Source organism: Panthera pardus, unplaced genomic scaffold (assembly GCF_024362965.1).
Source record: "Panthera pardus isolate Hobbes unplaced genomic scaffold, ASM2436296v1 HiC_scaffold_3, whole genome shotgun sequence".
Lineage (NCBI taxonomy): Eukaryota > Metazoa > Chordata > Mammalia > Carnivora > Felidae > Panthera > Panthera pardus.
The window spans coordinates 33,704,494-33,848,234 of record NW_026526876.1 but is presented as its reverse complement, the minus strand read 5'-3'; the positions used below and the strand labels follow the sequence as shown (position 1 = coordinate 33,848,234).

At 43.4% G+C, this 143,741-nt stretch overlaps 8 protein-coding genes across 9 annotated transcripts in view; all 8 read right to left on the bottom strand.

The window, feature by feature from the left end:
• Positions 1-50,691: 50,691 nt before the first annotated feature.
• KRTAP29-1 (keratin associated like protein 29-1) lies at positions 50,692-52,575 on the bottom strand. Its single transcript, XM_019435326.2, has one exon. It carries the CDS (start codon positions 52,540-52,542, stop codon positions 51,484-51,486), a length of 1,059 nt encoding a protein of 352 aa, XP_019290871.2. The 5' UTR covers positions 52,543-52,575; the 3' UTR covers positions 50,692-51,483.
• Positions 52,576-56,743: 4,168 nt separating this feature from the next.
• On the bottom strand, positions 56,744-58,884 carry LOC109258503 (keratin-associated protein 16-1). 2 transcript variants are annotated; one of them, XM_053892545.1, is made up of 2 exons: positions 58,442-58,884; positions 56,744-58,231 (listed from the first exon to the last, which is right to left on the bottom strand). In XM_053892545.1, exons 1-2 carry the CDS (start codon positions 58,844-58,846, stop codon positions 57,137-57,139), a joined length of 1,500 nt encoding a protein of 499 aa, XP_053748520.1. In that variant the 5' UTR covers positions 58,847-58,884; the 3' UTR covers positions 56,744-57,136. The 2 variants fall into 2 exon arrangements, with proteins under 2 accessions (XP_053748520.1, XP_053748519.1); XM_053892544.1 differs by having other exon boundaries at positions 56,744-58,185; positions 58,456-58,884.
• A 5,464-nt stretch (positions 58,885-64,348) lies between these two features.
• On the bottom strand, positions 64,349-65,607 carry LOC109258602 (keratin-associated protein 17-1). Its single transcript, XM_019435514.2, has one exon. The coding sequence runs from the start codon at positions 65,093-65,095 to the stop codon at positions 64,760-64,762; it is 336 nt and encodes a 111-aa protein (XP_019291059.1). The 5' UTR covers positions 65,096-65,607; the 3' UTR covers positions 64,349-64,759.
• Positions 65,608-92,469: 26,862 nt separating this feature from the next.
• Positions 92,470-97,384, bottom strand: LOC109258542 (keratin, type I cuticular Ha3-I). Its single transcript, XM_053892900.1, has 7 exons — positions 96,967-97,384; positions 95,689-95,771; positions 94,984-95,140; positions 93,580-93,741; positions 93,360-93,485; positions 93,015-93,235; positions 92,470-92,802 (listed from the first exon to the last, which is right to left on the bottom strand). The coding sequence occupies exons 1-7, from the start codon at positions 97,312-97,314 to the stop codon at positions 92,685-92,687; spliced, it is 1,215 nt and encodes a 404-aa protein (XP_053748875.1). The 5' UTR covers positions 97,315-97,384; the 3' UTR covers positions 92,470-92,684.
• Positions 97,385-107,518: 10,134 nt separating this feature from the next.
• LOC109258551 (keratin, type I cuticular Ha3-II) lies at positions 107,519-114,131 on the bottom strand. Its single transcript, XM_019435435.2, has 7 exons — positions 113,702-114,131; positions 111,642-111,724; positions 110,524-110,680; positions 109,324-109,485; positions 109,104-109,229; positions 108,759-108,979; positions 107,519-107,993 (listed from the first exon to the last, which is right to left on the bottom strand). Exons 1-7 carry the CDS (start codon positions 114,047-114,049, stop codon positions 107,867-107,869), a joined length of 1,224 nt encoding a protein of 407 aa, XP_019290980.2. The 5' UTR covers positions 114,050-114,131; the 3' UTR covers positions 107,519-107,866.
• Positions 114,132-120,857: 6,726 nt separating this feature from the next.
• On the bottom strand, positions 120,858-124,666 carry KRT34 (keratin 34). Its single transcript, XM_019435433.2, has 7 exons — positions 124,248-124,666; positions 124,064-124,146; positions 123,391-123,547; positions 122,351-122,512; positions 122,131-122,256; positions 121,786-122,006; positions 120,858-121,323 (listed from the first exon to the last, which is right to left on the bottom strand). The coding sequence occupies exons 1-7, from the start codon at positions 124,593-124,595 to the stop codon at positions 121,239-121,241; spliced, it is 1,182 nt and encodes a 393-aa protein (XP_019290978.2). The 5' UTR covers positions 124,596-124,666; the 3' UTR covers positions 120,858-121,238.
• A 9,304-nt stretch (positions 124,667-133,970) lies between these two features.
• On the bottom strand, positions 133,971-137,769 carry LOC109258550 (keratin, type I cuticular Ha1). Its single transcript, XM_019435434.2, has 7 exons — positions 137,328-137,769; positions 137,038-137,120; positions 136,532-136,688; positions 135,598-135,759; positions 135,378-135,503; positions 135,033-135,253; positions 133,971-134,387 (listed from the first exon to the last, which is right to left on the bottom strand). The coding sequence occupies exons 1-7, from the start codon at positions 137,673-137,675 to the stop codon at positions 134,255-134,257; spliced, it is 1,230 nt and encodes a 409-aa protein (XP_019290979.2). The 5' UTR covers positions 137,676-137,769; the 3' UTR covers positions 133,971-134,254.
• Positions 137,770-142,862: 5,093 nt separating this feature from the next.
• The window catches only part of LOC109258548 (keratin, type I cuticular Ha8-like), a 7,523-nt gene continuing 6,644 nt past the window's right edge, over positions 142,863-143,741 (bottom strand). Inside the window, exon 7 of the mRNA XM_019435432.2 lies at positions 142,863-143,741. This exon is cut by the window's right edge and continues 1,525 nt beyond it. The gene's annotated coding sequence lies outside the window, so the exon portion shown is untranslated.

The following is a 143,741-nucleotide window of genomic DNA, read 5'->3' as shown; positions in this document are numbered from 1 at the left end:
AGCCGGGGCCGAGGGGTGGCTCGCCGGCCAAGCAGAGCCCCCGAGTCTGGCTGGCAAAAACGGAGGGGCCGGACAGACTGTGTTCCGACAGCAAGCGCGACTTAGCGTCTGGGAGGTCATAAGTTAACAGCTCTGCTCGGAAAGCGGGAAGGCTGGAGGACAAAGGGAGGGAGAGCTGCTGAGCCCCCGGACGGCAGAGCTCAGCTTGGCGGGGAACAAAGGCGCCAGCGCCATCTCCCCTGCCCATCCCCCAGCCAAAATCCCAAAGGGAACCAGTTCCTGCCAGGGAACTTGCTCGCTCCGCGCAAACACCCAACTCTGTGCTTCTGTGGAGCCAAACCTCCGGCAGCGGATCTGACTCCCTCCCGCTGCCACAGGGCTCCTCCTGAAGTGGATCACCTAAGGAGAAGCGAGCTAAGCCTGCCCCTCCAGCCCCCGTGCACCTTGCCTACCCACCCCAGCTAATACGCCAGATCCCCAGCAACACAAGCCTGGCAGTGTGCAAGTAGCCCAGACGGGACACGCCACCCCACAGTGAATCCCGCCCCTAGGAGAGGGGAAGAGAAGGCACACACCAGTCTGACTGTGGCCCCAGCAGTGGGCTGGGGGCAGACATCGGGTCGGACTGCGGCCCCGCCCACTAACTCCAGTTATACACCACAGCACAGGGGAAGTGCCCTGCAGGTCCTCACCACGCCAGGGACTCTCCAAAATGACCAAACGGAAGAATTCCCCTCAGAAGAATCTCCAGGAAATAACAACAGCTAATGAACTGATCAAAAAGGATTTAAATAATATAACAGAAAGTGAATTTAGAATAATAGTCATAAAATTAATCGCTGGGCTTGAAAACAGTATACAGGACAGCAGAGAATCTCTTGCCACAAAGATCGAGGGACTAAGGAACAGTCACGAGGAGCTGAAAAACGCTTTAAACGAAATGCAAAACAAAATGGAAACCACGATGGCTCGGCTTGAAGAGGCAGAGGAGAGAATAGGTGAACTAGAAGATAAAGTTATGGAGAAAGAGGAAGCTGAAAGAAAGAGAGATAAAAAAATCCAGGAGTATGAGGGGAAAATTAGAGAACTAAGTGATACACTAAAAAAAAATAATATACGCATAATTGGTATCCCAGAGGAGGAAGAGAGAGGGAAAGGTGCTGAAGGGGTACTTGAACAAATTATAGCTGAGAACTTCCCTGAACTGGGGAAGGAAAAAGGCATTGAAATCCAAGAGGCACAGAGAACTCCCTTCAGACGTAACTTGAATCGATCTTCTGCACGACATATCATAGTGAAACTGGCAAAATACAAGGATAAAGAGAAAATTCTGAAAGCAGCAAGGGATAAACGTGCCCTCACCTATAAAGGGAGACCTATAAGACTCGTGACTGATCTCTCCTTTGAAACTTGGCAGGCCAGAAAGGCTTGGCACGATATCTACAGTGTGCTAAACAGAAAAAATATGCAGCCGAGAATCCTTTATCCAGCAAGTCTGTCATTTAGAATAGAAGGAGAGATAAAGGTCTTCCCAAACAAACAAAAACTGAAGGAATTTGTCACCACGAAACCAGCCCTACAAGAGATCCTAAGGGGGATCCTGTGAGACAAAGTACCAGAGACATCACTACAAGCATAAAACATACAGACATCACAAGGACTCTAAACCCATATCTTTCTATAATAACACTGAATGTAAATGGATTAAATGCACCAACTAAAAGACATAGGGTATCAGAATGGATAAAAAAGCAAGACCCATCTATTTGCTGTCTACAAGAGACTCATTTTAGATCTGAGGACACCTTTAGATTGAGAGTGAGGGGATGGAGAACTATTTATCATGCTCCTGGAAGCCAAAAGAAAGCTGGAGTAGCCATACTTATATCAGACAAACTAGACTTTAAATTAAAGGCTGTAACAAGAGATGAAGAAGGGCATTATATAATAATCACAGGGTCTATCCACCAGGAAGAGCTAACTATTATAAATGTCTATGCACCAAATACCCGAGCCCCCAGATATATAAAACAATTACTCATAAACATAAGCAACCTTATTGATAAGAATGTGGTCATTGCAGGGGACTTTAACACCCCACTTACAGAAATGGATAGATCATCTAGACACACAGTCAATAAAGAAACAAGGGCCCTGAATGATACATTGGATCAGATGGACTTGACAGATATATTTAGAACTCTGCATCCCAAAGCAACAGAATATACTTTCTTCTCGAGTGCACATGGAACATTCTCCAAGATAGATCATATACTGGGTCACAAAACAGCCCTTCATAAGTTTACAAGAATTGAAATTATACCATGCATACTTTCAGACCACAATGCTATGAAGCTTGAAATCAACCACAGGAAAAAGTCTGGAAAACCTCCAAAAGCATGGAGGTTAAAGAACACCCTACTAACGAATGAGTGGGTCAACCAGGCAATTAGAGAAGAAATTAAAATATATATGGAAACAAACGAAAATGAAAATACAACAATCCAAACGCTTTGGGATGCAGCGAAGGCAGTCCTGAGAGGAAAATACATTGCAATCCAGGCCTATCTCAAGAAACAAGAAAAATCCCAAATACAAAATCTAACAGCACACCTAAACGAAATAGAAGCAGAACAGCAAAGGCAGCCTAAACCCAGCAGAAGAAGAGAAATCATAAAGATCAGAGCAGAAATAAACAATATAGAATCTAAAAAAAACTGTAGAGCAGATCAACGAAACCAAGAGTTGGTTTTTTGAAAAAATAAACAAAATTGACAAACCTCTAGCCAGGCTTCTCAAAAAGAAAAGGGAGATGACCCAAATAGATAAAATCATGAATGAAAATGGAATGATTACAACCAATCCCTCAGAGATACAAACAATTATCAGGGAATACTATGAAAAATTATATGCCAGCAAATTGGACAACCTGGAAGAAATGGACAAATTTCTAAACACCCACACTCTTCCAAAACTCAATCAGGAGGAAATAGAAAGCTTGAACAGACCCATAACCGGCGAAGAAATTGAATCGGTTATCAAAAATCTCCCAACAAATAAGAGTCCAGGACCAGATGGCTTCCCAGGGGAGTTCTACCAGACGTTTAAAGCAGAGATAATACCTATCCTTCTCAAGCTATTCCAAGAAATAGAAAGGGAAGGAAAACTTCCAGACTCATTCTATGAAGCCAGTATTACTTTGATTCCTAAACCAGACAGAGACCCAGTAAAAAAAGAGAACTACAGGCCAATATCCCTGATGAATATGGATGCAAAAATTCTTAATAAGATACTAGCAAATCGAATTCAACAGCATATAAAAAGAATTATTCACCATGATCAAGTGGGATTCATTCCTGGGATGCAGGGCTGGTTCAACATTCGCAAATCGATCAACGTGATACATCACATTAACAAAAAAAAAGAGAAGAACCATATGATCCTGTCAATCGATGCAGAAAAGGCCTTTGACAAAATCCAGCACCCTTTCTTAATAAAAACCCTTGAGAAAGTCGGGATAGAAGGAACATACTTAAAGATCATAAAGGCCATTTATGAAAAGCCCACAGCTAACATCATCCTCAACGGGGAAAAACTGAGAGCTTTTTCCCTGAGATCAGGAACACGACAGGGATGCCCACTGTCACCGCTCTTGTTTAACATAGTGCTGGAAGTTCTAGCATCAGCAATCAGACAACAAAAGGAAATCAAAGGCATCAAAATTGGCAAAGATGAAGTCAAGCTTTCGCTTTTTGCAGATGACATGATATTATACATGGAAAATCCGATAGACTCCACCAAAAGTCTGCTAGAACTGATACATGAATTCAGCAAAGTTGCAGGATACAAAATCAATGTGCAGAAATCAGTTGCATTCTTATACACTAACAATGAAGCAACAGAAAGACAAATGAAGAAACTGATCCCATTCACAATTGCACCAAGAAGCATAAAATACCTAGGAATAAATCTAACCAAAGATGTAAAAGATCTGTATGCTGAAAACTATAGAAAGCTTATGCAGGTAATTGAAGAAGATATAAAGAAATGGAAAGACATTCCCTGCTCATGGATTGGAAGAATAAATATTGTCAAAATGTCAATACTACCCAAAGCTATCTACACATTCAATGCAATCCCAATCAAAATTGCACCAGCATTCTTCTCGAAACTAGAACAAGCAATCCTAAAATTCATATGGAACCACAAAAGGCCCCGAATAGCCAAAGTAATTTTGAAGAAGAAGACCAAAGCAGGAGGCATCACAATCCCAGACTTTAGCCTCTACTACAAAGCTGTCATCATCAAGACAGCATGGTATTGGCATAAAAACAGACACATAGACCAATGGAATAGAATAGAAACCCCAGAACTAGACCCACAAACGTATGGCCAACTCATCTTTGACAAAGCAGGAAAGAACATCCAATGGAAAAAAGACAGTCTCTTTAACAAATGGTGCTGGGAGAACTGGACAGCAACATGCAGAAGGTTGAAACTAGACCACTTTCTCACACCATTCACAAAAATAAACTCAAAATGGATAAAGGACCTGAATGTGAGACAGGAAACCATCAAAACCTTAGAGGAGAAAGCAGGAAAAGACCTCTCTGACCTCAGCCGTAGCAATCTCTTACTCGGCACATCCCCAAAGGCAAGGGAATTAAAAGCAAAAGTGAATTACTGGGACCTTATGAAGATAAAAAGCTTCTGCACAGCAAAGGAAACAACCAACAAAACTAAAAGGCAACCAACGGAATGGGAAAAGATATTTGCAAATGACACATCGGACAAAGGGCTAGTATCCAAAATCTATAAAGAGCTCATCAAACTCCACACCCGAAAAACAAATAACCCAGTGAAGAAATGGGCAGAAAACATGAATAGACACTTCTCTAAAGAAGACATCCGGATGGCCAACAGGCACATGAAAAGATGTTCAACGTCGCTCCTTATCAGGGAAATACAAATCAAAACCACACTCAGATACCACCTCATGCCAGTCAGAGTGGCCAAAATGAAGAAATCAGGAGACTATAGATGCTGGAGAGGATGTGGAGAAACAGGAACCCTCTTGCACTGTTGGTGGGAATGCAAACTGGTGCAGCCGCTCTGGAAAGCAGTGTGGAGGTTCCTCAGAAAATTAAAAATAGACCTACCCTATGACCCAGCAATAGCACTGCTAGGAATTTATCCAAGGGATACAGGAGTACTGATGCATAGGGGCACCTGTACCCCAATGTTTATAGCGGCACTCTCAACAATAGCCAAATTATGGAAAGAGCCTAAATGTCCATCAACTGATGAATGGATAAAGAAATTGTGGTTTATATACACAATGGAATACTACGTGGCAATGAGAAAAAATGAAATATGGCCTTTTGTAGCAACATGGATGGAACTGGAGAGTGTGATGCTAAGTGAAATAAGCCATACAGAGAAAGACAGATACCATATGGTTTCACTCTTATGTGGATCCTGAGAAACATAACAGAAACCCATGGGGGAGGGGAAGGAAAAAAAAAAAAAAAGAGGTTAGAGTGGGAGAGAGCCAAAGCATAAGAGACTGTTAAAAACTGAGAACAAACTGAGGGTTGATGGGGGGTGGGAGGGAGGGCAGGGTGGGTGATGGGTATTGAGGAGGGCACCTTTTGGGATGAGCACTGGGTGTTGTATGAAAACCAATTTGACAGTAAATTTCATATATTAAAAAAAAAAAAAAAAAAAAAGAGTCTCTTATGGTTTGTTTCCCTCTCTGTTTTTATCTTATTTTTCCTTTCTCTCCCCTATGTTCATCTGTTGTGTTTCTTAAATTCCACATATGAATGAAATCATATATTTGTCTTTCTCTGACTTATTTCACTTAGCATAAGTGAAGTTCCATCCACATTGTTGCAAATGGCAAGATTTCATTTGTTGATTGCTGAGTAGTATTCTATTGTATATATGTATACAATATATACATGTATGTATAGATATGTATATAGATATGTGTATAAATGTATAGATATGTATATATCTATGTATGTATCTATATCTATGTCTATATCTATCTATCTATCTATATAATCCATTCATCAATTGATGGACATTTGGGCTCTTTTCATAATTTGGCTATTTTTTTAAAGTTTATATGAGAGAGAGAAAGGGAGAGAGAGAGAGAGACTCCTAAGCAGGCTCTGAACTATCAATGTGTGAAGCCCAACGCAGGGCTTGAACTCATGAACCATGAGATCATGACCTGAGCTGAAATCGAGTCAGATGCTTAACCAACTGAGCCACACAGGTGCCTCCATAATTTGGCTATTGTTGATATCGCTGCTATAAACACTAGGGTGCATGTGCCCCTTCATTTTTTAATCCTTTGGATAATTACCTAGTAGTGCAATCACTGGGTCGTAGGATAGTTCTATTTTTAATTTTTTGAGGAAACTCTATACAATTTTCCAGAAAGGCTGCACCACTTTGCATTCCCACAAACAGTGCAAAAAGTGTTCCCCTTTCTCTGCACCCTTGCCAACATCTGTTGTTTCCTGAGTTGTTCATTTCAACCATTCTGTCATGCTTGAGGTGGTATTGTGGTTTTGATTTGTATTTCTCTGATGATGAGTGATGTTGAGCATCTTTTCATGTGTCTGTTAGCCATCTGGATGTCTTCCTAGGAAAAGTGTCTATTCATGCCTTCTGCCCATTTCTTCACTGGATTATTTGTTTCTGGGGTGTTCAGTTTGAAAAGATCTTTATAGATTTTGGCTATTAACCCTTTATCTGGTATGTCATTTGCAAATATCTTTTCTCATTCTGTTGGTTGCCTTTTAGTTTTGTTGATTGTTTTCTTCACTGGGAAGAAGCTTTTTATCTTGATGAGGTCCCAATAGCTCCTTTTTGCTTTTATTTCCCTTGCCTCTGGAGACATGTCAAGTAAGAAGTTGCTGCGGCTGAGGTCAAAGAAATTGTTGCCTGTTTTCTCCTGTAGGATTTTGATGGTTTCTGTCTCACATTTAGGCCTTTCATCCACTTTGAATTTATTTTTGTGTATGGTGTAACAAAGTGGTCCAGGTTCATTCTTCTGCATTTTGCTGTCCAGTTTTCCAATGAAACTAAAAGCTGGTTTTTTGAAATAATAAACAAAATTGATAAACTCCTACCCAGACTTCTCAAAAAGAAGAGAGAGGACCCAGATAGATAAAATCACAAATGAAAGAGGAAAGATCACAACCAACACCACAGATGTACAAACAATAATAAAAGAATATTATGGAAAACTATATGCCAACAAACTGGACAGTCTGAAAGAATGGACAAATTCCTAGAAACTAACATCTACCAGAGCACAAACAGGAAGAAATAGAAAATTTTAACAGGGCCATAACCAGAAAATAAATTGAATTAGTTATCAAAACTCTCCCAACAAATAAGAGTCCTCAGCCAGTGGCTTCCCAGGAGAATTCTACCAGACATTTAAAGCAGAGTTAATACCTATTCTTCTCAAACTGTTCCAAAAAGTAGAAATGGAAATAAAGCTTCCAAACTCATTATGAAGCATTACCTTGATTCCAAAACCAATCAAAGACTCCACTAAAAAGGAGAATTATAGGCCAATATCTCTGATGAACCAGGATGCAAAAATTCTCAACAAGATACTAGTAAATCGAATTCAACAGTACATTAAAATAATATTCACTGTGATCAAGCAGGATTTATTCCTGGGCTGCAGGACTGGTTCAATATTTGCAAATCAATCAATGTGATACACCACATTAATAAAAGAAAGGATAAGAACCATATGATCTTTTCAATAGACGCAGAAAAAGCATTTGACAAAATACAACATCCTTTCTTGATAAAAATCCCTCAAGAAAATAGGGATAGAAGAAACATGCCCTAACATCATAAAAGCCCATATATGATAGGCCCACAACTAATATCTTCAATGGGGAAAGACTGTTCCTCCTAAGGTCAGGAACACAACAGGAATGTCTCACCACCTTTGTTTAACATAGTGTTGGAAGCCCTAGCCACAACAATCAGACAACAAAGAGAAATAAAAGGCATACAAATTGGCAAAGAAGATGTCAAACTTTCACTCTTTGCTGATGACATGATACTCTACATGGAAACCCTGAAAGACTCCACAAAAAAAACCTGCTACAACTGATGCGTGAATTCAACAAAGTCGCATGATATAAAATCAACATACAGAAATTGGTTGCATTTCTATACACCAATTATGAATCTGCAGAAAGAGAAATCAAGGAATCTATCCCATTTACCATTGCATTATATATTCATTATATATGTACTTATTTATTTATTTACATGTTTTTTTGGAGAAACACCAACAGGTGAATTGCTTATGTTATTTCTCTATCAGAATGTTTATATTATAGGAGCACCTAAAAATACAAAGTGAATATCAACATACCTAAAGGGAGGAATATACAACAATACAATAATAGTAGAGATCTTTAATACCCTACTTTTACCAATGGGTAGAAGATCCAGACAGAAATCAGTACGGAAACATGGGCTTTAAACAATGTTACAACAGATGGAGTTAACAGACATATATAGAACATTCCATCCAAAAACAACAGAACACATATTCTTCTCAAGTGCACATGGAATATTATCCAGGAGAGATCATATATTAGACCACAAAGCAAGTCTTAATAAATTTAAGAATATTAAAATAAGGGACACGAGGGTGGCTCAGTTGGTTGGGCATCCTGACTCTTGGTTTCGTCTCAGATCATGATCTCACAGGTTGGTGAGTTGGAGCCTGCACTGACATGGGAAGCCTGCTTGGGATTCTCTCTTTCCCTTCTCTACCCTTCCCTTACTCATGCTGTCTCTGGCTCTCTCAAAATCAATAAATACAACTTAAACATTTTATTAAAAAAGAATATTAAAATCATAGCAAGCATATTTTATGACAAGAGTCAAAACTGTATAAATCAATTAGAAAAAGAACACTGCAAAATTCACAAATATGTGGAAACTAAGCAACATGCAGTGTACAACCAATGGGTCAAAGAAGGATTCAAAACAGAAATCAAAAACTACCTGAGATAAATGAAAACTGAAATACAATGGACCAAAAGTTCCACGATGCAGCAAAAGCAGTTCTTAGAGGAAGTTAATAGTGATAAATGCCTACATCAAGAAACAAGAAAAATCTCAAATAAACAACCAATTTTACACCTCAAAGAACTTTAAAAATGAACAACAACAAAAACCAAAGTTACAATAAAGAAGGAAATAACAAAGATCAGAGAAGAAATAAAGGACACTTCCCATCTAACTATGCCCAAAGGAACATAGCAAGCAAAGGACAATTGTTCTGACCTTTGCTAAGCCAGCAGAAAGTATCACATGACCACATCATGTCAAATGACCAGAAATGTAGCTGGTGTTGATTCCTGACTTTCTCATTTCTGAAAAAGGTTCTTATGTAGTATTCTCAATTAAGAAAGTGACAAAGACTAAATTATTGAAGCCTCAAAACACTTTAAAGGAACAACTTCCTCCTTGACAATTCTCCAGTTACTACAAAAACAAAAAAACCAAAACATGTAAACAACACGGAAAGTCCTGTTCATTGGTCTGAACTTTGGAGACGCCAGTGCATAAAAATCCCAAAACAGGAGGAAACATCAAAATCTGAGAAACTCACCTCTGAACAGGAATCCATACTCCACACCTGACACCCTGACCCACTCGTGTTGCTCCCCTTGCTGCCAGCCTACATGCTGCAGGACCACCTGCTGCCAGCCCACATGCTGTGGGTCCAGCTTCTGCCAGCCTTGCTGTTGTGGGTCGAGCTGCTGCCAGCCTTGCTGCTGCCCAACTTGCTGTCATACCACCTGCTGCAGGACCAGCTGCTGCAGGACCAGCTGCTGCCAGCCCAGCTGCTGTGGGTCCAGCGGCTGTGCAGAAAACTGCTGTGGGTCTAGCGGCTGTGGGTCCAGCTGCTGCCAGCCTTCCTGCTGCTGATTGTCTTACCAAACACCATCTGCACATAACACCCTCCTGTTAACTGGCTTGCCATTTGGGGGCCAAATTTCCTTCCTAGGTTTTGGTGAAAGCCAGCGTGCAATCACCATTTTTGTTTCTCATATATGTTTATAAGCTTGTGAATCAGCTTGATGCTGTGCAGAGGACTTCCTCCAAGTCTCTCTCTCCATGTATGTGGCTCATGTGCAGCTTCAGAAATTCTTGGTACTAAGTTATGGCCTTGGCTTTGATTCTGAAGTCAGGATCACCTGCTCCCTCAAAGTAACTTAAGAAAACAAGTTTTCATGTTTTTTTCATAGATTCCTGCAACTGATTAATAAACTTCATAATCATATTTTCAATGTACTTATGATTATTTCTCCTACTTTCATTTTTTTATAATCGTTTGAGTCATCTCGTTAGATGCAAGTGTTTTACCTGGCTTATATGCCTCTTAATAAAGTCTATACCCTAATTCTCCCCATATTGTTTTGTTTTACTGTATTGATATCAGAACTTGTATACATATTGGGTACCATATGTATCATCAAACATGAGCTACATAACAGCCTAACATGAATAGTATTCCACATTTTAGGTGAGAATATTTCACTGTGTAATTTCATATAGCCAATAATGGACAGACTCAGATTCAGGACTGGATATTTTTTTTTCCTGCTCAAAGGCAACTACTTTTACATGTCAGTAAAAGTAGCAACAATATTTAGTACTGAGGACTAGTAAGCTGTGCAAATGAATTTCTCCTTTAACAATGGGGGAAATAACCCCTCATATATGCAGATAACATCTGTTCAAAAATCAGTTTCTCACAACTCAGCAAGCAGCAGATACATGTGAGGGCAGGTAGGACTGCATTTTGGAGCTGTCAAGAAAACAGGGAGCCTTTCCCATCTCCATATGTTCAGCCACACGTGCAATTTGTCCCCATGAAATCTTGTTAGGATCCATTGTGTCCTCACAATAGAGTCTCATCTAAACTGACTAATATCTTTGTTTCGTGCAAATCCAATTCAGAATAACCTCCTTCTACTAAACATCTACCACCAGAATGAGAAAATAAGTAATTCCCTGTAATAAAAAATGGAGCATATATTGCACTCCCCCTTCTTCAGCTGAGGTTATGATCTCACGGTTTGTGAGTTTGAGCTCTGCATTGGACTTGCTGCTGCCAGGGCAGAGCCCACTTCAGCTCCTATGTCCCCTTCTCTTTCTGCCTCTCTCTCTCTCTCTCTCTCTCTAAAATGAAAAAACATTAAAAAAATTCTTTTTTTTTTTTAAATTTTTTTATTTTTTAATATATGAAATTTACTGTCAAATTGGTTTCCATACAACACCCAGTGCTCATCCCAAGAGGTGCCCTCCTCAATACCCATCACCCACCCTGCCCTCCCTCCCACCCCCCATCAACCCTCAGTTTGTTCTCAGTTTTTAACAGTCTCTTATGCTTTGGCTCTCTCCCACTCTAACCTCTTTTTTTTTTTTTTCCTTCCCCTCCCCCATGGGTTTCTGTTATGTTTCTCAGGATCCACATAAGAGTGAAACCATATGGTATCTGTCTTTCTCTGTATGGCTTATTTCACTTAGCATCACACTCTCCAGTTCCATCCATGTTGCTACAAAAGGCCATATTTCATTTTTTCTCATTGCCACGTAGTATTCCATTGTGTATATAAACCACAATTTCTTTATCCATTCATCAGTTGATGGACATTTAGGCTCTTTCCATAATTTGGCTATTGTTGAGAGTGCCGCTATAAACATTGGGGTACAGGTGCCCCTATGCATCAGTACTCCTGTATCCCTTGGATAAATTCCTAGCAGTGCTATTGCTGGGTCATAGGGTAGGTCTATTTTTAATTTTCTGAGGAACCTCCACACTGCTTTCCAGAGCGGCTGCACCAGTTTGCATTCCCACCAACAGTGCAAGAGGGTTCCTGTTTCTCCACATCCTCTCCAGCATCTATAGTCTCCTGATTTCTTCATTTTGGCCACTCTGACTGGCATGAGGTGGTATCTGAGTGTGGTTTTGATTTGTATTTCCCTGATAAGGAGCGACGTTGAACATCTTTTCATGTGCCTGTTGGCCATCCGGATGTCTTCTTTAGAGAAGTGTCTATTCATGTTTTCTGCCCATTTCTTCACTGGGTTATTTGTTTTTCGGGTGTGGAGTTTGATGAGCTCTTTATAGATTTTGGATACTAGCCCTTTGTCCGATGTGTCATTTGCAAATATCTTTTCCCATTCCGTTGGTTGCCTTTTAGTTTTGTTGGTTGTTTCCTTTGCTGTGCAGAAGCTTTTTATCTTCATAAGGTCCCAGTAATTCACTTTTGCTTTTAATTCCCTTGCCTTTGGGGATGTGCCGAGTAAGAGATTGCTACGGCTGAGGTCAGAGAGGTCTTTTCCTGCTTTCTCCTCTAAGGTTTTGATGGTTTCCTGTCTCACATTCAGGTCCTTTATCCATTTTGAGTTTATTTTTGTGAATGGTGTGAGAAAGTGGTCTAGTTTCAACCTTCTGCATGTTGCTGTCCAGTTCTCCCAGCACCATTTGTTAAAGAGACTGTCTTTTTTCCATTGGATGTTCTTTCCTGCTTTGTCAAAGATGAGTTGGCCATACGTTTGTGGGTCTAGTTCTGGGGTTTCTATTCTATTCCATTGGTCTATGTGTCTGTTTTTATGCCAATACCATGCTGTCTTGATGATGACAGCTTTGTAGTAGAGGCTAAAGTCTGGGATTGTGATGCCTCCTGCTTTGGTCTTCTTCTTCAAAATTACTTTGGCTATTCGGGGCCTTTTGTGGTTCCATATGAATTTTAGGATTGCTTGTTCTAGTTTCGAGAAGAATGCTGGTGCAATTTTGATTGGGATTGCATTGAATGTGTAGATAGCTTTGGGTAGTATTGACATTTTGACAATATTTATTCTTCCAATCCATGAGCAGGGAATGTCTTTCCATTTCTTTATATCTTCTTCAATTACCTGCATAAGCTTTCTATAGTTTTCAGCATACAGATCTTTTACATCTTTGGTTAGATTTATTCCTAGGTATTTTATGCTTCTTGGTGCAATTGTGAATGGGATCAGTTTCTTCATTTGTCTTTCTGTTGCTTCATTGTTAGTGTATAAGAATGCAACTGATTTCTGCACATTGATTTTGTATCCTGCAACTTTGCTGAATTCATGTATCAGTTCTAGCAGACTTTTGGTGGAGTCTATCGGATTTTCCATGTATAATATCATGTCATCTGCAAAAAGCGAAAGCTTGACTTCATCTTTGCCAATTTTGATGCCTTTGATTTCCTTTTGTTGTCTGATTGCTGATGCTAGAACTTCCAGCACTATGTTAAACAAGAGCGGTGACAGTGGGCATCCCTGTCGTGTTCCTGATCTCAGGGAAAAAGCTCTCAGTTTTTCCCCGTTGAGGATGATGTTAGCTGTGGGCTTTTCATAAATGGCCTTTATGATCTTTAAGTATGTTCCTTCTATCCCGACTTTCTCAAGGGTTTTTATTAAGAAAGGGTGCTGGATTTTGTCAAAGGCCTTTTCTGCATCGATTGACAGGATCATATGGTTCTTCTCTTTTTTTTTGTTAATGTGATGTATCACGTTGATCGATTTGCGAATGTTGAACCAGCCCTGCATCCCAGGAATGAATCCCACTTGATCATGGTGAATAATTCTTTTTATATGCTGTTGAATTCGATTTGCTAGTATCTTATTAAGAATTTTTGCATCCATATTCATCAGGGATATTGGCCTGTAGTTCTCTTTTTTTACTGGGTCTCTGTCTGGTTTAGGAATCAAAGTAATACTGGCTTCATAGAATGAGTCTGGAAGTTTTCCTTCCCTTTCTATTTCTTGGAATAGCTTGAGAAGGATAGGTATTATCTCTGCTTTAAACGTCTGGTAGAACTCCCCTGGGAAGCCATCTGGTCCTGGACTCTTATTTGTTGGGAGATTTTTGATAACCGATTCAATTTCTTCGCCGGTTATGGGTCTGTTCAAGCTTTCTATTTCCTCCTGATTGAGTTTTGGAAGAGTGTGGGTGTTTAGAAATTTGTCCATTTCTTCCAGGTTGTCCAATTTGCTGGCATATAATTTTTCATAGTATTCCCTGATAATTGTTTGTATCTCTGAGGGATTGGTTGTAATCATTCCATTTTCATTCATGATTTTATCTATTTGGGTCATCTCCCTTTTCTTTTTGAGAAGCCTGGCTAGAGGTTTGTCAATTTTGTTTATTTTTTCAAAAAACCAACTCTTGGTTTCGTTGATCTGCTCTACAGTTTTTTTTAGATTCTATATTGTTTATTTCTGCTCTGATCTTTATGATTTCTCTTCTTCTGCTGGGTTTAGGCTGCCTTTGCTGTTCTGCTTCTATTTCGTTTAGGTGTGCTGTTAGATTTTGTATTTGGGATTTTTCTTGTTTCTTGAGATAGGCCTGGATTGCAATGTATTTTCCTCTCAGGACTGCCTTCGCTGCATCCCAAAGCGTTTGGATTGTTGTATTTTCATTTTCGTTTGTTTCCATATATATTTTAATTTCTTCTCTAATTGCCTGGTTGACCCACTCATTCGTTAGTAGGGTGTTCTTTAACCTCCATGCTTTTGGAGGTTTTCCAGACTTTTTCCTGTGGTTGATTTCAAGCTTCATAGCATTGTGGTCTGAAAGTATGCATGGTATAATTTCAATTCTTGTAAACTTATGAAGGGCTGTTTTGTGACCCAGTATATGATCTATCTTGGAGAATGTTCCATGTGCACTCGAGAAGAAAGTATATTCTGTTGCTTTGGGATGCAGAGTTCTAAATATATCTGTCAAGTCCATCTGATCCAATGTATCATTCAGGGCCCTTGTTTCTTTATTGACTGTGTGTCTAGATGATCTATCCATTTCTGTAAGTGGGGTGTTAAAGTCCCCTGCAATGACCACATTCTTATCAATAAGGTTGCTTATGTTTATGAGTAATTGTTTTATATATCTGGGGGCTCGGGTATTTGGTGCATAGACATTTATAATAGTTAGCTCTTCCTGGTGGATAGACCCTGTGATTATTATATAATGCCCTTCTTCATCTCTTGTTACAGCCTTTAATTTAAAGTCTAGTTTGTCTGATATAAGTATGGCTACTCCAGCTTTCTTTTGGCTTCCAGGAGCATGATAAATAGTTCTCCATCCCCTCACTCTCAATCTAAAGGTGTCCTCAGATCTAAAATGAGTCTCTTGTAGACAGCAAATAGATGGGTCTTGCTTTTTTATCCATTCTGATACCCTATGTCTTTTAGTTGGTGCATTTAATCCATTTACATTCAGTGTTATTATAGAAAGATATGGGTTTAGAGTCCTTGTGATGTCTGTATGTTTTATGCTTGTAGTGATGTCTCTGGTACTTTGTCTCACAGGATCCCCCTTAGGATCTCTTGTAGGGCTGGTTTCGTGGTGACAAATTCCTTCAGTTTTTGTTTGTTTGGGAAGACCTTTATCTCTCCTTCTATTCTAAATGACAGACTTGCTGGATAAAGGATTCTCGGCTGCATATTTTTTCTGTTTAGCACACTGTAGATATCGTGCCAAGCCTTTCTGGCCTGCCAAGTTTCAAAGGAGAGATCAGTCACGAGTCTTATAGGTCTCCCTTTATAGGTGAGGGCACGTTTATCCCTTGCTGCTTTCAGAATTTTCTCTTTATCCTTGTATTTTGCCAGTTTCACTATGATATGTCGTGCAGAAGATCGATTCAAGTTACGTCTGAAGGGAGTTCTCTGTGCCTCTTGGATTTCAATGCCTTTTTCCTTCCCCAGTTCAGGGAAGTTCTCAGCTATAATTTGTTCAAGTACCCCTTCAGCACCTTTCCCTCTCTCTTCCTCCTCTGGGATACCAATTATGCGTATATTATTTTTTTTTAGTGTATCACTTAGTTCTCTAATTTTCCCCTCATACTCCTGGATTTTTTTATCTCTCTTTCTTTCAGCTTCCTCTTTCTCCATAACTTTATCTTCTAGTTCACCTATTCTCTCCTCTGCCTCTTCAAGCCGAGCCATCGTGGTTTCCATTTTGTTTTGCATTTCGTTTAAAGCGTTTTTCAGCTCCTCGTGACTGTTCCTTAGTCCCTCGATCTTTGTGGCAAGAGATTCTCTGCTGTCCTGTATACTGTTTTCAAGCCCAGCGATTAATTTTATGGCTATTATTCTAAATTCACTTTCTGTTATATTATTTAAATCCTTTTTGATCAGTTCATTAGCTGTTGTTATTTCCTGGAGATTCTTCTGAGGGGAATTCTTCCGTTTGGTCATTTTGGAGAGTCCCTGGCGTGGTGAGGACCTGCAGTGCACTTCCCCTGTGCTGTGGTGTATAACTGGAGTTAGTGGGCGGGGCCGCAGTCCGACCCGATGTCTGCCCCCAGCCCACTGCTGGGGCCACAGTCAGACTGGTGTGTGCCTTCTCTTCCCCTCTCCTAGGGGCGGGATTCACTGTGGGGTGGCGTGTCCCGTCTGGGCTACTTGCACACTGCCAGGCTTGTGTTGCTGGGGATCTGGCGTATTAGCTGGGGTGGGTAGGCAAGGTGCACGGGGGCTGGAGGGGCAGGCTTAGCTCGCTTCTCCTTAGGTGATCCACTTCAGGAGGAGCCCTGTGGCAGCGGGAGGGAGTCAGATCCGCTGCCGGAGGTTTGGCTCCGCAGAAGCACAGAGTTGGGTGTTTGCGCGGAGCGAGCAAGTTCCCTGGCAGGAACTGGTTCCCTTTGGGATTTTGGCTGGGGGATGGGCGGGGGAGATGGCGCTGGCGCCTTTGTTCCCGGCCTAGCTGAGCTCTGCCGTCCGGGGGCTCAGCAGCTCTCCCTCCCTTTGTCCTCCAGCCTTCCCGCTTTCCGAGCAGAGCTGTTAACTTATGACCTCCCAGACGCTAAGTCGCGCTTGCTGTCGGAACACAGTCTGTCCGGCCCCTCCGCTTTTGCCAGCCAGACTCGGGGGCTCTGCTTGGCCGGCGAGCCGCCCCTCCACCCCGGCTCCCTCCCGCCAGTCCGTGGAGCGCGCACCGCCTCGCCGCCCTTCCTACCCTCTTCCGTGGGCCTCTAGTCTGCGCTTGACTCCGGAGACTCCCTTCTGCTAATCCTCTGGCGGTTTTCTGGGTTCTTTAGGCAGGTGTAGGTGGAATCTAAGTGATCGGCAGGACGTGCTGTGAGCCCCGCGTCCTCCTACGCCGCCATCTAAAAAAAATTCTTAAAGAAATTTAAGACAAAATTAAAGACTCAGAGACTGTGCAATGAGCACATATGATTTTCTGAACCATCCAAGAAACTAAACAACTTCCTGTATTCTGTGAGGCAACTCTGAAGGATTTGAGGGGAATGAAGAGTGTGTTCCAGGAGGGTGAGAAGAATGTGAGGAAGAAGACAAATAACACAATGTGGGCATTCATAGGAGTTATAATAGAAAGTTGGCACTCTGGTCCTGAAATAATGGTGCTTCTTCAGCACTCAGGGATGTGAGGCTTGATTTGGGCTGAAGACTTAGGAACATTAGGCCCCGAGTCACCTCCTGGGAGCAGTGGAGGAATCTTGATGAACCATGAAGGTTCATTTCCAGGACACATGCCAACATTGTAGACTACATATCTGGGATTCTCTGAAGAGACTGCCAAGACCATGCGAGCCTACTACTGCTTCTTAAGAGCCAGATGGTTGGGTGATGAGATGAAGAACTGACACAACCTAGTTCCTACTACTTGCCAGGTATTGACCAAATCCTACATGTACGTTATCTTTAATTCTTTAAGAAGAGTTGAGAATTAGAAATTAATAATTTCTATGAAGAAATTTTCAACATAGGTATTAAGGTTCCCATTATGGAGATGAGGAAATAGGACTGAGAAGGGTAAAGTAATGCCAGACTTTGGTTTCTCCCAGAATCTACTCTGAAGGATAGAGTCCAGGCATGTAGTTTCTTTGGGGAGGTCAAATCACACTGGTAGAAGTGTGGGGAAGTGACACAGGGAGGGGGCACTTTAAGGCCAGTGTCACAGTTTGCAAGTGAACCTTAAACCTGAAAAATATATCAGAGATGATGTAACACACACATGATGGGATTCTCCTAATAGCTACAAGGGAGCTGGAGTCTTTTTAAATCAACTCTCCAGAATCGTTGGTTGAGCATTTCTCTCAGTGTGGTGCACATAGAAAGCATGGCATTTTGTTGTTGCATGAAAACAGCCTTTAGGCATAGAGATGCAGGTCTGGTAGGTAGAAATTGTCCCCAACACACTTAGATCTATGACATACAGTGGGCATATTCAAGATATTGAGAAACTATGGTTTTCACCAGTCACTCCAATATTTTTTTCATCAGAGTGGTGGACAGACACAATATCTAGAAGAAAAATAAGACTGAAGAGAAAACAGAGGAGGAGAAGCAAGAGGAATTGAAAGAGTAGAAGGAAAGGAAGGAAGGAAGGAAGGAAGGAAGGAAGGAAGGAAGGAAGGAGGAAAGAAGGAAGGAAGGAGAAAGCAAAGAGGGAAGAAAAGGGAAGACAAAAAGGGAAATAAGAGAGAGATGGACACAAAGCAGAGAAAGAAGAAGGAAGGAAGGAAGGAAGGAAGGAAGGAAGGAAGGAAGGGAAGAATTAAGAATTAAAAACAATTCAGCACAATAAAGATGTACTCTAAACATGAAGTCACTGACTAGGCTAGTTAACAAGGTTAGGACTAGAATCACCCAACTCACACTGGTTTGTCCATACTGCCCCAGTTACACCCCTGAAAGTCCTACATCCTGAGAAAGCACTCAATCCTAGGCAAATCAGCACTATTGGTCAACAAGGATGTACATTGATGCTTGCTTAGTCCCAGTGTACTGCTGCTGCTTCTACCCACCTGCTTTGGTTATGCCTTGCCATGTAAAAGAGATGATACCAGACATCTCTACCCAAAGGTCCTTGGTTGAACTGAGTTACTACAAGAGACGGATATGCCTGTGGGAGTCTTGAATCAGGCTTTTGTGGGGAAACAGACCTGGGCTCACACATCTACATTTGTCCCCATGAACATATCAGCATCATGTTCCTCTCCCCAGGAATACTCCTAATCCACATACAACCTAAGGACCAAAGCTGGGGAGGGATCACTGCTCTGTCACTACCCAGTCAAACTGGAAATGAATACATGATCTGATGATCATTGAAGCAAGAACGATGCTGCTGATGTGGCAAATTTCCTTTAATCTGAAAATGTTTCTATGAGTTATTCTCAAATAGGAAACACATTAAACACCTATTTTCTAAAGATTCCTGTCATTTATGGAATGTCTTCTTCTACAAGCCCCCAGTGACTATGGAAAACAATGTAAACACCAACAAGGAAAGTCCCACCCATTGGTCTAAACTTCGGCGGTCCAACACATAAAAGCCCCAGATCAGGAGGAGGCACCAGAATCTGAAAACCTCACCTCTGCACAGGACCTGCCCATCCTCCACCCCTGACACCATGACCCACTCATGTTTTCCCTCCTGCTGCCAGCCTACGTGCTGCAGGACCACCTGCTGCCAGACCGCATGCTGCCAGCCAACATGTGTGAATTCCTGCTGCCAGACCACATGCTGTGGGTCCAGCGGCTGTGGATAAATTTGCAGTGGGTCTACCTGCTGCCAGTCATGCTACCACCTGCTGTAGAACCACCTGCTGCCACCCTTGCTGTGTGTCCAGCTGCTGCCATCCTTCCTGCTGCCGATTGCCTTGCCAAGAACCATCATCTCCACGCAACATGGTTTGCCATTTGGAAAACAAAGTCACTGCCAATCATTGTTGAAAGTCAGCATGCAATCGCCAACATTTCTCTTATTCATCTGCCTGTCTACAAGCTTATGAATCAGTTTGATGAAGTGTGGACCACTTCTCCCTGATTCTCTTCTTCCATCATCTTATGAGTCATGTGCTAACTTCATGCATCCTGATACCGAGTCATGATCTCTGCCTTAACTCCACAGTCAAGATCTTCACCCTCTCCCTATCAGTAATATAGAGAAAGAAATCCTCAGGATTCATACATAGGTGTCTGCAACTACTGTAAGTCTTCAAATTATGTTTTCTTTTTCAGTGTACTCACGGTCCTTGTATCCTGCTTTCTTCTTTGCATGATCACTTTGAAGGTCTCCCTAGATATAAAGGATCTCATCTATATTTCTTAAGAAATTCTGTACCATTCTGCATCCCATATGATCTTTGTTTCCTTGTACAGCATTCTCGATGTAAGGATTTATACACAGGTTGCATATCACATGCAGTATCTATTTGGAGCCTCGTACAGTCCTCCACTAATTATTGTCTCCATTTTCAGATAAGGAAATTTCACAGTGGAATGTCATGTACCTGACATGGACAGACTCAGATCCCAGACTGTGTCTCCTGCCTTGATGAAGGGCACTTACATTCATCTCTCCAGACAAGTTAGAAAACATCCTGGGACTGAGCACCAGCAAGATGTTCATCTGAGTGTCTTCTCTGACCACAGAAGTAATATTCTCCAGTATATGCAGGTGACATCTGGGACAAAGTTGTAGACATTAGTATCCTACAGTTCAGCCATCAGCAGCCTCATGTGGGGGCAGTGGGACCTTCCCTTTAGAGATCTTGGATCTTTTTGCTGCCTTGGGCTCCATCCAGCCCCTCAGCACTCCTCTGCATCAGATACAGGTGAGTATGCGGTGTCCTCATGAGCCACAGACGTGGCTGAACACACTTGTGTTTGGGTTGTGGAAATCACATTCTTGTTTGGCCTCCTAGTCCTCAGGACTTAATGGCAGAGTTAAAAGGTATCAGGAAATTTTATGCCAAACATATTATGCTCCCCAACTGTAAGGCAATTTGTTATTGTGATCAAAATGTTACCAAGACAATTAAGGAAGGACAATGTCAGGGACTGAGAGTCTGTGCAATGGGCATGTATGACTTCAAGTAATCCATGGGCTCTGAACCATCTATAGAACAAACACTATCCATTATTTTATGAAGGAACTATGAAGCATTTGAGGGAAATAAAGATGCCTGTTCCAGGGTGGTGAGAAGAATGTGAGGAAGAAAAAGAGAAAACAAGGTGGACATTCATAGGAGTTGTGATAGACAGAAGGCTGGTGCTTCTGGTCCTGAACTAATGGTGCTGCCTCAGCACTCAGGGGTGTGAGGCTTGATTCAGGCTCTGAGAGGAAAAGGAGAATTAAGCCTTGGGTCACATTCTGGGATCAGTGGAAAGACCTCTGATGAGCTGTGAAGGCTCATGTCCAGGGCACTTGCCAACGTTGACGCCTACGTATCTGGGATGCTCTGGAGAGACTGCCAAGACTAAACTTGCCTACCTCTGATTCTTAAGAGCTGGGTATCTGTGTGACAGGATGAAGAACTGACATGACCCATGGTCCTACTACTTGCTAGGTATTGACCAAATGTTTCATGTACATTATCTTTAAATCTTTCCTTTTATTAATTTTTATTTTAATTCCAATATAGTTGATCTACCATGTCAAATTCATTTCAGGTGTACAATATAGTGATTCATCGTTTCCATACAGCACCCAATGCTCATCACAAATGCACTCCTTAATCCTCGTCACCTATTTCAACCATTCCCCCACCACTGTCTCCTCTGGTAACCATCGGTTTGTTCTCTCTAGTTAAAGAGTCTGTCTCTCTTTTCCTTTGCTCTTTCATTTACTTTCTTAAATTCCACATGAGTGAAACCATATGGTATTTGTCTTTCTCTGACTGACTTATTTCATTTAGCATTATACTCTCTAGTTCTATCCATGTCGTTACAAATGTAAGACTTCACTCATTTTTATGGCTGAATTATATTCCATTGTAGATATATACCACATCTTCTTTATCCATTTGTCTATCAGTGGACACTTGGGCTGCTTCCATATACTGGCTATTGTAAATAATGCTGCTACAAACATAGGGTTGCATGTATCCCTTTGAATTAGTGTTTTTCTATTTTAGAAGTAAATACCCAGTAGTGCAATTACTGGATCATAAGGTAGTTCTATTTTTAACTTTCTGAGGACACTCCATACTGTTTTCCACAATGGAGCCACCAGTAGTACAGGAGAGTTCCCTTTCTCCACATCCTCACCAACAGCTGTTGTTTTTCTGTTTTTGGTTGTAGCCATTGTGACAGGTGTGAGGTGCTATATCTTATAATTTTGAATTGCATTTCCCTGATGATGAGTCATGTTGAGTATCTTTTCATGTGTCTGTTGGCCATCTATATGTCTTCTTTGGAGAAATGTCTGTTCATGTCTTCTGTCCATTATTTAATTGGGTTACTTTTTTGGAGGTGTTGAGTTGTGTACGTTCTTTACATAATTTGGATACTGACCCTTTTCAGATATGTCGGTTACAAATTCTCCCATTTTGTAGGTTGCCTTTTAGTTTTGTTGATTGTTTCCTTGGCTATGCAAACACTTTTTATTTTGATGTAGTTCTGATAGATTACTTTTGCTTTATTTCCCTGGCCTCAGGAGACCTATCTAGAAAAAATTTGCTATTATCAGTATCAGAGACATTACTGCCTGTGCTGTCTTCCAGAATTTTTATGCTTTCAGGTCTCACATTTAGGTCTTTAATCCATTTAGAATTTATTTTTGTGTGTGGTGTAAGAAAGTGGTCTAGTTTCATTCTTTTGCCTGTAGCTATCCAGTTTTCCCAACACCATTTGTTAAAGAGACTGTCTTTTTCCCATTGGATATTTTTGCCTCCTTTGTCAGACACTAATTGACCATATAATTCTTGATTTATTTCTGGGTTTTCTATTCTATTCCACTGGTCTTTGTGTCTATTTTTGTGCCGGTTCCATACTGTTTTGATTATTGTGGCTTTGTCTTGAACTGTGATAACTCCAGCTTTGCTTTCCTTTTTCAAATAACTTTGGTTATTTGGGATCTTTTGTGGCTCCATACAAATTAGAATTATTTGTTCTAGTTCTATGAAAAATATGCTGTTGGTATTTTGATTGGGATTGCATTAAATTGGTAGTATCTTTAATTCTTGAGGAAATTTTCAACATAGGTATTAAGGTTCCCAATTGTGGAGATGAGGAAATCGGGACTGAGAAGGGTAAAGTAATGTCATAGTTTGGTTTCTCCAGCAAGCTACTCTGGGGAGGACAGATCACACTGGTAGGAGTGTGGGGAAGTGACACAGGGAGGGAGCACTTTAAGGCCAGTGTCACAGTTTGCAAGTGAACCTTAAACCTGAAAAATATATCAGAGATGATGTAACACATACACACATTGGGATTCTCCTAATAGCAATGAGGGAGCTAGAGTCTTTATAAACCAACTCTCCAGAATCATTTGTTGAGCATTTCTCTCAATGTGGTATGTATAGGAAGCATGACATTCTGCTGTTGCATGAAAACAGCCCTTAGGCATAGAGATGCAGATCTAACACACTTACATCTATGACATATGGCAGGCATATTCAAGATATCTTTGACAATCTATGGTTTTCACCAGTCACTCCAATATTTTGTTCATCAGATTGGTGGACAGACACAGTATCTAGAAGAAAAATAAGACTGAGGAGAAAGCAGAAGAGGAAGAGCAAGAGGTATTGAAAGGAAGGAAGGAAGGAGGGAAGGAAGGAATGAATGAACAAACAAATGAATGAATGAGTGAATGAACAAAGGAGGGGAAAGGGAAGAAAAGACAGAAAGAGAGAGACAGACATAGCATAAAAAGGAAGAAATGAAGAATGAGAGACAGGGAGAGGGAGGAAGGAAACAAAAGAATTAAAAATTAAAAACAATTCAGCACAATAAAGATGTAGTCAGCCACATTAAGTCACTGACTAGGCTAGTTAGTAAGATTAGGACTAGAATCATCCAACTCACCCTGGTTTGCCCATACTGCCCCAGTTATACCACTGAAAGTCCTATATCCTGCAAAAGCCTTCAGTCTTAGGTAAATCAGGAGTACTGGTCAACAAGGATGTACATTGACTGATGCTTGCTTAGTCCAAGTGTATTGCTGCTGCTTCTACTCACCTGCCTTGGTTCTGCCTTGCCATATGGAAGAGATGATGCCAGACATCCTCTACCCAAGGGTCTTTGGTTGAACTGGGATATACAAGTGGGGTAGGGTGCTACAAGAGACAGATATGCCTGTGGGAGTCTTGAATCAGGCTTTGGGGGGAAAGAGATTTGGGCTCAGGCACGAATTTAATTCATCCCTATGAACATATCAGCATCCTGCTCCCCTACTCCAGGGATACTCCCAGTCTACATGCAACCTAAGAAACAAAGCTGGGGAGGGACCGCTGCTCTGACCCTACCCAGCCCAGCAAGAACTTGAATACATGATTTGATGATGACTGAAGAATGACACTGCTGATGTGACCACTTTCCTTTAATCTAAAAATGTTTATATGAGTTATTCTCAAATAGGAAACACATTAAACATTTATTTTCTAAATATTCTTGAAATTTGTGGAACTTTCTCTTCTACAAGCCCCCAGTGACTATGGAACACCATGTAAATACCAACAAAGAAAGTCCTTCCCATTGGTCCAAACTTTGGGGTCCAGTGCATAAAATCCCCAGAACAGGAAGAGGCACCTGAATCTAAGAAACTCACCCCTCAGAAGAAGCCCACTCTTCACTCCTGACACCATGACCCACTCGTGCTGCTCCCCTTGCTGCCGGATCACTTGCTTCCACCCCACGTGCCATTAGCCTAGTGGCTGTGGGTCCAGCTGCTGCCAGCCTTGCTGCCACCCAGCTTGCTGTCAAACCACCTGCTGCCAGCCCAGCTGTGGGCCCAACAGCTGTGGACAAACCTGTAGTGGGTAGAGCTACTGTGGGTCCAGCAGCTGCGGCCCAATTTTCTGTCAAACCACCTGCTGGAGGACCACCTGCTGTCAGCCCCGTGGCTGTGGGTCCAACTGTTGCCAGCCCAGCTGCTGCCAGCCCTGCTGCTGCCAAACCCATTGCCACACTACCTGCTGTAGGACCACCTGCTTCCACACTTGCTGTGTGTCCAGCTGCTGCCAACCTTTCTACTGTTGATCCACATACTAAATCATTGTGTGACAGAGACCAAAGTTCTCTCAATCATCAGTTCTCCAATTACTGTCCCAAAGTCTACTACCAGGCTTCATTGGCATCCAGCATGCTGCCACCACCTTTATTAGTCATACTCGTGATTAAAAGGCTCTGCTAGTATGCATGTTGCTGCAAAGAACTTTAGTCTTATAGCCTTCGTCTTTATTTGCTGTTTATCTCTGATAGCTGTAGGCATTCTTTCTCCTTGACCTACAGTCATTGTGGCAGCCTTGCAAAATGATCACCACTTTCCCTCTCAGTATCACAAAGCACAAATTTATGATTTTTTTTGTTTCTTCCTTGTTTACTATTTCATTATAATCATTTTTATATACTTATTATTCTTCTTTCTTACTTCCACCTTTCATAATTACTCTGCATTGTCTTCCCAGATGTGGGAAAGCTTTTCTGGTTCCTTTCTAATAAAGTCTTTGCTATCTTCCAGCCTATATTATGATTTTGCTTTTTGTAACCCATTTATTTTAATGCCAAGCATTAATAGTTCATTTCACAAGTATTTTCTATGCTAAGCCTGACAATGACCTCTAAACTGGCAGAACTAGAAAGATCACCTCCCTTTTACAGATGAATAATGGCCACTTGGCTAGTTATGGACAGGATTTGGTCAAGGGCTATAGCCTCTAATTCTAGCTCCAGGGTCTTACATTTGCAATGTACAAGAAAAACAGTGGTCTGTGCATTGGAAAGGCGTTTGTCTTGTATGGCGTGTATATTACTGAAAATAAACCTTCCTGTGTGCAAATGATTTTTCTGTTCACAAATGTATTTTCCCACCTATTCCCCAAAGCTCAATGACCACTTGTACATGTAAGGGCAGTAGGCAGGTTTTAAGAGCCATCCGGCATGTTTAAACATCCATTATATTGCCGGCAGTGTGCCAGCATACTGAAGCCTAAGGCCTATGTACAGATCCCTGTTGTTTGATGTCAGGGAATGGCATTCTGGCATGGTCTTTTTCATCTGGCCACATGTAGTGTGGAATATAGAAAATAGATCAGGTAAAACCATAGCCTCAGCCATATTTCATGGACCTCTAAACTTCCATTCCATTTCTTCTCATATCCAGAACATGGACACAGTACTGGGAATTGAGCTAACCACACCATGGAAATTTTACCTTTGAGCCATCCACAATCTCTACAAAGCACCACGCTTGAGTTTTATCTGGTATTCTCTGAAGAGATGCCTGATTTATAACAGGGGACAGAGATAAATCAAGGTAACAATATTTGTTAATTACTTTCATATGTTGGTCTCAATTAGTGTTCCTAAACCTTGGCACTATTGACATTTTGGGCCAGATAATTATTTGTTGGCAGAGTGGAGGTACTGCTTTGAGCTCTGAAGCATGTTTAGCCGCATGCTGGACTCTACCCACTAGATGCCAGTAGCAACCCTTCTTACTTGTTTCAGACAGAGGTAAGATGGGGACAGAGAGTGGATAAATGGTAAAAACTCAAGAGTGGATTATTCTTCTATAAGAAGAAGAATGGTCTAAATGTATAAAATTGGATAATAATAAAACATGACATCAAAACTCATGGGATGCAATAAAAGCAGTGTTTTGATTCTAATTTGTATGTTTAAATCTTTATATTAGAGGAGAGGAAACCTTAAAATTAGAGTTAAATGGCCTATCTTAAGAAGCTAAAGGAAAGCAATAGAATTGTCCCCAAACTACATAGAAGAAATTAAATACTTAAAAAAAAGAGTGGAAATTAATAAAACAGAAAAGAAAACAAAAATAATGAAGTTCAATAAAGCTGAAAGTTTGGTCTTTTTTTAAGGTTTTTTTTTTAGTTTATTTATTTATTTATTTAGAGGGGGGTGAGGGGAAGGACAGAAAGAGAGGGAGAGAGAGAGAATCCCAAGGACTGACAGTGCAGCGCTGGACACAGGGCTCAAACTCACGGATCGTGAGATCATGGCCTGAGCCAAAATCATCTCAGAGCTCTTGTCGGACGCTTAACCAACTGAGCCACAGGTGCCCCAAAAGTTTGGTCTTTAAAAGGTGAACAAAATAGATAAAACTGTGGGAAGATTGATCAGCTAAAAAACGAACAAAAAAAAAAAAAACAAAACAAAAAGATAAAAATGGTATGTAAGGAAAATTTTGGCATAAAATATAGATAGAACGGATTTTTATTTTTTTGATATAATTCATTGTCAAATTGGTTTCCATACAACACCCAGTAAGTACCCTCCTCCCTACCCATCACCCACTTTCCCCTCTCCCCCACCCCCCATCTACCCTTAGTTTGTTCTCAGTCCTTAAGAGTCTCTGGTGGTTTGCTTCCCTCCCTCTCTGTAACTTTATCTCCCCCCCCTTCCCCTCCCCCATGGTCTTCTGTTAAGTTTCTCAAGATCTACATATGAGTGAAAACATATGGTATCTGTCTTTATCTGCCTGGCTTATTTCAGTTAGCAAAATACCCTCCAGTTCCATCCAGGTTGCTGCAAAAGGCAACAAAATAAAATTATTTTAATTATCTGTTGCCATGTTACAAACTACTACTGAGGAACAACAATTGTTTACTATTTCTCATGACTCTGGGGCTGAATGAGCTCAGTTCTTTTGTCTCTCAGGGTATTGACTGGGAGAAAATATTCACAATCATACAAGGGACAAAGGATCAGTCTCAAGAACCTGTAAATAACTCCCACAAACTGGTACACATAAACAACCTCATAGAAAATTGGGTAATAAAAATTTTTTAATAAAACTGGGTAAAAGAAGTAGACAGGAATTTTATATTAGAGAAAATGCAAATAGTCAATAAACATGAAAAAAAAATCAAAAGTGTAAGTGATCAAGAAATACAAATCAAGGGGCACCTGGGTGGTTCATTTGGTTAAACGTCCGACTTCAGCTCAGGTCATGATCTCACAGTCTGTGGGTTCGAGCCCCGCGTCGGCTCTGTGCTGACAGCTCAGAGCCTGGAGTCTGCTTCAGATTCTGTGTCTCCCTCTCTCTCTGCCCCTCCCATGCTCATGCTCTGTCTCTCTCTGTCTCAAAAATAAATAAAAACTTAAAAAAAATTTTTTAAATACAAATCAAAACCTCAACAAGATTTCCAATTTACACCACTATATTGGAAAACAATTTAAAATAATCTACGGCAATCCCAAGAAGTAGAAAGGATGTGAATCCACAGAATCTCTTGCACATTGTGGAAGGGGTGGAGGTGTGGATGTAGGTGACACTAATTTGTACCGGCCACTTAGGGAAACCAAGTGGCTTTTTCTATTAAATGATGGACCTGTCAATCAAACTTGCCAATAAACTCACTCCCTCAGCTTTGTTGACAACCAAACATTCTATTAATAATCTTGTTAAATCGTGAGCCTTCTTAGTGGAATGCAGCCTGCTTCGTTTTGATTTTTTCCTTCGGTATTTCCTGTGGATGCGTCTGCCAGCTGCTGGTCTGCTTCACGTATCCTTGATGTAAAATCATGATCTCAGCCTTGGAAAATGGCTCATCCCCTTTTCCTGTAAGATTCATAAAAAGCAAATTCTCTGAACTGTTCTCTTAAGTTTCTGCAACTGATCAATCTTTACAAATGATCGGTATCAACCCTGTTACATCAAGACACTCATTATTCCTGTGCCCAGCTCCTCTCTTTCATGACCACGTAAAATCATCTTCCTAAAGTCTTTACTGTTGTAGACCATACATTGGGATTTTGTTTTATACAGCTATTCCTTTAAAGGTCCCTGCATGTGTATCGCATTTCATATTATTGCTTCTAATCTCACAGTAACCCCACAAAGCTGGGCAAAGCAAGAACCATCGTTTCCATGGTACAAGTGGGAAGTCACTTGCCTTGTGTCATACAGCTAGTAACTGACAGAATTAGGTCTCATAGCTAGATGGTCTGACTCCTGACTCAGGACATTTTATTTAGATTTTACTGCAAGTAGAAATAACTCTGGTGACTGAGGTTTGGGAAGGTGCACAATTTTAGTTTCTTGTCTCCTGATAGAAATAAAACATCTTCTACATGCAGGTCATTTATCTTCCTAAAACAGCAGTTTCCAACTCCGCTTCCCACAAACCTAGGAACAATAGTAGTTGGTTTTAAGGACTAGGGTAAATGAAGTGAGCCTTTCGTTATCTCAGAGTTCTGGTCTGCCACTGACCAATTCATCTCCACCAAGTATTTTTAGTATTTGGTATTTAGTTCCCGGCACTATTCCTAGGACATTAAGAAGGACGCTCACCTAAAAATGTTTTTTTCTTCTATGTCATGGAAATGGCTGTCTTGCTTGGTCTCATTCACTGGTGTCACAGTTTGTATTTTCCAAAATCGACCACAACAGTAGCTACAGTCCCCCTGACTCTCCAGAGACTTATCAGATTCTCCCTGTGAATCTCAGCAAGGGTTGTGATTGCTCTGATAAAGAGAGGATAGAAGAAGGGATGGTATGTAACTTCCTGGCTAAATCGTTAGAAGGATGTCATTTCTTCCTGGCTCTCTGCCTCTTTGAGGAAGCTCGCCCTGGGGGAGCCAGCTACCATGCTAGAAGGAAAGAGAACACATGGAGGAAAAACTCAGCTCCCTCCTCCCCCAGCTGACAGCCAGCACAAACTGCCACACAGATGAATGAGCAAGCTTTCAGATGATTCTAGCCCCCAGACTTTGAGTCTTCTTTTAAAAGAAAAAAATGTGGGGTTTTTTTTGAGAGAGAGAGAGGAAGAGAGAGAGAGACAGAGTGAGAGACAAAATCCCAAGCAGGCTCCCTGCTGTCAGCCCAGAACCTGATGCAGGGCTCAATGTCACAACTGTGAGACCATGACATGAGCCGACATCAAGAGTCAAACGCTTAACTCACTGAGCCAACCGGGTGCCCCTGAATCTTCTAGCTGAGGCCCCAGACATCATGAAGCATCACAGTCTGAATTTCTGATCTACACAATTTATGAAGACAATAAGCAGTTGTTTCTACCATTAAGTTTGGGGGTAACTAGTTATGCGACTTTAGACTAAAAAAACTCTGCAAAGCACTCAAGGTACATTTTCAGTGCCTCCAAACTCTACATCAATTTAACTTCCTGATCAAAGCATTGTAAGGAGGTTATACGTCTGTAGAATCCTAGGAATTGAAGTAACTGAGCAATGGGTATATAACCCTCTGATCCAAACTGTTTCTAGATTTGGTGAGGCAGAGATGAAGCTGAAGAGATTCAATATCAGAGTGTTAGCAGAAAGCAGGATTTGCTGACGAATAAAGGAAGCCATCATCCATGATGGGTGTAGTTCTCCAGAGTAGAAGCCAGACTTTCTGAAAAAGAACTGAGCAATGAAGAGACAGCCAGATATTTGCTGGAAGAAGACCTAATATTGGCTCTGGGAGGAAAAGAATAGTTTGTGGCCAGAGCCATCTCCTTCTGGTTAGGTCTTGGGAGACCTACCACTGCAAAGGGATTTTTGGAAGAGGCTGCCAGGTTATCCAACTTGCTAAGGGCTGGTTTCCCTGATGCATGACTTTAGGGGAGGGATGAGCTGCGGGGCTGTCATTCACTGAATGACTACAGATATTAGACTTGATATTTCTCATCATTTCTAGTTCATAACCCAGCAAGTTTTAATTATCCTCACTTTATAGATGAGGAAACAGAGGCTGAGAGATGAACTAACTTGCTCAAAGAGGCACCACTTGCCAGTGGTTTACCTGGCCTCAAACACTGGGCTGTTTGTACCTGTGAAAATCAATATAAGGAAACCTTGTTCAAAATTAAGTCAACAATGGGGTGCCTAGGTGGCTCAGTTGGTTAAGCGTCCAACTCATGGTTTTGGCTCAGGTCATGATCTCACAGTTCGTGAGTTCGAGCCCTGTGTTTGGCTTTGCACTGAGAGTGCAGAGCCTGCCTAGAATTCTCTCTCTCTCCCTCACTTTCTGCCCCTTCCCCACTCACACTGTCTCTGTCTCTCTCAAAATAAATAAATAAACTTAAAAAAAATAAAATGAAGTCAAGAGCACATGAAAAGATGCTCAACGCCACTCAACATCAGGAAAATGCAAACCCCACAGCAACAGTCCAGCCAATGAGAGACCATCACGGTTCAGCCAATGAAAAGCCACTGTACTTAAAGCTCCCAGTTTGCTCTAATGTTTGCCTTTTTGTTTACAACAGCCCTCCCAACTTCCCTCTTTCTTCTCAGGACTTGGCTATGGTTTTGCCCTAGCTTACTTGTCCCAAATTACAATTCTGCTATATCTGAATAGACTCATTTTTGCTGGTAAGATAACTGACAGTATTTTTTTAAGTTTATTTATGTATTTTGAGACAGACAGAGACAGCACAAGTTGGGGAGGGGAAGAAAGAGGAGACAGAGAATCCCAAGAAGGCCCCACGTTGCTAGCATGGACCCCAACACAGGGCTCGAACTCACAACCAGGGAGATCATGACCTGAGCCACAACCAAAAGTCAGAAGCTTAACTGACTGAACTTCCTCTGACAGTTTTATTTTTAAGGTTAACGTGCCAAACTCACTGTGTGCCTATACTCTCTCCCCACCAGGCTGGGGAGAGAACATGGCCTACGAAGCCTTGAACATGAAAACAAATTGCTTGGTACTTTCACACATTGCCTTGGAGTTACATCTAGATATTTATTTCAACAGACAAGAGTTGCTTAGTATTTACTTTGTGTTAAGTGCTGTGTCAGGTCCTGGAACTACAGAAGTGAACAAGACATTCCAGGTCCTCACCCTCACTGTGCTTCTAATGGAATACAAACAGGCGATGAAATTTATACACCAGAAGTAGGATTGATGAGTCTTTGCCATGAAGGATATAGGAAGAATGGGTTGAGAGGTCTATACGTATGCAAGATTGTGTCTGGCCAACCCAGTCAGGAAGGGAAAGAGAAAAATTCCATATGGAACTCATGAATCAATTTACAATGTAGGACAGAAGGAGTGATATTGAAAGAAGAATTCAGGCACAACAGGAACTCCCCAACAATGTATATGCCAAAGACAATGAAAGATAGTTGGAATATATTAAGTAATTTTCCCAAAAGCCTACAGAACACTAATGATGTGAATACTCATCTACCTGATTTAAATCCTCATGGCCCCGCCTCTCCTGTCTTCTTCTGTAGTGGAGAAACTATGGATGAACATAGGAGAGATGCATAGATGGGTTCTCGTTATGTGGGCATGTGATAGCCTGCCTGGCCAGACACAGAAAATTGATGATGCCTTGAAAATGCAGATCACAAAATGGCTAGGAAAAGGGATACAAGGAAAAGGGATGAAGGTACACCCAAATCTCTGGGGATTGCAAGAGGGATCTCAGTGTAACTAAAACAGAATAGAAAATACTTAAGCATCCAGATAAACCACTCTGAACTTGATTTTTAACAAGGAGGAGGATCTGGTGGGCAAAGTTAATGATGATAAACGTGCTACAGAAGGACTATCTTAAAATATGTGATAACCAGTCAAGGAAATGTGTGCCTGACTGAAACTACATTCTACAGAGCAGAAAGATAATTGTCATGTTTAGAGGAAAAGGAACGTGATTTCCTGGCACAAGGCACTGAAATAGAGAGCAGAGCTAATAAGGGTAAGGAAGTGCTCAGAAATGCTATTCTGATTGTGCAGTCACAGATGCTTCCTATGCAGGAAAAGTGCAGAGAGCCAAAGTGAACATAACGTAAAATGTGGAGACACTCTCTAAAAGAACTTCCCAAGGATGGGATGGACCACCCTGGGTTTATGAATGTTTTATTACCAGACATTCAAGCATGGGAACTGACAACCACTTGGCAGCAAGTTTATCAGGATTCCTTCCATGCCGAAGATTCTTTGAGGTCCCTAAACACTCTCTGCCTTGCCCCATCATTATTTAATTGATTGCTCACTAACATGTTGTCCTTCTCTGAGGTCCACAATGCTTTAAAGAAAACACGCTCTGTGATAATAGGCATTCCCTTGGAGGCTGTTTTCCGAAAGGCATTCAGGGTAGAATTCGTAGCCTTGACAAAGTTAGCTATCAGGGACCTGCCTTGAGCCTTGCAGTCTCTAAGACCTGGACTTGTTTACATCCTATGAGTGAAGCCACCTCTTGGAGCAGACTCATGTTAGCAAAGCCCATAAAGCAAGGACGCCTATTTATGAACTTACAGAGAATTAACTGTAACAGGAATTTCTCAACCACCCCATGAGCAAGGAATCAGTACAGAAATTAAAGGAACTAAATGTCAGATGGCATTTGATGCCTCCATCAAATTTTTATAAAATTTTTACAATTTTTACAAAATTCACAGTCCCAGACGAACTCTCCATCTCCCTTTGAACAGTGCTTGGTGGCACGCTGCCAATGTTTGCTTCAGTGCTTGTCCTAACCCTTGAGTTTCCATGGTTCACCAACACCCTCAGTTAGGCTTCATATTTCTTACATCTTCAGTCAGATCTGAATCAATTGCCCAGACTTTGAAGATATCCTTCTTTTAAAAAAAATTCTTAATGTTTATTTATTTTTGAGAGACAGCAAGAGAGAGAGAGAGCACACAAGCAGGGGAGGAGCAGAGAGAGAGGGAGACACAGAATCCAAAGCAGGCTCCAGGCTCCGAGCAGTCAGCACAGAGCACAACACAAGGCTCAAACTCACGAACTGTGAGATCATGACCTGAGCCAAAGTCAGAGGCTTAACCAACTGAGCCACCCAGGTGCCCCAAAGATATCCTTCTTTTTAAGATGACTTCACATAACAATGTAGATTCTGAGGCTCGGTGGTATGGCTTTGTAAGTCCTTGTTCATTCATCTTCATTTATATCACTGTATTGTGAGCATCCAAGATGACATTTCTATTGGCTGTTTAAGATATGTCTAATTGTATTTCAGTATGACTTTGGATTTATCTGCCTTTCTCTTCTCTACCAATTGGGAAAAAAAGAATCCTCAGTGATGTACAGTTATCATTAAAATGTTGCATTGACTCTTATTTTTGTGTGTCTTTGTTCATTGGGTTATAATCTAGCATGACCAGCTTGCTATGAGTGACACACCCATCGTATTCCTTCCTTCCCTCCTGTGAGTTACACCAGTGCTCACACTGTAGTTCATTTACTCTTCTTGCGATTTAGATAGAACATGAAAGCCAATCCCTAAGTGAGGCGCTCTAGTGCAATGTAATACTGTTTAAGAAAGAACAGGGGTTTATTTCAGAAAAACAGTCTCAGTCTTTGCTCCGTTCAAAGGAGGGGAAAGCTTGGCTCTTTCATCACTGAAAACCTTCTCCTTGGGATCTCTCCCTAATGGAATCATGGTTCAGAAATTGTACCTTAAGATTTTTTATGTGTTATGTGCTTGAAATTACAAAGAATGTTAGATCTGAAGCCCAAACTCTGAAATAGGTTTAATTTAAGGAGAACAAGAGAACTTGTAGAAACAACACGAAAGAAGCGATATCAAAGCCAAATTTGTCACAAAAGAAATAGGAAATCTTACAGGCTTGGAGGTAACTTACATAGAAAATACAAGATTAAGAATCAGAAATAGGGGTGCCTGGGTGGCTCAGTCGGTTAAGTGTCCAACTTCGTCTCAGGTCGTGATCTCAAGGTCCGTGAGTTTGAGCCCTGCGTCGGACTCTGGGCTGACAGCTCAGAGCCTGGAGCCTGCTTCCGATTCTGTGTCTCCCCCTCTCTCTGCCCCTCCCCTGCTCATGCTCTGTCTCTCTCTCTGTCTCAAAAATAAATAAAAACTCTAAAAAAAACCCTTAAAAATAAGAATCAGAAATAAAATCAAATGATTCCCACTTCAATAAACAAATATAAACATTAATCTATGAAAATAAAGGGTATTCTTCAAAGAGAAAATACAGATTATTAAGAATCGTTAGTTGAGAGTTACTTGAGGTTCCGGAAGATGGCGGCGTAGGAGGACGCGGGGCTCACAGCGCGTCCTGCCGATCACTTAGATTCCACCTACACCTGCCTAAAGAACCCAGAAAACCGCCAGAGGATTAGCAGAAGGGAGTCTCCGGAGTCAAGCGCAGACTAGAGGCCCACGGAAGAGGGTAGGAAGGGCGGCGAGGCGGTGCGCGCTCCACGGACTGGCGGGAGGGAGCCGGGGCGGAGGGGTGGCTCGCCGGCCAAGCAGAGCCCCCGAGTCTGGCTGGCAAAAGCGGAGGGGCCGGACGGACTGTGTTCCGACAGCAAGCGCGACTTAGCGTCTGGGAGGTCAGAAGTTAACAGCTCTGCTCGGAAAGCGGGAAGGCTGGAGGACAAAGGGAGGGAGAGCTGCTGAGCCCCCGGACGGCAGAGCTCAGCTTGGCGGGGAACAAAGGCGCCAGCGCCATCTCCCCCGCCCATCCCCCAGCCAAAATCCCAAAGGGAACCAGTTCCTGCCAGGGAACTTGCTCGCTCCGCGCAAACACCCAACTCTGTGCTTCTGCGGAGCCAAACCTCCGGCAGCGGATCTGACTCCCTCCCGCTGCCACAGGGCTCCTCCTGAAGTGGATCACCTAAGGAGAAGCGAGCTAAGCCTGCCCCTCCAGCCCCCGTGCACCTTGCCTACCCACCCCAGCTAATACGCCAGATCCCCAGCAACACAAGCCTGGCAGTGTGCAAGTAGCCCAGACGGGACACGCCACCCCACAGTGAATCCCGCCCCTAGGAGAGGGGAAGAGAAGGCACACACCAGTCTGACTGTGGCCCCAGCAGTGGGCTGGGGGCAGACATCGGGTCGGACTGCGGCCCCGCCCACTAACTCCAGTTATACACCACAGCACAGGGGAAGTGCCCTGCAGGTCCTCACCACGCCAGGGACTCTCCAAAATGACCAAACGGAAGAATTCCCCTCAGAAGAATCTCCAGGAAATAACAACAGCTAATGAACTGATCAAAAAGGATTTAAATAATATAACAGAAAGTGAATTTAGAATAATAGTCATAAAATTAATCGCTGGGCTTGAAAACAGTATACAGGACAGCAGAGAATCTCTTGCCACAAAGATCGAGGGACTAAGGAACAGTCACGAGGAGCTGAAAAACGCTTTAAACGAAATGCAAAACAAAATGGAAACCACGATGGCTCGGCTTGAAGAGGCAGAGGAGAGAATAGGTGAACTAGAAGATAAAGTTATGGAGAAAGAGGAAGCTGAAAGAAAGAGAGATAAAAAAATCCAGGAGTATGAGGGGAAAATTAGAGAACTAAGTGATACACTAAAAAAAAATAATATACGCATAATTGGTATCCCAGAGGAGGAAGAGAGAGGGAAAGGTGCTGAAGGGGTACTTGAACAAATTATAGCTGAGAACTTCCCTGAACTGGGGAAGGAAAAAGGCATTGAAATCCAAGAGGCACAGAGAACTCCCTTCAGACGTAACTTGAATCGATCTTCTGCACGACATATCATAGTGAAACTGGCAAAATACAAGGATAAAGAGAAAATTCTGAAAGCAGCAAGGGATAAACGTGCCCTCACATATAAAGGGAGACCTATAAGACTCGTGACTGATCTCTCCTTTGAAACTTGGCAGGCCAGAAAGGCTTGGCACGATATCTACAGTGTGCTAAACAGAAAAAATATGCAGCCGAGAATCCTTTATCCAGCAAGTCTGTCATTTAGAATAGAAGGAGAGATAAAGGTCTTCCCAAACAAACAAAAACTGAAGGAATTTGTCACCACGAAACCAGCCCTACAAGAGATCCTAAGGGGGATCCTGTGAGACAAAGTACTAGAGACATCACTACAAGCATAAAACATACAGACATCACAAGGACTCTAAACCCATATCTTTCTATAATAACACTGAATGTAAATGGATTAAATACACCAACTAAAAGACATAGGGTATCAGAATGGATAAAAAAGCAAGACCCATCTATTTGCTGTCTACAAGAGACTCATTTTAGATCTGAGGACACCTTTAGATTGAGAGTGAGGGGATGGAGAACTATTTATCATGCTCCTGGAAGCCAAAAGAAAGCTGGAGTAGCCATACTTATATCAGACAAACTAGACTTTAAATTAAAGGCTGTAACAAGAGATGAAGAAGGGCATTATATAATAATCACAGGGTCTATCCACCAGGAAGAGCTAACTATTATAAATGTCTATGCGCCAAATACCCAAGCCCCCAGATATATAAAACAATTACTCATAAACATAAGCAACCTTATTGATAAGAATGTGGTCATTGCAGGGGACTTTAACACCCCACTTACAGAAATGGATAGATCATCTAGACACACAGTCAATAAAGAAACAAGGGCCCTGAATGATACATTGGATCAGATGGACTTGACAGATATATTTAGAACTCTGCATCCCAAAGCAACAGAATATACTTTCTTCTCGAGTGCACATGGAACATTCTCCAAGATAGATCATATACTGGGTCACAAAACAGCCCTTCATAAGTTTACAAGAATTGAAATTATACCATGCATACTTTCAGACCACAATGCTATGAAGCTTGAAATCAACCACAGGAAAAAGTCTGGAAAACCTCCAAAAGCATGGAGGTTAAAGAACACCCTACTAACGAATGAGTGGGTCAACCAGGCAATTAGAGAAGAAATTAAAACATATATGGAAACAAACGAAAATGAAAATACAACAATCCAAACGCTTTGGGATGCAGCGAAGGCAGTCCTGAGAGGAAAATACATTGCAATCCAGGCCTATCTCAAGAAACAAGAAAAATCCCAAATACAAAATCTAACAGCACACCTAAACGAAATAGAAGCAGAACAGCAAAGGCAGCCTAAACCCAGCAGAAGAAGAGAAATCATAAAGATCAGAGCAGAAATAAACAATATAGAATCTAAAAAAACTGTAGAGCAGATCAACGAAACCAAGAGTTGGTTTTTTGAAAAAATAAACAAAATTGACAAACCTCTAGCCAGGCTTCTCAAAAAGAAAAGGGAGATGACCCAAATAGATAAAATCATGAATGAAAATGGAATGATTACAACCAATCCCTCAGAGATACAAACAATTATCAGGGAATACTATGAAAAATTATATGCCAGCAAATTGGACAACCTGGAAGAAATGGACAAATTTCTAAACACCCACACTCTTCCAAAACTCAATCAGGAGGAAATAGAAAGCTTGAACAGACCCATAACCAGCGAAGAAATTGAATCGGTTATCAAAAATCTCCCAACAAATAAGAGTCCAGGACCAGATGGCTTCCCAGGGGAGTTCTACCAGACGTTTAAAGCAGAGATAATACCTATCCTTCTCAAGCTATTCCAAGAAATAGAAAGGGAAGGAAAACTTCCAGACTCATTCTATGAAGCCAGTATTACTTTGATTCCTAAACCAGACAGAGACCCAGTAAAAAAAGAGAACTACAGGCCAATATCCCTGATGAATATGGATGCAAAAATTCTTAATAAGATACTAGCAAATCGAATTCAACAGCATATAAAAAGAATTATTCACCATGATCAAGTGGGATTCATTCCTGGGATGTAGGGCTGGTTCAACATTCGCAAATCGATCAACGTGATACATCACATTAACAAAAAAAAAGAGAAGAACCATATGATCCTGTCAATCGATGCAGAAAAGGCCTTTGACAAAATCCAGCACCCTTTCTTAATAAAAACCCTTGAGAAAGTCGGGATAGAAGGAACATACTTAAAGATCATAAAGGCCATTTATGAAAAGCCCACAGCTAACATCATCCTCAACGGGGAAAAACTGAGAGCTTTTTCCCTGAGATCAGGAACACGACAGGGATGCCCACTGTCACCGCTCTTGTTTAACATAGTGCTGGAAGTTCTAGCATCAGCAATCAGACAACAAAAGGAAATCAAAGGCATCAAAATTGGCAAAGATGAAGTCAAGCTTTCGCTTTTTGCAGATGACATGATATTATACATGGAAAATCCGATAGACTCCACCAAAAGTCTGCTAGAACTGATACATGAATTCAGCAAAGTTGCAGGATACAAAATCAATGTGCAGAAATCAGTTGCATTCTTATACACTAACAATGAAGCAACAGAAAGACAAATGAAGAAACTGATCCCATTCACAATTGCACCAAGAAGCATAAAATACCTAGGAATAAATCTAACCAAAGATGTAAAAGATCTGTATGCTGAAAACTATAGAAAGCTTATGCAGGTAATTGAAGAAGATATAAAGAAATGGAAAGACATTCCCTGCTCATGGATTGGAAGAATAAATATTGTCAAAATGTCAATACTACCCAAAGCTATCTACACATTCAATGCAATCCCAATCAAAATTGCACCAGCATTCTTCTCGAAACTAGAACAAGCAATCCTAAAATTCATATGGAACCACAAAAGGCCCCGAATAGCCAAAGTAATTTTGAAGAAGAAGACCAAAGCAGGAGGCATCACAATCCCAGACTTTAGCCTCTACTACAAAGCTGTCATCATCAAGACAGCATGGTATTGGCATAAAAACAGACACATAGACCAATGGAATAGAATAGAAACCCCAGAACTAGACCCACAAACGTATGGCCAACTCATCTTTTGACAAAGCAGGAAAGAACATCCAATGGAAAAAAGACAGTCTCTTTAACAAATGGTGCTGGGAGAACTGGACAGCAACATGCAGAAGGTTGAAACTAGACCACTTTCTCACACCATTCACAAAAATAAACTCAAAATGGATAAAGGACCTGAATGTGAGACAGGAAACCATCAAAACCTTAGAGGAGAAAGCAGGAAAAGACCTCTCTGACCTCAGCCGTAGCAATCTCTTACTCGGCACATCCCCAAAGGCAAGGGAATTAAAAGCAAAAGTGAATTACTGGGACCTTATGAAGATAAAAAGCTTCTGCACAGCAAAGGAAACAACCAACAAAACTAAAAGGCAACCAACGGAATGGGAAAAGATATTTGCAAATGACACAACGGACAAAGGGCTAGTATCCAAAATCTATAAAGAGCTCATCAAACTCCACACCTGAAAAACAAATAACCCAGTGAAGAAATGGGCAGAAAACATGAATAGACACTTCTCTAAAGAAGACATCCGGATGGCCAACAGGCACATGAAAAGATGTTCAACGTCGCTCCTTATCAGGGAAATACAAATCAAAACCACACTCAGATATCACCTCACGCCAGTCAGAGTGGCCAAAATGAAGAAATCAGGAGACTATAGATGCTGGAGAGGATGTGGAGAAACAGGAGCCCTCTTGCACTGTTGGTGGGAATGCAAATTGGTGCAGCCGCTCTGGAAAGCAGTGTGGAGGTTCCTCAGAAAATTAAAAATAGACCTACCCTATGACCCAGCAATAGCACTGCTAGGAATTTATCCAAGGGATACAGGAGTACTGATGCATAGGGGCACCTGTACCCCAATGTTTATAGCGGCACTCTCAACAATAGCCAAATTATGGAAAGAGCCTAAATGTCCATCAACTGATGAATGGATAAAGAAATTGTGGTTTATATACACAATGGAATACTACGTGGCAATGAGAAAAAATGAAATATGGCCTTTTGTAGCAACATGGATGGAACTGGAGAGTGTGATGCTAAGTGAAATAAGCCATACAGAGAAAGACAGATACCATATGGTTTCACTCTTATGTGGATCCTGAGAAACATAACAGAAACCCATGGGGGAGGGGAAGGAAAAAAAAAAAAAAAAAAAAGAGGCTAGAGTGGGAGAGAGCCAAAGCATAAGAGACTGTTAAAAACTGAGAACAAACTGAGGGTTGATGGGGGGTGGGAGGGAGGGCAGGGTGGGTGATGGGTATTGAGGAGGGCACCTTTTGGGATGAGCACTGGGTGTTGTATGGAAACCAATTTGACAGTAAATTTCATATATCAAAAAATAAAAAATAAAAAAAAAATAAAGTATATACAGTATAAAGCAAAAAAAAAAAAAAAAAAGAATCGTTAGTTGAAATTGATCAGAGAAATATTCACAACATTTTAGGCTTTATGTCGCCCCAGCTGAGGTGGTTAGAATCTTTTGCAAATGATGACAAAATCTACCGTCCCAATGAGGTTCCAGCTCAGTATTTTAATATTTCTCTAAAAGCCATTTCTTAGGGGATCCTGGGTGGCTCAGTCTGTTAAGCATCTGACTCTTGACTTCAGGTCAGATCATTGTCTCGCAGTCGTGAGATTGAGCCCCACACTGGGCACTGGGGATGGAGCCTGCTTGAGATTCTCTCTCCCTGTCTCTCTCTGCCCCTCTCCCATTTGAAATAAATAAATAAATAAATAAATAAATAAATAAATAAATATTATAAGGACATTGACATTTAGAATGGATGAAAACAGTGACCAAAATAATAAAACTAAATTAAAATAAAAATTAAAAAATAAAAGCCATATCTTCAAGGCTGATTGTTCAGGCCCTAGCAAGTGTAATTGCTCAACATTTCCGCAAAACAGTGTTTTCCTCAATTGCTTCACTATTCTTATTTCTGTTTTCCTTTCTCTTATCATAACTTTGAGCAGTCTTCCTAGCTATAGTTGGACTTTTCTGATTAATTTCCTAATCATCTCTACTTATATTAAAAATTCCAACTGATATTAGTCCTGAGTAATCCATTTATTTGTTTATTTAAATTCCAGTGTAGTTAACATACAGTGCTATATTCATTTCAGGTGTACATTATAGTGATTCAACACTTCCATATCTCAGTGCTCATCAAGATAAGTGTACTCTTTTTTTAATTTTTAATGTTTTATTTATTTTTGAACATGAAATTTATTGTCAAATTAGTTTCCATACAACACCCAGTGCTCATCCCAACAGGTGCTCTTAATCCCTTTCACCTATTCACCCATTTCCCCACCCACCTACCCTCTGGTAACCATCTGTTTGTTCTGTATAGTTAAGAGACTGTTTTTTTGGTCTGTCTCTTTTTGAACTCTGAGTTCTTTATTTTTTATTTATTTAAATTAAAGTTAGTTAGCATACGATGTAATATTGGTTTCAGAAGTAGAACCCAGTGATTCATCACTTACATAAAATACCCAGTGCTTATTCCAACAGGTGCCCTTCTTAATGCCTATCACCCATTTAGCTGAACCCCTTATGCACCTCCCCTCCAGCAACCCTCAGTTTGCTTTCTATATTTAAAAGTCTCATATGGTTTGCCTCCCTCTCTGTTTTCACTTTATGTTTCCTTCCCTTCACCTATGTTCATCTGTTGTGTTTCTTAAATTCCACATATGAATGAAATCATATGATATTTGTCTTTCTCTGACTGAATATAAATCTAAAAAGCCTAAATTGTACAGTGAGAACTCAATAGGAAAAGCCTGCAGGCTTCACTTACCCTTTATTCCCTCTCTGTTAGCAGGGGTCGTGGCTCCTTCCCTGGCCAGAAAACCTTCAGGGCCTCTTTCTAAACCAAAGCATTCTTCATCCAAGATAAGGGCCTAATAAAAACTAAGCAAGTGGTGCTGGGAAAACTGGACAGCAACATGCAGAAGAATGAACATGGACCACTTTTTTACACCATACACAAAAATAAACTCAAAATGGATGAAAGACCTAAATGTAAGACAGGAAGCCATCAAAATCCTCGAGGAGAAATCAGGCAAAAACCTCTTTGATCTTGGCTACAGCAACTTCTTACTCAACAATCTCCGGAGGCAAAGGAAACAAAAGCAAAAATGAACTACTGGGACCTCATCAAAATAAGCTTCTGCACAACGAAGGAAACAGTAAGACTAAAAGGCAACCCACAGAATGGGAGAAGATATTTGCAAACGACATATCAGATAAAGGGTTAGTATCCAAAATCTATAAAGAACTTATCAAACTCAACACCCCCAAAACAAATAATCCAGTGAAGAAATGCACAACAGACATGGATAGACACTTCTCCAAAGAAGACATCCAGTTGGCCAACCAACACATGAAAAAATGCTCAACATCACTCATCATCAGGGAAATACAAATCAAAACCACCATGAGATACCACCTTACACCTGTCAGAATGGCTAATATTAACAACTCAGGCAACGACAGATGTTGGCGAGGATGTGGAGAAAGAGGAACTCTTTTGCACTGCTGGTGGGAATGCAAGCTCGTGCAGCCACTCTGGAAAACAGTATAGAGGTTCCTCAACAACTTAAAAATAGAATTACCCTATGACCCAGCAATTGTCCTACTAGGCATTTATCCCAGGGATACAGGTGTGCTGTTTCAAAGGGACATATGCATCCCAATGTTTATAGCAGCACTATCAACAATAGCCAAAGTATGGAAAGAGCCCAAACGTCCATCGATGTATGACTGGATAAAGAAGATGTGGTGTGTATATATACATATACATGTATATATATATATGTATATGTATATATATATATATGTGTATATATATATATATGTATATACATATATATATGTGTGTGTGTGTGTGTGTGTATACACACACACACACACACACACACACACACACAATGGAGTATTACTTGCCAATCAAAAAGAATGAAATCTTGCCATTTGCAACTACGTAGATGGAACTAGAGGGTATTATGTTAAGTGAAATTAGTCAGAGAAAGACAAAAATCATATGACTTCACTCATATGAGGACTTTAAGAGACAAAACAGATGAACATAAGGGAAGGGAAACAAAAATAATATAAAAACAGGGAGGGGGACAAAACAGAAGAGACTCATAAATATGGAGAACAGAGGGTTACTGGAGGGGTTGTGGGAGAGGGGATGGGCTAAATGGGTAAAGGTCATTTAGGAGTCTACTCCTGAAATCATTGTTGCACTATATGCTAACTAATTTGGATGTAAATTTTTAAAAAATTAAATTAAAAAAAAACCTAAAACTAAACTCTTCAGCTTCATTCAGATTCTTGCTTGGAACAAAGATTAAGATGAAAAGGGATAAATTTCAGAAAATCCTCCACCTTCTTCAGGTTGATTCCAAACAAAGTCAACCCAGTTCTTCCAAAGCACTTCCCTGTAATTGTCCAATGGTGAGAAACATAGCAAAGCATAAATATACTTAATATATAATGAACACCTAAGTGAGACTTAAAAAAAGAGTATTTTCCCCCACACAAATAGTTGACTGTAAGAAGCAATAAGACTTCATTTAAGAGTCACTGGTAAAATTATAATTATGACATAGAAAGGAAGTCTTCTCAATATTACTTATGTACGCAAAGGATCACATTTGAACAGAATTGTGCGGAAGGAAAATTGCAAAGAGGAATTGATGGCCCCAAATGGATGTAGACTGTATAGAGAAAATTTAGTTTCTTCAAATGAGTTCTAGTTTCTTAACCTTAGACAATGTTACTTTTCAAATACCAACACAACTTCCAAGTGAGAACACCAAACCCTTATTGGTAATATTTGAAAATTTGAAAAATCATGGGGAATCTAAGGCATAAAGAGACTGGATGGGTATTAACATCAGAGACAATTTTCACCTAGTCTGAGTGCTGGAAATAAGAAACAGTCTCTCTCAGGAAGAATGAGCATTTGCAAAATATATACCAGGATTTGAATACAAGAACTGTTTTAGCTTGCTGATCATTAAAATAACTTACAATGTCTGTGAAGACTTTAATAAACAATCTATCTCTCTGCTATTGCACAATTAGCTATTATACAGGACATTTGTTGTTGTTGGTTGCTGTTGTTTGTTATAGCATTTATAGGGTTTTCTGTATTTCAAATTATTGAGTCTTCATTCTGTTTAGTGCCTGAGCTGCTGCTTTCTCTTTTCTTTAATCTGGCAAATATTAACTTCATTTATACAAACTTATTCTAAGAAAGGTATGCCTGGTGCATCCATGATAGTTGGACATCTTTGCATTGAGTGACTTCTTTCCCCCTCTTTTCCTGATAGTTCACTTCAATGGAGTTGATTCCTTTTCCCATGGTTTGAAATACTGTAAAAAAAAAAAAAAGGCTACTATGTTTATTCCTCTGGTGAAATACATTATGAGGGAAATAACAGGATTTGATTTAAGAAAACACATCCTAGTCTTCCTTGCCCTTGCTGAAAAGTTGGGCTTTATGGTCATTAGTGATAGTTTGGGTTTAGCTGAGTGTCATTAGAAATTGTTTATGCATAAAATTCTCCATCCCCATCCTCCACCCCTACTGACTGTCTTAATAATTGGTCAATTCTCCATCTCTAATATGTCTTCCTTCCACACTTCTTTGTTGTGTTTATAATTTGTTTTCTATCCAGTATGGTCATTTGATTTGTTTTCTTTGCAAGTAAGACATTTCCAAGTTTATCACCTAAAACTCTACTCATTTCGCATATCATTTTATGACCTAGATTATGTATAGTATGTCCTTCATAAGCCCTTATATTTAGAGGGTTTTTTATATTTTACAAAATTCTTTCACATCTATTCCCACATTACTCAGGCAAGAGCCCAAATTTTAAGACATTGGGCTAAGATTATGGACCCCATCCAGGGCTGCCTTAGAGTATAAGTAAGTGGCCCATCTAAAGAGCTGTTCGTTCATCTTATTTTGTTTGCAACAACTCTGGACTATTTATCATAAAATCTCTATCATTAAATATTTCTCCAGCTCCAGCTAGATTCAAGACATTGCTAAGAGTTTCTGAGAAATTGGGTTCTCAGAGGAAACCTACTTCCAGATGTCATGGGACTACTGTTATGAGATCAACCCATTTATATGGGCAAACTGTGAGATTAACAAAAATGGTCTTTTATCTTTCTTCCATCTTTCAAACAGGAAAAACAACCAACCATCTGTAAAGGGAAAGAGAAACTCAAGATTAGGGCATAATAAACATAAATCAGTAGTCTGTTTTAGGAAGCAGGATGTGGGTGCGATGGGATATTAGGGGACCAGGGATTTCCATTTTTTGTTCATACATTATTTTCCCCCCAAGCATGAGATATTTTTATAGTAAAAAAAAAAACAACAATGAAGATTGTAATGTTTCCTTCTGAACCAAATGAGAAAACCTGAAACAATGACAGAGAGAGGGATTTTAATTCCTTCTCATCTGAATAAGGAGAGCTACAACCACCAAAAGAAGTTTGATTTGAAGTAAACTCCTCAGTGCGATTCTACTAATTTTTTTCCCAAAATACATTAGTATCCACCCCTCACTAAATAATGAACTGTCTACATGTTCTTATCTGGCAAGGAAAATCCAGGCTTATAAAAAGGGTCTATTTTCCTTAACTTGTGCTGGGACCTGGGAATGAAATAAGATCTGAGCTCTGCCTCTGGAATGTGGCCCAAAGAATGTGAGATTACACTAGAAAGACTCTTATTTGGTATCTGTCTTTTCAGACAGGGGAATAATCAAATTGGAAAAATGACTAAACATTTATAAGGACAACTAGATTTTACAAGCACCAGCTTCTCTAGATAAATTCATGTCACTGTGTGCTGTGCATATCATGGCCCAGAGCACTTAGAGACTGGAAGTAAAGCATATATTGGTATTTGAGGAGTCTTAGAGAACAAGCAATGCTGAATGTGTTGAGACAAGCAAATGCCATTCCATTTTCAGATTTCTGCAAATCTAACACCTATATGTTTGATCTTGCCTCAGAAAAAGATCCTTTGTGAACCCCTAGAAAAAGACAGAACATAAGACCACTTAAACCAAGTTGTGTCAAAGAGCTAGATTATTGACCAATGAAAATGAATAGAACATGAATCTGGATTTCAGCAGGATAATTGAAAAGGACTCTCAACTTATGAAAAGAGTGCAGAAGCGTGGACTGATTTCAATGACAAATGCCAAGATATGCTCATTTCCAATGACAGCTTCTTTCTTCATTCATCACTTGACCTCAGATGCAAGCTGAGACTCTGGATAAGAGATGTACTAGAGAGGAAGTTGAGCAGACAGCTTGGGGCAGATCCACTGGATAGTATTTTCTGCAGATACTCAAAGCATGTGGAGTTTTCTAGGGAGGAGGCACTATGGTTAACTCAGACTTAAGTTAAAGAGCCATATATCTGAAGTCAATATCAAATGTGAACCTGAAGAACTCTCTCTTCCATGCAATTGAGGTAAAGACATCAGCATTCCTGGGATAGGAATATGAACTTAGCAACAGGCATGCCAAGGCAAGGAGCAGGGGATATCAATATAGGGACGAAGAAATCATTTGAGCAGTTACAGAAGTATCCCCTACAGGAGGACAGATGCCCCCTCACCTCACTTACTCATAAAATCCCAGAAATTTTTCTGGTCAGGGCTGAGATATCTAACTTAGAGAATAGTATTTGATGACCTCATCACACAGACATGATCCAGGGGAAATACGGACTATAGTCAAAAGAGCAGAATGATTTCTCCACATACTGGGAAGGTTAGAAAATAACTAGGTCTTGACTTAGGTTCTGATCATGCCCTTTTTAAAGGAATATTGGATAATTGAAAAGTGTTTTGAAGAGAGCAACTATCCTGGGAATGGAACTGGAATTCAAATCACATCATGAAGAATGGAGGTATCTGGTCATAATTATCCCAGAGAAAATATCTTTGGGAGAAAGGAATGCCCCAGTGTAACTGAATATGGAAATATCTGTCTGCAGAAATATCTGTCTGCAGAAATATCTGTATGCAGACATATCTTCTGTTGGCCTTGTAGAATCAAGGAACAAGACCAATCATGGGAGCTCTAAATGTTAATTTAGGCAAAAATAAGTGAAAGCTCACTCTTGGAGCCGCCCAGAGAAGCAGTGTTTCCTTGGGAGATGGTCAAACAAACATAGATTCAAATAAAAGTAATAAGAATGTCACAGAGTGATTGTGTAAATAAATGGCCAATTTATTGGCAAGATTCCTTAAGCTATAAGGATTTGATGAAGTCAATGATACTCAGGCGTCATTGTCCTGAATTTTGACCAAGGCACCAGTCAGATTAGAAAACCTACTTCTCACAGGGGCTTTGTCTCTAATGTCATTCTTCTCTTTCCTCCTTCAAAAAGTTTAGCTGCTTTGAAGTTCACGCCATCAGATTTACCACCATTACCCTACATTTTGGATAAATTATATCTTTCCCTTTCACAAGGTCTGCAGATCTAGAACTGTACTTTGAAGCTGCACTTAAGGGATCATGCCTAAGGAGATTAGTCCACACTTGTGCCTGATTTCAGTGACGAGATTCTGGACTTTGAGCTTATGGTATAATAATATGAGATCTGGGAGGACCCTAGGAAGGAGTGAATGCATTTAGTACGTGAATCACTAGGGGGCTAAAAAGCAGAGTGCAGTAGGCAACCTTTAAGATGACTTCCAATTATCCCCACCTCCTGGTATTCATGCCTTTGTGTAATCCCTTTCACTTGAGTGTGGGCTGGATTTCCTGACTTGTCTCTAATGAAGAGAGTACCATGAATGTGGTGGGATGTCATTTCCAAAATGAGGCTATAAAGGATGTGTGACTTTCGTACCATGTGCTCGTTGTCTCCCTCTTGGACCACTTGCTCTGGGAGAATCCAGCTGTTAGGCCATGAGGACTAACAGCCAGTGTATGGAGAAGCCCATGTGGCAAGAAAATGATATCTCTGGCCAACAGCCACGTGAGTGGGCTTGGAAGTGTGTCCTTCCCTAGCCAAGCCCCAAAAGGACTGCAGCCCCAGCCAACACCTCAGCAACTGCCTCATAAGAGAATCTGAGCTAGACATGCCTAGCTAAGCCACATCTGGATTTCTAAATCACAGAAGCAGTGAGATAATCAATGTTTGTTGTTCTCTGCCACTAACTTTTGGAGTCATTTGTTATGCAACAATAACTACTATAATGAAACAGGTCATGTATCAAAATGCAATAAAACATTATTATTCTAAATTCTTAATAATTAGTCAATTTAATTCTTGATAAAAGTCATTCTTAAAAGCAATAGTGAAGGAGAAAAATAAATGGTGTGATTTTACATAGTATATGTAAATTTTTAAATTTGTCTAAACTCTATGTATTGTCTAAATACTTCATAAATACTAGTCATTGTTTTATCTTTACATAAACAGTAACTCAAAGTGTACACAAGGTTATATCTGAGTAGGGACAAATGTAAATGTTTTGGAGCTGGAGAAGGGTACAAAAAGGACTTCAACTTTTTCAAAAATGTCTTATTTCAATTGTGGGTTTTTTGGGGGGAAGATCCAAAGTAGATATAAGAAAATGTCTGAGTGGTGGTTGTCTGTAATATTTTTCTCAAGACTTCCCTGTATTTTGCTCCCCTATCTGGGACATCAATAAAAATAAAGATTTAGTTATAAGCATGTTCAGACTCTGCAGAACATTGTTTATAATAAGAGGTTCAGATGTTTTATGGACAAGTTCTAGCAAACCTAAAAGGATCTAATAAATGCTCAGTTATTTAAACTGTTGCCAAGTATAGGAAGAGATACACCTTTTCCCAAGACACCTTTTACACTTGCGGTGTTGAAAACGTGCAGTTTGCCTGTTGGCAGGTGGCCAGTGTAAAACACTTGCCAGTACAACAGAGAAATCCACAATTGGAAAGATAAAGAGAATAACACACATTTAACTGGGTCAAAAACTATTGCAAAATGAAATTTGAAATTCCAGCTATGTCAAGAATTCTGGTATTAGTAAGCAAATTGTTTAAGGAGATGTAACTTCTAAAACTTACAGTGTAAGAAATATTGTTGACAATTCTGTCCAGGACTGAGGTAAGATGCATCACGCTTTCCAGAGCCTCCTGCTTCTTCTGGCATCACTGAAATCTCCATGGAAGATGTGGGAGAGAGGATTTAAATGGGCTATCCATTAAAATGTCATTTCTAGAAGACATTCCATCTATGGTAATTCTTTTGCAGTATCAAGGTCCCTCTCTTCTTCCTGTTTTTAATTTCCTTTTTGGACTTCAGTTGCAAATAACTGAGTTAATTATATTCCTTATGGCACATTATCATTTTTTGTCCTTGCAAGGCCTCGGTCCTATTTTTTCTTTACGTATTTATATACAAATTAATTTAACTCCTGTTCTCCTTATGCCCCATTATCTTCCTACAGGCAGCTATTTTATTCTGTTTGGAGTATATTCTCCACCAAAAAGCCTTCAAACTTCTTCCCCACTGCCGGCTCTCCTTGATCTCTAGCCTGCAGACCCATACTACAGATTTGGACATACCAGCCTCCAAAATCATGTGAGAAAATTCCTCTTACTACATCTCTTTATATCTATCCTACTGGTTCTGCTTCTCTGGAGAATCAGACCAAGAAAATACCTCATGGAAGGAATCACTGCTTGCTGCCTACCCACCCTCCTAGTAGCGGACACAGATTCCTTTAAAATCTATATGATCACAGAAATGTCACAGTGAGCATCTTCACATGTGTTCCCTCATGGACCTGTGTAGGAATGTTTTGAGTTTCAGACCTAAATCATTTCACAGACCCAGAGACTTTGATGAAAGGGGAAGCCAGATCCCCTCGGAGAAGGATTTTACATCATTGCCACAGATACACTCTGCAAACCTCCTTGTAATCTTTCTCCAAAAGAAAACCAGTCCAACCATTTTTCAAATGTTTAGATTTGATAATTACATACAAGGAATACTCACTCAGATGTTATCTTAGACTGTTATTAAAACTGTCTCTTAAAATGTCAAAGACATAAGCAAACAACAAAAAATTTCTAATTTTACATTTTATTGAATTGGCCATTAGGTGAATGATCATTAAAACCAGTTTTAAGTGAATTAACCCTTAGCTATTCTCATTGCCCCAAACCTATGTTTATTTTAACCCGTGGCTTCCCTGGACCATTTCTGTCTTTGGCTTCCCAAGTCTGTTCACTGTGGGGAAACGAAGGCCACTCAACTCAAAAGAGCTTTTGGTGGTATAAAGGTTGGAAGCCAGGGGATTGTTTGCCCTTTCTCCCTTCCAGATTGAGCATCTATAATTGCAGACACCAGCCACCCTTGCAGACCAAGGGGAACCACTAACTTAGAGGACCCAAGGTCATCGTGTTCAAATGTGACCTGAAGGAAATCTATGAAGAGGTGTACTGAAAGGAATGAAAGCATTCTGAGAGTTTTATTCATTATGCTCCACCACTCACATTTTTATTAGCAGCAAAGGAGTCTTTTTAAAGACTTGGCTACATCAAAACAAAAGAGAGAGAGAGAGAGAGAAAAGAAATACTGGAGAGAAGTCTTTGCTGAGGTGAAATGAATTGACAACATGAGGAAATGTGAGCCATAGAGAGGACCATGCCTGCTGAAATGTCCTCCTTGGTAAAGAAAGATCTCTTAGTGGCTGAACAAGTCCGCTCATCAGCGCCTGGAGAGAATGTGGGGCTGGACTCAGAATGAAGTTAGCCCACAGATAGCATTTGTGCTCAGCAGGAAGAGGGCACCATAGGGCGGCTATGCACTTGTACATAGTGGCAGACCTCAAAGCAGCTGTGAAGGGTGCTCCATCAGCGAAGCGCTGCCTTACAGACGTTGGACTCATGGCTGGGTTGGCAGGAAGTTGGCGAGCAGGTGCTGGCTTTGCAGACACTTGGGGCAGTTGGTTGGAGACCATTGCAGCCACCGCCGGATGATTTGCCTAAACCTGTTACACAGCAAGCTGGTTGGCAGGAAGGGGGTGTGCAGCCACCTTGGTTGCAGGAAGTGGATCCATCCCAAGGTGGTTGGCTGGAAAGCACGGTGCCACAGGAAACTGGTTTACAAGGGTTCTTTACAGAACATGGGGGCTGGCAGTTAGCCACTGGCTGGCAGATGAAAGATATGGAAGGAGCTGGTTGGCAGCAAAGCGACCAGCAAGGGGACGATACGTAGCATGTAGGATTGCGAGAACTGAACACACAAGTTGATGGCTGGCAGGGAACAGGCATGCAGGGAACCGATGGGCAAGTCTTGAAAATGTAGCAGATGGGTTGGTAATAAGTTAATTTGCAGGTCTGATCTTCACCATTGATGTGTTGACATGAACCTGGTTGACAGCAAGTTAGCTGACATGGACTCGCTGCACAGATGGTTGGTGGGCAAGAATTTTCAGCACAGGAATTTACCTCAGAGCAGGATGGCTGTTGGGACCTAGCATCACAGGAGACCAATTGGCCACAAGCTGATCTGGACACAAGGACAGGTTCTTGGCAGGAGCTTTGCTGGTCGAGGATGGCTTCACAGCAATTTGCCTGACAACTGGTGGGTTCCAAGCAGGAGGGTTCCAAATAAGGAGACTGACCAGTTCCAGATTCATAGCAGGCTGTGCGGGAGCAAATGGGTTGGCAGGCAAAACCAACACAAGAAGTTGCCGGAAGGCAGGTAGGTTGGCAGCAAGCAGGTTCACAGCCACTTGGTGCACTGCTGGATGGCTGACAGTTTTCTTGGCAGGTGACCAGCTGCCAAGTTCTGCTCCGGCAGGAACTAGGCAAACAGATACCGTTTTGGAAACTGCCACCATTTGAGCACGTGAAGGTGGGCAGAGCTGGAATGGCCGTGGTGGTTCTGGGGCAGCAGCTGTCCACCATGGTGCTGATGTGAAGCTCGCTAGGGAGTTGCAAACTCAGTATACCTGGGTGTGAAAGATATCTCTTATAGGGGCTTTTATAGCTCTTCAGTGGTGTTGGTATGACTTAGAGCATCTTTCCTTGTTATTGTTTCTACTCATTTGTATACAAACATCTGATTAGTAGGCTTCAGGAGCCTGGAAGATATTGTCCCCAGTTTAAAAACTTGTCTGTTGAGTTGAGAGTTTTCTTTGCCGAGTTTGGATTCGTTGATGCTGCTCCTGCTCTGGAATGAGCTGTCTTTTTTACAGGTTGCTCTCCAGCCTCCCTGATGTGGGCCTTTCCCTGTGCTAACCTCTCATCAGAAGGCCTCAGCCCAGCCAAAGCAACTTGCTCTTCCACCAGGAATGCAGTTCTGCACCATTTAGACAATCAGGAAATGAAGCCTTGACCCAATTGAAAGAGGGCAATGTCTGAGATGGTGAACCAGGCAGTACATCCCAAGGACACTTCAGTGTCTCCACCTCTTTCTAGAACCTACCCATTTGGCTTTCCTGAAACCCAACTTTATTAGTAAACTAATACTAATATTAATACTAATACTAATACTAATACTAATGCTAATACTAATGGCTTCCATTCCATTTATAGCACACTTACTATATACCAAGCCCTTGACTGCATTTTTCATTGAATCTTCGCAATGGTCCTCATTAGTAGCTGCAATTCTCACTGCTATCTTAGAGGTAGCAAAACTAACTCAGAGAGTTTAAATCCTATTTCTCCAAATTATGCAAGTAATAAGAGGTTGAAACAAGATCCAAACCTAGTTGGGACTGACCCCCAAACCTCAGATTGTAATCACCTATTAGACCTCCTGACTTTGGAGTGGAGGAGAAAGACTGTGATATAGTGATTGAAGACTGACCTTAGTACAACAGTGCACTAGCTAGTGGGCAGGTGGCCAGGCCCCTTGCTGGGGACCATTTGCCCGTTAGTGACTAGAGTCATCAACTAGATTAAACTGGTATGAATACTTACCTCCACTTATCCATACACCCAAATACATTCTTTTAATTTGGAAATTTTAATAACTGCAAAGTATTTTCCCAAGGATTAAATCAGCCTCTTCCAAGAGGGACTTATGAGGTGCTGGTTGTACTGATTCTTCCCGTCTTTTTCTAGATTTGTCAAGGCTCTGCATTACTGGCCAACTTCAGCAACCCACATCATTCCCTGTCCTGACCTGGTTCACACCAGAAATTCATGACAGAATAGAAAGATCATGGCCTTGGGATCCCAATAGGGTAGAGTCTCATTTCTGGGCTCTGCTACTAATGCTTTCCACAGGACAAGATGACTCATTACCCAAGGGTGCAAAGTACCAAGAATTTACCAACTAACTGCATTGCTGTTGTTCAAGTTATTTTTACTCTTTTTTTAGTCTATTTATTATTTATTTTGAGAAAGCAAGTGGGGGAGGGGAAGAGAGAGAGGGAGAGAGAAAATCCCAAGCAGGCTCCCCACTATCAGCACAGAGGCTGACACAGGGCTCAAATTCATGAACCATGAGATCATGACCTGGGAAATCCTCACCCTTGTCATTAAAATGCCTTTTTTTTTAACCATTGCTTTTTGTGTTACTGCCCCGATCACTCCTTTTGCCATCCAACTCATCACTAATCATTTTGGCACCTTGCAAACTGCAAAGATCACTGCACTGTTTTATTCCTGAAGGTCTACATCCCAAAGCTCTCCATCTTTCAGGAGAAATACTTCTGGTCTTACCAAATAGATCAGATAATGGGAACATGAATATATTTGAGAAGCCATGTCAACTTCGCTCTGAAAAAGGTACCAATGTCCTGTGCTCATTCATACCACTTTTATTGTTTTTAAAGTAATCGATTTTAACATCCATCTTTCTCTGATTCTGCTCTTGCCTTTTTTTCTCCTAAAGAAACTTCTCAATAGGTTGGTACAAGGTACAAACTTTCAGCTATAAGATGAATAAGGTCTGAGGATCTAATATATAACATAGTGACTCTAGTTAATAACACTGTATTACATAATCGAAATTTGCTAAGAGAACTTAAATGTTCTCACATCCCCAGAAATATGAGGTGATGGATGTGTTAGTTGATTAGATAGGAGGATTCTTTTCACAATATATGTGTGTATCAAATCATCACAATGTACACTTTAAATATCTTGCAATTTTGTCAGTTATACCTCAATAAAGATGAAAAAAAGGTATCTCTCAATAGGGAGACCTTTCACTTTGCTATGGCAAGGCACTAAAGACATCGAATGTATCACCAAGGGCTGTTGTGATCACACCAAGAGACATGGTGATGTATAAAAAACACAAACTTTGGACTGAACCGTATGTTCTGTATGTTATTTGTATGTTACATGCATTTATGCTGTATGTTACTCTTGTATGTTACTTTCTAGCTGTGACTGTCCTGGATTTTGTGTTTAGCATTCCCCTGTGAATATACATAAGGTATATATGTGTAAGTGTGTATACATGTGCATATGTATACATGTGTGTATACTCATACATGTGTGTGTGCATGTATGTGTGTGTGTTGTTTTTCAGCTTTAAATATATATGCGGTCTGGAGGCTTGTTTGTATCAACTCTACACTGGTCAGGTTCACCCCTGTTTTACATATGGCCATTGTCTAGTTTTCATTGCAGCATAGTATTTATTGAGTGACTACACCACAATGTTCTTGTCTCTGTTGATGGGCCCTTGGATTGTTTGTCACTCATATTCTTCATCTTGTAAAATAGAGAGAAAAGCATCTTATTTCACAGAACTGCTATGATTTGCATGAAACACTGGGTCTGTGCTTGGGACAGAGATTTTAAAGCCCTGGCCAACTCCTCTCTTGACTCTGGAAGGAGATGGAGATAAATCTCAATAGGCTGATGAGACAGTACCCCTGACAGCAACATGCAGGATAAGTTCCACCTTTGAGATTCTCCCTCTGCTGCTGTCTCACCCAGAAGTTCTCAAACAGGGTTGATTTTTGCCCCTCATCCCCAGGGGTGTTTGCCAATGTCTGGAGACGTTTTTGGTTGCCACACTCAGGGGATGCTACCAGCATTTAGTTGGTGGAGTCCAGAGATGCTGCTTAATATCTTACAATGTTAAAGAATGATGCCCACAAGGAAGAATTATTTAGCCCAAAATATCAATAGCACTGAAGTTCAGAAACCCTGCTCTACCCCCTCTTGTGCTTAGGTTAGCCCAAGATGCACCTTGAGGACTAGACATAGCCCCTCATTCTGTGCCCTAAGAGACTACTCCGAAGAGACTCTGTCCTTAGGATTGTAAGAGGCTGTGTATGAAGTTTACACAAGGATTGTGCCTTACAGAGACTAGGAGAATATAAATAAAGCTCTTGCACAAAAAAAAAAAAAATCCAGGTTGTCTTTCTTATTGTACATGTGACCTCCCACTTATTTTCATTCCACTGTGAACCCCAAAGTCAACTGGCTTGCTCCCCAGTTTCCCTATATCCAAGTCCATGCCCCTCCATTCATTTCTCTACACCAAGGCCAGAGGGACATTCCAAAACCAAGTGTTCTTCATGTCACTGCTCTACATATGGCCTCCCAGTGCCTTCATGTCAACCATGCACCAAACGAAAATGCCTCTGTATAGATTACAAGGCCCAATGGGTTCAGGTCACTACTGTCTACTTAACTGACCTTAGAGCTCACCATGCCCCTAAACACACCTCTGCCCAAGCCTCACTAACGAACAGTGTGCTCACAAGCCCCATTCGTGTATATGTTTCCTCTGCCTGAAAAGCTCTTCCTTTCTGATTTTGACCTGGTTCATTCTTATTTGTGCTGAAAGACCCAGCTTCAATTTCACATTCCCCAAGAATTCTTTCCTATCTCTCCCCGTACCCTGCTGAGTTCAGACTGCCCTGTGCTTGCCTCTGTCCCAGTACTTAGCACAACAGAACGCAGTAATTGTCTCTCTGCCTATCTGTCTCTCCCCATCCCCACTCCAACAGTGAGCTCCCTTAGAGCAAAGGCTGACTTCTCAGTCCTACGGCCTACCACAGTCCCCAGCCAACAGCTGTCTAATGAAGCGTGTTGGAAGGATGGATGGATGAGTGGATGAAGTTGCTGTCAAAATAAGTTAGCTGATGAGAATATGAATATTAACAACAGCACAATGAGAATAACATGCCACTTCAACTTAGCCACTTTATTGGACAGTGAAATATCTTTTTCTCATGGAAGAAGTCCCCAAGGAACATGAGCACACCCAGCAAGGGAACACAGGCATGAGGACAGAAAAAAACCTAACGCTGGGAAAGAGACTCCAGATGATGTGGCGAAGCAGCTCTTCTCAGCTTGATGGCAGCAGTGGGCAGGAGCTCAGGATGATCCCCCTCTCAGTGCCCAGGGGGCCTGCATTTGGACCATTAGGATACTGAAATTTCTGGTGAGTTTTTCGAAGTGTAAGAAGATGGTGAGTGATGGTGAAGAAAGATTCTAAGTCGTTGTGAGCTTTGGGGAGGGCAGTCGAGGTTTCTCTCCAGCTGGAGGTTTGCTTTGCAGGAATTGGTGGGCTGAGGCCAGATCAGCGGTCGGCAGGCTTGGTGGCAGTAGGCGGGGTGGCTTCAGCCTCACGGGTGGTTGGGCTGGTGGGTTTGGCCTCAGTGGGCTGGCAGGGACTGGAATCTGAGACCTCAGCCTTGCAGGTCGTTGAGTCAGTGCAATCTGGTTGGCTGGAAGTGGACTTTTTGCAATCTCGTTTACAGGAGTCAGCACAAGGCAGGCGGGAGCAGACCGGACGGTAAGACAGTGAAGTGACACAGGCTGGTCGGCGCAGGATGGAGTGGCATGGGCGGTAGCAGGCAGGGCGATAGGAGATGGATGTCACATACGGCTGCCTGTAAGTAATGTGTCCAGAGCAGATTGGGCGACAGATTGGACGACAGATTGGGCGGTAAGGAACCAAAGGAGAGCAAGTCTGTTTGCAGGAGCTGGGTATGTAGAAAGTCCTAGAGCAAGTTGGCCGGCAGATGGCAGATGCAGAAGACCCTGGGCGGCAGCAGAGAGGTTGGCAGGAGGCAGATGGGCAGGAAACGGGCTCACAGCAGACGGACCGACAGCGCTTGACTACGTAGCAAGTAGGTTGGCATGGACTAGGTGCACAGATACTTGCTGAGCAGGGGCTGGGCTCAGAGCAGATGGGTTGGCAGATGCTGGAGACACAACAAGAGGGCTCTTGGCAAGTGCTCGAGACACAAGGCGGCTCACAAGGGCTTGGGACACAGCAGACAGGGCGAAGGCACACAGGCTCACAGACCAGGGCCACACAGCGAGCTGGCTGGCAGTTGCTGGGCTCTGAGCAAGATGGCTCACAAGGACTGGAGTCACAGCAGATAGCCTGACAGCTATTAGCCACAGAGCAGACAGATGGACAGCAGCTAGGCGTGGGGCACTCCGGCTGACAGACAGGCTCACAGACCACTGGTTGGCAGGAACTAGGCACAGTGCAGACAGCTGAACAGCAGCTGGGCTCACAGATGACTGGCTGGCAGCAGCTGGGCTCACAGATGATGGACTGGCAGGGAGTGGGTACACAGAGGACCGGCTGGCAGGAATGGGCCTCACAGCACACAGGTTGGGCACAGCTGCTCACAGGACAGGAAGGCTCACAAATGGTGGCCTCACAACACACAGGTTGGGCACAGGCGGGCTCACAGATGGTGGCCTCATAGCACACAGGCTGGGCACAGCTATTCACAGAACAGGCGGGCTCACAGATGGTGGCCTCACAGCACACAGGCTGGGCACAGGCGGGCTCACAGATGGTGGCCTCACAGCAAAAAGGCTGGGCACAGCTACTCACAGGACAGGAAGGCTCACAAATGGTGGCCTCACAGCACACAGGCTGGGCACAGCTGCTCACAGGACAGGAAGGCTCACAAATGGTGGCCTCACAGCACACAGGCTGGGCACAGCTCCTCACAGGACAGGAAGGCTCACAAATGGTGGCCTCACAGCACACAGGCTGGGCACAGCTACTCACAACACAGGGGGGCTCACAGATGGTGGCCTCACAGCACACAGGCTGGGCACAGCTGCTCACAGAACAGGCGGGCTGACAGCACTGTGGACCACAGCTAGATGACCCACAGCTATCTTGGCAGGTCACCAGTTGCCATGTCTGGCTCCGGCAGGAACTGGGCAAGCAGACAGGCCCTCCACAGCTCACCTCAGTGGAGCAGAGAGAGACGCCTGGCACAGATGGGCATTTCCTAGAACAGCAGTTTCCAGACATGGTGGTGGTGCCTCTGCTCCTTGTGAGTGCTGAGAGGGGTGCTGCCTGACTGGGACAGCTCTCCCAAGCCCTCACTTTTATACCAACTCACTGGCATGTGCTGTTTGGAGACCCTGCGTCTTTTCCTCATTGCTGTTTGGGCCGGTTTTCAGAGGAACATCTTATTATGCCAAGGTTTGTTGATCTGGAAGTTGTTTATCTACCCATAAAGAAGCTGTTTGTTTATTGACTTGCTAAATTTGGAATCTTCGGCGCAACAGATCATCTTGGCATAAGCCTCGTGGCCTTCAAACCGAATGATCTGTGTTTCTGAGTGGCAGGAACAGGGGAAGAAGAGAGGAACTTATAATTTATCCATCTTCTAGTCCTCTGTACCAAGCCGTGGGGAGAGAGGGAGCCATTAGGGATGTCCACATGAATAGGACCTACTCACTCCTTCCCACATATCTCATTCTCTGGTGGGCAGACAAGCATGCAGGCAAACTCATTGCAGTGCCATGGTAAGGTCAACAATAGACATATAGGGATTAGTAGAGGAGAGCAGTGGTGAGCTCTGTGGGAGAAGGGATGTCTGGGCTGGATTTTAAATGACTATGCTTTGCAGAAATGGTCTTATTTAAAACCATCAACAATCCCCCAAGATAAGAACTTGTCTCTTCCCATTATAGGTAAAGAAAAGGAAAGGTGGTTGAAATTGGAAAGCTTAAGTCACTTGCTAAAGATCCCACTCAGCTTGCCCCCTAATCTAGGGATGCTCTCCTTCCTCCTCACCATTCTGTTTGGTCTGAAAGTTCTCAAAAGACTTTGTCAAAGCTGCATGTCATAGGCTCAGCCAACTGTGCTGCCCTCCGTCCTGTTCTATGAACGGTCCTGTCCCAGACCACTGGCTCTACTTGTCTCCAGAAAGTACTTGATCTTGCCTCCATGCTTCTCCTCCCTGTTTTCCCCCCACCCACTTATACCTCAAGCATTCAGTGGCCCTCCAGACTCTCTCTTGCTTTTGGTGATTTAATAGCTCCTAAAAGAAAGACACTTCCAAAACCCAAAGGATAAAGAGGAAAGGCCAGAGATCTTTTGCAAAGACATTGTGAACCAAAGCAAAGAATACAGATGCTTTCTCAAAGTGTGTCAATGCTACTACCTGAGACAGACATAAGATGAGAAACAAACCCTAGGTTTCTTTTTTTTTAATGTTTATTTATGTATTTTGAGAGAGAGAGAGAAAGAACAAGCAGGGGAGGGGCAGAGAGAGGGAGAGAAAAAGAATCCCAAGTAGGGCTCGATCTCATGAACCGTGAGATCATGACCTGAGCCAAAATCAAGAGTTGTATGCTTAACTGACTAAGCCACCAAGCACCCCAAGAATCCTAGGTTTCTAAACACCAAGGCCTGACATCCTTGTTCAGTAAAGGCCCAGCCCCACAACACATTTTCAACATCAATGCAAAATCCAGGCTCTCCTTTAGAAAAGCTGAACCATCATGCCATCCATTCATCATCTCTCCCTTCATTCATTAATTTATGCAATTACTCAATTTCTCTTTTATTCATCCATTCGATTCAGCCATCATCAGGCTCCGTGAGAGGGCTACAAAAAGAATGAGTTGCAATTCCTGCCTCAAGGAGTCCGAGTTTAGGAGAGAGACAGATCCATCCATAGCAATTATGGTAAAGTATACGTACAAGTGCTATGACAGATGGCTGCACTGGTCCTATGGGGGCAGCCAGGAGAAACACCCACAAGATTTTTGGGAAATTAGACAAGGCTGATCAAAAGCATTATACATTTGGGGAGCAGTAAATTGTTCCATAGCCAGGATGGAAGATTCAGGGGACAGGAAGGAACAACAATGGTACTAAAAGGGTTACTAGCACTCTACCATGAAAGCCCTTGTGGACCACAACAAGTAGTTGGATTTTATACTGACATGGGGGTATTTTAAACAAGGGAACAACTTGGCCAAGTTTGCTCTTTGGAAAGGCATCTCTGGCTATGGCAAAGGTATTGGAGAAGGAGGGCAAGTCTGGAGCCCAGGAGACCATCAGCGTTCTGGAGCAGTTACTCAAAAGTTTCCTGGTGACAACCTGAACTGGGCAGTGTCATGGGACTGGAGCAATATGAGAGGTTTTATGGAGGTAGAATCTATAGAATCCAGTGGTTGAAAGTGGAAGATTAGGAACAAGAAGTGTCATCCTTGAGATTTAGCTCTCAGGCAGTTGGAAAAGAAGACTTTGTGGACAACAGTCTTGCAGTGGGTAAGGCAGAGAAGGAGCCCCCAAGATCCTGATCTCCACCTTTCCAGTTTGTCTATGCATTTCGTCTTCCTCAGCTAAGCCAGCAATGCAATTCACATGGAGATGGCCTTCCTCCCACAAGTCCCTCATAAACTCTCTCAGGTGAGAAATTTAATGTGGCATCACCTGTTATTATGCCATATAGTCCTCCCAAAGAATCCTTCCCTGCTAAGTGGAATTAGCCGATCTTTTAACAATCTACACATTTCTACTCTGTTCTTTTTTAAAAGTTTATTTATTTTTCAGAGAGAGAAAAAGAGAGAGCATGCATGAGCGGGGAGAGGGGAGGGGCAGACAGGGGGACAGAGGATCCAAAGCTGACTCTGTGCTGAGAGCAGAGAGCCTGATGCAGGGCTTGAACTCACAAACCATGACATCATGATCTGAGCCAAGTCAGAAGCTCAACTGACTGAGCCACCCAGGTGCCCCTCTACTTTATTCTTATAGCTTTCATCTCCCTTGACGTTATATAAGTACCAAAGGGCAAGGATTTTGTGTATTCACTGATATATATCCAGCACCCAGAACAATGTTTGAAACATAGGCAGTTTACAATTAATATTTATTGATAAATGAATGAGGACCTCTGCGGGCAGCTAAGAAAGGCAGCGGTTTGTCATTAATTCAAAGAAATCACTTCCCTGCTCTCACCCATCCGGGAAGCCATATCATAAGCAATAGAAGAATCAGATGCTCTGAATCACAACTGCTCAATGCAGACCTACTGGCCTCTTGGCAATTTTGTACTGTTGGCACACTCATGCTCTGGCTGTGGTTTGGTCCTGGGAGTTAAAGAGTTAGTTCTTAGGAGGCCAATTCCAACCAGCGCAAAGAATGACCTACATAGTAAGTCTGAAACTGAGCCAGGGCAGACTCAAAGTTTGAAGTCTCTCCCAAGTAAGACACTAGTAGTATTGCTGGACTTTTAAATGAAACAAAAAAAATGAAAACACAATGAGCTAGCACTCTATAGCTGCTAGAATGGCTAAAAATAAAAAAGATGTACCATATCAAGCGTTACCAAGGACGTGCCACAACTGGAAATCTCAGACACGGCTGGTGGCAAAACAGTCACAAAACAGTTGGGTAGCTTTTTCATGAGGTTAAACATTGCCACACTATTTATCCAGCGATCCAACACCTAGGTATTTATCTAAAATAAATGAAAACATATGTCCACAAGAAAATTTATACATGAATGTTCATAGCAGCTTTATTCATAATAGCCCAAAACTGGAGACAAGCCAAATTCCCATCAGTAGATGAATATTTTTTTCATGTCCTTTATTCATGCAATGCAATACTATTTAACAAATAGGAATGAACTTTGATATCTGCAACAAGGATAAATATAAATAATGTTATTCTAAGTGGAAGAGTTCACACTGCATGATTTCATTTATATGAGATTCTAGAAGTGGCAAAAGGTTGATGGTTGCCTGAGTCTTGGGTCAGGGGTGGGGAGGATTTCCTGCAAATGAGGCACTGGGGAATTTGAGGGATGATAGAAAGTTCTATACCGTGAGTGCGGTGGTGGTTACTTGAGTATATACGATTGGCAAATGTCATCAAACTGTATACTATAATTAGGTGCACTTTATTATATATAAATTATACCTTTAAAAAGTTGGCTTATAAAAAAAATAAGGTAAAAAAAGTAAAAATAACATCCCAGTTTTATTTGTAAATATGCTTAAAAGGAGTCTGGAAACATATATGTCAGTGACAAATGCTGAAGTTGAGAATCCAGGTGGCTATTATTGCTTCTTCAGATTTTTCTGCATTTTTTCGTATTTTTAGAGATCATTGCCATGCTTAATGGCATGTATCGTAAATACAGAGAACAAACTGGGGGCTGTTGGAGGGAAGGTGGGTGGGGGATGGGTTAAATGAGTGATGGGCATTAAGGAGGGTACTTTTTGGGATGAGCACTGGGTGTTATATGTAAGAGATGAATCACTGGGTTCCACTCCTGAACCCAAGACTACATTGTATGTTAACTAACTTGAATTTAAAAAAATATTTTTTCTTGTTTGTTGAATGAAACACTGCTTTGCAGGAATAAAAATAAATATTGTTCTTCCAAGGCAAGAGCAGAATTAGCTTTATTCCACATGTAGCTTAAGATCACATTCAGCAAGAAGGGTGCCTGGGTGGCTCAGTCGGTTAAGCATTCGGTTAAGACTTCGGCTCAGGTCCATGATCTCACTGCTCGTGAGTTTGAGCCCCGCATCGGGCTCTGTGCTGACAGCTCAGAGCCTGGAGCCGGCTTCAGATTCTGTCTCCATCTCTCTGCACCTCCCCTACTTGCACTCGCGCGCGCTCTCTCTCTCTAAAATATAAAATAAAATATAAAAATTTTTAAAAAAAGATCATGTTCAGCAAAAAGTTGAATCAACTATTTTTTGAATGTTAACCTTCCGACTGGACCCACACACACCTGGCTCAGGCCCCACCTGGCAGATGTACATTCACCCCTTGCATCCCTGGGACTCAAGCAGAAGTACAGTTGGTCTCAGGACAGGAAAACCTAACCCAGAAGAGGCAGACTTTGCCGAAGCATTTTGGCTAGAAGAAAGGACTGGAGTTCCCAGAACATCCATAGGCACCATGTTCACGAAGTTTTGCCACAGGACTCTCTTCCGTTCTGAATCAAGCTTGTTTCACCAAAGCCTCTTCCCCTGACTTTGCAAGAAAGTTCTGACCAAACCTGAAGCCTTCCTGCAGAACCATTCTAGGAGAGCCATAATGCTGAAGGAAGCCATGCCCCTTGCTCAAGAGTAAACCCTGGCCAACCTCAGCAGTTACCCATTTACTGCATTTTAAAAATGCAAGTCCTGGCTGGGGCTGCCTCCCTAGAGCTAATGGACAAGTTCTCTCATGGTGAAGCCTAAGAATCTGTATTTTTAAAAGCCCCCCCCCCCCCCAAGTGAAATCTCATGCAGCACATGGAAATTTTATTTTACACCTAGGGTTCTTGTTAAAAACACGGATCAGCGGGCCACTCCCCTGTGGATTCTGACTCTGCCTGTCTGGGGGTGGGGGAGAAGGTGGGGGAGCTCCAGAATCTCCATTTTAACTAGTCCCCAGGTGATTCTGATGCAAGTGGTCCACAAACCACATTTCAAAACCCTGACTGTGGATGCCAGAGTAAATTTTCCTGGCCCGGTGCCCAAGAGGGAGCCAAGGAAGAGGCGGGAGAACTAATTTGGTTACGCCAGCAAGCTCGAATTTATTAAGAAGTTAACAAAGAAATCTTCGCACCAAAAAGCAGCAGAGAGCTGAGGAGAAGGGTCAGTCCCAAAGCCACCTTGAGTCAGAGGATGCCTTATAGAGACAAGACATGTGAGTCCATGAAAATAAAGCCATGGGGATTCACCCTGTGAGCTTCGGGATCACTTTGTATGGGAACCAGTTTCCATCTCTCACCAGCATATGGCTCTTGTGCTCGGGGCCTTGAAACACCAGGGCAGGCGCTGGAGAACAAGCCCTCGTCTACCAATAACACGGAGGCAGGAGGCTGTCTTGGATGCGGGGAAGGTCCCGGAGACGAGGGGTCCCCACGTGCAGCAGGTGCAGGCTTTGCTTGGGCCACCTCCGCGGAGAAGACAGGGGGCTTCACTTCGTCTCGCAAACGGGCGTGGGCTGGCAGCAGACGGGGCCGCAGCACCCGGACGAGCCGCAGCAGCTGGACCCGCAGCAGCTGGACCCGCAGCCCCCGCAGCCCGAGCCGCAGCCGCTGCCGCTGCCGCAGCAGTCGCTCCCGCAGCAGCCGCTCCCGCAACCTCCGCAGCCCGAGCTCCCGCAGCCCGAGCCCCCGCAGCCGCAGCAGGACCCGCAGCAGCCGCAGCAGGACCCGCAGCAGCCGCAGCAGGCGGGCTGGCAGCAGCACACTTCACAGCAGTCTTGATCTTGAGGGCAGCAGGTGAAGCAGTCCCCCGGGCAGCACCCCATGGTCCCGGCTGGTCAGGTGGCAGGTCAGGAGCGCGGCCGGAGTTCCCCACGTCTGACGGTGGCCAGCGGCCAGCAGCTTTTATAGCCCCTCACCGGAGGGTGTTGGCACAGGGGACAGGATGTTTCCTTTGTTATTATTTATGCCAGTTTCCATAAGAACGTCTCATTAGCTGCCTGTTTATTTTCCAGCCCTGAGTACCTCAACTCATAAAAAAGCCCCACTCGGGCCAACTGCTATTTGTCCAGAGGGTAAAAATGCCATCTTCGAAAAGACCTGTCATCATGGCCAAACACGGGCCAGCCGTCATTAGCCCAGGTCAGAGGGAGCCGCGGCCTCTGTCTCTGGAATGGGTCCTCCCCTTCCACGTCTCCTCGGGTGGCAAGCTGGCAGCCAACCCCGTTTCATCGTGGGTGCTCGTCCTGGAAAACCAGATGGGCAAAAGCCGGGGGCCCTGCGCCTCCTGCTGCAGGCAGAGTGGCTGCTCTACGAGGTCCGGTCCTGTGGCTCCTCCCAGGAGGAAATGGTATCCTCGTGCGGGCCCATGTGAGCAAAGCAAACATTTGTGACTGTGTGTGGTATGTGGAGTGTGCCACACATTTGTTTGGGCTTGGTCAGTGAGCATCAGTCATGATTAATAACTGCCTTGTGCAATGGAAAGAGACTCATCATAAAACTGCAAGAGGTGGGAGCCACGTTCTCCCTGGGCCTCTGGGTGAACTGAACACTCAGCCTCCTCTCTAAGTGGGCTGGAAGAGCAGTGATCAGAACCCTTTCCTTGATGGAAGGAGACGGGACGGGGGAGGGGAAGGAAGGGAAGAAGAAGGACGGAAGATCATGGAATGTCCAAAACATCTCACTAAAATGGGAATGTTGTGCACTTCTTTTAAGAGCTCCAACTTCATAGACCACCTGGCGGTAGGCGGGATTAGCATACAAAACACCCAGAATACCATGGCAGGGCATAAAATGCCTTTGGGAAGAGGCTAGAATCCACAGAGGATTCAGGTCCGCGTGTGAATTCCACGATGGGTCGAAATTCCTATCTCCGGGTTGGGTTTGGTACCTTGGAATGGTGGTGGCAACCCTGGAGACTACAGGCTCGACGTTTGGAAGGCAGCACCCAGAGAAGGGGACTGAGTGGGAGGTGGGGATGAAGGTGGCAGTGGGTGTGGAGATCTGGATCAAGAGACACAGCCCCTCCTTTTAATTTGCCTTTTCTTTTTAGGTGGGCGTGGAGGTAAGGCAGCCTCCAAGACCAGCTAGATGGACTGAGAAGGGTGGAGCCAGATAATGGGTTGCTTGGATCTGATAGGATGCTCAGTACTTCACAGGATGTGGACATTTAGAACTGGGAGGGAGACATCATGTGGTCCAGAGTTTCTAAAGGTGATTTTATGTCAGAATTGCCGAGGGCGGAGGCTTTTGAAAAATGCAGACCTCCAACCTGGACCCCAGTCCTGTTAAATCAGAGTATGTGCTCATGGGAGCTTGAGAAGCTATATATTTTAAAGCTTCCCAGATGACTCAAATTCTCAAATAGATTAGGAAACACTGACATAATTTAATGTCACCATGACCATCACCCTGAAGCACTTCTTTTCTACAGAAGCTGATACAAAGGCCCAGGAGAGGACACATTAATGATGGAGTGAGGCAGCCCAGATGTTCTGTTTCTTGGTCCAGTGTTCCTTCCAGGACTGCACATCCACAGATGGACACCTCTGGGCAAGTGTAATACAGTGAGGTCCAAGACAGACACGTCCTTTTCGTTCTTTTTTTTTTTTAATTTTTTTAATGTTTTTATTTACTTTTGAGACAGAGAGAGACAGAGCACGAGTAGGGGAGGGGCAACGAGAGAGAGGGAGACACAGAAACAGAAGCAGGCTCCAGGCTCTGAGCGGTCAGCACAGAGCCCAATGCGGGGCTCGAACTCATGGACTGTGAGATCATGACCCAAGCTGAAGTTGGACGCTCAACCGACTGAGCCACCCAGGCGCCCCTCATTCTTTTTAATAATAGGCAATGCAGTCACATGAGAAGGACACCAAAGGGCAGGCAGTGCAAAGTCTCTCCTCTTTCTGTGTCCACCAGTCAGTTCTCTCGCCTCTCACCTGCCCTCCCCTCTGCTCCCAGCCTCACTTAACCCCTCCGCACCTGAATTTCCTCATCTATAAAATGGAAATTATGATAGTTATAGTGCCAATCTCACAGGCTGTTTTGAAGATTAACTGAGTTATATAAAGCTCTTAGAGCAGTGTATTGGCTACATATTGTTTGATAAACATTAGCTATTGTATTATTTATATACAAGAAAAACAGATGGATAGATATAGATACGTTTTTGTTCTTTATACATGATAGCAGGTGTAATAGTAGCATAGTATACACTCTGGTTTTAACTCTTTTTTTTCCCTCTTAACAAGATATCTTAGAGCTCATTCTATTTCAGTACATAAAAACATTCTTCATAGTGTTCTATTGTACTGATCATTTATTTAACAAATTCTCTATTGAAAGACATTTGTTTCTAATATTTCCAATATCTGGCTATTATAAACTTTAATTTTAAATATTTTGCTATTATGTAACTGTGTACTTACACATATCTTTCTATAGCCCTCCCATAAACTCTTGGAAGAGAAATTGCCGGATCCTTGAGTTTTTTCATTTGTAATTTTGATGGCTATTGCCAAATCACCCTTCATAAAGGTTTTACAACTTACACACCCATCAGTGTGTGACAGGACCTACACAACGTGTAATCAAAGTTCATGATCTTGCCAATCTGATAGAAGAAAGATAGGATCTGGCAATTGTAGTAACTTGCTTTTCTATTATCATGAAAGAAATTAAGCAACATTTCATATGCTTACGTGCTTTGATTGATTGATAGGGCTGCTTTGTGAAACAGAAAACAAAAGCTTGGTCTGTATGATGATTTATAAATATTTTTTCCAGATTGTCATTAGCCTTTGATGCTATAGTTAAATAATAATAAAAACAATAATGTTTGCATTATGAATTTCATACCTGCTTATTGTGGAATTTCTGGAAAATACAAAAAATTAAAGCAAGAAAATAAAAATCATCCATAACCACACAACAAAGATAATCTGCTAATATTCTAGTTTCCCTTTTTAGCACTTTCTCTAAAGACTTCCATATAAATATTGATATGAATACAGGTAGCTATACAGACACATATTTATGTATAAGCATATATATATCAGGTACAAGTTTCTAAATCCATGTTCCAAGGTATGTTAAGAATACATAACTACCTTTCTCTTAGACTGCTTAAACTATTTTCAACCTTCATTCCAACTGAGGGGGAAGAAGAGTCAGTTTTGTACAAACTCAGAAATCATTCAAAATTTCTGTCTCCCCATCCTTCATCTGGAAATGGCATCTGAGTTTTGTGGGGCTTGGACAGTATTGTAGCATTAAAGAGAGTATCATAGCATTAAAGAGAGTATCGTAGCGTTAAAGAGAGTATCGTAGCGTTAAAGGATGCACCGTGGGCATCCACTGAAAAGTATATGGTTCTCTCTTATTCACGGCCACCATCCTTCTTCTGATGGCACAGCTGAGATATTTTCCTCCCTGTTCTCCCCAAATTCTACATCCTTCCACCCTCCATCCAGGAGGCCACAAGGCCCTCTCTGTCTGACCACCCACTGTCCTCCAGCACAGAAGTCTACTTTGAATTGCATACACAGAGCGTTGACTTGGCTCATTTACTCCACATTTCTATAGTAATAACCCTACCCTGGGGGCAGTGATTATAGAAACACCCCACTGATGCCCAAGTCATGAGAAAAGAGTGAAAAAAAAAAGAGTGATAGAAACTCCAGAATAAAGGTAAGACCAATGGATACTCTAGTGTTTCATGCTGACACCTGTTTTTACAAAATTGAAATCATACTGTAAAAACTGATTTGTACACTGACTTCAAGCTGTATTACAAAGCTGTAACCATCAAGACAGTATGGTACTGGCACAAAAACAGACACTCAGATCAATGGAACAGAATAGAGAACCCAGAAATGGACCCACAAACGTATGGCCAACTAATCTTTCACAAAGAAGGAAGGAATAAAGACAGTCTCTTTAGCAAGTGGTGCTGGGAAAACTGGATAGCAACATGCAGAAAAATGAACCTGGACCACTTTCTTACATCGTACACAAAAATAAACTCAAAATGGATGAAAAACCTAAATGTAAGACAAGAAGCCATCAAAATCCTCGAGGAGAAAGCAGGCAAATACCTCTTCGATCTTGGCTACGGCGACTTCTTACTCAACACATCTCTGGAGGCAAGGGAAACAAAAGCAAAAATGAACTACTGAGACCTCATCAAAATAAACAGCTTCTGCACAGCGAAGAAAACAATAGGCAAAACTAAAAAGCAACTGATGGAATGGGAGAAGATATTTGCAAACGACATATCAGATAAAGGGTTAGTATCCAAAATCTATAAAGAGCTTATCAAACTCAACACCCAAAAAACAAATAATCCAGTGAATAAATGGACAAAAGACATGAATAGACACTTCTCCAACGAAGACATTCAGATGGCCAACCGACACATGAAAAAATGCTCAACATCACTCATCATCAGGGAAATACAAATCAAAACCACCATGAGATACCACCTCACACCTGTCAGAATGGCTAACATTAACAACTCAGGCAACGACAGATGTTGACGAGGATGCAGAGAAAGAGGATCTCTTTTGCATTGTTGGTGGGAATGCAAGCTGGTGCAGCCACTCTGGAAAACAATATGGAGGTTCCTCAAAAAATTAAAAATAGAACTACCCTACGACCCCACAATTGCAATACTAGGTATTTATCCAAGGGATACGGGTGTGCTGTTTTGAAGGACATATGCAACCCAATGTTTATAGCAGCACTATCAACAATAGCCAAAGTAAGGAAAGAGCCCAAATGTCCATCAATGGATGAATGGATAAAGAAGATGTGGTGTATACACACACACACACACACACACACACACACACACACACACACAATGGAGTATTACTTGGCAAGCAAAAAGAATGAAATCTTTCCATTTGCAACTACATGGATGGAACTGGAGGGTATTATGTTAAGCGAAATTAGTCAGAGAAAGACAAATATCATGTGACTTCATTCATATGAGGACTTTAAGACACAGAACAGATGAACACAAGGGAAGGGAAGCAAAAATAATATAAAAACAGGGAGGGGGAAAAACATAAGAGAATCTTAAATATGGGGAACAAACAGGGTTACTGTAGGGGTTGTGGAGGGGGCATGGGCTAAATGGATAAGAGGCATTAAGGAATCTACTCCTGAAATCATTGTTGCACTATATGCTAACTAACTTGGATGTAAATTTTTAAAAAACAAAACACACGAAAAAAACCATTCTAAAAAAATTTGATTTATACACCAAATATTGTCCTTCACCTGAGAAAATGTTCATAAAGATGTTGATTATTAAATAGTATGAAAGTCTGAGAAATTATGTTTCCATATTGCTGGATATCTGTTTCCAATTTTCCAAAGCAAAACACGAAACTGAGCTTCTTTGATGTGAGTCTTTATGCAACTTTCTTATTATCTCCCTAAAGTAAATCCCTAGAAATATAATTACTGAATCTTCAGCATGTTAATTATTTTAAGGCTATAAATAAATATTGAAAAATCATCCTCCAAAAAAATCATTCCCATTTTCACCCATTTCACAGATGCCTTCACCAATACCAATTTTTAAGTTTTTTTTTTAAGTTTTATTTTATTTGGGGGAGGAGGGCAGAAAGATTGAGAGACTGAGAAAACCCAAGCTCAGTTTTGGCCTGAGCTGAATCAAGAGTTGGATCCTTAATCGACTGAGCCACCCAAGGGCCCCAATTTGTATTACTCTAAAATCTCTTTGTCAAGAGATTTGTTGTAATTGGTAGTCAGGTCATGGAATCTCATTGTAGTATTTATTTGTAGTGACTTCATTCTTAGTGCATTTGTTAAGATCTCTTTTTCTTCTTTTGGGAATTATATGTTCAAGCTACACATCTTATTTTATGCTAAGTGCATTAACTTTCCTTTCTCACACTTCCTACAAAATTGTCTCAGGGTATCATCTTTTAATTGTGTCTATGGATTTTTTATGCATTTAATTTTCTTTTTATATAGGCACATCTACCTGTATTTTCCTTCCTGCTCCTTTTGTGCTTTGAAACTTCTTCACCACTCCCAAACAAGACAACTATTTTTTTTTCTTTTCTTTCTTTCTTTTTTTTTTAGTTTTTATAGTTGCATTTTTTACACTTACTGCTGTTATCCATCAGGAATTTATTTTGGTGTGTGGCAGATACTACTTTACAATAACAATGTGGTTTTCCTAATTGGGGTACTTGAGTGCCTATTAAATGAATGCTTGGTGTCCAAGAAAAAACAGGATGGGAACATAACAGCAGTCGTGAAAAACTTTGGTGTGGTGTCTGTTTTGGCGGCCTCTTGTGTGCATTGGGTGATATTACACATGCAGTTTCTGGTGTTTCTTTTTGAGACAATCACAAGACAAGCTCTGATTCTGGTTTCACCAGAAGCAGCTCGACAAAAACTTGACTTCTGAGAAGCTTATTATATTTGCATGGCATTGATTTTAAATCATGTGTACAATTAACCACCTCTTGGCCAAGGGGGCACATTATCAGCCCCTCCCTTTGTGCCCAGGCACTGCACTAGGTACTTTATATGTGTTTATGTGGTTAATGTTCAAGATAACTACATACAGTAAGTGATATGATCCTTATTTTGTAGATGAGGAAATTAAGGCTCATGAAGATCAATTACTCTAACTAGAAGATGCAGAGCTTGGATTCAAACCCAGATGTGCCTGCTTCTGGAGCCTATTGCCCTTTATGTCAGGCTTTCTGGATGGAACCACAGAAAACGGCTCCTTTGTCTTAAGGTAAGTAAGCCTTATAGTAAGAATATCTTCTATGATTGTATGTTTCACAACCACAGAGGTCATAGCTGTTTTATTCACCAGTTTACACCCAGTGGGTGCTGTAAGGTGGGCACTCAATAAATATTTGTTAAATAAATGAAAAACTAAAATCATGAATGAATGTGAGATGATCCCCTGTAATGCAGTACATTGATAGGTGTCCACTATAAGAGAGTGGGGTCTCTGCTGCCATTCCTTACCCATCTTTCATTGTTATCAATCACTGCTTCACCCAATCTCAGGTCTGCAAGTATCACTGTCCAATAGAACTTTCTGTGATAACAAGAATGTTCTGTAATTGCTCTGTCCAATATGGAGTCGACTAGACACATATGACTATTAAGCACTTGAAATGTGGCTAAGGTGAAACTAATTTTTAAATTTTATTTCATGTTAATATCTTTATGTTGAAATAGCCACATATTGTGACTTCTGTATGGGGCAGGATACCTCCAGAGGTTCTGTTTCAGATGGTATGGCAGGCTAGGTTATTTGGACTAACCTGCATTATGAAAACAACTGAATATGCTGTATTATTTTCTAATTGTTAGTCTTATTTTTTTATGTTTATTTATTTTTGAGGGAGACAGACAGAGAGAGAGACAGAGCGCAAGTGGGGTAGGGCAGAGAGAGAGGGAGACACAGAATCCGAAGCAGGCTCCAGGCTCTGAGCTGTCAGCACAGAGCCCAATGCAGAGCTCAAACTCATAAACTGAGAGAACATGACAGGAGCAAAGTCAGACTGAGCCGCTCAGGCACCCCTTGATCTTCTTAACAGCATCACTGAGCTGACATTACTTCTCTTCTGAGAGCATTTGCTGAATTTGACAAACTTGAATTTTAGTTTTCATGACCTTTCTGGGAGATAGAAACAGAAAATAAAGTCTAGGACCCAACCAAGGTAGAGGCTCCCTTCCATAAACTGGGACCCTCAAGGGCCACACCTCTTGGTGACCCAGACATAAATTCAGCCTAGTCACCTCCCATCACCACGGCACTGTAAGGAAAGTTACCATTCACAACTGAATCATTCAAAAAAAACTTCTGGCCATGAATTGAAAGAGGCTTCTGACTGGTAGTGCCCCAGTGTACTGGCAGGAACAAATTCAAATCCTGTCTGGAAGAACACACCACTATCCTACCTCCACAAAGTCCCACAGATGATATTCAGAGGAAAGAAAGTGTGGCAATCATTAGTGTTATCACCAAATATTTCTGTCTCTCTCTCTCTCTCTTTCAGAAACATTGCAGGAATGCACTTCTCTATCCCCTTTGGAGTTAGGCATGGCTAAGTGACTTGTTTTGGCTAATAACATATGAATAGAAGTGACACATATCACACATCATTTCCACACCAAGGCTATATGAGCTGATGTATAATGTGCCACTTTTTCTTCACCCTCCCAAGAAGATTTCTGGAAGTCTGTCTAGAGTTAGAGCAACTGTCAGCCTGGACCCTTAAGTAAGTATGATGATTAGAGACTCCTAATGGCTATGTGGGACATAGAGCATGAGCAAGAAATAAACTCCTATTGTGATAAGACTTGGGAAATTGGGGAGTTGGTTGTTACTGCAGTAACCATAACTTAGCCTAACTTTACTGGTACAGTGAACAATTTGCAGTCGTGCATAACTAGGCACACAGGGAAACAAGACACCATGAGTGAGAATCAGCAGAAACAAGAGAGCATAAACAGATGATAATTCAGATCCTGGAATTATCAAACACAGGTTATAATAAAGTATGTTTCTGTCTTTAATGGAATAAAAGGCAAGCTGGAAAATATCTACAGGTGTGGATAAATATAGCTGACAAGAGAAAGTCAGCCCTGTTTAACCACCCCCCTCCCTTAGAATTTCATGGATGCAGAAAAGTCAAGATGTAACCATCTGGTGCTTTCTTTTGGTTCCCACCACAAGTGAAGACAAACCAGAGACCCAGAGAAAGTCTTTGTTTCAGTCGCTACTGCTGCATAACAGAAAGCCCAAATACAGTGAAATAAATCATTTTATATGTGATATAAATAATGTTATTATGCTCATGGATTCTGTGGGCCAGGAATTCTGAAAAAGCAAAGTAGGATGGCTTGTCTCTGCTCTGTAATGTCTGGAACATCATCTGGAAAGACTCAAAGCCTGCCTGGGCATCCTCAAGGCAGCCCAGAAGAATGAGGTGGAAGTTGCATTGCCTTTTATGACCTATCCTCACAAGTCACTAGTGTCACTTACTCTATAGTCACGAACTTGCCCAGATTTGAGGGGAGGGTCTACGTCAATGGAAAACTAACACAATCATGATGTAGAAAGAGCGTGGGAATAAGAGATATTATTGCACAATCTTCTTTTCATACAGTCTTCTTCTTATCCTGGGTAATCCTTTCCCAGCATGTGGGATGCATATGGCCTACAGTCTTTGTCCTCTGCCTCTTTCCTCCCCTTTCTCCCCAACAACAAAACCAAGAGGTATCTGGCATCAGCCATTTCTTCAGGTTTACTAATAACCCTTTAATTGAACCATACCCTGCATGCTCACTGTATTTCTTGCCTCTCTCTCTCTCTCTTTCTCTCTCTGCCTCATTGCCCATTAACAAGAACCTAAGGGAATTATTTGAAGGAAGCTAGAGTAAGGGCTACAAGCTCTCTCAGTTGGTCATGAAGGCTAATTTAATTCAATATCTCTGGTTTCACTGAAGTCAGGGAAGTATGAGGATCAGAAAAGATGATCCACGTTGAATGCACACTTGTCTCCTAGTCGAAGGAAAATCTTCCCAGCCATGTATTTTATGTTTGGAGCATACATGCCACCACAAACTCTATTACCTGCCATCTTGGAACTCTCCCTCCATATATAGTCAGGGTTGTCCAGAGAAACAGAACCAATAGGATATATGTAGATAAATAAATATAGATATAGATTATAAGAAGAGATTCATTATAGAAATTGGCTCACATGATTATGGAGGATAGGAAGTCCCACTATCTGCCATCTGCAAACCAGAGAACCAGGAAAGCTGGTAGTATGATCCAGTCTGAGTCTAAAGGCCTGAGAACCATGAGCATTAGTATCCAGGGGCAGGACAGGATAGATGTCCCAGCTCAAACAAAAAGAGCAAATTCACCCTCCGTCTGCTTTTTTTGTTCTCATCAGGGCTTCAATGGATTGGGTGATGCCTACTCATGTTGGTGAGGGCAATCTTCTTTACTCAGTCTACTGATTCAAATGCTAACCTCTTCCAGAAACATCCTCACAGACACACCCAAAAATAATTTTTACCAGCTATCTGGGCATCCCATAGCCTCATCAAGTTGACACATACAATTAAACATCACACTTCACAATCCCCATTTTTCTTTCTACTTCTATTTTAAAATTTATGACAAAGGATGCCACTGGAAGACATTCTTAATTAAGATCAAGATTTGCATTTGAAAAAGAAAATTCCATTCTGAGCAGGAAAGTTTCCTAATACAATGAATCTGCAAGATAAGATATCTTAGAGAAACTTGCATACCTACATGTGGTCCTTCTTGATAACCATACACTTATCTTATTGATGCTTCTGTGGTTGAGAGCATTTCCATATTTGTGTTTAGATAGGGTGCTTCCCAGTTCATCCTAGAGAGGGAAATATTCATATATAAATCTCGGCAGTGCTTCCAGGAGAACCCCCACAGGGATGAGTAGGCATTCAACATGGATCATCTTTTCTGATCTTCACACTTCCCTGACTTCAGTCAACTCTGAGGTATTGAGTTAAATACCTCAGATATTGCAGGCAAAGCTAAAGCAGTTAGATCTTTTATAAAAGGCCTTTGACTCACTTGTCCTCCTTTCTCCTTATCATAGGAAGTATGAAAATCACAAATGCCTTTACACAACTACTTTATTGCAAGGATCTGGACTAATGTCATTCCACCATTTGGTAGCTGTGGGTTGCCAGGACCAAACAAGAATGAATATCCTCCTGATTACTCAGCCTATCTTTAGCACCAGACATTTCCATCAGGTCAACAGCACAACCAGTAAGATTCCAGGGTCTAACACCTGGGATTACAACAACCATTGCTGGCTGAAATGAAGAGATTAGCTCGCTTTTCCACTCAGTTCCTTTGTATTTTGATTTATACTTTGATAGCAACAAAATCCTTTAAGAAAAAAAAATCTAGGCCAAAAATAAAAAAGAGGATCATGGACAAGAAGGGGTCAAGATGGTGGAGCAGCATAGAAGTTCTCTGCTTCTCTCATCTCTGAAATGCAGCTAGATCAGCACCAAACCATTTTGCATACCTAGAAAGTTGATCTGAGGATTAAAACAACAATCTGCATAACTTGAGCCACAGAACTCAGCAGGTACACAGCACAGAGAGGTGAACTGGGAGAGAGAGAAGTCACAGAGGGTAAGGAGCTGTTTTTGAGGAAAGAGGACAGAGAAAGGGGGGAAAAAGAACAGGAAAACTGCTCCCCCACCCCAAGTAGCTGGAGAGAAAGAGAAAGAGTAAAAACACCCACAAGTGACTGAAGAAGAAAGGAAGAAAGGAGAAGGAAAAAGGTTTCAATACCATTAGGACCCTATAAACAGGGGAGAGCAATCTTGGAAATTCCACAGTTTGATACCTGGCAGTGCAGATTCATTGTATTAGGAAACTTTCCTGTTCAGAATGGAATTTTCTTTTTCAAATGCAAATCTTGATCTTAATTAAGAATGTCTTCCAGTGGCATCCTGGTGGGAAGGGCGAATCCCCAGGAGCAGGCAGCAAGGCCTGAGGAGTCCGTGGGCCACACGGGGAGAAGCAGTTCCCCTAGTAGAAGGACATTTGGTAGACACCATAAGGCCTCCCCACAGGCAAAGATCCCAGTGTACCCCAGAGAATAACCATGTTTGCTGGCATTGGAACAAAGATGCCAGGGTGCAGTGAAACCTGTTGACAGTTGTGTGTTGTGATTTACCATAATCCCTGAACTTCTGTTGCCATGTGATTGCATGAACTTTTTCTGGGGCAAGCTGGCACCTAGCCTTTGCTCCTAGACCCTCCTCCAGAGGGTCAGAACAGGTCCAAGCTTCAGGGCCCTCAAAAGTGAGGAGTTTGGGAACACAGCCCCATGATAAAATTCAGGAGGTAGGTGCCACCCGGCAGGCTGACGGCTTGAACGTGGACAGTGTAGAAGCGGGGAATGGACAGAAGCCGGAGACAAATGAAGAGTACTTGATTGCTGGTTGGTGAGAGTGCAGTGTTCCTGTGCCAGAGACTGGGAAGCTAGGTGAAGCCATTTTCACCTTGCCCACACATGTACATAGATGCACATGCACATATACATGCACACACATGTATGGAGCCAATGAGAATGGAGCCATTACACCAAGCCTCTTTCAACTGCAACAACCAAGCCCTAGATGACTACCACAAGTATCTCCACCTGCTTAGTGTACCAACTATAAAGTCCTTCATAGTTTGACTTCTAGGGGAAATGGGATATAATTTCATTTGGATTTCATTCTGTTCGCTGGTCGATCTATCTAGTTTTTTTTTCTTTTCTTTTCTTATTCTTGGATACAGAAAGAGAAAAAAATTATTTTTATTTTCCATTTTTATAAAAAAATTATTTTTTACCATATTTTTTACTGTTTTTGTAAATTTTTTATTCTATTTTACTTTCTTCACTTCATTTTATTCTATTTTATTGTATTCATTTGTTTTAAGTTTTGAACAGTTTCTTACTTCTTTTCTTTTCTTTTCTTTCCCTTTTTTCTCTATTCTATCAACCTTCTTTCAACAACCAGACCAAAACGCACTTAGGACCTAACTTCCTTTATTTGATTTTTTGTGTTGTTTTTAATTTTTTAATTTTAATTTTTTATTTTATTAATTCTTTTTCTTCCTCCAAAATGAAAAAATGAAGAAACTCACTCCAAAAGAAAGAACAGGAATAAATGACAGACAGGAAGTTAATCAACACAGATATAAGCAAGATGTCTGAACTAGAATTTAGAATCACGATAATAAGAATACTAGCTGGGGTTGAAAAAAGCATAGAATCCCTTTCTGTGGAGATAAAAGAAGTAAAACGTAGTCAGGACAAAATTAAAAATGTTATAACTGAGATGCCACTGTAGCAAGGATGGATGAAACAGAGCAGTGAATCCATGATATAGAAGACAAAATTATAAAGAATAATGAGGCAAAAAAAGAGGGAAACTAAGGCACAATAACATGATATAAGAATTAGAGGGGCGCCTAGGTGGCTCAGTTGGTTAAGTGTCCAACTTTGACTCAGGTCATGCTCTCACCATTTGTGATTTTGAGCCCCACATCGGGCTCTGTGTTGATGGCTCAGAGCCTGGAGGCGCTTTGGATTCTGTGTCTCCCTCTCTCTCTACCCCTACCCCTCTCAAGTTCTGGTCTCTCTCAGAAATAAATGAACATTAAGAAAAAAGAATTAGAGAACTCAATGACTCATTATAAAGAACTAACATCTTAATCATAGAAGTCCAGGAGATGAATAGAGAGATAAAGGGGCAGAAGGTTTATGAGAGCAAATCATAGCAGAAAACTTTCCTAACCTGGGGAAAGACACAGACATAAAAATCCAAGAAGCACAGAGAACTCCCATTAGATTCAACAAAAACCGACTATCAATAAGGCATATAATAGCCAAATTCACAAAATACACAGACAAGGAAAGAATTATGAGAGCAGCAAGAGAAAAAAAAAAAGTCCTTAATCTATAAGGGAAGACAGATCAGGTTTGCCGCAGACCTGTCCACAGAAACATAGCAGGCCAGAAAGGAGTGCCAGGATATATTCAATGTGCTGAATCAAAAAAAATATGCAGCCAAGAATTCTTTATCCAGCAAGGCTGTCATTCAAAATAGAAGAAAAGGTAAAAAATTTCCCAAACTAAAACTAAAGGAGTTCATGACCACTAAACCAGCCCTATAAGAAATTTTAAGGGGGACTTTCTGAGGGGAGAAAAGATGAAACAAAACAAAAAAAGACCAAAAGCAACAAAGACTAGAAAGGACCAAAGAACACCACCAGAAACTCCAACTCTACAGGCAACACAATGGCAATAAATTCATATCTTTAAGTATTCACTCTAAATGTCAATGGATTAAATGCTCCAATCAAAAGACATAGGGTAACAGAATGGATAAGAAAACAAGATCCAACTATATGCTGTTTACAAGAGACCCATTTTAGACCTAAAGACACCTTCAGATTGAAAGTAAGGGGATGGAGAACCATCTATTATGCTAATGGCTGCCAAAAGAAAGCTTATATAAGACAATCTATATTTTAAAATAAAGAATGTAACAAGAGATGAAGAAGGGCATTATATCATAATTAAGGGGTCTATCCACCAAGTAGATCAACAATTGTAAACATTTATGCCCCCAACGTGGAAAACCCAAATATACAAATCAATTAATAACAAACATAAAGAAACTCATTGATAATAATACCATAATAGTAGGGGACTTCAACACCCCACTAAACAACAATGGACAGATCATCTAAGTAGAAAATCAACAAGGAAACAATGGCTTTGAATGACACACTGGACCAGATGGACTTAACAGATATATTCAGAACATTTCATCCTAAAGCAGCAGAATACACATTCTTCTCAAGTGCACCTGGAACATTCTCCAAAATATATCACATACTAGGACAGAAATAAGCCCTCAACAAGTACAAAAAGATCGAGATCATACGATGGTATGATGGTCTGTGGTATTTTCAGACCACAACACTATGAAACTTGAAACCAACCACAAGAAAAAATTTGGAAAGAAAATGAATACTTGGAGATTAAAGAACATCCTACTAAAGAATGAATGGGTTAACCAAGAAATTAAAGAGTAAATTAAAAAGTACATGGAAGTCAATGAAAATGATAACACCACAGCCCAAAACCTCTGGGATGCAGCAAGGTGGTCATAAGAAGGAAGTATATAGCAATCCAGGCCTTCCTAAAGAAGGAAGAAAGGTCTCAGATACACAACCTAACCTTACACCTTAAAGAACTGGAAAAAGAACAGCAAATAAAACCCCAAACCAGCAGAAGTTGGGGAATAATAAAGATGAGAGCAGAAATCAATGCTATTGAAACGAAACAAAACAAAACAAAACAGTAAGAGTTCAATGAAACCAGGAGCTGATTCTTTGAAAGAATTAACAAAATTGATAAACCCCTAGCCAGTTCGATCAAAACAAAAAAGGAAAAGACCCAAATAAATAAAATCAAGAATGAAAGAGGAGATATCACAACCAACACTGCAGAAATACAAACAACAATAAGAGAATATTATGAGCAATTATATGCCAATAAATTGGGCAATCTGGAAGAAATGTACAAATTCCTTGAAACATATAAACTACCAAAACTGAAACAGGAAGAAGTAGAAAATTTACACAAACCCATAACCAGTAAAGATATTGAATTGGTAATCAAAAATCTCCCAAAAAACAAGAGTCCAGGGCCAGATGGCTTTCCAGGGAAATTCCCAAACATTTAGACAAAAGTTAACACCTATTCTTTTGAAGCTGTTCCAAAGAATAGAAATGGAAGGAAAACTTCCAGACTCATTCTATGAGGCTAGAATCACCTTGATTCCAAAACAGACAAAGACCCCACTAAAAAGGAGAATTACAGACCAATTTCCCTGATGAACATGGATGCAAAAATTCTCAACAAGACACTAGCAAACTGGATCCAACAATACATTAAAAGAATTATTCACCACGAGCAAGTGGGATTTATACCTGGGATGTAGTCCTGGTTCAATGTCCACAAATCAATCAACATGATACATCACATCAATAAAAGGACAAGAACCACATGATCCTCTCAATAGATGCAAAGAAAAGATTTGACAAAATACAGCATCCTTTCTTGGTAAAAACACTCAAGAAATCAAGGATAAAAGAATCATACCTCAAGATCATAAAAGCCATATACAAAAGATCCACCACTAATATCATCCTCAATGGAGAAAAACAGAGCTTTCCCCCTAAGGTCAAGAACACGACAGGGAAGTCCACTCTCACCACTATTATTCAACATAGTATTGGAAGCCCTAGCCTCAGCAATGGAACAATACAAAGAAATAAAAGTCTTCCAAATCGGCAAGGAGGAAGTCAATTTTCACTCTTCACAGACGACATGATACCCTATATGGAAAACCCAAAAGATTCCACCAAAAAAATCGCTAGAACTGATCCATGAATTCAGTAAAGTTGCAGGATATAAAATCAATGCACAGAAATCGGTTGCATTTCTATACACCAATAATGAAGCAGCAGAAAGAGAAATCAAGGAACTGATCCCATTTATAATTGCACCCAAAACCATAAAATACCTAAGAATAAACCTAACCAAAGAGGTGGAAAATCTATACACTGAAAACTATAGAAAGCTTATGAAATAAATTTAAGAAGACAGAAAAAAATGGAAAAATATTCCATGCTCCTGGATAGGAAGAACAAATATTGTTAAAATGTCAATACTATCCAAAGCAACCTACATATTCAATGCAATCCCTATCAAAATAACACCAGTGTTATTCACAGAGGTAGAACAAATGATCCTAAAATTTGTATGGAACCAGAAAATATCCCAAATAGCCAAAGTAATCCTGAAAAAGAAAACCAAAGCTGGAGGCATCACAATTCTGGACATCAAGCTGTATTACAAAGCTGTAACCATCAAGACAGTATGGTACTGGCACAAAAACAGACACTCAGATCAATGTAACAGAATAGAGAACCCAGAAATGGACCCACAAATGTATGGCCAACTAATCTTTGACAAACCAGAAAGAATACCCAAAGGAATAAAGACAGTCTCTTCAACAAATGGTGTTGGGAAAACTGGACAGCGACCTGCTGTTCAAGAATTAACCTGGGTCACTTTCTTACACCATACACAAAAATAAACTCAAAATGGATGAAAGACCTAAGTGTAAGACAGAAAGCCATCAAAATCCTTGAGGAGAAAGCAGGCAAAAGCCTCTTTGACGTCAGCCGCAGCAACTTCTTACTCAACATGTCTTCAGAGGCAAGAGAAACAAAAGCAAAAATGAACTACTAGGACCTCATCAAGATAAAAAGCTTCTGCACAGCAAAGGAAACAATCAGCAAAACTAAAACGCAACTGACAGAATGGGAGAAGATATTTGCAAATGACATATCAGATAAAGGGTTAGTATCCAAAATCTATAAAAAACTTACCAAACTCAACACCCCAAAAACAAATATTCCAGCAAAGAAACGGCAAAAGACATGAATAGACACTTCTCCAAAGAAGATATCCAGATGGCTAACAGACAAATGAAAAAATCCTCAAAATCACTCATCATCAGAGAAATACAAATCAAAACCACCATGAGATACCACCTCATACCTGTCAGAATGGCTCAAATTAACAACTCAGGCAACGACAGATGTTGGCGAGGATGCGGAGAAAGAGGAACTCTTTTGCACTGCTGGTGGGAATGCAAAGTGGTATAGCCACTCTGGAAAACAGTATGGAGGTTCCTCAAAAAATTAAAAATAGAACCACCCTATGACCCAGCAATTGCACTACTAGGTATTTACCCAAAGGACACAGGTGTGCTGTTTCAAAGGGGCACATGCACCCCAATGTTTATAGCAATGCTATAGACAATAGCCAAAGTAAGGAAAGAGCCCAAATGTCCATTGATGGATGAATGGATAAAGAAGATGTGGTATATATATAAACAATGGAGTATTACTCAGCAATCAAAAAGAATAAAATCTTGCCATTTGCAACAACATAGATAGAACTAGAGGGTATTATGCTAAGTGAAATTGGCCAGAGAAAGACAAATATATGATTTCAGTCATGTGTGGAATTTAAGATAGAAAACAGATGAACATAAGGGAAGGGAAGCAAAAATAACATAAAAACAGGGAGGGGGACAGAACATAAGAGACTCTTAAATATAGAGAACAAACTGAGGGTTGATGGAGGGGTTGTGGGTGGGGGCATGGGCTAAATAGGCAAGGGGCATTAAGGAGGACACTTATTGGAATAAACACTGGGTGTTATATGTAGGGGATTAATCACTGGATTCTACTCCTGAAATCATTGTTGCACTATATGCTAACTAACTTGGATAAATTTTTTAAAAAAAGAATAGAGGGGCGCCTGGGTGGCTCAGTCAGTTAAGCGGCCGACTTCGGCTCAGGTCACGATCTCACGATCCGTGAGTTCGAGCCCCGCATCGGGCTCTGTGCTGACAGCTCAGAGCCTGGAGCCCGTTTCAGATTCTGTGTCTCCCTCTCTCTCTGCCACTCCCCTGTTCATGCTCTGTCTCTCTCTGTCTCAAAAATAATAAATAAATGTTAAAAAAAAAAGAATAGAGAAACTATATTGTAAAAGCCTATGCTTCTCTACTGAGGGTGAACAGAAGTTCTTTTTTTTTTTTCCTATTTGCTGTGTTAAAAAATCAAGTAAACATAACATGAAAGATGACATAAAGAATTTGGGCTTTCAAGCCAGTCACATTCAGTCCCCTCTTCCCAGACACAAACACAATCATGAATTTAATAAATACACTCTACTAGCATTTTGTGCATATATAAATGTCTATACAAGTCCAAGATTTTTTTAAATATAGGCATAAACATTGACTAGTATTTTTATTCATTCATTCATTCATTCATTTTTATACAGAGAGAGAGAGAGAGAGAGAGAGAGAGAGTGTGTGTGTGTGTGTGTGAGAGAGAGAGAGAGAGAGACCTGGGAAGGGACATAGGGAGAGAGAGAGAATCTTAAGCAGGCTCCATGCTCAGCACAGAGCCCAACACAGGTTTGATCCCATGACCCTGGAATCATGACCCGAGCTGAAATCAAGAGTTGGGTGCTCAAACGACTGAGCCACCTAGGCGCCCCTTGACTAGTGTTTTTAAATCAACTAATTTAATTAGATATGAGATTAGTATGAGTTTGAAAGAATGCGTTGATTCAACCAAGAGATCCACTTTTTCACCAGCTCTTCATTTATTGTCAGTCACAGCTTAATGAGAGAAAGAAAAAAAAAAGATTCTTTAAACACACCCTGATTCTCTCAATTAAAATCTAAAACTTCTAGGATGTCTACCTTACTTTGTCACCTTTGAGCAGCTTTATGTCTAAGCAAGAGATGCCCACACCCTCTGTAGAGAGAAGAGGCACAGGGTCAAGACCAAAGCATTCAAGTTTTGGCTTGGCCACTGATTAGCCCTGTGACATGGGCTTGATGGTCACCTTTGGGGTCTCCGCTTAAGCACCTCCCAAAAGAACTGGTCAAATTCTTGGCACGAAGTCCACCATTGTGTGGTTGAAACACTTTAGCTCTTCACTTAATTTCTGTTTCGTGCTCAACTTAATTCAAAAGTCACACTCCATACCCCTGTTTTGTCACCATGAATTCCATGTCTAATCCTGTGAGTGTCATGGTTGTTTATATAGGGATGACACCCTGCCTTCAAAGCACATAGTGCCAGGGTTAGGAGAAAGGGAATTACTCCCTTCTCATTAGAAAATGGCAATCATGTGTCTCCATGCTTCCTGCTCTTCTCATAGTTACCCAAGGGCTTCTCCTCTCAATGAGCAAAAAGCACTTTTTGCTGTGTGGCATTGCTCAAGCAACCTCTCTGTGCTTCATTCTTTCATCTGCCCTAAATGAGTTATTAATTTCAGGCAGGCCAGTTATTATCTGTTGCACGTTGTCTCTTCCAGCAACTACACGAGCTCCTTCTACGGGGTAGCTGTCTGTGGGTAGCTCTGAGGGGACAAAGGAGTACTGAATCGCTCACTGGAGGAATTATCAAGAGGCCCAAGAAGCATCCTGGAAACACCCGGGAGGACATAATTGATTACGTGCTTCCTACATGTCTGCCATAAAAGGCACCCAAGGATCACTTAAGAAATGTGAAAATTCTTTGACATTATTTAAACTATCTGACTTGAGAGCCTATCTAGTAGGGACAGTGACCCGGATAGAGTCTGAGGACCAGGCTCCAGGCAGCCTGTGTGGTTGCCCCCAAGGCTGCCATGTGTAGTTGTAAGAGTGGTGTCAGGTGAAAGAGCACCCAGTGGTGGGATCGTATAGACGCGAAAGAGCAACGTCTATGCCATTTGCCAAACCAGCCCCCTGTGGGGTGTGTCCAGCCAGGAAGGAACCTTTCTCTAATTCACCAACAGCCCTTTTATCTTCCTGTTTGAAAACTCTGATTGCTATAATCCATGGAAATGTGAGTAGTTCACATGTCTTAACTACTTGCCTTCCTCCAAAAGCGCCATGTGCCACACACACACACACATACACAGATGCACACACAGAGATGCACACACATGCACACACATATGCAAATAAACGCAGGCATATATGCACACACGCACAGATGCATATGCACATGCAAATACATGCACAGATGCACACATACTCACACGTGTGCGCACACACGTAGGCACACACACATGCGCACGCACACATACATGCGTGCACATATGCACATACACATACACATACACACACATCTGAATTCATTTAACTCTGATTCTCAGGCCTCAAGCTCAGATTCCTTGGCATCTTGCTCACATCCAGCCAGTTTGCAACAGCCTTTGCCTTGACGGAACTTGAAACCAGCTACCTAATCTGGGTGCCAACACACATGCACGCACACACACACACATACACACACACTTCAGTGTGTCACTCTCCAAGCGTTAGCTCATCAGGGCCACCCCTAACTTCATTTGTGCTACCATATGAAGCCACGTCATGTAGACACCAACATTTCCCTGCCACACTGAGCACATGTTTTAATTTCTTATAAATCTGTCTTTGCCCCAGAAGTTGTACATTTTCCCTGGTCTTCCTTAAATTTCTGATGCACGCTTGTCCCTATATGTGACAAAGTGAGAAACGAAGAGAATACTACCCGGAATGCCTGCATGGACTCCAACAAGAACCTGGCCAGGCCCGGGCCCACCTGCCTGGCACCTGCTCACTTAAAGGTGTCAGCACAAGTTTTGCGATAACAAGGGACAGGCCACATCACGATCCTATCTTCTTACCATTCTAGCAATTCTTGAAACTTTTGGCACTTCTTGTCTGATTTTCCTGTTTCGATGAGGAATGTGAGCAGTTGTTAGATATCAGTGACTCTTCTTTGAAGCAAAACAAAATGGAACAAAGCATTTGACTGTCACTGTCACCCACCACCCCCAGCTTTGAATGCTGTTTCACACTCAGCTGCCAAAGTGCTCCCGGGTGTTTTCAGGATGCTTCTTGGGCCTCTTGACAATTCCTCCTGTGAGTGACTCAGCACTTCCTTGTCTCTGCAGAGCCACCCACGGAAAGCTACCCTGTAAAAGGAGCGTGTGCAGGTGCTGGAAGAGATGGGGGTTACAATGTACATCCAGGAGGAGAAAGGAGACAGAGAGGCCTTGCAGGCCCACATCCCTTCTCCCACACCCCTCTCATCGCTCCCCCCAAGGCCTCCTATCACATTCCATTCCCTGTGGGTCCTCCTGTCATGTCAGTCCCTGGGACCTGGCATTCCATGGGTCAACGAGGAAGATGAATACCTGGAATAACATAAGAGGTTAATGCCCTTTCCAGAATGGAGAGTGGGTCCCGCTCTACCCCAGGGCCTTTTGGTGGAGCTCCCCAAGCTGGGAAAACAGGAGCCCAGGTTACATCTGTCAACAGCAGCAACAAAAGGACCATGTAGGACGCTGAATGGGATGGTTCACTGGGAGCAGACAATCTCAAAATTAGACTCTGTGAACTTAAGAGTCAGTCTTCAAGGTTCAAGGTCAAGGGGTCAATGGCAATAATACTAAGGCTTATGTGTGAACAGTGCTGTACCATTTACAAAGTGCTTCCACACACAGAGACCATCACAACCCCCATGAGGCTGGCGGCCCAGACGTTCTCTCAAAGGAAGAGTCTAGAAGTTGGAGGAGTTGAAAATTTGTCCAAAGCCAGGACCCAAATATCCTGCCTCCAAAACAACCCATAATTCTTCTACTGTAACTGTCATTCAGCAGGTCACACTGTCATTAGCAGGTGAGACCCATCGCCCAGCCCCGCAGAGGGTGGAGCTGGGCTAGGTGGCAGTCCCCAGGTTTTGATGCTCTTACTTCCTTGCTTTGGGAGTGCTGCTTTCTGGGAAAGCCTGGCTCTGGAACTGTTGACCTCAGCAAAGTTGGACTGGGAACCCATGGGAGGAGAAACTGATCTTAAACCTGGGAGAGTCCACCCAGAATTGACTAGAAGGTAACTCTTAGTAAGAGCTCTCACTCTTTTTCTTTCTCTGCCTCTGTTGCTGCTGAAAGACAATTTAAAAAGAGAGAGTTCCAGACCCATTTATTTCTTTCGTATCCTAAGCAAGCAGCAGACACCCATTTTTAATAATGCGACTTTCTACACTACTTTAATTGAGACCCGTATTGTACCATGTTAATCATTTTTAAGGTTGATAAGACCATTATCTACTGATTCTTCTCTGCTGAAGTCAAGTAAAGAATGGGGTCCTCTACTGGAAAGGGGCACAGGCTCTCAGAGGAGACTGCTCCCCGGGGACAAGCACAGTAGCACGTGACCAGAGTCTTTCAGAGGCACTTCTGGCATTTCTCTGCACAGCAGCACTAACGCAGGGGAGAGGCTGGCCCAGAGACACCCAGGTGGGAAGGCTGAGCAAGTGTTGAGGGCCTGTCTCCTCAGCTGTCCTCAGGTATGCACACCCTGAATCAAGGTTTTTGGTATTTTCCCCTGGAACTCACTGCCACACCTAAGTATGTGGTCTCTGAGTTTGGGATAAAAGCTCTAGTCCCACTCTGGCTCTTGCCTTGCCCCATGATTTTCATAGACTGATGTTCTGATCTCTATAACAGTTCTCGTTCCTGATATCTCTTCATTCCAACCACTGATTTACAAAAGTGGGAGGGGCACCTGGGTGGCTCAGTCAGTTAAGCATCTGACTTCGGCTCAAGTCATGGTCTCACGGCTCATGAGTTTGAGGCCTGCATTCCTCTGCCATCAGCACAGAGCCCATTTTGGGTCCTCTGTCCCCTACTCTTTCTCTCTCTCTGCCAGTCCCCTGCTGGCTCTCCCACACTCTCTCAAAAAAAAAACACCAAACATTAAAAAAAATAGAAAAGTGGAAATCAGGGGTGCCTGGGTGGCCCAGTCAGTTGGATGTCCAACTCTTGATTTCAGCTCAGGTCATGATCTCACAATTTATGAGTTCAAGCCCCGAGTTGGGCTCTGTGCTGACTGACAGTGTGGAGCCTGCTTGGAATTCTCTGCCCCCCTCTGTCTCTGCCCCTGTTCCACTTGTGCTGTCTCTCTCTCTCAAAAACAAATAAATAAACATTAAAAAAATTTTTAAGTAGGAATCTTGTTGGAAAACAAGAGAATACTCTTGACCTGAGCTGGGCCTTGGGTTCCCTCACTTGATTGTTGTTTGTGTTCTTTGTTAACATTGGTAAGTGGAGACACCACTGAATGTGGGACGGAAAGACAATGCCAACTGCATACAAATAAAAATGGATGGAATTGGAGCTCCAGGGCTCACTGAAATAAAGCATAAACCAGCCACAATCCTCCACCATCTGAAGCACACTGCCATTTCGGGCGACTGAGCAGGGAAGGCACACTCCAGGGTAGACAGAGCTCCTGCCCACCTCACAGGACAATAGAGTAGTCCCAGCATTCCGGAGTGTGGAGGAGGGGACAGAAAGTGGAAGGTGAATCCCAGGCACTCCCCGCCCATCCAGCCTAGCAGATCTGGCCACTTCTCATGGCCACTGGATCCTCTACCCTCTGCTGTGCTCTCGTATTTTCTACCTACATATTGTGTGTGTGTCGAAATATATAATAGGTTAGGGGCTCCTGGGTAGCTCAGTTGGTTAAGCATCCAACTCTTGGTTTCAGCTCAGGTCATGATCTCATGACTTGTAAGTTGGAGCCTTCCATCGGGCTCCACACTGACAGTGTGGAGCCTGCTTGGGATTCTCTCTCTCTCCCTCTCTCTCTGCCCCTCAGACTCATGCACACATGCTATCTCTCTCTCTCTCTCTTTCTCTCAAAATAAATAAACTTTTTTAAAGCAATTCTAAATAAATAAATATATGTAGAATAGATTAATATATTATTAGTTATGTATTTATATTAACTATATTATATGTAATGTACATTAATATGTAATGATATAATATATAATGTATATATACATATATGCATACAGTTTATATATGTGGGTACATATACAGTGTGTATGCATGTATCTGGTATGTGCACATATGTATATAAGATAGATTTATAATACCTTAGTGCAATTTTCTCTTCAATTTTACCCCAGCTATTAGCTGGACTTCCCTTTTCTTCTCAGAGATATAGGCTTGGACCACCCCCAACACTTCCATGGCTTTTGAAAGTCTGAAGACCTCCCAAGAGTTTTTCTAATACTTAGGCACACTTTAAAAAAAAAATCTCCTTTGGAATCATAACATACAAACAAAAACCACAAGTCTCTTCAGCATCCAGCATGATGAAACTTCACCTGCTACTTTCTATGCACTGTGCAGTTTCTGCCTGGGACCCAAAAGCATTCCTCAAGCACTACCTGAGATCACCTTTTCCTGTCTGCACCCCAAGGGCAGCCACTCTGTGACTCACAATAGCCCAGATTACTTCTACTAGGCACAGGCCCGTGTGCTTCTGTGTACTCACTCCACCCATCCTCAAGATCGTCCTGTGAAAACACACTATTATCGCTGCCCTCTTAAAGATGAGGAAACTGGGGAGCTTCGTGTTGATGTTATTTGCAAGGTCAAACTGCTATTAAAGAGCAGAGCAGGGATCCAACCCACAAACTCTAGTTTCAGAGTCACTTTCTTCAACTTAATATTGTGGCCATTGGATCAACAGTTCAAACCAATGGAGTCAGATGTACCAGAGAATAACCACTTGCCTCTACATAGCACTTTGCAGATGGTTTGCACTTACTTTGAGTTCACATTTTCTAAATTGCATCTGGGAGTGCTGGGAGGAGGCATGAAGCTTGGAGAAGGGGAGGGACTTGCCCAAGGGCCAGAGCTGGTAAAGAGCAGAGTCAGATTTGAGTACAGTATGGACTAGGAACCATTACTGATTTCTCCTTGTCACAAAGGACAGGAAGAACCTGGGGCCAGGAGAGTCATGGGAGCTACAGTGAGTGGTGCCAAGCTCAAGTGAAGTCTCAGCTTTTCCATGCCTTTCAGGCCCTTTGGGGAAGCCTGGGGTCTTGACTGCAGTCTTCCTGAGGGGCAGAACAACTGCCTGGGACCCGCAGCCTCCGTAGGGAAAGGAGACAATTAGGGGAAAGAATGAAACCCAGAGGCTCTCTGTGAATCTGGGACTCCAGTGGGGTGACTTATAGGCACTTGCTGTGTCCTGACAGCCCAGAACAACCTTGGGAGAGGGGGCCATGGTGCTTCAGACCCACGATTTCACACAAGGTGGATATCTTAGGTGAACTGATATGTCAAGAAAGGTATACGTGTGTAAATGTCAGGCTGTTCTCTCACTTCAAAAAGGAAGAGTCTTTTTGATGGAAACAAAATGGTCTTAGTTTCAACTCCTTTGTCACACATGAGGCATCCCAAAGAGTTTCCACCTACAACTTTAGGTGGGGTTGAAGTGACATCTCTGTCTGTACAGAGCACAGGGGGTCTGGGAGGTTCAGGGCTCACTACTTGGTGGGTTTCACAATATTTCATCTTACACTCCTACCAGAAAAATGCTGAGCACACACCTATAATGTGTTTACTTATCCTTATATATTATTTTTATGGATTTTATCATATGTAAATATGCCACAAAATATTATGTGTGTTACAAAACTTACACTGTATGCTACTAATGAAAATTTTTTTCAAGTTTATCTATTTTGGGGGGGAATGAGGGACAGAGAGAGGAAGAGAGACAATCCCAAGCAGGCTCCGCACTGTCAGCACAGAGCCCAATGTGGGGCTCAATCTCATGAACCGTGAAATTATTACCTGAACTGAAATCAAGAGTTGGATTGAGCCACCCAGGCCCCCCTTAATAAAAACTTTTAAAGGAATATGTAATCTGTGATAAAACTTTTGCAATTATATTTGTTGTGATTATTAAATGGGTATAACATTTGCCCTCCCCCAAAATACCATGATTTAATAATATGAAAAATAATATTAACATTATGAATACTTTGGTGGGGCACCTGGGTGGCTCAGTCGGTTGGGTGTCTGACTTTGGCTCACGTCATGATCTCACTGTTTGTGAGTTCAAGCCCCATGTCGGGCTCTGTGCTGATAGTTCAGAGCCTGGAGCCTGCTTTAGACTCTGGGTCTCCCTCTCTATCTGCCCTTCCCCACTTATTCTCTCTCTCTCAAAAATAAATAAACATTAAATAATAATAACAATACTTTGGTGAAAGGAATGTAATTAAATAAGTCTTTTTTTTTTCAAGTAGGCTTCATGCCCAGTCATGGAGCCCAAAATGGGCTTAACCAACTGAGCCACCAAGTGCCTCTGAAAATAAGTCTTTTTATAACATTGTGGTTTGATAATCTATAATAAACTGACTTGATATTCTGAACCTAAGTACAATGTATTTCTGCATTTTTTAATAGTTATTATAAAATCTATAGGTACAAAAATCACCATAACTTGATTTGGATGGCTATAAAGAAAACCTCTCTAATACACAAAGATAGAAATCGAGAAGATAATTGTTGGCTGATTTTATTTTCTCCAGCCTTTTTCTAGGTTCAGTGTTTTCATGTTGCCAAGAGGTATGGGCTTCCTCTCGAGATTCGCTTCCTCCTGATGATGTACCATTTCTGTGGTATTCCCTCTGAAGAGCTAGACAGAAAATGTTTGTAGATACCGTCATGTGGATTCACCAGTTTTTCCCCTATCACCTTCTGCCCATACCCGAAATTCACATCAATAGGTGGGTGATGTCTGGAGACTTTTCCTTTGAAGGAAGTCACATGACCCCTTCATCTGATGAGAGAACGCCAGTCACTTTTTATTGATACAAGACACCCAACTGGTGAATGAATGAACAAAAAAGGACAATTATCAGGTTTGTGCCAGAATAAGAGTTTATTAGGAAGTTAATAAGGGACCCGTACTGTAGTATCTCCAAAGACCAAAAGAGTGACAAGGAAGATTTTTTTCCAATTATGTTCAGTTTTGTAGCCTGCCCATCAGCTCCATCATTCTTTTATGTAATTATTTTGAAATCACATTTAGGTAAGTATTTGTTCAAGCATAACTTGTTACACGAGTGCATCATCGTGATAATAGATATTGCACGTTCTCTAAGTGCTCAGAAGACAGAACGAACTGGTACAGACTTTGCCGTCTAAAGGATCAAGCCAGGCAAATCAGTAGAAGGTAGAGTTGACACTTAGAAGCTGGTGCTGGTAGAAATTTTTCCTTTGTCCAAATTGTGGTCACCATAGGAGATGCTTGCATGAAGTAGAGTTGACATGTGACTTTGAAACCCTTCTCCTCCTGCTGGCACCGGGGCTTCTAACGCACAAAGGTGTTGCAAGGCCCGCACCGAGCACGTTGGACACAAGGATTGGTGACGCAAGGCCCAATGGGTTTGTCACATGCATTGGTTGTGGCACATGGGTTGCAGGGGAGCCTGGAGACAGAAGATCACAGGGGCAAATTAGAGGGAAATGAGCTGAAGACATAGGAAGATACTAAATGCACTCTGTGTAAGAATATAGCACTTCCTCACACTGCTTCCAACCAAAAGCTTGAAATTATAAATTTGTCTCCATCAGGATGATTTCTCATCCCCGCGGCAACCTCATGCACCCCCAAGGGAAATAGTACTAGCTTCCCACTCACTTGCAGTCCTCGCTCTCCAGCAGGCCCCGGTACGTGTTGATCTCGCACTCCAGCCGGGCCTTGACGTCCAGCAGCACCTGGTACTCCTGGTTCTGCCGCTCCAGGTCACAGCGGATCTCGGCCAGCTGGGACTCCACGTTGGTGATCATGCACTGCACCTGGCCCAGCTGGGCGCTGTAGCGCGCCTCGGTCTCCGTCAGCGTGTTCTCCAGGGAGTCCCTCTGTGTGGGGAACACACGGAATGTCACAGAGCCGCTTCTCAGGGGGCGACTCCGTGGGACTCCAGGGAAGTCACGGGCTTCACCAGGTGAGGAGAGGGTGGGCAGCACCCCGAGCGACACCCACCAGGTTGTGCTGGGCCTGCAGCTCGATCTCCAGGGCGTTGACCGTGCGTCTCAGCTCGATGATCTCCGCCTGGCAGGACTGCAGCTGCTCCGCGCTGGACACCACCTGCTTGTTCAGCTCCTCGGTCTGAAACAGCACAGGGGACGAGACAGGGTGAGACCCTGCCTCGAGGGCCGCGAGGGGCCGAGGGGCCCGGGCGGCCGCGTGCTGAGATGCCCACCTGGGTGGTGAACCATTCCTCCACGTCCCTGCGGTTGGTCTCCACCAGGGCCTCATATTGGCTCCTGGTCTCGTTGAGCACGCGGTTCAGGTCCACGGTGGGGGCCGCGTCCACCTCCACGTTGAGGCGGTCTCCGATCTGGCAGCGCAGGGTGTTGACTTCCTAAAAGAGGAAGGGGAAGATGGGAAGAATCACAAAGGGTTCTGGTGCTCTCTTCTAAGAGAGCAGGTCAGCTTGTGATCATTCTTCAGCTTTCAGCAGCTCTGTGCCACCAGATCCTCTCATAACTAGGTTCTGTAATCAGTACCTAATCTGTGTATTCCACTTGGCAAAGTATTTCACCCTTGGACCACTTTCCACCCCCATATTCGGGCTATACCTCCTCATTTAGAGCAGCGATTCAGCCTCCAAGCTGAGATATGAGAGACCACCATGTACACTGTGGACCCCAAGCACCCAGTTCAGTGTTTTTGCTCATACACCACACAGCCTCTTAGGTTTGATTCTTAACCATGGCTAATAAAAAGGATAGAGGCCTACTAAAGAGGAAATAAAGAGTGCTTACTTCAAAATCTCCCATCTGGGATGGAATAGACCTAACTGGTGGTTTGGTGATTCTATCAACCTAGATTCTGCTGAAGGAAATAAGTATCCATTCATTTCCCTGCTATCTCTTCAAAAAGCCAACATAACTTGGTACTTGGGCTTAGGTGGTTATCAAGCTTGAGTTGAGGGCCATCTCTACCACTTACTATATGGCTTCTAGAAGCTTCTAGGAGTCTCAAGCTCTCCATCTATAAAATGAGAATTACGTCTGGAGTTCTAAAACACTTGGCACAATGTTTGGCACACAATAAGCTCTTGATTACTATTAACCATCGCTATTTACATTGTTCTGGTATTTGAGGTTTGCACAAAATGTCTGTCTCCTTTATCACGCAACTGACCAAGAAGTGACAGTAAGCATTTTGCTCAGCATTTTCTCCAGACAACACTGACTAGCAGAGAAAGCTCTGGAGGAGAAGGAGGAGAGGTGGTTTTGTTTCCAGCTGAGTCCTCTCTGCTGGGTGGCCATCCTGGCCTCTGCAGGTGCTTAATGGGGAATTGGGATACAAGATCTCTGCATCCCCGCAGAGCGGAGGAGGCTGGGAGCGGAGGAAGCTGTGGGCACTGCCTGGTTGTTGGTCTTTCCTCATTACTGGGCCTGCCAACTTCCTTCACTCTCACCCCCGCCTCTGGCAGAAACATCCTACTCTCATATCACAGGTTTTCAATTGCTCATTCTCTACAAATCCTTTTGTTTGGAAGACAGATTCCTCAGCACGTAGAGCCTCTCCCACACCCCACAGCAGTTGGAAACAGGCTTTGGCGAGTTTCAGCCTGTTGCTCTTTGGGGAACCTCACCTGCTCGTGGTTCTGCTTGAGGGTCAGCAGCTCCTCCTTCAGGGACTCCACCTGGGCCTCCAGGTCAGACTTGCACAGGGTCAGCTCGTCCAGGATCCTGCGCAGGCCGTTGATGTCCGACTCCACCAGCTGCCGCAAGCCCAGCTCCGTCTCGTACCTGTGGTACAGGGGCATCAGGGACCCGCCAGACAGGAATAGGCCTGGCCCTGACTCTGGTTTGGTTCAATCTGTCAGACAACTGGAAGTTTGGGGCTTATGGTTTCTACAGGCTTGTCTCTCATTCAGGTTTTTAACACTGAGCAGTAGCTCCTAGAGGAAAATGCTCTGGTAATCGGTTTTTGGTTTTGTTTTTTGTTTTTTGGGTTTTTTTGGATAAATAAAGAGCCAGTAGATTTAGGCAATAAAAGTTGATACACTGTGAAATTTCCAAAATTAATTCACCTCTCACATTCTCCTGATTGCATTCTGTGCAGAGCAGAGCAATGGCGGGAGATGGAGGGATGCCTGACTTCTCTCCTAGATTGGAGGGATGTCACCTTACAGAGAAGCTGGAGGAGGGGCCTGCATCTAGAGATTAGACCTCTGAGCTCTGCTGAGCAGTGGCTCTGTGGATCCTGGGGGAAACGTCTAGAGAAAAGCTTTGTCAGTGTTGAGGACCGGCTAAGGGGCAAGAGGAGAGAGGGGACACCCCACTCGTCCACTCACTTGGTCCTGAAGTCATCTGAGGCCAGCTTGGCATTGTCAATCTGCACCACCAGCCTGGCGTTCTCTGCCTTGCTGCACAAGATCTAGAAGACCCAAAACAATCGAGGATAAGCTTGGTTATTTCTAACCAACACCAATTCCTGCTGATGCACTTACATGGAAGGGACAGAATTAGAAATCACACTGGATCTTATATAAGATTATTAAATGCTGTCCACGCACAATAGGTGCTCAGTAAATATTTGACAAATCAAATTTGAAAAAAGAATACTGAAATATGCGAGAAAAGTATCAGTAGCTAAGTAATCTTTTTCTTTCCTAGTAAGCAATACTGAGAGGCTGATAATAATAATAACTAACATTTTTTTGAGATACATATATAGAGAGAGATAGCACGAGTCGGGGAGGGACAGAGAGAGGGGGACAGAGGATCTGAAGCAGGCTCAGTGCTGACAGCAGAGAGCCCTGTGTGAGGCTTGAACTCACAAGCCGTGAGATCATGACCTGAGCCAAAGTCGGACACTTGACTGACTGAGCCACCTAGGTGCCCTTAACATTTATTTTTAAAAACCCATCATAAATCTGGCATTGTTCTAGGAACCGAAGATACAAAAATGAGTCAACACTGGATCCACCCTCAAGAAACATCCAGTCGGCTGGGGAAAATGAATGCGTAACTGGCCACTGGAGGCACTGGGTCAGGGAAGCAGCCATGCCCTCCCAGCCATCCTGGCTGGCTTTGCACGATTTCCCCCTAGGAGGTTTCTACCCTTTCTGATTTTAGCTAACCATTTTATGCCCTCACTGAACACGGAACACCAGGAGAAGTCCAGAAGCATCCAGGTCAGGAAAATAATTCGGGTAATTAAGTACCCAGAAGAGGACAGCAGCAAGAAGTCAGAGTAGTCAAAAGTCCAGATGAGGGAGAGAGAAAATGGTCCAATTCTTACAAAAGGTTCTGCTTCCTCAGCTTCCTTCTTGGGTTCGGTGCTTTTCTTTTACCTCGGGGTAATAAATCTGGAGCTTGGCAAATGCACAGAAGCATTTGGAGGCGGCTTTAATTACAGCTTATTTATGCAAAGTGCTGCTACCTTCACATAGACTTGCACTATGCAAATATTGAGGCCTAACAGTCCTGAGCCTCGTATAAAATGGGCCCTCAAGAAAACAAAATGGAAAAGCCAGACATCAACTGAGAACCTGTATTGTTTCTTAATCAGACCGCAGATTCCCTCCCTACCATTCTGGCTGGAGGCCATGTGGTGCCCACCCCCTCACCTTCTGCTGGAGCTCCTCGATGGTCCGGAAGTAGGACTGGTAGCTGGGGCACACGAAGGGCACCTGCTGCTGGCACCACTCCCGGATCCTGGTCTCCAGCTCCGCGTTCTCCCGCTCCAGCTGGCGCACCTTCTCCAGGTAGCTGGCCAGGCGGTCGTTCAGGAACTGCATGGTCTCCTTCTCGCTGCCATTGAAGGAGCCCTCGCAGAACCAGCCGCAGTTGCCCACGTTGGCAGGGATGTTGCAGGCCCCGGGCAGGGTACAGGTGTGGCAGCTGGGGGGCACGCAGGGCCGGGAGCAGCAGGTGGAGCGGCAGCTCAGGTTGGGAAGGCAGCAGTTGTAAGGCATGGTGCGGGAGGGAGCGAGACGCCCGGCTGAACACGGAGTTCAAGTTCTCCAAGCCACAGAGCTATGGGTCTCCTGCCCCTGGGGAGCATTTATACCCCTTCCACAGAGGGTGTGGACATGGAAGGCCTCCCTTTTTTTCTTACTCATTTGGTGATTGTCAAAAGCCCTTCCCCCCTGGTTTGTTATGTTTCCTCAGAAGAGTCCCTCACCTCGTAAAAGACTTTACTTGGGCTTCTCGCTAAGTCAGGACTCCTCTGCCATGCTGTGCATCAATGAAGTATGAGCTTCATAGAGTGGCTTCAAAGAGCTGGGCTCATGAATGCCCTGAGCTTCATTAGTGGGGTGGGGCAGGTCCGGGGACACTATTGCTGCTTTGCCTCCTGGCTTGATGGCCCTGACTCCTTGGTGAGCCCCCAGCTCTTCTTGCTAAGATGCAAAAGCACAGTTCTTGCCCGTGTATCTTTTGCCAGGTCAAATTTCCAAATGCCAAATGTCAAATTCATGGTTCTCAGAGAGAGGAATAGATCCCTTCTGGAATACTTAAAATAACCTGGCTCCCAGTGGCTCTGTTTCTTGATATGGCAGAAATTTCCATGATAATATAAATCAACCAAATAACAGATAGTCACCAGGATAACAGTATGTCCGGGGCACTGTAAGGAATGGAAGTTTGGCCCAGAGCTGCCGGAAGGAGCTCAAACTTGTTGAGCACCTGTACAGGCTCACCTTGGTGCTAAGCCCTTTTCACAAACATGATCTCATTCATACCTCACCATGACCCTACAAGGTACATGATATTATTCCCATTTTACAGGTGGGTAAATGGAGGCATAGAGGGTAGGAGGTAATGTGTTGCGAAGCCAGGATTCCAACACAGAGAACAGTGATCTCTGTTCATCACCCCATGCTGCTTAAATACAAATGAACTATCTCCTTCCCTAACTTTTTCAGACAGATAATTTCTTCCTCCTCTGTGAGGTCTCACCTCACTTTAAGCATGGCAGTACACAACTTCTGTGCTCATCTATCTCTGTATCTGAGTTCCCTGAAGGCAGCAGCAGAGTCTAATTCTCTGAATCCTCAGCTTTAAGTGCATGGTACTCAATAGACACTCAATGGATGTGCGTTGAGTGGATGAGGAATGAATGTGGAATCATAATCTAAGGCAGGAGATGGTAAGTGATAAGTGAGAGATTGAGGAAATGGGCAAGAGGGCACTGCCAGGATGGGAAGTTCACAGGAGCATATATGTGCTGGGGCGCAAGGCTTCTGAGACGCAGAGGAGAAATATGGGCCCTGCAGGTGGAAGAATGGTGTGCACACACAGCGGGCAGGTGTGACACACACAGTCAATGAGACTAGTGGCTGGGAGGGAAGAGGTGTGTAGGGAGATTGTAGAAAATAAAGCTGTATGGGGAGGTCGAGGCCATATGGTAGAAGTTCTCTATGGCAAAGCTAAAGAGCTTAGACTGTCCTGGAGGGAGATGTTTTAGGAAATATTTAGCAAACATTTATCTGTTTTAGCAAAACGAAGGTAAGGCTGGAGGCAGAGGGGCCAGCAAGGAGGCGACCGCAGTAATCCAGGCCAGCGGTGAGGTGGGGCTTCATTTAGGTGTCTGCAGAGGAAGCATAAAAGAAGAAATGGTGTTAAGAATCATTCTCAAAGAAGACATTTTTTTTAAACCAGCAATCATTTAGAAAGATGAGATGTGGGAGAGGATAAAGAATGAACCCAAAATTTGGCAAGCAAAATATTTGAGAGGAACACAGACTGTTTTGCTCATCAAGGATGAGCCAGCCCACTTCCTTTAACAGACATTTAACTGAGCCCTTCATGTGCCAGGAACCGAGCAGGCACGGTGAGCGAGAGAGGCAAGCCTACAATCTGGTGGAGGATGCACACCAGCTGGGTGCAGGATACATCTGTGACAGGGCAAGCCCCAGCGGCTATAGGAACGTGCAAGAGGACCTTACCAGACTGAGTGGGGGGGTCTAGTAAGGCTTTTTGGTGCAAGTGCACATTGTATTCAGGCATGCTTCCCATTTTTCACACAAAAGCTTATGTAAGAAATGATCACACTTTGCGGCTCACTGGGGCAGTCTGGGCTGCCTTGGCCAGCCACTCCAAGGATTCAGAGCATGAGCACCATGGACCCTCCAATCCATTCACCTCAGTAAGGTTGGGAGGTTCTGCAACAGAGGAACTGAGAGAAGCTCAGTAAGCACCATGTAAGTCAGGGAGTGATAGATGAGGGTGGAGGAGAAGTAAACTCTGTCCATCATCTCATGTTGTTTAGATATAAATGACTTAGCTCTTTCCCTAACTTCTGACAGATTATTTCTTCCTCCTCTGTGAGTTCTCATCTCACCTTGAGCACATGGCATTGTCATGACCTACATTCTTCTCTCTCTCTCTCTACTTGAGTTCCCTGAAGCCATGGAAAGACTTTCATATGAAGGACCTTGTATACCTCCTTGAGGAGCTTAGGCTTCATCAGGAGGTCAATGGGAAGCCATTGAAGGTTCTAAGGAGAGCAGTGATATAGTTTCATTCTTGATCAGCTATACTGGAAGGAATGGTGGAATCTATACAGGAAAATGTTCATCAGGTCCTTGGAGTAACAAAGCTAGAATTCATGGCGGGTATGAGCCTAGTGAAGATGTGAAAGCTGGAGAAATGAACCAAGAGAGAATGTACGAAGAGAAGAGCAACAAGGACTTAAGGACCAAACTTTGGGGATTCCCCAACCTAAGAGCAGGAGAAGGAAAAAGAGTCATAAAGAAATGGAGAAATGGTTGGAGAAAATGAAGAGAGCCAGTTCATGGCATCAGAGAAGGTTAGGGAGGAGAGCTTCAAAGTGGAGGTGAAGGTCAAAAGTGTCAAGTGTGGCAAAGGGACCCTATAAGATCAGAATCATGGAAAGGGTCTTGGATACATTGGCCAACAAGTTGCCAGGACCTTTCCATGGTCACATGAGTGTGTTTACTGTAAACAGTACCTGTGTTCTTGAAGTACCTCCACACTGAACTTTAGGCAATCAAGATTTTAAATAACCCAGAGGTGAGATGTCCATTGTTTAAAGAAGTCCTGCCACAGTACGTTTGTACACCTGATTATAAAGATTGTGAGCTTTGGTCTTACCAATACAAACTTTCTACAATAATTAGAGTGTGCTTTAAGTAGTTTAAAGATGTCAAGCTTGTTTGGATTTGATGATTCATAATAGTTGATGATTTAGGAACATCTACCCAAGAAGCACAAGCAATCAGAAATGCTCATGAATATAACACAATTTCTGGGGTTTTTTTCAAGGCATAAGATGAGACTTATTTGTTATCTTAAAGAGAAGCTATGAGGAAAGAATTCAGTTGTGTGCCTAGGTGAAGAGAAAGGCTCCTTACTGCTGTTCTAGCAGAAGACAGCAGAACTCAGGGACCTGCTCACAGCAAGAGTCCATGATTCAGCTATAGCTGCAGATCCAAAACCAGGCTGCTTTGCATTTGGCTTTTCTGATCCTCCCTTCCACTTCCTAATGTAAATCCCAAAAGCCAAAATTGTCAGAGAGGGAGAAAATCTTGGAAAAAGAGTGATACCAGAGATCATCATGATCATCTTATCCAAGCCTCTCATTCTATAAATGAGGAAACTGAGGCTCAGAATGGAGAAATGGCTTACTTAGGATCATATAATTAGAAGCCAAATCTGCTAATCCCCATGGATTCCCAGCCCCCAACAGCAGACTGCAGAAATGTTGAATAATTTCACAACCAATATGGTTTGTCAACTACTTAGGGGCAGATATCAAAGACAATTAAAAAAAAAAAAACAGAAAAAACACACTTGTTACCCATAGATATGCCATGTTGAAGAAGAATAAAGGGTGAATATGGAAATGATACAATTCAGTGATATTAAGGTTCCTTACTGCCATCCTGATTTCAATCATTATTTCTAAATTGATGATACAATTTTGTTTCAATAGCTTGGAACAACTTAGATATAATTATATCCCATTGGTTGAAACAACTTAGAACCACAAATAGTGACCCTACTCAAGAGCAGTATAGTTACCCAAAATAACACACAGTCATAACAAAATTAATGTACATGATTTTAACAATGGGGACAACTGAGAGATAAAAAGAACCACACTATAATGATGACATTGGATGCTTTTAAATGGTAGGGTTATGAATGCTTCCCCTGCCCTTCTCTGTACTTTTTTGTTCTCTCCAAATTTTTTGAAAACATACCTATTCCTCCTACACAAGCAAAAGGAATAAAATTTACATGAAAAAATCCAAAAGGAAATTCTTGTAAGTGTTCTAAATAAGTAAAGAGTTGTAAAAAAGACCAAGTAAGTCTCCTATTCCAATATAATCACTAAATTACCCTTGAGCTTGTTGTTCTGGAAATAAAAGTTTTGTCATGATTTTCACTGTCACCCTTGTGATAACTTCTGACTTTGCCAATTCTGAAGGGGAGCTATTAGGAAGTGAGGAAAGGACACCAAGCTTCCTATGGGATCAAACAATCTGTAGTTCAAAAGTGACTGAGGTGTGGTTATGAGCTTCAGGCAAAGAGAATGCCAAAAGGAACAACCCCTGGAAAAATGTTCTGCCAATTTACTGCCAGTCCATAGTCCAAGATCATGTATTAGAATCACCTCACACTGAGCCACACTCTAAGAATGGACTTCCCACACAAATAAAGGATTGTGAAATTTCTCTTCTGGAAATCATGTCTGAGTCAGATAAAGCCTAGAATCTTAGAATGTTGGAGCCACCAAGGGCTCAAGTGGTCATCTCACCCAACTATGTTACAAATGGGAAAACGTTAACCCCAAAGAGGAAGTGATTTGCTTAAGGTCACACAGAGAGTTTGTAAAGAGGCTAGGTTGAAAAACAGTGAATTAGAAATGAGGGACAGGGGACAACACCTTCAGTCTATATGAGAGCATTGGAGCTCAGACAACAGGAAAAACCCGTATCTCTCAAGGGACTGTACCCTTAGTGAAAAAGTGATCTAGAAAAAGAAAAAGAAAAAGAAAAAGAGAAAGAAAAAAGTATGCTCATTGTCACAGAAAGATTAAAAAAAAAAAGCTGAACTTTTATTTGGTCTCTAAATTTAAAACATTATGTAAAAGAAGCCAGTCCAAAAACACCACAGATTTTACGATTCTATCCATATGCAATGCCTAAGCTAGGCGACCTTATAGACACCATTGTGGTTGCCTAATTTGAGGTGGGGTGTCCTAGGGAATGACTTCTGGGTAGTGGGTACACGGTATCTATTTGAGGTGATGAAATGTTCTAAAATTGTAATAATGGCTATACAACTCTATGACTACAATGAAAAGCACTGAATTGTAAACTTCATACAGGGGAATTTTGTGGCATATGAATTATATTTTACATAATATGAATTATACTTCAATAAAGCTATCTTTTAAAACGTGGAAAATTGAATAAGACAGAAGTAATACACAAACAACACAATGGCTGAGAATGTTCCACTGGTTCTGAAAAGCATGAATCAATTCAAGAAGCACATTAATCCTAATTAGGAAAACAAAACCAGACCCACCGCTAGACAAAATATAGTGAAGCCACACAACACTTCAACACAAAGAAGCCATCTTAGAAACAAAGAGAGGGGGAAATAAATAAAAGGATTACCAACATGGAACCACACTTAGATGGGTAGTATGCTTTTTAGCATCAGCAACAAAATGCGAAAGACAATGGTATGATAATCTTGAAAAGACCGGAGGAAAATAGCCACCCTTCTGGAACTCCACACTGAACTAAACCATCGTTCAGGAGGGACCACTAAGAAGAGACATTTTCAGACAGAAACTGGGAGAACTTATCACAGGTACTGTAGGAACTACCAAAGAATGCATTTCAGAAAACAAGAAATTAAAACCAGAAAGGAGGAGGAAAGTGCAAAAAGCATTGGGAGCAAACAACCCAGTAAACATACAGGAAAATCTAAAAATAATAGTAACAATGACCAAATTTTTGAGTGCAAAAACAAGGCAGAACTAGGGGCATCCGACTGGCTCAGTCGGTTAAGCGTCCGACTTCAGCTCAGGTCATGATCTCACAGTTCATGAGTCCAAGCCCCTCATTGGGCTCTGGGCTGACAGCTCGGAGCCTGGAGCCTGCTTCATATTCTGTGTCTCCCTCTCTCTCCGTCCCTCCCCCGCTCACGCTCTGTCTCTCTCTCTGTCTCAAAAATAAACATTAAAAAAAATTTTTTTAAAAAGGCAGAACTTAAAAAATAAAGAACATAAATCAAAATTTCTTTGCACCTTGTTTTATATGCAAGAAGAGAGAGATTAGTTAAAATTAGCACTATGTCTGCACATTTAAAAATTAATAAGCATCAACAAAGAAAACAAGATCAAGCTGATAGATCTCAGGAAAGGGGAAAACAATAAGCTAAGAAAGAAATCACAATTGATAGCAAGCACAAAATAAGATTTTAAAAATAAATCCAAGTGTGTCAGTAGTAAAATTCAATGCAATAGACTAAACCCTATTTTTCTGTCAGACGTTCAGTGCCCTGACCACCCTATCTGAAAGGCTTCTTCCCCCATCCTTCTCTGTCCCCTTGACCAGTGTCTTAGTCCAGGCTGCTATTGTAGGTTACCAAAGACTGGGCAGCTTATAAACAATAGAAATCTATCTGTCACAGTCGAGAGGCTGGGAAGCCCAAGATCAAGGCTCCTGCACACTCAGTGTTCAGTGAGGGCCCACTTCCTGGTTCATAGACAGTAGTATTCTCATAGCAGGAGAGGTGAGGAGCCCTCTGGGGTCTCTGTTTGTAAGGGCTCCAACCCCATTCATGAGGCTCTATCCTCAGGACTAATCAGCTCCTAAACGCCCCCACTTCCCAATATTATCACAATGGGAGCGAAGATTTCAACATGAGGATTTGGGGGGCACAGTCTACAGCACCCAGCTGTGTTTTGCTTCTTAGCACTTACCACTTGACATAGTCATGTTTGTCTGACTCTTTTTACTGCCTGTCTCCCCACCTGAACGTAAGTTCCTTGGGAGCAGGTCTTAATTTCTTTCACTCCCCTGTCCTGACACCCAGGACAGTTTTAGGTCATCGTGGGCATTCCATGATTATTGAGTTGAATTTATTGAGTTGATAAGAAACCCAAACGGCCAATCAAAAGATTCTTTAAAGGCTTAATTTCACTAAGAATAAGAAAACTACAAGCTATAACAACACGATGCCATCATACCCACATTTATTGGCAGTATTTGTATCTGTTGGCACTGCACAAATTTGCAAGTGAAAACAGATTGCTGGGTGTACAATTTGATGCTTTTATATACATACACATACATTGTGGAAGGATCACCACAATCCAGCTAAATGACGTATTCATCACCTCTACTGGGTCACCTTTGGGTGTGTGTGTGTTTGGGGGGTTGCAGGTGCACGCATGCATGCTGGGAAGATTTAACTTAGGATTTTTCTTCTTAGAAAATTCCCAAAAATACAATACAGTATTATTAACTATCATCACCACACTGTACATCAGAGCTCTAAGACGTACTCATCCCGTGTAACTGAAACTTTGTACACTTTGACCGACAGCTCTCCATTTCCATCACACCCCTGGTCCCTGGCAACCACCTTTCTACTCTCTGTTTTTATGAGTTCAGCTTCTTTAGATTTCACATGTAAGAGAGAGAATGCAGAAATGAATGCAACATTGTGTGTCAGCTATACTCAAATAGACAAAGGGTTTTTTTTTAATTTTTTAAAAAAATGTTAACAAAAAATAGGCCTTGCAGTATTTGACTTTCTATGTCTGGCTTATTTCACTTAGCATAATGTCCTCCAAGTTTATCCACTTTGTCACAAATGACAAGATTGCCTTCTTCTTTCCCCTTCCATTGTGTGTGTGTGTGTGTGTGTGTGTGTGTGTATAATCTGTATATATATTACAGTTATCTGTGTCTACAGACATTTGTTTCCACTTATGGCTTTTGTGAGCAATGCTGTATTGAACATGGGGGTGCAGTTATCGCTTTGAGACAGTGATTTCATTTCCTTTGGATGTATACCCAAAACATTTTTACAAAGTTGTAAAACAAAACAAAACAGATTGCTGGGCCCTACCCCCAGAGTTTTGGAGTTAGTAAGTCTGGGGTAGGACTGAAGAATTTGCATTTCTGACAGCTTCCCAGGTTCCCAGGACCACACTTAGAGAACCACGGCTCTGGAGAACGACTCACACAGGTACATAAAGAGAGATGTTGACAAGGATGTTCTTGCAACACTGTTTATAATGATTAAAGAAAGGAAGAAACACCCTAACTGTCCTTTAGCAGTGGAATAAGTAAATAAAAACATGATCTGTTTCATTATGAAATACTACAAAGAAGTTAAAATAAATTATAAGAATAATGTGTATTAACACAGATAAATCTCAGACACGTAATGTTGAATGGAGAAAATTGACGGCAAGCTTTATACCACTTGTATTTTCTAATTTAAACTGCTAATTCACACACACACACACACACACACACACACACACACACACACACTGTACATGGATACCCTATGTATAATTTTTAGAAATGTTTAAATTGGAGAATAATATATCACTAAATTTAGAATGGAATTTACCTCCAGGGGGACAGAGGGAGAGAAGAATGGGTAACGGATCAGTTCGAGGTCGACTTGTAACCTTTTTTTCCCAAAAACTAAACCAAACAAACAAAACACACACATAGCAATGGTATAAATACAGCACAAGGTTACATCTATCAAATCTTGGTTGTGGATTTATAGGTGTCTTAATGTTTTTTTTTGTATTTTCAGATGTTTGAAATACTTCATAATTAGCAATTTAAAATAAGAAATAGCAGCAGTGCCTTGTTTCACCAGGTGGCAAATCACAGCTCACCGGCAGGGGACTTCAGCGCATGTGTCTTGCCCCATATACGAGGTGAGTAGCACTGAAACCCACCCAGACAGCTCAGAAATCAATCTGGCTTTGTCCTGGGACAGAGTGATTTCCTTGAACTCCTTTCTCTTCTTCACCAAAGAAATCACTGTGGCAGAGACCAAGATTCAGGACAGCCTCCCCCAGACCTAGTCCTCCCATTGATAGACTTGACTAACATAGAGACAACGTTTTGTTTGATGCTTTACACACTGAGCGGTAAGAGAAAGTGTATTTACTGCGCTGAAACATTGGAGCTCTCACTCGCAAGGCAGAGGACTGGGTGTCTGGGAGGGACCTGTCCCTGATAAAGGCAGCTGCTGGTACCCATGGGTGAATGGTGGTCCCAGCACATACGGAGAACTGATTGCATAGGGTGCAGAAGTGTATTCATAGCCCACATGCAGGTGGCTTCTGGGAAGGAAGGATGAGAGGCTGAAGTACACCAGCTGGATCTGGGACATTCTGAGCACAGCATGGAGGGTCACTCTGTCATTGTCCAGGGCCACGCCTGAGGTCTGGATAAGGGAGCTCCAGCAGCACCAGCTAAATCAACGCCACCGGAGCAGACACTAAGGAAGCTAAGTGTGTTAAGACAAGAGTTTATGACCAACACTGGAGCAGCCATCATCCTAGCAGCAGGACATAGTGTCAGCTGCATCTCAAGGAGAGATTACATAACTAGCACTTTAGCCCAAGATGGGACAGTTGGCTTGCATGGACTCAGCACGCACAACTGTGGGAACCATCAACCGTGGCCGGACATCAGGAGGCACCGGACATGCAGGAGCAGGGCACCAGCATAACTGTCACTTCTGGGCTCCTTACTGGTACAGAAGAAAGAAAATGAGTTGTGTAGTTCCTGGTACTTGCTCAGTGTCCAATAAATGTTAGCTCCTGTCCTTCTTCTTGCAGGCACTTAGAAAAGAAAAAGGGGAACTTTCTAGAAATGTTAACCACTGTGCATTATTGAGTCAGCTCCCATAGTGAATATACACCATATTCAGATGAATCCTGTTGACTTAGTGGTCCTACTGGTTTCCAGCTGGCCCAAGTGGACGCTGGGCTCACTGCACCTAATGAATGTTAATTAATGGTGATGAAGCCCTTTGGGGAGAGGATTAATGACACAGTCCTCCTGTGCTTTCAAGTGGTTTTATAAGAAGCACGTACACAACAGAGTGAACACTTTGGAAAGAATGAATACAAATGAGAACCATCACTGCTTTGCAAGAGGAAAGTTTATTAGATTTACAAAGGGATTCGGGGACCCGCAAGGGAGGTCAAAGCAACAGAGAGAACCACAATACACGTCGTATGACACCTTCACAGCCCAGACCTGGCAGACCATCAGGTCACAGCATAACTACAAGAGAGCAGCCTTGAATGATGAGGGTCAGGTGGGCTGGGCTCAGTGCCGGGCCACACCTGGGCTCTTGCTCTCCTTCCAGATCGTGATTTATAGGGATGCCTGGGGCTGGCTCCTGTGGCTGATGCTCGTCAGAGAAGCAGGGCTGGCCCATCGATGGCCCCTCTGTCTTCATGCAATCCTCTTGCTGGCCCCTGGATATCTAGCACCCAAAGTTGTTGCAGGGCCCGCAGCGGGAGCGTGGGCCACACGGGGCGCAGGGATTGGTGACGCAGGGCCCGATGGGCTTGTCACACGCATTGGTCGTGGCGCAGGGGTTGCAGGGCAGCCTGGGAGACAGAATTAATAGCTCATCAGCACGAGAGGGATCATTTTTAAAAAGGAGGGAGGTCAACCCAAGGAGACAGAAAAAGCAGAAGCCATTCTCCAACATCTTAGGAAGCCAAGCCTTCTTCAGACTGTTCCTTCTACAAAGCTCTGAGACAGTGTCAGAGAAGAGCAAAGAAGACTGAGGGTGGGATTCCAGCCCTCATTCTATAACCCTGGAGCTATGGGGAAGTCCCTTCACCCCTCTGAGCCTCAGTCTCCCTGCCTGTAAGATGGGATTGGTAATACCTACCACACAGAATGTGTTCATGAAAACACTGTGTCATGCTCATATGTGAGTTGGCTATACTGTCCCCACTCCGCCTGCCTCGGATGATTCCAACAAGGATCAATGAAATAGTGGATTTGAAAGTGTGGTTTAAATCTGAAAGCGCTGCTCAAATACATGTGATGGTTGTTGAGTTTTGTTTTCCCTTTTGCTGTGACAGGCCAACCGTGAAGGTAGAAGGCTTTATTTACCCATCAGCCTCCAAAAGCTCACCAGCTGGAGAAAACAGTCAAGTCTCCTGAGTATCTTTTGGAAAAGAAAATACCTTTCGGCCAGGTAATGACAACAAAAAATTCCCTCTACGGTACACTATTGTAACAGAAACCTCTGATCTCTACAGACATGCTGGCCTCTGAATCTTAACCCGAAAAGTCTCTGTTTTGTCCTTGAGTAGAACCATACATGTGCCTTGCAGGGATGATGTCTGCTGGCCACTCACTTGCAGTCCTCGCTCTCCAGCAGGCCCCGGTACGTGTTGATCTCGCACTCCAGCCGGGCCTTGACGTCCAGCAGCACCTGGTACTCCTGGTTCTGCCGCTCCAGGTCACAGCGGATCTCGGCCAGCTGGGACTCCACGTTGGTGATCATGCACTGCACCTGGCTCAGCTGGGCGCTGTAGCGCGCCTCGGTCTCCGTCAGCGTGTTCTCCAGGGAGTCCCTCTGTGTGGGGAACACACGGAATGTCACAGAGCCGCTTCTCAGGGGGCGACTCCGTGGGACTCCAGGGAAGTCACGGGCTTCACCAGGTGAGGAGAGGGTGGGCAGCACCCCGAGCGACACCCACCAGGTTGTGCTGGGCCTGCAGCTCGATCTCCAGGGCGTTGACCGTGCGTCTCAGCTCGATGATCTCCGCCTGGCAGGACTGCAGCTGCTCCGCGCTGGACACCACCTGCTTGTTCAGCTCCTCGGTCTGAAACAGCACAGGGGACGAGACAGGGTGAGACCCTGCCTCGAGGGCCGCGAGGGGCCGAGGGGCCCGGGCGGCCGCGTGCTGAGATGCCCACCTGGGTGGTGAACCATTCCTCCACGTCCCTGCGGTTGGTCTCCACCAGGGCCTCATATTGGCTCCTGGTCTCGTTGAGCACGCGGTTCAGGTCCACGGTGGGGGCCGCGTCCACCTCCACGTTGAGGCGGTCTCCGATCTGGCAGCGCAGGGTGTTGACTTCCTGAAGGAGGAAGGGAGAGGAATGAACTCAGGAAAAAAAGTCTGTCAATAAACTCTCTTTGAGCAAGTTCAATATGATGGGAAGAAGTTTGCAATGAATTTAGGAAATATGAATTGAGGCCCAGTTGATGTAGAACCAGCTGAGTTACTTCTGTGTGATACAGGCCTCTTACCTGAGTGTCTTCTCATCTGCATGATGAGGCTGCTTGAAAAAGTGATTGCTAATGCTTCTTCCCAATCCAGGATTCTATCATTTCTTTCTGATTTTCCCTTTTCTCAGTGATAAGCCTGGTATGGTAACTGGTTTATAATTATTGCTATTTCAATACAGAGAAACCAGGCATAACTCCTCCCATTTATTTCCTGGTCTTCTGCCATTATATAGTGTATACATAGTTTCCTCTTCTACGTTAGCCAACTTGACAATGCATTATATTTTTAAAAATCTAATGTTTGATACATGCATCTGACATCCTCTATTACATTCAACCATGAGGTCTGAATCACCCATTATTTCAGTTCCTTCATCTCTCATTTTTCCCATTCATCCACCCACCCATCCATTCACCCACCCACCCATCCATCCATTCATCCACCCACCCATCCATCCATCCACCCCCCCATCCATCCACCCCCCCCATCCATCCACCCATCCATCCACCCATCCACCCACTGGGTTCTAGTATCTAGGTGACATATAACATGAGGGAGTTTGCTGTCTTCTTCCAGTCTTAGTCCTTCATTTGTCACCTTCAAAAGCTAATAGAACTTGTCAAATAGTAGAAAGTACTTTAAATATCTTTGTGTGGACTTTTGGCCGTATATCTGGCCCCAAGGGAAAATAAGTCAGCTGACCACATTCTTTTAGGTGAAAGAGGTAAGCTTATGAGCCAGTCCCTGAAAATTCCCCCAAGAGGGTTTTGAGCAAGCAGCAAACTGTTGTGTTAGTTCTAAGACACTTAGTAAAGACCGACCTTATCCTGCTCGGGGGAGGTATGGAGTGCTCCATTTGGGATGATGGGGGCTGGGACTCCCTCACCTGCTCATGGTTCTGCTTGAGGCTCAGCAGCTCCTCCTTCAGGGACTCCACCTGGGCCTCCAGATCGGACTTGCACAGAGTCAGCTCATCCAGGATCCTGCGCAGGCCGTTGATGTCTGACTCCACCAGCTGCCTCAAGCCCATCTCCGTCTCATACCTGCACACATGCCAAAAGGTCAATGGGAGTGAAAAAAAAAAAAAGACTTTTTTTCCAGGGCTTTACTTGGCTGGCCCAGTCGAATTAATTACATTTTGCAGGTTTTTGAATTTCTAAAAAGTTTTTTGGAAGGGAAAAAAATGCTACCATGCTGAATGAAAAAAGACTTATTTCTTCCCTGAGACCCACAGGGAAGGTATTGGTTGGGGGCCTATGTACAGTCTTAATCTGATATTAACTGCATTTGTTCTAAGAACCCCATGTACAGGCTGCTATGGATTAGGCCTTGTCTTCTTGCCTCTTTCAGTGAGTTGGTGAACTTCATAAGCCTGTTATATAGATTGTCTTACCATCCTTTCCAACCACCTTGAAAGCAAACTGATGTAATGAAAGCATTGAATTAGAAATCAGAACCATGGATAGATTCCTTAATGTCTCTGAGCCTTGACGTCTTCATCTATACAATGGAAACCAAACTAACACTTCACAGGTTGGTCCAAAGATGTAGAAATGGCATAATAATTACAATTACATTGTAAGCTATAAAGTCCCTTAAACATGCAAAGGATTCTTATGATTGTAATGATCACACCTAGAAAAAAGTCATTCGCTAAAATGGATTTTGCTTCCTATTTTTGTGATTTAGTAACTTTTTTCTGACGGGCTGATAGTGGTGAACCTACACTAAGAAACAGGTGTGAAATTCACTTTTAACCTGGGCCCACATATTAAGTTGAAAAAGAGAATGGGTGGGTGGTTTCTTGCACTCCTTAAAAGGAGGCTTAAAATGCAACATTCTTGTATTCAGTGAGGAAACTGACATTTAACCTGGCTAACCCAATGCAAGAATCCTCCCAGGGTCACCCCAGACATCTGCTTGCTCGCACCCAGGACCGAGTTCATCAGGTCATAAGTCAGCCTGTGTGTTACTAGAGTGCTCTGATCCTCAGAAAAACCTTACTTGGTTCTGAAGTCATCCGCAGCCAGTTTGGCGTTATCGATCTGCACCACCAGCCTGGCGTTCTCAGACTTGCTGCACAGGATCTGGGGACAGGATTCATTATGAAATGAGTTATACTGAGAAGGAACGCCTGTGCCTTAAAGTGAAAAGCTTTTTTTTTTTTTTTTTCCAAGCACACATTCTTTCCAAATAGCTTTGAGTCTTTTCAGATTTTCAGTTTGGGAATAAAAGGAAGATGAACCAATTAATAGCACCGTTCATTTCAAAACTAAAACAGTCAAGGGGAAATGTGCCCTTAGTCATTAATTCTTCCTCTCTTTGGTCTGCCTCTGGCTTCTTGCAGGAATTGAGCAAACTGGGTAATGAGCCTCACTTAGGGTGACCTGTGTCCCAGTTTGCTTAGAAATAGGGGGTTCTTGGGGCGCCTGGGTGGCTCAGTGGGTTAGGTGTCCGACTTCATGTCAGGTCATGATCTCGCAGTTCATGAGTTCGAGCCCCACGTCAGGCTCTGTGCTGATGCCTCAGAGCCTGGAGCCTGCTTAGGATTCTGTGTCTCCCTTTCTCTCTGCCCCTTCCCTGCTCATGCTCTGTCTCGCTCTGTCTCTAAAAAATAAATAAATGTTAAAAAAAAAAAAAAAAGAAAGAAAGAAAGAAAGAAAGAAATAGGGGGCCCTTGGAAGGTTAAGCCCAGAAGAATCCCAGCCAAACCAGGACAGGTTGGTTTTCCTACCCTTACACCCCTTTACTCCAGCCCTGCTGACCTCTTTCCACTCCCCCTCATATTACCCTTTTCCATGCTTTTGTACAAAGCTTCTCTCTCTATCTGGAATGCCCTGGGATATCCTTGCCCACCCAGCAAGACGCCTTGAATGACCCACATTCCCCCTCCACCCCGCCCCCAGCTCCCACAGGGGGTCACATCCCCCGTTCATGCCCACAGTACTTTGCACGTAGCCAGTTACACTTCTCACCATGTGTTTCCATGTCTGTCTCCCCTATTAGACTGCGAGCTCCTGAAGGAAAGAGACTAGACTATCTTACTCTGAACTTCATCCCCCACTCAAGCACTGTGCCTTGTGTTCAGTAAATATGGGCAAATGAATACATGATCTTCAAATTGCATGGCCCCTTTTCTGGCATTCACTTTGTCAGCACTACTGAGCAGTGACCAGTCAATCTCCTTGGAGAATCAAAGGCTTGTGCCACTGGATATAAACTATTCATCCATCAAAGCCTACTCAGATATTCCTCTTGTGGGAAGCCCTCCCTGACCTACAGCATGTATTAAGTCTCTCTCTCTATGCTGACTCTATACTTATCCCCACTTCTGCTCCTGCATTTCTGACCCTGAATTCTCACATGCATGCTTGCTCTAGTGGATGGTACAGGGCCTGTGTATATTAGTGAGGCTTATGGGGTCAACAGCTCTTTTGCTTTGCTATGGACGTAGTCTCTTGCTACAGCTTTGAAAGGCTTTAAATATTTGAGGATCTACTCAGGAAATTCCTAGCTGAACTAATTCAGGTGCATGCTTTTTTAAGCCTACAGGCCTATAGGCCTAAAAACAAGACCAGGATATCATAACAGAACTAAAAAATCAGATGCTCTGGTTTTAGGTAAGAAACATCTTACCTGTCTGATGCCTTATCCTACCCCAGTCTGCATCCTTCCTATAGAGCTTCCCAAACAGATTTCCTAAGATGTCCTACCTAAGCCAATGAAGTCAATGTCTTTATTGGTGTAGCTTTGAACAGCCTTAGATCCATTAAGAAGTTGGTGCGTTAAATTTAAATAGTTAACCTGGGGCACCTGGGTGGCTCAGCTGGTTGAGCTTCCGACTTGGGCTCAGGTCACGATCTCACGGCTTGTGAGTTTGAGCCCCACGTTGGGCTCTGTGCTGACAGCTCAGAGCCTGGAGCCTGCTTCCTATTCTGTGTCTCCCTCTCTCTCTGCCCCTCCCCGCTCACACTCTGTTTCTCTGTCTCTCTCGCACAAATAAAAACACATTCAAAAAAATTAAACAGTTAACTAAGTCGGCAGTGTGGTGCCCACCCCCTCACCTTCTGCTGGAGCTCCTCGATGGTCCGGAAGTAGGACTGGTAGCTGGGGCACACGAAGGGCACCTGCTGCTGGCACCACTCCCGGATCCTGGTCTCCAGCTCCGCGTTCTCCCGCTCCAGCTGGCGCACCTTCTCCAGGTAGCTGGCCAGGCGGTCGTTCAGGAACTGCATGGTCTCCTTCTCGCTGCCATTGAAGGAGCCCTCGCAGAACCAGCCGCAGTTGCCCACGTTGGCGGGGATGTTGCAGGCCCCGGGCAGGGTACAGGTGTGGCAGCTGGGGGGCACGCAGGGCCGGGTGCAGCAGGTGGAGCGGCAGCTCAGGTTGGGAAGGCAGAAGTTGTAAGGCATGGTGCTGGAGGGCTTTTCAGCAGAGCTCTGAAGGTCAGTTCCAAAGGCTGATTCCTCTCTCTGATGTAAGCCCTGGTCCTGTCCAGAGCTTTATATTCTGTCAGCAGTGGGTGTGGTGACCACATGCAGCATTACCCACCTTTTACCTTATTTACCCATTTTTCCACTTGTTATTTAGCCACCTCACACGAGTCCTTCACCTCATAAAACGTTTTACTCTGGCTTCCTGCTAAGTCAGGACTCCTCGCCAATTATGCTGGTTGGTTAAGTAAGACCTTCAAAGTGACCAACCCATGACCTTGTCAACAGCAGCGCTTATTCATAGGGTTTTGAGTTAGAGTGACAGCTGTCCCCTGTCCCCCAGAGATGGAGGCACTTCTGTGCCTCTTTCTCCTAAAGGAGGAAACACTTGTGCCTCATCCAGCTCCCATTCAGTGAGGGCTCTGTGAGGAAAGCCACTTAAGGAAGCCTGTCTGGAAACTGGACTGTTCAGTAGGGAATCCTGGAAGCTGAGACCAGAGCAGACCTGTGAGGCCATCCTGTTCAACAGCCCTTTGCCCTTGCATGCGGACCAGTTGGAGGCAACTCTCTGCTCTCCTTAGAGGGGCTGCAGGAAGCCCCTCCACCCACCACCAGACTCCATTTCTACTGTTACTCAGTGGTCAGCAACGTTAAGGAAACAAACAACTTGGGAGTACCCACCCTGCATGAAGAATGTATTGTGTGCTTACACACAACGGGAGTGTTATCGGAATGGCACCGGATTCCTGAGGACCACTGTTCGATGCACCTCATATGCATTATTTCCTCCCGGCCTCACAAAACCCTGCAGGGTTTGTAGAGGAGGACCCCAAGCCTCTGAGAGGTTGCCTGTGGTCCCAGGGCTCCCACACTGTGAGCCAGCATTCCAACCCAAACCTCTCTGACTCCAACAGCCACGCTGTCTCCATCACACCGTCTCTTCCAGTCTCCTCACTACTGACTTGCAATAATGCGCAAATGGATTGAGTTCAGTGAAGCTCAGTCACTACCAGACACTATCCCCTCCTACATTAGAGTGGGCCAAGAAACAAAAGCCTGTTCTCCATCAAAGAACCAAAGGTCCTTTCCATTCTAATGGAAGGAAGTCTGCTAAATGAGAAAGTGTAATACCTGCTAAAAGCTTGAAAAAAAAAAAAAAGAAACCTTTGGTTGATTTGACAGAGAAACATCTGAGCCCAGTTCTCCAAAGGATGTGATCCTGAAAAACCACCACGCCATGACATGCTTAGTAACATCTTTGACCATCAATATATTTCTGCCCCGGTGCTATTCCAGATGGAGATATGAACTATGAGCACTTTACGTTTCATCTATCAGCACTCAAAATAGGACAGAGACACCTTAAAGCAATTCCTTCTGGAAGCTATGTGCAAATTCCTCCTGTATAGCCACCGCTCACATCACCTCTTCTACAAAGCTGACCTCACACTCTGGGACACTTTCTTTTGGTTAGCCTCATTGAAGACAAATCTTCATCTTCTGAGAGTGTGTCTCCTTTTGAAACTCACCAGATATCATTTGGAACCAAGCCTAGTAAGTGGGATAAGCAACGGAATTTGGTAGCATCTTTAATGGGTCAGAAACACATTGGGACTGTAAAATAACAATGTACTTTTTCTTGGGTGATTCTGAAAGTCATTGCCAACATGAAGCTTCAGATCTGCTCCCATAAAGGGCAGCGAATTTGGAGTAAGTGTGCAGTCTCCCAGAAGGTAATGCTTTGAAGACACTGACATCCTTACCCACGTTCACAATCCACAATTCTCTGCCTCTCCTGCCTGAATCTCTACATTTAGAGAGAGATCGGACGGGCGTGCTAGTTTAAAATCGGTACTAATAACATAAAACAAATAGCTTTCATCAGATTCATCAGCTTTTCTGTTTCGCTCCTTCTTCTATTTCTCAACATTCCAAAGAGGAAAACCGAGACAATGGCACTTTTTTAAAGAATAGGAGAGATGCTGTATTCTGGATTGATAAATATGTCCACAGGGATTCCTAAACCATGATGGCAGCTTCTGCCTCAGAACAAAATGACCCAGAGATAAGTACCCTGAATCTTCAAAAGTGGAGGGCAGAGTTTAGAAAACATGACTACTCCCACCTCTTGAGCAAAAATAACCATGATTGCTGCATAGCTACATGGTAATTAGATTATAATAGCTGAGAGGACTTGGGTTTATTTAGAAAAGAGCCAAGTTTTATCTCCCAAGATTTCTGGGAGGCAGTTGTTTTTTATTTATTCCACTTACTGTGTGCTTGAATCCTTCCCTTTACATAAGCAATGTCATTGTCTCTAGTTAATGACCCTTCAATAAACATGATGAGCAGATCAAATCCTAACAAACAAAAAAGTTTTAGACCTGCCTGTGTAATTGTGGCAGACGCCACGGTAAGGCTTCTGGTCTCCAGATGTGAGAAAATTGCACTTGAGGTTAAAAGATACTATTTATTATGGAAGCCAAGACTATATCCATGGGAGAGATCACATGCCAACCCACCGGAGGCACTCAACCACAGAGTGGATTCAGGGCAGATCTACTGAGACCATCCATCCTCCCATGGCAGAACTTTAAAGGTATTAGGAAGCCTCCCTCCTCCTTCCCAAAACCATCTTCTCTGATGGCCAGGTACTGGCACTTGAAATTCTCACCAAGAGAAATATAAATTGCATTACTTGGGAAATGCAAAGTAACATACTGGGCCACTTACAGATTAATTCTATTTTAATGTAGACAAATGGCAAGAAGAGACCAGGAGTGCCATTGCTGGGCACACATAGACCAAGATACTGATGTTTGCCTAAGAGATGAAGAGTTATTCACTGGAAAATCCGAAAAGCAGAAACACTGTTCATTACCAACCCTAGCCCACCCTGCTGGGCCAGCCCCCGTTAGAGCTGCTTATAAGAACAAGATATAGGGCTTCCATAGACTATTCCATAAAAGTGTCTATTGCCAGTTTATCAACCACTCAGTCTTACCACATTGAAGGGAGCAATTGTCATGGTGATCCAGGAATTAAACCAACAGGTTTGGCTTGGCTTTGGGAAGATGTTCAAACAAGATTTTCAATGAGGAACAAGCAGAGGAGGATATGCAGAACGAGCTAGGTCAATGCTAATATGGGCTGATCAAAATGCACCCCGAAATAGGATTCAAAGCCCATCACTCAAATCCTCTCCAGGACTGCTGTTCTGTCCCTTACACTCAGTCTTCGACTCCCAGTGGGAATGGAGTTTGGAGGTCTTTAAGGGACCAAGCCAAATCATAAAAATGCAAAGCTCATCAGTATGTTAACTCTATCCAGTCTAGAATAGAGAAGTCAAGAAGAATGTGAAAAAAAATCCAAGACAATATAACTTAATGGTCCTAATCTGTGAAAGCTGGATTCAGGAACCACTCAGAGAAGGAATGAACACCTATTTATGTGACTGCTCTGCATACCAAAGGGAAGAGCAGGTGCTAAAACATTTTGAGAGTTCCACAGAGAGGGCACCTGGGTGGCTCATTCAGTTAAGCCTCTAACTTCGGCTCAGGTCATGATCATGGGTTTGAGCCCATGTTGTGTCGGGCTCAGCACTGACCGCTCAGAGCCTGGAGCCTGTACAGATTTTGTGTCTCCCTCTCTCTCTCTCTCTCTCTCTCTGCTCCTCCCCCACTTGTTCTCTCTCCCCCCCCCCATCTCTTTCTCTCTCTCTCAAAAATAAATAAACACTTAAAAGAGTACACAGAAGATAAAGCAAAGTAAGCTTCATGTTTAGTATGAATACATTGTGTTGAACTTTTGTGTTAAGTTCACTATTAAGTTGGTAACTTGAAAAAGATGTGAAAGTCACTGAACTATGACTTCTTTCCTCAGCAACCTATAGACCCTGCTCTCTCTATGGTCACCAGTGATCTCCCTATTACTATGTCCACTGACTTGTCTGAATTCTCCTCTTTCTCTCCCTTCAAGAGAGACAATATCTTCACCTAATTGAAGCCTTGTGTAAACCATAGAATACTGTAAGTGGAATAAATAAGGAACCATAACACTAATGAGGATTCATGAGAAGGATGCCATTGACCATTCCCTCATCAAAACCCCAATTTCTTTTGACTTCTTTTTTTTTTAATTTTTAATGTGTATTTATTTTTTGAAAGAGAGAGATGGAATGTGAGCGGGGGGGGGGGGGTGCAGAGAGAGAGGGAGACACAGAATCTGAAGCAGGGTCCAGGCTCTGAGCTGTCAGTACAGAGCCCAATGAAGGGCTCAACTCATGAACCGTGAGACCATGACCTGAGCCGAAGTCAGACGCTTAACCAACTGAGCCATCCAGGCACCCCTTTTTTGACTTCTGTGTTGCTTCAGCTTCCCACTCCCAACTGCTTTTAACCAGATATCACCTCTCTCCTTGGGGACTGGGCCAAATCAAAAAGGAACCTCACGTCAGGGATTTTGGAGAGCCTGAGGCCACTCTGTCATTTCTACCAGTGGTTCCCAAGGTTGTCCATAGTGTAACATCATCCCCTTGACAGTCTTAACAACTCCTATGGTTCTAACTGATCATCTCTGTTTAGGTAACTCTCTGACGTCTCTCCCAAATCCAGTCATTCTCTTCCAGCCTTCTCCACTGGAGCCCCACTGGTGTTTCATTTTCTCAGGCTCAAAAAATGTCTCTCATGTTGACCCAAAGCAGGTATTCAATCAGTACTAGTTTCCTTCCTTCCCTTTCCATTGTTCCTCTACCCCGAATTTGCTTCCACATCCCAGGCTGTGCCTCTGAAATCCACCCCACCCTTGGCTCCCCAACCACCACCCCCATCTCTGTCCTGTTGTCTCTCACCAGCCCCCCAATGATTCTTCCTTCTTTTCCACCCAATCTCACCAACTTCTAGGACTCATCACAACCCGCCTTATACATAGCTCTCGATAGATCATATACCAAACTTCCTTACAAAGAAATCTCACAGATAACCATGAAAAGCACTGCCAGATATGGTGCTCCATGACTACTTTGCAGTTTCATCATCAGCCGCTACATTTATGCTTTGCTCCAGTTAGAAATTGGTCTGCCAAGCTCTAGACACATTTCCTGCTTCCTCTTCTCCTTACCAGGCAAAGTTCATGTTTGGGAAAACTTTCCCTCTTGTCAGACCTGCATATACTCATCTGTCCAAACATACCTCATCAAACTTCGTTTCAGAATTATGCTAATATCATACAGTAATCGTCGACTGAAGTTGGAACAAGGGAAGTATATTAAGTTTTAATAACCTTCTCATGAATCCTCATTAGTGTTACTGTTCCTTTATTCCACTTACAGTATTCTGTGGTTTACACTGGGCTATAACTGGGTGATGATACTGTCTCTCTTGAAGGATAGGCAGACAGTATTTATATGAACAGAATATTTGGGTTTTCAAAGCTCTGATTGAGCTCTACCTCCTCTCTCTTTTTACCACTCTCTCACACTTAAACTATAAAAATAATTCCTGAAATCATATAGTTTTTCTCTCACAGGTCAGAAATGTATCATTCTTTACTTACACCTTTCTTGAGCCACATGGATGTTTGTCTGCATAAGGGTTGTCTCTTTGTCTTGTCCGTTCTAGACTGTGAACATGCTGTGGGCCAGGACCAGGGCTCATTTATTTGTGTATTCTCAGTGCTCCACATGGAGCATACAGAACAGATGGTTGGTTGCAGTTGTGTAGGTTAGATAGGGTCAAATCGAATGAAGACTTGACACAGCGACCAAGAGAATTGAGAGCTCTAATAATTCAGATATGAATCACGTGGGGGGTAGGGTTCATGTCTGTTGGGGGAGACAATGAGCACTGGTCTTTCTTGAAATTATAAGAAATAAAATGATACAGAAGTTACAGAAGAACATTGTAGATAGGAGAGAAGACCTAGAGGAAAGAGGGAACTTGAAAAGAGGGGGGGTGGGGAGATGCGCTTACCTGCATTTAAAGGGTCTTTAGATTACGAAGTGTTGGGTGTAACAAGTGGGTAACAAGAGGAACCAGTTTGATGAAGATAAGTTTCAGTCCAATTAAATGTGATGTGGCAGCCTAGTATCAAGTGAAACTGTCCTATGGGCAACTAAAGACCTGGGACTTGAACGAAAATGAGAGCAAGATTCGGAGTTGTCAGCATAGAGGTGCTAGTTCTTCCTGAACAGAGATGGAGGAGAAACAAACACAGCTGAGGATCTAGGCATTTCCTCCAACTGGGACAGAAAGGAGAAGGCAGGCTAATCAGGAGCTGGAAAATGGGTAGCAGGAGGTATAACGAGAGAACCCAGAGTGTGCTGGTTTATGGAAATCATTGAAGGCACGTCTTCAGGGAAAGGCAGCTATCTACAGTGGGGATGCAGGTACAGTTGACAGGTTGAAAGGAGAGGGTAGCTGCTCTTTGAGCAGTTTCTTCAGAAGCTGGTCTTTAGGCAGTTTACGAGAAAGGGGAACAGAAAACCAACCCCTGAATGATGAGGATGACCGTGGGAAATAGCAGTCAGATCTGGGGAGGACTCAGTATTGCCAAGCACCCTGCAGCCAAGGAAAGAGGGGCATGAGTGTTGGAGGCCAGGTTTCCTTCATGGTCGCCCCTTGGCAGGAGCTTCCCAGGAGAACAGTCCCTCCCCCCGCCAGCAGTATTTACCAGTGGAGCATAATGGCTGGGGTTAGTCATTTAACCCATTTCATCCTAACAAAGGGACGTTTTTATGAAATAGCCACAACAGGTACTTTACAGTGCATAAATATGAATGAGAAACACATTTACTATGCCAGAGAAATGAAGTTTATTGGGAAGTAAATGAAGTAGCTTCCTTGCATTCCAGAGAATACCAAAGAAGCAAGAAAAACAGGAAACACAATACATACAGGAAATGCCCTAAAAGTAATACCTGGAGCTCAGATACCATGGAGCTGGACATCTTCAGAAACAAAGACACTCGAACTTCAACAGAAAGGGATTTCCCAGACATTGGAAGTTAACCATGTGTGCCTTTGCTTGTTGAATCTGGAAGGCATTTTCATGTCTAGAGATATCATATTTGGCATGGCTAGGCTCCAAAGAAGGCAAGACCCGAGGACCTTTCCTTTGCTTGATCAGAGTGGCTTCATTGTTGTCTTCAAAGAGGGTGCAAGTTCTTAAATTAAGAGCAACGCGTTTGAGAGGCACCACAGGACCCGCAGGAATTGCCACAAGCGTTGGTGGTAGCACATGGGTTGCAGGGAAGCCTGGGAGGACACAGAGGTTTAGAGCGGGTTGGGGATGGTTGTGGAGAGAGCCCTAAGGTGCCTAATGAGACAACCCATGAATTCTCAGTGCTTGGAGATAGTTGGAATCAAATTTGATTGCCATCGAATCCTTCTCCCCATCCCAGAATGCCATGTGCTGAGGTGGAAATTGTCCTTTTGAAAAATGTTACGCTCTTGAGCTCCCCTGAAAACAATACACGCTGTCTTACCCAACAGTTATTGTTGCAACAATCTGTCCACCACCACTTCTCTATCGTTAGCTCCCTGATGCAGGGGATGTATGCCCTTCACCTCTGACCTTCCTTTTCTGCTTAACTGTCACATCATGGACTCTATACATGCACGTTGTTCTGTGAGTTGAAAACGTGGCCGCCATGTGTATGCTCACAATATCTTGTAGTCCCACCACATGTCCTCCAGAGTTCTTTGCCTCGCACTCACTTGCAGTCCTCGCTCTCCAGCAGGCCCCGGTACGTGTTGATCTCGCACTCCAGCCGGGCCTTGACGTCCAGCAGCACCTGGTACTCCTGGTTCTGCCGCTCCAGGTCACAGCGGATCTCGGCCAGCTGGGACTCCACGTTGGTGATCATGCACTGCACCTGGCTCAGCTGGGCGCTGTAGCGCGCCTCGGTCTCCGTCAGCGTGTTCTCCAGGGAGTCCCTCTGTGTGGGGAACATATGGAATGTCACAGAGCCGCTTCTCAGGGGGCGACTCCGTGGGACTCCAGGGAAGTCACGGGCTTCACCAGGTGAGGAGAGGGTGGGCAGCACCCCGAGCGACACCCACCAGGTTGTGCTGGGCCTGCAGCTCGATCTCCAGGGCGTTGACCGTGCGTCTCAGCTCGATGATCTCCGCCTGGCAGGACTGCAGCTGCTCCGCGCTGGACACCACCTGCTTGTTCAGCTCCTCGGTCTGAAACAGCACAGGGGACCAGACAGGGTGAGACCCTGCCTCGAGGGCCGCGAGGGGCCGAGGGGCCCGGGTGGCCGCGTGCTGAGATGCCCACCTGGGTGGTGAACCATTCCTCCACGTCCCTGCGGTTGGTCTCCACCAGGGCCTCATACTGGCTCCTGGTCTCGTTGAGCACGCGGTTCAGGTCCACGGTGGGGGCCGCGTCCACCTCCACGTTGAGGCGGTCTCCGATCTGGCAGCGCAGGGTGTTGACTTCCTGAGGGAAGAAGAGGAAGAAATGAACCACGGAAATGGATCTGCTGTATATCTTCCTACTGTAGGAAAGTGAGCACAACCCTGCCAAAAATGTATATCCTGATCATTCCCAAAGACTGACACAGATACGATGTAGGATTAGACCCAAATAGGGATCACATCAATATATTTCCCCCCAAAACTGAAAAAAGCTCACATTTCCAATAAGACTTAAGTCCGAACTCCCTGGCCTGTGCAAATCCTACCTCATTTCCCAACTCACCCCTATAGGTAATGCATGCCCAGCCATATCAATCCATGTGCCAAACTCTAATACACCTGCTCCTCCACTTCTGTGTCTTTGCTCAGTCTCTTCCCCCAGATTGAAACATCCAAGTGTGAAAGCCTCCTCCTTCCCACGACATGTCTCTGAGAACATTCCCTGTCTCCTTCCAGGTAGACTGGACTATTCCCTGCATATGTTGCTCATACTTCTCATATGGAACTACTTTCCTCTGCCCGTATTCTACCATTGTTTGTACATAGCCATCTGCCTAGACCACTGGGAGCCCGTTGAAGAGAGGGAACATGTCTTAGTTCTTTTTTTCCTTCCATCTCTACCACCAAATTTAAAAACTAACAGTGAGCAGCAGCGAGCAGGGCTCAATAAATGGATGCCTTTTCTCAGCATCTCCAACACCTGCCCAACCTCACCCAGTTGCTGGAGAATAAGCAACCCACCTCCCTACATGCTATGGGTATAGTATCATCATTCTCTGAAGAGTCTTGAGTTCTTCAGAGAAGACTCCCAGCTCAAGAAGCCTGATGGCACTTGCCTCCTGGTTGCTGATGCTAAAGGCTTGGATCTGAAACCTACTTTTTTTTTCCTTTTCCTCTCACCTCCTCGTGGTTCTTCTTGAGGCTCAGCAGCTCCTCCCTCAGGGACTCCACCTGGGCCTCCAGGTCAGACTTGCACAGGGTCAGCTCGTCCAGGATCCTGCGCAGGCCGTTGATGTCCGACTCCACCAGCTGCCGCAAGCCCAGCTCCGTCTCGTACCTGCACACACAGATCAGAAAGGATGAGGCAGGAAAGAAGCCGGTCCCCTGTTCTGTGTCTTGTGTGCATGGACTGGCCTCCATCTCTTTGAGCTGGTACAGTTTTCTCCCCCTTTTCTTCCATGTTTCCCTCAAGCTCTGCTCAAATAGATTGGAGAGGCCCCTGACTCACCCTAACACCAGAAGGTCCCCACAAGAACTCATGAGATGGAGTCTCTCATTTTCCTCTCAATTTGGTTGGTTAATATACCACCACTCCCCATAGAACAGTCTCTGTCAATCTCTGAATTTGGGGATTTAAGAAGGCCTTCCAGAGATAGCAATATAGGCTGAAGTGCACACAGCATATGAGTCTGGATCTCTGTTTGAAACCAGTTTTAGATAAAGCCGGGCTTCAGAAGAGAAATCAAAAGGGAAAAATGGCTGCCTCTCCCCTTCCAGGAAATGTTAGTCCCACGGGGCCATGAGAGAGCCATAAGTACCTTAGGGGTCACCTAGCCTAAAAGTCTCAACCTACTTGGTTCTGAAGTCATCAGAGGCCAACTTGGCATTGTCGATCTGCACCACCAGCCTGGCATTCTCAGACTTGGCACACAGAATCTGAAAACAAGATTCTACTGTGAGGGCCACTTGAACTTGAGAATGTCTTATTGTTCAAAGACAGTCAGCTGCTGCTGTGCCCCCACATGGCACCCCCTCACCTTCTGCTGGAGCTCCTCGATGGTCCGGAAGTAGGACTGGTAGCTGGGGCACACGAAGGGCACCTGCTGCTGGCACCACTCCCGGATCCTGGTCTCCAGCTCCGCGTTCTCTCGCTCCAGCTGGCGCACCTTCTCCAGGTAGCTGGCCAGGCGGTCGTTCAGGAACTGCATGGTCTCCTTCTCGCTGCCATTAAAGGAGCCCTCGCAGAACCAGCCGCAGTTGCCCACGTTGGCGGGGATGTTGCAGGCCCCGGGCAGGGTACAGGTGTGGCAGCTGGGGGGCACGCAAGGCCGGGAGCAGCAGGTGGAGCGGCAGCTCAGGTTGGGAAGGCAGCAGTTGTAAGGCATGGTGCAGGGAGAGGTGATGGAGAGCAAGTAAGCTAATCTAGGTGGATGTGGTGAGGTTTGAGTTTCTCCTTCCTCCATGGTCCTTTTATACCCTTAATGGTGGGTGGGGGTTGGCATACAGCATAATTTCCTTTCCTAATGCTTCAGCTAATTTTTTCTCCAAAATATGCTAGTTAGATGCCTGCAAAGAGTCTCCTCAACCCATAAAATTATTCCATTTAGCTTGTGTCACACCAGGTTCCTCATGGGTGCTAGTGGTTGGTGAAATCAGAATTTCATCAGATGGCTTCAAAGGAGACAGAATCATCACAACCCCAAATGGCTCTCTCCATTACTCAGAGGGTAGGACAGCCAGGGACATGGGGTGGAGTTGTTTGGAACTCCTCACCCATGAGGTTATGCCACTAGATTCCCTGGAAAGAGAGTCTGGAGTGAACAGTCTTCCAAGGGGCTCTCTTTTCCCAGTCCTACCCATGGTTCAGTGTTTGGTTCAACTTGACTTCATAGCAGAAATTTGTCCTGCATTAGTTGCAAGAAACCTGGGCCCTACTTATGAGAGTATTAATTGGGGCTGTGGAAATTTATCAATACATGGAGATTGAAAATAATGGAGTGTTCATGGCTGGGAAGTAAAACTGGCTGAATGGGTGGGAATAGCCCTGAAGCAGATATCAGCAAACTAGGGCCCACAGACCAAGTTCTGCCTCCTGCCTTTCTTTCTAAATATAGTTTTATTGGCACAGCCATGTTCATTTATTTAGGTATTGTCTATGTCTGATTTCTACAATGGCAGAATTGAATAGTTGTAACAGGGACCATATGGTTTGCAAAGCCTAAAATATTTAGTCTCTGGCCCTTTATAGAAAAAGTTTACCAAACTGTACTAAGCAACAATCTTCCTAAAGATGAGAAGGAGAAGAAATATCTAGAAGGAAAATTATGCCTGGACTAGTCCATAGAGAGAGTTCAAGTGGCAATGTTGAAGCATAAATTTGAAGCATAATACTTCGGACTCAACAAGAATAGAAAAACCAGAATGAGGAGCTCAGAGCTATCTTTGTGTGCATGGTGACCTTATCTCAAAGTCTCTGGATATTTCTCTCTCCTCGTTCCTAGACTTAATCCTCTTTGTGAGAGCATCATACGTCCCTAGAGTTGTGACTCTGCCAACCTGAGATGCTCCCAAAACCAGTCACAATGCCCATGAGAACGCACCTTCACTCTGTCATCCCTAAGAAGTGACACCATCCCTGATGTGTGGGTGCCTCTCTATCACCTGTGGGGTCAGATACCCTTGGACCCTTCCAAATTCCTGGGAGTGTCCCTATTGCCCAATAAAGAATCTTAATGAAGTAGCCCTCCTCATCTCACCTTCTGTTCCTTGTCACTCTGTCTGTCCTTTATTCCACAAAGAAACAAAATCACGGGGGGCGCCTGGGTGGCTCAGTCAGTTAAGCGTCCGACTTCAGCTCAGGTCACGATCTCGCGTTCCGTGAGTTCGAGCCCCGCATCGGGCTCTGGGCTGATGGCTCAGAGCCTGGAGCCTGCTTCCGATTCTGTCTCCCTCTCTCTCTGCCCCTCCCCCGTTCATGCTCTGTCTCTCTCTGTCTCAAAAATAAATAAACGTTAAAAAAAAAAAAAAAGAAACAAAATCACGGTTCAGACAGAAGTCCCAAAAAATTATTTGTGGAACACAATATAAGTCATTTATGAAGGATGTATCCAGATTTCAAAGGCAGTATCAAGGTAACAGAAAAGCACACACTTGGAGCTAAACCACCTGAGTTCACATTCTTACTGATGAGATGAGCTCCAAGAAGTGAGTTCCCCTTTTTCACTCTTGTTTTCTTCATCACTTAAATTTAAGTAGGAATAATGCTGCCTGCCTCATAGTTCTGTTATAAAATTTAAGTAATGTATTGTGTGTGAATATGGTTGGAGGTGAGACCAGTGATTCTTTCTTTAACTTTTATCCTTCCTAGTGTTGGCCAGATGGCCCAGACATAGAATTTTTTGAAAGTTCAATTCTGTTGAGCAGACACATGGGTACATTGCCCAGGCCAATCCAATGGTGATAATACCTCATTCACCTACCTTGCGAACACTAGGGACATAGAACTAAATTCATGAATTAATCAACAAAAATGCAAATTTTAACATTGACTTGGTAGCCAGAATAGGAAGTTGGCACAGGGCACACTGTGCCTACATTCTCTGCTAGGTTACTGATCTTGTGGGTTTGGTTATCTTGTCTGGGGTGGTTTTTGAGAAGACAAGTTCTCTACATGGAGATTGTATTGCCACCAAAGCCTCCTTTCTTGTATTGGCATTGAAATGGGCTCTACTCATTTTCTGAGATTTCCCCAGCCTTGCATTTCTGTGCTAGCATCCGTAATAATGATGACAGTGGTTTTGGTGATACTGATGATGTTACTTACCACTTCATGAGTACTTATTCTGTGCCAAACAAGCTAGGTGCTAAGTGTTATGGCACATTTCTTATTTGACCCTCTCAACAACCCTATAATATCGGTCTATAAAATTATTCCCATTTTACAGATAAATTAACAGATTAAGGAAGGCTCAGAATTTTCCCAAGACACAAATAGTAAGTGGCAGAGTTGGGATTTAAACAATTCATTGTCTAACTCTTGAGCCCAAATACCTAAACACAATGCAAACATTTGGCACAGAAATTTCTCTGATTTTTTAAGGGGAAGAAAATCTTAGATTCCTTTCTTCCCATTGCCCCTCTCTTTATCATTTTTGCTTCTGATTCCCTCTGGGACCCTATTCCCAACCCTTTCCCAACCCCATCAGTCCTCCAAAGCCTTGTCTGCCCAAGCAGCCCTTTCCCTCAGCTACTTTTTATGGTACCCTCTTGAACCAAAACCAAGTTACACTTATTACTTTTCTCCACAGGGAAATGGTTGTCCTTTTGCATTACTGATTGATACGTCCAGATTGGAGATTACACTGCCTCTTTTTAGCATCTAAACAAATCAAAATGCACAATGGCAGGACCTAAGGTGATTTAGAATCTGAGAGACAGGCTTTTTGCCTCACCCTGAACTTTTAGCCCTGTAAAAGTTCACCTCTCAGAAGTAAGATCTATTTTCTAAGAATCAAAGAATTCTAAAGCTAGAAAGACCTGAATTTATGGAGAAGAAAACTGAGGTCCAAATGGTGAGGCAGGAAAGTAATGAGTATCAATATGTCATTTCCTCATCGGGTAGTCTACTAGAACCCTTCACGTATGGTATTCTACCCTCACCCCAAACTATGAATGTTTCAATGCCATTATTGTCACCATATATCCGAGATAAATAATCTGAAAAGAAGTGAACTTGTTCAAAATGATACAAGTAAGTAGACTTGAGTCTGCTGAGCCCTCACTGTGAGGTAGAGAGATGAGACACTGGCCAGGGTGTGACAAAACACGAGAACTAGAAGAAAACAAAGAGGTGAGCTCATGAATTCCAATGTCAGCTCTGAGCATGATGGCAAGACACACCTAGGCTTCCTGCATATTGCTTTGCTCCTCAGTAAACTGGACGTTAAAAAGTGACAAATCCCACAAGCTTGTGATGAGGCGTGCCTCCTGGAAGTAATGAAATGGGCTTTTACAGAGAAAAATGCTATGCGTTCCTGGACCATCCTGCTCTTCCTGCAGACACTGACAGTAGCCTCAGGCCTCAAAGAACTCAGTGAATGACTTTGACCCCAGATATAAGGATGCAAAAAAGTGCCTTAGCTTACCCATAGCAAATACAAAATTTTCAAGGAAACAGGAAAAGAACCAGCAAAAATATTCAGGACACAAGCTTGGAGTTGGATCAAGTCTCTGAGGATGATATTCCCAGTGGGCTAAGAGCTCAGACCAGGACAGCCAAGAGCCAATAAAACAGGTCACCAAAGAGCACTGGGCATGCCAACTGAGAAGGGCCTTGGGGCCCATCAGAAGATGGGTCTGGAGACAAAGAGCATCAGATAATGCTGAATAGAACACGTACACCAGGTGTAGAGTTAGGTGGGGGACTTAAAGAAAGAAACAATGGTGTGAAAGACAATAGGATGGTATACAAATTCTACCATTGGGCAGGAAACAACAACAAAAATGACTAGGTTCTCTATTCTTAAGAAGCTTGTCTATGTGTTAAGTCATCAATAATCAAAATAATAACCCTGATAAAAATGTCTGGCTTGCAAAGTGTTTCCAGGAACACAATCTTCCATGATCCTCTTGGCAAGTGTATAAAGCAGGTAGAGAAGAGATTGTTACCTCCACTTTAAGGAAACTGAGGCTCAGAGAAGCTATGTGTCTCGTCCAAGGACACAGAGTAGGTGAGAGGATAAGCGAGAACCAAAACCCTGGTTTTGGCAAGTGGGTCACAACCTTGCTCATTAGAACCCCCAGTAGAGATTCTAAAACTCCTAGTGGCCAGGCTGTGTCCCAGGCCAATTAAATCAAGCTTTCTAAGGACAAACTCAGTCTTCAGCACTTGTTTAGTACCCCAGGTGATTTCAAAGCACCACCAAGGTTTAGAACCACTGTCCTCACGTGTGATGATGATGACAGAGTACTTGCCAACAGTTTAAAAGCCACATGGGAGTGCTTAAGGAGATGTAGAGCACATTTATTTACAAAATTAAGGTTTAACTCTAAGGATTGAGATTTGTTTTGAAAGAACATGACAGAATTTGCAGATCCAAAAAGCTTTGCCTCTGGCCAGAATCTTCCTTTGTTCTAATGATGGCCTCTCTGTTCAAATCATCTTTGGAGCTTTATGTTTTGGCAATGTATGTATCTTTTTAACATCCAGTTTGTTGATAGAAAACCTTTGTCTTTTAAGGATGGATTTGATTTTTTGGAAGCCATTCAACAAGAAACCTTGTGAAAAAGATAAACAATCAACTTAGATAATTAAAACAACAATAACACCAGGGCACTTAGGTGACCCAGTCCATTAAGTGTCCGACTCTTAATTTCAGTTCAGGTCATGATCTTGTGATTCGTGGGATAGAGCCCCACGTAAGGCTCTGCACTGACAGTGCAGAACCTACTTGGGATTCTCTCTCTCCCTCTCTTTCTGCCCCTCCCCTGCTTATGCTCTCTCTATCTCTCTCAAAAATAAATGAATAAAGCTTTAAAAAGGAAAAAACCTCCATATGTGGCTTATAATTGATTCAAAAGCAAACTTTTTGGGTTTTTTTAGAGAATGCACAAGGTGAGGGAAGGGCAGAGAGAGAGAGAGAGAGAGAAAGAGAGAATCCCAAGCAGGCTCCATGCTCAGTGCAGAGCCCAACATGGGGCTTGATCAGTGACCCTGGGATCATGACTTAAGCCAAAAGCAAGAGTTGGAGGCTCAACTGACTGAGCCACCCAGCTGTCCTCAAAAGTTAATTCTTAAAGAGACTTGCCAAAATTAAGTTGGAATCTTTATGTAGGGAACAATTTTGAAGAATATCATTGACCTGGATGTATTCATTCTGCTCTGATTTTTAAATCATTCTTCATACTCTATAGTGGTGTCATGTGCACCTATAACTAGAACCTGGTTCAAATATCATAAATGCTAATAACCAACTGTGATTTGAGCAAGTTTCCAAAGTTCAGTTTCCTCATCTGTTAAAATGGGTTTAATTTGAAGCATTTTATAAAGATTAAGATTAGTTCCTAGTGTTTTGCCTAACCCAGAGCTGATATTCAAAAGATGTTCGCCATATTAGTTCCTTATTGCTACCATCACAAATCACCACAAATTTACTGGCTTAAACCAATACAAATATATTATCTTAAACTTCTATAGGTCAAAGGCCTAACATAGGTCTAAAATCAAAGTTTTACTCTCACTGGGAGTAAAAAAAATTTTTTTAATTACAGTAACATCAACAAGAATAAAATACTTAGGAATAAATGTAACCAAGGAGGCAAAAGACTTGTATGCTGAAAACTGCAAAACATTACCAAACGAAAATCAAGAAGATACAAATAAATGGGAAAACCGACAGTCTTTTCAACAAATGGTGCTGAAAAAACTGGATACTCACAGGCAAAGAATGGAGCTAGACCCTTACCTCACACCATATGCAAAAATGAACCCCAAATGGATCATAGACCTGAATGTAGAGCTAACATTATAAAACTCTTAGAAGAAACCATAGAGGAAAATTGCATGACATTGGGTTTGGCAATGATTTCCTGGCCATGGCACCAAAAGCACAGATAACCAAAGAAAAAATAGGTAAAATAAACTCCAGAAAATTTAAAAGCTTTTAAATTTCACTATCAAGAGAATGAAAAGGCAATCCACAGAATGGAAGAAAATACCTGCAAATTATATTCCTAATAAGGAATTAATATCCAGAATGCATAAAAAGCTCCTACAACTCAATAACAACAAAACTAAATGACCCAATTAAAAAAAAAATGGTCAGAAGACTTGAATAGACATTTCGCCAAAAACATGCAAATGGTCAACAAACACATGAAAAGATGCTTCAGCATCACTAATAATTAGGAAAATGCACATCAAAACCACAGTGAGGTACCACTTCACACCCACTAGGATGGCCATTGGCAAAACAAAAAACAAACAAAAAACCCAGAATTTAAAAAGTGTTGGCAAGGATGTGGAGTAATTGGAACACTTGCGCATTGCTGGCAGGAATGTTAAATGGCATGGCCTCAAACAATTGAACATAGAATTGCCATATGATCCAGGAATTCCACTTCTAGGTACATACATAAAAGAAACAAAAGCATGGACTTGAATATATATATATAATGTATATACATATATATTATATATATGACACATTTTTAATATATATAATATATATTATATATAATATATGTGTATAATATATATACATATATATGTGTATGTGTGTGTGTGTGTGTGTGTATATATATATATGTATACATATATATACACCACTGTTCACAGCAGCATTAGTTACAATAGCCAAAATACGCATCCATGGATGAATGGGCAAGCAAAGTGTGATACATACAATTGGATATTATCTAACCTTTAAAAAGAACAAAATTCTGATACATGCTACAACATGGATCGGCCTTGAAAACATTATGCCAAGTGAAATAAGTCAGACACACACACACAAAAAAAGAATACTGTATGATTCCACTTATATGAGGTACCTAGAATAGTCAGATTCATACAGACAGAAAGGGGAATAGAGGTTACTAGGGGCTTGAGGTAGAGGGGTTAGAGAGTTCGATGGGGACAGAGTTTCAGTCGGGAAGATGAAAAAGTTCTGGAGATGGATAGTGCTGATTGATGGACAATAATGTGGATGTACTTAATGTCCCTGAATTAAATGCTAAAACAGATAGATAAAATGGTCAATTTTATGTTATATATATGTATTTTATCCACAATGAAAAAAAAAATCAAGATGTTGGCAGGGCTATGTTCCTTTCCGGAGGCTCCAAGGAAGGATCCTTTTCCTTTTCTTTTCCAGCATCTAGGAGCTACCTAATTCCCTTGGCCCATGGTCCCCTTTCTCCATCTTCAGAGCCTGCAGTGAAGGGTCCAGTCCTTGTATCACATGGCTCTGACATGTGTCCTCAGTCATATCTCCCTCTCCCTCTCACTGTCTTCTGCCTCCCGCTTCTACCTTGAAGGACTCCTGTGATTACATTGGGCCCACTGGATAATCCAGCGTAATCTCTCCATTTTAAGGTCAGCTGATTAACAGCTTTAGTTCTATCTGCACCTTTAATCTCCCTCTGTATGCAACCTAACATACTCCCAGGTTCCAGGAAGCAACATGGGCATCTTTGCAGAGAAAAGGGGCAGTCATTCCTCCCGCAGGAGCTAGTAGCATTACTTATCCATTATTGTAAAATAATATATGTACACAGGATGCGGAATAAAGGAACAAGCAAAATCAGGGAGGGCCTCTGAACTGAGGTTGACCTTGGATTTGGAGGAAATCCAAGGTAGGGGACCACATCAGGGACGGGATTCCAGGTCAGAGGCTTCTCACAAACCAGAAGCAAGGTGTGCAAGTCTGAATCCACCCTGGAATTTGCGCTTTAAAAATAAGAGTCAAGGGGACAATTGTGGTAGAAACAATAAATAGTTCCTTTGTCAAATACATATGTAATTTCAATCCACTTGGTTATTCCAGTACACAAGATTGTGTTTCACCAAAGTGGGGTCCAATATCTGCCTCAGAAAGCCTGGTGTGATGGGAAGGTCCGTGGGAAAAGATAGAAACCTGAGTGGTCTCTGATCCTTTCATGTCAAAATGGTCCTCTGGGGTTTTAGCGAGTCAGTGTTTAGCATTTCCATGGCTCTTCTTTCAAGTTAAAGATTCAAGTTCAAGCCTTTCTTGATGAACACTGATGTCACTTCCAGTACTCGGAGTTTCGTTTGCAGCACAAGCCTGCGTGTTCGGTGTTTGGGGATAATGCCTTATAATAGCACTACTTAGGGACTAGTTTTATCCCTTTAAACAAGTTGTTGGGGCGCCTGGGTGGCTCAGTTGGTTAAGCGTCTGACTTCAGCTCAGGTCATGATCTCGTGGTTCGTGAGTTTGAGCCCAAGTCTGGCTCTGTGTTGACAGCTCAGAGCCTGGAGTCTGCTTCAGATTCTGTGTCTCCCTCTCTCTCTACCCCTCTCCTGCTCATGCTCTCTCTCTCTCTCTCTAAAAAATGAATAAATGTTTTTTAAAAATGTCTTTCTCCGTATGTCTCTCCCTTCCCCACCATCCAGGGTGTGTACAGGGTAAGTATTCAACAGGTACTGGATTGAGAAAGGCAGAAGTCTCAGATGAAGAGTGAGGAGGTCTCTAAGCCCCAGAGCTGGGAGGGGAAGTGAGCTGCTGGAGCCCAGGCTGATAATGATCCACCTACGCAGGAGGGGGATGTCCTGAACCCGGCAGGCAGGCAGGCCAGAGCATTCCTTTGCTGGGTGGCCCTGAGGCTGCTTGGAACGCTCCAGCCACCAGCCCCCAGATCATACAGCACTGAACCTGAAGCCTCCTGCTGAGAAAAGATGAACTTTCCAGAGCCTCTTTCTAGCCCCCACTCCTGCCTCTGCACTTCGGATTTAGATGCAATCAGCTCTGGGAGACATCCACGTCTCGAGAGGAGAGTGGGGAACATCCAAGAATGGTCAGGGGGAGGTGGGGGCCACCTCATGGCAGCTGCCCTGCCCTCCCTCCTGCCAGTCTGCCTCACCCAGGCGTCCAGGGCGCCAGGCCAGCCGTCTGCCCGCCAGGCAGAGAACGGCTCTGGTATCCAAGAGTCAGGCCATTATGTAGCCTGACTTTCAAGTGGCTTTTTATAGAGTGCTCAAGTGATGGGCGCGGTGAAACAAATGAATACCAATGAGAAAGGTGTCTGCTTTGCCAGGGAAATCAAGTTTATTAGCAGGTTACAAGGGAAGGCCCTGGCACTTGCGAGGATTCTCTGGGCAAGTGAAGAAAGAACACACCTCCATGAAGGAAAGGGTGGGCAAGGAATGGTCTGCAGTAGGTGGGGTGAATTTCGTGGCTGTCTTACTGGGGCAGCTCCAGCCACGCAAACTGTGTTTTCTGCCCTTTTTTGTCGAATGAACCAGTGCCGGGTCAAAGCTCTGGAACCGTGGGCCCGGGCTCCTTGCTCCTCTGGTAGCCCCTGGGCTCTAGCGCATGAAGGAGTTGCAGGGCCCACAGCGTGGGCGGGGGACACAGGGCGTGCAGGGGGCGCAGGAATTAGAGACGCAGGACCCGGCGGATCCGCACGCATTTGTTGTGGCACAAGGGTTGCAGGGCAGCCTGGAGAAAAAGAACCATGTGGAAAGGTGAATTGAGGGAGGCTCGTGGTACACACAAGAGAGACCCCAAGAGTGGAATTGCCTGTGGGATTTGGCCTGACCTATAACAGAGAAGGCCACAAGCTTCCCTGCTGCAAAGCTCCCTATCAGACCCCTCCTGGTCTTCCCACCATACAGTGCCCAAAGCGCTAGACAGAAACTCCAGAACCTTTGACTCCCCACACTGTCCATTCCTAGCTAGCGATCTTGGGAAAGTCACCTTAGCTTCTCTTCACCTACAGAATGGGGAGAATCCTGATCCAACCTGCTTGGCGGCAACTGCAAGGTCAGATAAGGTAGTGTATGCAAATGCTCCCTCTGCGCAATACGGTCTTGTAACGTGTGAGCAATCGCATAGATCTCATATCTGTGTGGTCACAGAAGAATGCAAAGAATTGGCTGTACAATTTCAGTGTGTGCCTCAAACAGTTAGTGCTTCCCTGTATTTTGAATGATGGCCATATTGTGTTTTCTGAGTTCTGTTTGATCATGCCTGGGGTGGAGGCATGATTTCCTTTTGACAGTATGTGTTCTTTGCCCCGGGGTCAAATGAGAACCACGCTCCTGTGAGCATGGCTTCATCGGATCCCTCCAGCTGGCCACTCACTTGCAGTCCTCGCTCTCCAGCAGGCCCCGGTACGTGTTGATCTCGCCCTCCAGCCGGGCCCGCACGTCCAGCAGCACCTGGTACTCCTGGTTCTGCCGCTCCAGGTCAGCCCGGATCTCGGCCAGCTGGGACTCCACGTTGCTGATCATGTACTGCACCTGGCTCAGCTGGGCGCTGTAGCGCGCCTCGGTCTCCGTCAGCGTGTTCTCCAGGGAGTCCCTCTGTGTGGGGAACACACGGAATGTCACAGAGCCGCTTCTCAGGGGGCGACTCCGTGGGATTCCAGAGAAGTCACGGGCTTCACCAGGTGAGGAGAGGGTGGGCAGCACCCCGAGCGACACCCACCAGGTTGTGCTGGGCCTGCAGCTCGATCTCCAGGGCGTTGACCGTGCGTCTCAGCTCGATGATCTCCGCCTGATAGGACTGCAGCTGCTCCGAGCTGGACACCACTTGCTTGTTCAGTTCCTCGGTCTGAAACAGCACAGGGGAGGAGACAGGGTGAGACCCTGCCTCGAGGGCCGCGAGGGGCCGAGGGGCCCGGGCGGCCGCGTGCTGAGATGCCCACCTGGGTGGTGAACCATTCCTCCACGTCCCTGCGGTTGGTCTCCACCAGGGCCTCATATTGGCTCCTGGTCTCGTTGAGCACGCGGTTCAGGTCCACGGTGGGGGCCGCGTCCACCTCCACGTTGAGGCGGTCTCCGATCTGGCAGCGCAGGGTGTTGACTTCCTGTGGATGCAGAAAAGGCAAGAGTGACTCTCCTCAATGAAGAATGGACTTTGCTTGTTGAAGCCCCGTTAGTCTATTTCCTTGGGAAAGAGACCTTGAGTGGAGCAGTCTGTGACAGCTCGAGGCAAGGTGCTCTGTGCTCCATGTGGAACAGCTCCCTCCTCACAGAACTGTGCCCTGTACTTGGATTCAAAAAGAATTCCCAAGGATTTGCTCAGATGCCACCAAAAGATGGACTAATGCCTAACTTTCCCAGTTTCCAGATTGTTTGCATAAGACTTCATAATGCAAAGAATTGGCCATACAATTTCAGATCGTATAGCAAACAATTCTGGCCGGCAAATAAGATGAGGGCGTGACCCCTCCAGGAGAGAAAAGGAGGAGTCTTGGCTCATTTTTCACCAAGACTTTGGAAGAGTGGAGGCTCAGATTCACCGGCTTGATTTGGTGACCTTTGGGGAGAGAAATGACTTTGCACAGCATGAATAAAGCAATGCTGAGACTCTTTCTGCAACTCAGTAACCAATCACAAGCCGATGGGGGAGCACTGGGAAATTCCCATGATGCACCAGTTTTGAGTGAAAGTACATCTTCTCTGGGAACATGGAGAGGTTTCATCTCTCCATTTTTTCACACATCATGAAGTTTTGGTGTTTTTAAAGGAAAATTATAAAGTCAACCTCAACCTCGTGTTCTGCATTCTGCCACTCCAAATCACACAAGTCAACCTGAGGCTGAACCAGGTTTCTTCATTTCTCATTTCCAGTCTCACCTCCTCGTGGTTCTTCTTGAGGCTCAGCAGCTCCTCCTTCAGGGACTCCACCTGGGCCTCCAGATCGGACTTGCACAGAGTCAGCTCGTCCAGGATCCTGCGCAGGCCGTTGATGTCCGACTCCACCAGCTGCCGCAAGCCCAGCTCCGTCTCGTACCTGCACAAGGACAAGGTCAGAGCAGTGACCAGCAAACATTCAAGACTCACAGGAATGATCTTTGATAACCCCATTCGCTGAGTCTTCCCACTTTCTGCAATGAGTAGACCCAGGAGACAGAGGGTTCTGGAGGCTCAGTCCAGAACAAATATTGATCCAAAAATAAACAGATTGATGTGAGTCCTCATCTATTTTTGTGATTCCTTTGCTTGATTCCCCTCAATCTCTATAGAATGTCTCACCACCAATGGATGGGAACTGCTGCTCGGTAAAGCCATGGAAATCCCTTTCCTTTAACCACAGGTTAAACAAGAGGGGTGGACACCAGTGTGAGTTCTGAACAACCTACTTGGTTCTGAAGTCATCTGCGGCCAGCTTGGCATTGTCAATCTGCACCACCAACCTTGCGTTCTCAGACTTGGTGCACAGGACCTAGAGAATGAGAGGCTGCTTAGTGAGGACTGAAAATAAGTATGAAACCAGCAACTTCTTTAAAATGGCTTCGAAAGCTATTCCAAAGATAAAGGGGGAAGCAAGAATCACGGTCACATAGACGCAAGAGACAGACACACTGCTCTACTACAGACTGAGAATCACAGCAAACTCCTCTTGCTCAGAGATAACAGCAAAGACCTTCACCTTCTGCTGCAGCTCCTCGATGGTCCGGAAGTAGGACTGGTAGCTGGGGCACACGAAGGGCTCCTGCTGCTGGCACCGTTCCCGGATCCTGGTCTCCAGCTCCGCGTTCTCCCGCTCCAGCTGGCGCACCTTCTCCAGGTAGCTGGCCAGGCGGTCGTTCAGGAACTGCATGGTCTCCTTCTCGTTGCCGTTGAAGGAGCCCTCGCAGAACCAGCCGCAGTTGCCCACGTTGGCGGGGATGTTGCAGGCCCCGGGCAGGGTACAGGTGTGGCAGCTGGGGGGCACGCAGGGCCGGGAGGAGCAGGTGGAGCGAAAGCTCAGGTTGGGAAGGCAGCAGTTGTAAGGCATGGTGCGGGAGGGAGCAAGACACCTGGCTGAACACAGATTCCAAGTTCTCCAGGGAGCTTGTAGATTTCCTTCCTCTGGGAAGCACTTATATTCCCTCCGCAGAGGGTGTGGACGTGGTATGTAATCTTTTTTCTTTCTATGTCTTCACTGGTTTTCAAATGCCCTTCCCTCAGTCAGTCTGTTATTTGCCTTCCTCAGAAGAGTCCCTTATCCCATAAAATTCTTTACTTGGGCTTCTTGCTAAGTCAGGACTCCTCTTCAGGAGGTATACCCATAAAGTCAGAGTTTTGTGGTAGATCTTGAAAGAGGCCACACAGTCTGGTGCAGGTATCTGCCCTTGTTAATAGGGAGTTGGTCCATCCAATGACATTCCTCTGTCTTGTGTGATCCTGTAAACCCATATTCAGACTCATTTCCTGGCCCACCTGGCATTTCTAGGGAGGGACTGAGATTGAGTCAAAGCAGAAGTTGCAGTGAAGTTCTCTATCTGCTTTCAGAGAAGAATTCTTCTATGCTGCAGCATCCCAAGCCTTGGAAGCCTTGGGGTGGATAAGGACTGAGTCTGGTCATGGCCGAAAAGAATGGGCAGCTGTTTGGGGAATGCTTCCTATATATCATGTGCAGGGACTGTAGAGGAATTTTTAAAGGAAGAGGCTCTGACAATTAGCTTAAGAACAGGGAAGGCTCTGGAGGAAGAGATCATTTGGAAGGAGGGCTGAGAGACCCATATACGTGTATTTAAACTACCCAGAAAAAGCATCTCAGGCAGATGTGGACAGGAAAAAGGCATTTCTTATGACACCCTACCATCGAAATGTCCACTGTATTAGACTAAGGTGAGCAGATAATCGAGAAAGTCAAGAGATCACCCGAAAGAGCCTCCTCAAGCATGAAAACTTTGAAGTTCATCTTAAAACCTCATGTGAATAGGCCTTATATTCCATCGTATACCTATGTGGGCTTTAACATTAAAAAAAAAAAAACAGTTTTACAATTTCCAGTTAAACTTTCTAAGGTTTGGCCCCATCCTCTGAGCAAAATCAACCTACACCCATCCTGTCCTGGGCTCCCCTCTCTGGCCTTACTGGGTTACACACAATCTGGCTTGAGAACCAAGCATTAAAAGGTACCAAGGAGGGCTCCGTGGTGGTGTAGTTGAGTCCAAAGACTTGGGCACCAAGACAGAAACGGCTCAGGCATAGAAGAAGGAGAAGATTTGGCAAAGCAAGTTTGGAGTCATGCAGGGTTGATTTGGGAGCTGAGGGAAGGCACCAGAAGGTCTGAGGAAGGGGGTGGCCTAAGTTCTGACTATATAAAGGTTGCGTAATTATAGGCACCATGGGGGTACCACCCGCATCTTGGGCAGTAGCATCTCAACTTCCACTGTGGCTTTGGCTGCCAGCCAGAGTGGCAGTTTTATTGACAAGTTATTGGAGTCCTTCCCCCCAGCAAGCTTTCATGATGAGATTCATGTGGCATGGCGCTTGGGTCTCAGATAAAAGGTCCTTCATCTACCCCCTCCAAGGTCATTATTTCGCCGCTTATTATAATGCTATTCTGACGGAAAGTCCCACCACACTACAAAGAAGCCCCGGACTTATAATAAAACCAAAATTTCTTTGTTTTCCTCCAAGGCAATTAAAGGGGCAGAAATAGGTGGGTCCTGAGGCAGGCATTACAGAGACTTTCCAGAGGCAGGACGCAAGTCTAGGTGTAAGGAGCTCCTTTCTCGCTTCGGCTGGGCTTGGGACAGATGGAAAGGCCTATCAATCAGACTGATGAACATTTACCCATAGGGCACAGCACAGGCCTCCTGCTTCCTGACTCTTGTCAGCCTGCTCCAGAGCCCTGGCTTTCCAGCCTGAAGCTGTTCCCCAATCCTGCCTCCCTCCCTGTCCATGGAGACTTGCGCCTGAGCACAGACCAATGGCAGCACCTCTTCAAGCTTTTTGGTCGCATCCATTGATTGACCAGTGCAGCCTCATGGGGGCTTTAGTCCAAGAAGAGGGTTTAGCTTGTAAGTACGAGAAGATTCAAGAATTGGGTCGACAACAACAACAACAACAACAACAAAAACACCAAAGCTAGAATTTGCATAGAGTGCCAAGAGATCAGAGGAATGGAAACTGAGAGCACGATGTTGACTAAGAGATAAGAACACACAGAAGAGGCAAGGAGAAAACCAGAAGAATCCTCGGAACCACACAGGCTCATGCTGCTCAGACAAAGCTAGCCCACCTTCCAGTGAGTGATCCCAGAGAGTACAAAGCTGAGAAGTAGCCAATGCAACCCAAATCTACGGTCAGAAGACTGGCCCACCCTGCCGAGTGTCCTGCATGATATAAATCGAGATGATTCAGGAAAGATCTACAGACACGGGACCACAGCCTCTGAGGCCTCCAAAAGCAGTGACATTTTCCAAGGTGCCCAGATCAGAGCATCATCTCCATGATGCAGTCTGAGATTTGTTTGTGGCTGAGAAATACAGCGTTGCCTATACCAGGCAGCATAAGGTCAAAAGGGGACAACGTTACCTGTTCCTGAATGAGTACGGCGTGTGGACAGGAGAAAGGGAGAAAGAAGCAGAGGAGATCATACCTGTACTGGCTTCGGGTCACGGCCAATCGGCAGCCACACAGAGACGCAGGAAAGTACAGGTTACAAGCGGAGATTCCTTTTTTCCCCTGCTGGTTGCCCCACAGGTGAAATGGACGGGGCCACAGATGGAGTGACAGGTGAGTGGACATAATGTTGCCGTCCCTTGTAAATCTAGCCTCTGTCTTGCAGTGTTTTCAAAATATCAGTAGGCTTGGGTGAATTTGCTTTTTGAACTAGTGGGGAAAGGGGACGTGGGCGTTGTAAGGTCTTCAAGACTTCACACAGGTTGGGAGCAGACTTCGTGTACTGTCTTGATTTCCTAAATGAAATATCCACAAATTGTATTCGTTCAAAGAGAAATTGAGTGGTCAAGGGACTATCAACCCCACTTTCTTTATTTAGAGAAATTTTATTCAAAACATTTATCGCGTGGCTCCTCCGTGCTGGGCACGGGGCTACCTTGAAACAGAAAAATCATAGCTCTGGTAAAGGATTGTATTTTTGTGGGCAATTCAGGCTAATATGGGTCCCCCCCAAAATATATCAAAAGCAACAAGAAAGTAAGGAGGTGAGATATTTAAGAGGTGTGAGATGGACGTATCTGGAAATATGTGTGTATTTAAACGTAACTAAGAGACTGCATATACGACATCAAGGGCGGCTCTCATTTACTGAACATCTGCCAAGTGCCTGGCACAGCCCCAGAACTGAGGATGGGGACGCGGGGACAGTGGGGAGATGACACGGTACCGTCCTCTGTGAGCCCTCGGTCCTGCGGAGCGGACAGGCAGGCCCGCAACGAACTTTAATGTAGGAGATATAATTGGGCCCTTCCCTCCAAGAGTTTCTTCCTTCTCCCTCCAGTTCTTCCCATACCTGTTCCTGCCCCAACCTCCGGTTGGGCCATTTGGACCATTTTCTGATTCTCTGCCCCAAGAGGAGGAATGAGGCCATTTCAGGTTATCTGTATCCCAAAGGAGACTTGGTAGTGAGGCGACTCAGAAGTAGAATTCAAACAAGTGGCCTCAATCGAACCCTAATCCCTTTAAGACCCTTTCTTCCACTGGGCCTGGTCATTAGGGTTTTTTTGATATTTGGTCCTTGTTGCTTGGGAGACCACAGTTGAGTGGTGTGCCTGCCCCCACAGAGGCTCCATGACTTTGGGGTGAGTTTCCAAGCAGGTGGAAGTGGTTTCCGAGGACACAGAAAGAAGAGAGGCAATGCTAAAGCAAGCAAGTGAAGAGGAAGTGTCAAAGGGCCTGAGATTCGTGGAGGGAAATGGAGGTGACGTGTGAACCTACTGGTGAGCACAACACAAGTCTGCCACCCAGGGGACGAAAGGCATCTACTGCAGGGCACAGGCATCTCGGCAGGGGGCCTTTGGGGGCCCGTGTGGATGACCGAGGCATGTGTTTGGGATGTCCGGCAACCAGGCAGGGATAAGGGAGAGGCAAGCAAGAGAGCTTTCCGTACAAAATCCAGCATAAAGGGGGATCCTGGGCTGGAGAAGGCCCGGGGACAGCCGAAGCCCAGAAGCACTCTGTCTGAAACGGGGTTGGGTGAGGACACTGCAGGATGGGAGTAAACACCAAGAAAATTCTCCCTGGGGAAACTCCCAGGTCCTGTAAGATCCCTGTGACCCACCTCACCCCAACATCAGACAGCGGGTCCGAACGGGCGGTTTTATGCAGATGTACCACTAGCAAAGCCCTTCGCAGTTGGGTGCAGGGCCAGGTGGTGGGCTTGAGTGAGAGACCACCTGTGAGACTCCTTGGCTCATTTCCCTCCCTAACGCCGAACTTCTCTCCCTGCGAAATGGGGACTGTGGAGCCTGCTCTGCATCTCCCAGGAGTTTGGGGGATTTCAAATTGGACAGCCTGGGTGAAAGTGAGCTTTAATGGTGGTAAAGCAACAGACATACAAGCAAGTTTGCCTGTTTCTCTCCTCTTCTTCCCCAGTAGACAGAGTGTTTTTAGCAATGGCAGGGGGTGAGTTGACCTTCTTTAGTGATTCCCAGTCATTACAATTGCCAGGGTTCTCAGGCTATTTTGAAATGCGCTGCCCCTTTTATCTCTTGCACAGCCCTTTGTGGCAGAAATTCCCAACAGTGGCTCCTCCTCAAGGAAAAGGAATCGAGACAATGGGGTGATTATGGTTCTGTCATCCTGCAGACACAACCCAACCAGAAACTTGGCTTCCGTGAAGCACAGGGGTTAGCAGCGCAATTGCTGGAGGTAGACTGCTTGGATCTGAATCCTGGCTTCACCGCCTACCAGCTGTGTGACCCTGGGCATGTTACTTACCCTCTCTGAGCCGTGGTTTGTCACTCCAAAATGGGGATTATACGAGTCTATATGCTTAAATGTATCTGTAACTTAGATCGGTGTGCGGCTCATGGAAAGAGCTGGATGAATGTGAGCTTCAGTGCTGATGGTGGTGGTGATGGTGGTAACGAGGGACTGTTTGGTTTCCAGGGAAGCTCTTCACACTTCCCCAAGCGTAGTGATCCCTCCACCCAGTATTTGTTCCCAGGAACCCAAACCACTTCACACACACATACACACCACATACACACACACACCAACAATGTCTCATCAAAGCTCATCTTTTAATTATAAATGACAGGGATGTGAACTTAACAAACACAGGTCAATTACCTGGGGCATCACTGACTCATTTCATGTCACCTGATGAATCCCTCAACCACTCAGTCCCTCAATGACTCACCTCCTCTCCCTCTCCTTAAAAGGGAAGAGCAATGCTTACCTACCCTGTCTTGATGCAGGAATAAGTGGGTTTATTTTGTTAGACAGCTTTGAACTTATTGGATGAAAGGAGCTATTTAAGTACAAAGGAAGTGGTGAAGGCATTTGGGCCAGGTGCTAAATTAAGACTTATCAAGACTGTTTTTTTTTCTTATTGGGACCTACCCTCAGAGATGTGTCACCTGTATGCTGTACAACTTGGGAGAAAGAGCAGAGGCCCAGTAGAGGGGAAGGGAGGAAAGGGTGTGACCACCTCTGACCCTTCCAGATTCCCTATGATGGAAGTCCTGAAGCCTCCCAGGCAAATCAGTCCTGTCCACACAGACAGTGGCCAACAGGTAGGATTCTGGACTTGACAGCAGTTGGAGGCACACCAACCAGCCCCTGGCTTAAGATCTCTCAGCCCTTGGGGCTTGGGACTGTGGTCTCTTCTGCACTGAGATGGGCTAGACTTTGTAAATTTCTCAACAGGCTACTCTGATGCAAATTGCTCAGGCAGCAGAGGGAAGATAAGAACCAGCTCCACTTTAACATCTATAATCTCACTGATGAATAAGACCTAGACCGCAGGAAGTCATAGAATTTGGGGCTAGAAGACCCTCTGCAACCATCTCATCCAGCCCCATCAGATACCTGAGTAACCTCTCAACGTCCCCACAAGGTGGCTGTAAGGGCCCTGTTTGAATGCCTCCAGTGATGGGGA

Coding starts and splice junctions, on each gene's coding strand:
- KRTAP29-1 (XM_019435326.2), bottom strand. CDS start 52,542: ATGGTGGACAGCTGCTGCCCCAGAACCACCACGGCCATTCCAGCTCTG.
- LOC109258503 (XM_053892545.1), bottom strand. CDS start 58,846: ATGTCTGGAAACTGCTGTTCTAGGAAATGCCCATCTGTGCCAGGCGTC. Junction 58,232..58,441: donor CCCAGCCTGTGTGCTGTGAG/GCCACCATTTGT, acceptor GTGTGTTGTGAG/GCCACCATTTGTGAGCCTTC.
- LOC109258602 (XM_019435514.2), bottom strand. CDS start 65,095: ATGGGGTGCTGCCCGGGGGACTGCTTCACCTGCTGCCCTCAAGATCAA.
- LOC109258542 (XM_053892900.1), bottom strand. CDS start 97,314: ATGCCTTACAACTGCTGCCTTCCCAACCTGAGCTGCCGCTCCACCTGC. Junction 95,772..96,966: donor TCGAGGAGCTCCAGCAGAAG/GTGAGGGGGTGG, acceptor TGGGTCTTCTAG/ATCTTGTGCAGCAAGGCAGA. Junction 95,141..95,688: donor TCAGATGACTTCAGGACCAA/GTGAGTGGACGA, acceptor CCTGTACCACAG/GTACGAGACGGAGCTGGGCT.
- LOC109258551 (XM_019435435.2), bottom strand. CDS start 114,049: ATGCCTTACAACTTCTGCCTTCCCAACCTGAGCTGCCGCTCCACCTGC. Junction 110,681..111,641: donor GCGGATGACTTCAGAACCAA/GTAAGGTTTTTC, acceptor GCATGTGTGCAG/GTATGAGACGGAGATGGGCT. Junction 107,994..108,758: donor CTGGAGAGCGAGGACTGCAA/GTGAGTGGCCAG, acceptor TCTGTCTCCCAG/GCTGCCCTGCAACCCCTGCG.
- KRT34 (XM_019435433.2), bottom strand. CDS start 124,595: ATGCCTTACAACTGCTGCCTTCCCAACCTGAGCTGCCGCTCCACCTGC. Junction 123,548..124,063: donor TCTGATGACTTCAGAACCAA/GTAGGTTGAGAC, acceptor CTGTGTGTGCAG/GTACGAGACGGAGCTGGGCT. Junction 122,007..122,130: donor TGCAGGCCCAGCACAACCTG/GTGGGTGTCGCT, acceptor TTCCCCACACAG/AGGGACTCCCTGGAGAACAC.
- LOC109258550 (XM_019435434.2), bottom strand. CDS start 137,675: ATGCCTTACAACTGCTGCCTTCCCAACCTGAGCTTTCGCTCCACCTGC. Junction 137,121..137,327: donor TCGAGGAGCTGCAGCAGAAG/GTGAAGGTCTTT, acceptor CTCATTCTCTAG/GTCCTGTGCACCAAGTCTGA. Junction 134,388..135,032: donor CTGGAGAGCGAGGACTGCAA/GTGAGTGGCCAG, acceptor CTTTTTCTCCAG/GCTGCCCTGCAACCCTTGTG.